The sequence below is a fragment of the Amblyomma americanum genome, chromosome 7 (assembly GCF_052857255.1).
Source record: "Amblyomma americanum isolate KBUSLIRL-KWMA chromosome 7, ASM5285725v1, whole genome shotgun sequence".
NCBI lineage: Eukaryota > Metazoa > Arthropoda > Arachnida > Ixodida > Ixodidae > Amblyomma > Amblyomma americanum.
The window spans coordinates 1,742,440-1,868,663 of NC_135503.1; the positions used below are offsets into that span (position 1 = coordinate 1,742,440).

General features: G+C 46.8%; 1 long non-coding RNA gene across 2 annotated transcripts; it reads left to right on the forward strand.

Annotated features, from left to right (window-relative positions):
• The first annotated feature begins 9,556 nt into the window (after nt 1-9,556).
• On the forward strand, nt 9,557-121,675 carry LOC144096893 (uncharacterized). Of its 2 annotated transcripts, XR_013306861.1 has the most exons (4): nt 9,557-9,735; nt 49,214-49,325; nt 77,135-77,281; nt 121,383-121,675. It is a non-coding gene; the product is annotated as an uncharacterized LOC144096893 (long non-coding RNA). The 2 variants fall into 2 exon arrangements; XR_013306862.1 differs by lacking the exon at nt 77,135-77,281.
• The last annotated feature ends 4,549 nt before the right edge of the window (nt 121,676-126,224 follow it).

Here is a 126,224-nt window from a genome sequence, read left to right on the forward strand (position 1 = left end):
CAACTGAAGTTTATTGGAAAAAACACATAAGGTTAAGTAGCTCACACAAGGCAGCCAGCAGTGCATGCGCCTACCCTTAGAATGACAAAAACAAATCACTGTGTTGAATTAAGATACCGAATTTCACAATCGTGGATGGCAACAGATGGTGTGCTGACGCACATGTTGGAGTTTTTGTCAATATTAAATGCCTCAGATAATTCCCTTGTTAGCTGATTGGAATGCCTATACAGACTTTTTGTACTATTGAACAGAGGTACACATGCATTTTTTTTTCTAACGGGTTAGAATGGTTAAGTTCGCAGTCTCTGTAATGCAGGGCCAAATTAGAGGAAGGAGCCACCTTTAAAGACGAATTATGTTGACGTAGCCGTGTGTTTATACATTTACGAGTTCGGCCTATATAACTCTTTCCGCATGTGAAGGGTACTTCATATACCACTCCCTCGGCACAAGGTGGAAACAGCAACTCATATTTTATATTGCACTGTTTTTTACTTTCTTTTGACTTTTGTTTTTCTAATCTGGCTCTCCTATCGACCATAGCGCAAAAAAAATCTGGCTCTCCTATCGCCATAGCGCAAATTTTTCCAAGTTTTTGGGGAGCTGACAACAGTACCCTTACCCCATATCTAGTGCCTACGAATTTTAATCGGTGGGATAATCTGTGAATATACGGAATTACTGCATACTTTCTTTTCTCGTTACTGGTAAACCCGATTCACCAGAGCCTCCCAACTCGCCGTAAACGATTCGCCGTAAAACTGCCAAATCACGCCAAACGTCTCCGTGGCAGATTTTCCAGTATCACGCAGAACGTCACGTTCCCTGTTTGTTTTAGCTCGCTGGTCGTGATGAAATGGCAGACGCAGAAACGTCAGAATAGCAACAGCTGCAGAGCTCCCTACGTGGACAGGACGATGTCTTTTTGCACAATGACTTACGGAAGTTGGGGCTTCCTGCGACGGCGCGTGCAGCCTTGTGTTGCCTTCTGCTGGCGTGGTACAAATCTTGTCTGGAAACTTTTTGATAACCTGACCGTATACCTTATAGTTAGCTTATATCAATGCGAGAGAACTTCCTGGCTGAAACTGGAAAGCCAAGTCCTGAGAAGAAGATTTAGATCATTACAATATTAACTGTAGTGTATTTGGCTTCACTTTTTCTTCAAGATAATGATGACAATGATAGTGGATTTTTATGGCGCGAGTGCATCTATGGCCAAAGAGCGCCATGGCACAAGGTATTTTCGTTTGCTCAGGGTGGGGTCAAAGACCCGTTTCCCAAGGATTTCACCCTGATTAAGCCGAGCAGCAGGCCAGGGGAAGCTTGTACCCATTGTATCCCCGGTGGTTACGCGGCGGCACTGGGGATCGAACCTCGAACCTGCACTGCACTGCTATCTGACGAAATGAGAGAGCGCAACTGCAGCACCGAGTGCTCACATAAGGCGAGAAAGATTGGATGTTAAAGATAAAGACAAAAATTATTCATATAAATAGAAATTAAAGCTAAGGACGAGTAGGTCTAAAGAAAAGGTGCTAGCAGGGGACGCATAGAGTCAGAAAACGCAGACGTTTTCTCAAGCGCGGAGTTATACCATCAAAGAAGAATGAAAATGCCTCTCTTTGTCTCTCTCACATGGACACGCATACTTTAAGAAACGTTGCTACTGTCATAATCGGCTGATTTTCAAGTTCAAAAGATTCTAAGGCAAGCGATGGAAGGCCGATGCAGTCTTCTTCTTACTAATGATTTGGTGAGCCTCTAGAATCCCGTGGGTCAACTCATATTTGTGACTGGTGAACATGACGGTGTTCGACAGTAATGGTCTAAGTAAGTTTGTAATGAGCAAAACAAGCGTACGCACAGCATGCAGGCTCGGCAATGTATTTCAACGTTCTCGTAGACTCGTATGTTTAGGTCAGCGTCGTTTGCGTGTCTTGACGTGTGTCGGCCTTCTACGCGAAGTAATTCCTGCGACCTCGAGTCCAGCACGACGCCTGCGGCAGATTGCCCTAGGAAGCCACATGGCCAAGAACAACTGGCACAGTTTCCTTGAGGGTTTTGTCTATGGCAGAAGTTTTATTCGTGACGGTTTACAGAAGGGGAGATTTGTTTACAAGTTGTTCACGAAGCAATGAACTTGAGTCTCCCAAATGTCAAGTGCTTTCTCGCTCGAGCGTTTCTAACCGGAGAGCAAGTGCCGTGAAAACAAACTATTTAGTTACAACACCGTTTGAAAGGCTTCCTCAGCAAGCATTGTTTGCTTGTAAATGTCACTATGCACCCGCGCCATCGAACCTCGGCGACAACGAAAGTGGCTGTTCAGTGACCATGGTTAAAGAATGCAGCGCGGTGACGGAGAAGTTTACTTGCGTGTTCGCAGTTTAGGTGCGCGAGACTGGCGAACGCCCCGGCCCCAATGCGCACGTTAGCTTCGAACCTTTGTCTTTTGAAGTCTGGCCTAAGGCGCAGATCGCGCTGCAAACATGAACTGCCCTTAGCGGCGTAGAAAGGAAAACGAGGCAATCGATTAAGACGATGACGAGTGTCGCTCGGCCGGCCTGACATCGAGCGGCGCTAGAAAATGCTGCCGAATCTGCTCTGCGCAATACATATGGCGGCGCGATGTTGGACGAAATTGCTCTTCCTCAAAGAGAACGCCGTTTTATAATTATTTTCTTCGCTTAAGCTTCATGTATAAAGTAGTATAGGACAATTCTCGCCCAAAATTCAGCCGACCAGAAAAAGCAGGAGGATGGGGCCCATTAGGAGGAGGGCACACGGACAGAATTGACGTTGACGTCAGACCCTCGCGAAGGAGCAGCAGGAGTGCTCCGTTCAGCGGAAGAAAAGTGGCGCTTGCTTTCCGTGGTCGATGATGGGCTTTTCTTCAGTTCGCATCGAGTTAAAAATAAAAAAAACGCGGCGATATCGACGAGGGCACCCAGCGAACTCTGACAGTCGGCTCTACCCAGATACACATGTTCTTAGAGGCTACCTCCTGCTGCGAGTGGCGGCCTGGTGCAGTTGGAACTAGAACGAACCAGCGTGCCATGACAGCGGTGGCGCAGTGCGATACTGCAGCAGCAAATGTACAACTGAGTACCGTGGCCTTGGAATGACTCCTCCAATTCCGTTTTATGGGGACACGCACCAACACGCTGCTCACACAAACACCCGAGTACGGAATGTGGACAAATATCGCAGCTCGTGCTCGAAGAGGACCACCGGCACCTGGGCCTTCCGATGTCGACAGGGGGTTTCACCTGAGACTCTACAATTTTTAAAAATAGGCTTTTTCAGTTAAAAGAGCGCTTTTTTTCGGCATAGCGTTGTCAGCGCTGTAATACATCAGAGTATAGTTAAGGCGTTTTAACAAGCAGTTTGGTTAACTAATATTGATTATTTAAGTTTTAATTCCTACTGTTAGGCTCCTTAATTATACTGAGAGGCGTGTAGCCCACTGTAAGTAATACCCATAGCAGTTTTTAGTATTTCGAAAACGCGGTTACCCTCGGCGTTGTGGTCCAATAAATTCTGGCTACATCGCGCCAAAATAGATGCGATTTCGAGAAGCTTGCAGGCGAAACAGCCTCCTCTCCAGTGCTGGTAACTCGTCGAAATACCAAAATGTGTTGGGCCACAGCGCCGAGGGTGACCGTTCTCAGAATTCTGAAAAGTGATATGGATATTACTCACGGTGGGCTACGCGTCTCTCAATAAATAAAGAGCCCAAGAGTAAAAAGTAAAGAGTTTAAAACTACGCAATATTACATAACCGGCGTGCTAGTTAACATGTCTTAGATCTGTTCTTTCTTTCTTTCTTTCTTTCTTTCTTTCTTTCTTTCTTTCTTTCTTTCTTTCTTTCTTTCTTTCTTTCTTTCTTTCTTTCTTTCTTTCTTTCTTTCTTTCTTTCTTTCTTTCTTTCTTTCTTTCTTTCTTTCTTTCTTTCTTTCTTTCTTTCTTTCTTTCCTTCTTTCTTTCCTTCTTTCTTTCCTTCTTTCTTTCCTAATTTCTTTTTTCTTCTGTCTTTCTTTCTTCAATATTGCAAACCTTGTACAGGTCCAAGCAGGATGGGTTAAATGTCAATCAAAAGAATAATAACAAAATTAATAAACACTAAAGTGTGGAGAAAGGCAGTAAAGAATCATTCCAGTCGGTTACAGCGCGAGGAAAAAATGAAAACTTGAATAAATCTGTTCGAGCGAAATACGGCGTAAGAGAATTAGGATGATAGTGGCGTGCATTCCTTCACGTTGAAAGCAACAGATATGAAGAAGGGTTAATAGCTAGGCTCTGATTCCAAAGCAAGAAAAGAAAGTCCAAACGTAATTTTTTTCGTTGTTCAAGACTTCAATTCTATTAACCTGCATTATTTCAGGAGGTGAGTCATACGGGAGAAATTTAGAGTAAATAAACCTTACAGCTTTTGTCTGTCCCTTTTCTAGGCGGGGGATATTGTGTTTAGTAAACCGGTCCTTGACAACGCATGCATATTAAAGTGTCGGTCTAATTAGTGAGGTGTAAGCGAATAATTTACGCTAGGGGGAGAATTTTTAAGATTATGTCTTAATAAGTATAGCTTACAGAATGCGGAAGAGCAGAAGTTATCTATATGTAAATTCCATGATAAAGTATTAGTAAGTGTTACACGCAAATACTCTTATTTAGTCTATTCCAGCAAAGGTGACGAACCTGGCATGTAGTTAAGAGAATGCGGAGCTTTTTCGCTAGAGAAGCGAAGAAAGACGGTCTTATTAGTGTTAAGTTTCATGCCCCATATTTCACACCACTTAAAAATCTTACCAAGACAGGAGTTAAGATGGATTTGGTCGTTAATTGAAGTTATTTCTTAAAAAAAGCCCACAATCATCCGCAAGCAACCTGATTTGCACATTCGAATCAAGTTCAGTAGTAATGTCATTAATACAGAGCAAGAACAACAATGGCACCAGCACACTTCCTTGGGGCACGCCGGAGCCGACCGGAAGGCCACCTGATTGTTGCTCATTAACTGCTACGAATTGGTAGCGATTGGTTAAATAGTTTGATATCCATATGACCAAAATTTCCGGAAGTCCAATGCGTCTGAGTTTTAATATTAGTTTGTCATGGGGAACTCTATCGAAAGCTTTGCTGATGTCAAGAAAAATTGCATCAATCTGACCGTTCTTATCAAGACATGAAGCGAGTGAATGTATTACTGTCACTAGTTGTATAATTGCTGAGTATCCTTTCATAAACCCGAGCTGGAAATTAGAGAGGACTGTGTGCGTATCTAAAAATTCATTAGTCTGGTTCGCAATAATATTTTCGATTAGTTTACAACATGATGATGTAAGCGATATTGGACGGCAATTTTGTAATAATGCGCGTTCGCCTTTCTTGTGTATTGGCACAACCCTGGCTATCTTCCAGTCGCTCGGTAATTGTCCATGAAGTAATGAAATACGAAATATAATAACTAGAAACTTTGCAACAGATTTAGCATATCGCTTCAGAAACGCGTTTTTCAATTTAGTAGAAACTACGGTAGGGTATGAAATAAAATTTACATCACAGGAGTGAAACACTGCGTCACTGGATGGACAAGCACCGGAATTTGAAAACACTGTGAAAGTAGTCATCGAAGTGATGCGCAATATCCCCGTGATCTGCAACTACAGAACCATCAACCAAAATTTGCGACAACGGTTTCTTTTTTCGCTTATATAATTCCAAAACATATTTGGTTCCTCTGTAATAAAATTTGGCAGCACTGTATTGAAATAGTGTTCTTTCAAAGAGTGTACTGCACATGCAAGGTTTGCTTTTAAATTAGTTAAATGATCTAAATGCAAGCGCCGTTTCTTTAACCTTTTTGTCTTTCGCTTTTAGGGGGTTATTTCACGCGTCATCCACGGCGTTTGTCAACGAACAAGTTTACGTTTGCTCGGCACAATCTTATCTATACAGTAGTGCCACATATCTTTTAAACGGCGCCAAAGCGTGTTAAAATCAATATCATTAAAACTGATAAGGCATGTTTCGAAATGTTCTATAATAGATGCATCATCTGCACGTAAGTAGTCTTTGAAAGAGCGAAGTTTCACAGGGTTATTCGATTGAGTACAAGCGACAATGAGTAAGCGAACACTGACAATCAGGTGGCCAGAGATTCCTCCAACAACTTTAACAGTGTATTCAGGTAATCCTCTTGGCAAAATACCAAATCCAGAACAGATTTGCTAGTTCCTTGCACGCGTGTCGGTTCCTGAACTATTAGAATTAGGTCATGTGTTAACATCACGTTAAATACACTGTTTAAATTATTGCTGTTTTGAGGAAGGGATTCAAAACGCTCCCAATTGACGCCTGCCAGGTTTAGGTCACCAATATGTAGCAGTCTACTTCTTTCGAACCGAGACATGTGCTCTTCCAGTTTGAAGAGATACTCAGCTGAGGCATCAGGAGGTCTGTAAATGGCAAACAGAATGAAGCTATGGCCCCAGCATGAGACTTTTATGCACAAACATTCAAGGCCGGTAATTTATTCCTTTATGTGGTCTTTAATTAGGGCTGCAACGCCACCTCCCCTGAAGGGCCGATCCTTACGAAAAAGTTGATAACAATTAAAGAAGACATCTTTGTCGCCTATTTCAGTCCGCAGGCAGGTCTCGGTTGACGGCAATGTGTGGGTCATGTTCTAGTAAAGAAACACAAAGGGGTTCCGTTTTGGTTACTACACTACGAGCATTTAGGTTGATTATACGCAAGCGCTTGTCACATTCTTTGGAAAGGCGTCAAGGCTCGGGCTGCTGAGAGCGTTGGTTTATCTTGACGCGCATGTTTTTTGTCTCATCCCAAAAGAACAGATCTTTATCGACCTTAAGTTTATCATGAGGTATAGGTATACTTTTTTGCTCTACAGTTTCTCATCTTTCGCGCTTTCGCGCAGAAGCTTCTTTTTCTTTAGCGTTGCTTGCGAGTAATCGTTTTGAACAGACGTGCCTGAATCTTTAAGATTGCTGCAGTTTTCAAATATAAGTATCTTTTCGTTAAAGTCTTGCAGATAGATGATGACCTTCAGCCTTGTTGGCGGAGCCTGTGAATGTGGACGATTGATTTTCATTGCGCTTGCAGCTTATCCCTCATTACCTCGGTGAGAACTTTTTCCTTGAGGGCCACTTCCATTTCTTCGTCGCATTGAGAAATGCCATGAATAATTACGTTTGACCACCTATTTCTGTCTTCTGGATCAGTTAGTTTCTTTGACTGGAAGCCAATAACTTTTTCAATAGACGTTAGGGTAGTTTGAACCTGATCTACTTCCGTCTGAGAAAATTCAGATAGTGGAGTGTACGTCTGTTGAAGGTAATTTATCAATGTTTCGACGTTAGACAGTTGGACTTTCATTTCTGAAATATCGTTACGGATAACAGCTTGACCCTCAAGCAATTCTTCAAACATTTCCTTCTGCGTGGGACCTGGGTTTGTTTCATTGTCCCCGCAGAGAAGCAACTTGCACACAAGAAGACATTCATAGGCAAGGTCAAGACACTTCCATCGGCATTGCAGGACAATAATGCCACGACAATCAGTCCGTAAAGAACTGCTGCGCGGACTGTCCCGCAGAACGCAGAGCAGAGTCCTGGTTAGCGGCATTGCCAGGCCACGTCCGCCGTGCTCACAGAAGACGAACAGGTGAGGTGCTTCTTTTATAGCGGTGTTCTCAGGTGACGTCACACCGCGACTGCCAGGTGGTGTCGCTAGCAGAACCAGGTCGCCAGGAAATAACCATGCTGTCACCTTGCCAGCAGTGAAATCCGGACGAAGTTGATAGACGCCGACGATATCGCTTCTGTCCCAGCACGTGTAGCCGCTCGTTGCCGTAGATGCGCCGATCTGGAAAATGCCCTGCAGAACGCAGAGCAGATATACTACACCACTGACACCGTCGAAAAAGCACTCTTCTAAATCTGAAAGCCTATTTTTGAAAATTATGGGAAGGCTTAGGAGAAACACCTGGAATATATATTACTGTGACGCGGCAGAACCGAAACTCATAGCCTTCCCCTGTATGACCCGCGGAAGAAATTTTGCAGACACATGAAGTAATTTCTTGGACTTTCAATGAGTGAACTCACCCAAGTATGGCATTCCTCGATAGATGAATATAAACAAAACTCGGTTATGGCAGTTTCAGACTGATACGCACCATTAAGAGATTTTACTGCCGAAAAATATCGTCGCTTACGCAGTAGTGGCCATCCCTTTGTGTGGGGTGTGCTGAGGACACGGTGATATACCCGCTGATGTCTCTAAGGGCACAGCGAACAATCATGTTCCATAGTGAGCAAGCATATATGAGCAGAGCAAACTTGCGCTGACCAACCTGCTGGGCTTGCCTTGGGAGCTTGCGTGGAGAGCTGAGGCGTGCACTTCCTTCCACAGCGCATTTCCTGCATTCGTTAGCCACGCTTTCACGAGACCTTAGCGAAGAGGGACATTGCTCTGGATGGTGGAATTTGGAGGTAAATATCTGCCGCCGACAATAATGAATCAGGCATTAGCAACTCCACGTGTCCCTTTGTGCTGCGGTTCCTTAGGCGGTGCGGGCTGGGCTACATTATTTTTCTTTATTTTTTTTCTCTGCCCACACTAATATATGTCCCTTTCCCGCGCGAAAGCGGACCTCACGAATTTGTCGCCGCACGATTACAACAGCTGATTAAACAGGGTGTTTCGCCTAACACTTTACAGAGTTATTAAAAATAGCTTTTTGAGTTAAAAGAGCGCTTTTTTCGGCATAGCCTTTCTAGCCATTTGATACATTAGAATACATCTAAGGCGTGCTAACTAGAAGAGTCATTAACTACTATTGAATGGTTAATTTTTAACTTTTACTGTTTGGCTCCTTAATTATTGAAAGGCGTGTAGCCCATCGTAAGGGATATCGATATCAGTTTTTAGAATTTAGAAAACGCGGTGGCCACCGGTGCTGTGGCCCAAGTTTTGGCTATTTCGATGAGTTACGTGCACTGGAGAGGTTGCTCTGCCGCCGAGCTTCTCGGAAACGTGTGTAATTTGGCACGATTTAGACGGAACTTGCTGGGTCACAGCGCCCAGGGTAACCGCATCTTTGAAATTCTAAAAGCTGATATGGATATTAGTTGCGGTGGATTACGGCTCTCAATGCTTAAGGAGCCTAACAGTAACAGTTAAGAAGATAACTAATAAATGTTAGTTAACAAGCCTGCTAGATAGCACGTCTTAGCTGTATTCTGATGTACTACACCGCTGATAGTGCTATGTCGAAATAAGGGCTCTTCTGAATCAAAAAGCCTGTTTTTAAAAAAGTGTGTAAACTCTTAAGCGTGGGTATTCTCACCCTAAGCACGTGGCAAATAACCCTCCCTTCGTCCAGAAAAAAAAAAAAAAGAAATCACGGGGTGGCTACGGATGCGTAGCGCGAATATTTTTCAGCCTTTTTTGGCGCGGGAGAAGTGCAGAATTTCACTTCTTCTTCTTCTACGTGATTCCATGGCTCGTATAGGTGACGCCACGAGTCACGTCAGTCTGCGGTGCGGATGCCGACGCCACTGCAAAATCGGAGCAAGGGCTATAGTAGCCGCTAACACTGTGAGACTTGAGTGTAGTGTTTACTGCTAGTTGCTCGAGAAGAACCGGCAGCGGTGTGTACTGGAGGTGCAGCGAGGAACGAACAGGCGAGCAGAGGCCGACGGCCAAGTGAGTGGCTTCCGCGTTGGCGAAGCTGCTGACTCCGCATTCACGGGGCGCCCTTTGCTCCTCCTTTCTCTGGCGTCTTTCTGAGGTGCAGCCGTGAGATGCGCGATTGTTCCCCTTTTCGGCGATGGGAAATATTGCGTTACATGGTTTCATGCGGGAAACAGTATATTGCCAGAGATTAATCTCAATTCTTCTCACGACTGACACGTTTCCTGTTACCAGTTGCAGAACTGCATCCCGTTCCTATTTTGCTCCAGTCGCTGATCGTCGACCTTCTGCGCTCGCTCGGACGACCGGCAGAGCGTTCGAATTTTTTAGTCTTGTCGCGGTTCACTACTCGGTGTCGCCCGCGTTAATGGTTGGCTGTGCCCATCGTGCAGCCCATGGGACTGCGATGCACAGTTGCAAACCATGTTAAAGAGAACGGCCAGCGCTCATTAGCGAAAACGACGATGCACAAGGCCGAAAGGTTTCGCGTTGTTTGGTTAGAGGGGCAGAAGCAGCGAAGAGAAAGCACTGCCTGCAAATGCAAAGGTTGTAGAAAAACGCTCTGATCCCACCGTGATTAGCTTCTCCTCTTGCTTGACGCCTCTCTTGGATGCTTTGCCCATTCACTCTTGGGGCAGCATCGAGGACACGCTTTCTACGTGAGGGAGCAGCACAGCGCCGAGAAAAAAAGTCTACTTGTTTAAGCAGGCAAAGCCGCAGCGGCAACAATGAGCACCATGTTTTAGTAAATTGGCTGCAAATTTGCAGAGGAGGAGAAGTCGAGCACGGTCACCATGCCAGGGACCGAAGGGTAACTAAGGGAGCTTTCCTGTGCCAGCAGGACCGCGATGACGATAAAACAGCCCATAGAAAAACCAATTAAAGAGAGATAAACACAGGGAGACCGAAATGCAGTAACATTATCTCGGGTTCTTCCTCTGTCTGTGCTTATTTGTCGCACAGCCTTCGTTTTCTTGGTAGGGATAAAAGGCAGAAGTACACGGGCTCCAGGAGTGTACCAGGACCTTTCTATTCTTTTTGACTGTTGTCATAATGCTGTAAAAAACCGCAGCCTCACACTAATTTGCTTTTGTAGCGATAGCAAAATTACGGTAGCGTTTCGAGCCTTCAGCGTGGCGGCGCCGGCACCCTGTGGCTGATCACGTGGTTGGTCACGTGCCCAGCCTCGTGGTGCGGAGCAGCTGATGCTGCCGGCGGCGCGGCGCTCCGGCGAAACCGAGCTACCACAGCTGTGTGCATGCGCCGTGTCAAGTGGAACGAAGATTAAGAAGGAACGCCCAGCGAAACGGAGCGGCGAAAGGCTGACTTTGCGGTTCGACTGAGCGAGTTCCACTCGGCCAGCTGTAGCTATCGCGTCACTCCAGGTTTAACCAGAGCTTAACTACGGCCAATTTTTGTGGGCTGTGCGATTTTTTTTTAGAGCAGATCAGCATGCTGTAGCTAAAGAAAAGTTTTGGTCGTTTATGATCTTGAGTTACCAATAAAGCTCCCTCCCAAGTACTTGCATCTTTCAAATAGCACTATTTTTACTCGGATGTGCAATTTTTTCCTGCGAAAAATTCAAGAATTGTCAGGTCATTGCGTCGTCTCGAAACACGTTCATGAATACTAAATAAATATTGCCGCGAGTCTTTGTAGTGTTTATTCATTCTTCAAAGCTGCCAGCACGCCGTTTTATCGCTTTGTTTGCGATGCAATACGCGACCAGATTTATCTCGATTGATCGCATCCAGGGTAGAGCTGATTCTACGTTGGTCCAGAATGCTCTAGTAACTTTGCACGCTTTATCTCGAAAGTTCGCTATCAGCTTTAAATTGAGCACGGCCAACAGCGGCGGGGATTTTCTTCGACGACTGGCGAGCGCGCTTGTTGCTACTCCACCACCGAGTGATTCATTCAATTGTGGGCGCAAGTCAGCCCAAATGAAGAGTTTTGTTTAGACGCCATTTTCGCTGTCTTTTTGTTCTCGGGACCGCAGTCATAACTTGGTGACAATGTAATAATTAATATATATTTATTAATGCGATAACATAAGGGTCCGTCTCTCAAACATTTCCTCCTTCTCTGTCACGAAATTACCTGTTGCTCGAGAGAGGTCACGTGGCGTTGTAACGTCATCACAACCTGCCCACCGGACTACGTGGAAAGTGCTCACTGTGGCAAGTGGTAGTTAAGTTAATGATTGGCCTGGAGAGGTCATGTGTCCTTACCTCGTCATCCCAACCTGGTCACCATGACATGTAGCAACCTGCCCTTCCGTGGCACGTTTCAATGAAGTTAATTCAAATAAATTGAATGCATTTACCTCCTGACCACAGTGGCGCTGAGCATGAACTTTGCGGAAGCTTGGGCAAAGCAACCTGGCTCTTTCAAGCCCCACCGGCGGCTGTGCCTTAAAACAACCACCTGCCGGGGCCATGGCGCATCCCCTGACCATAGCACCGCAAATAAACCAGGCTTGTAGTGTCCGCTTTATAACATCCACTATGCCCTTCAGCGAAATATAAAAAAGTTTGCACTCTCCAAGATTGCGGACACAAAATAACGCTCACCTTTACAGTGTGGGCGCGGCAGCCCACTCGCCGCCCCCCCCCCCCCCCCCCTCCCTACCACGCTGATGGGTGCTACTTTGTGCTCGCTGCAATGCCGCGTTGTGCCCTTTCCCCATGCATTCCTGTAGGGTTAACATTTCCGGGTTGACAGTACCACGCCTTGACCTCAATACTCAAGAAGCGACAGCCCAGAGGAGCGAACTGATTCATACCTTGTGGACTAGCTGAATTCGACACAACACAGAAATCTTCCTGCACTGCGTCGCGCACACGGCCGCCGCGAAGCGAAATTTCTTTCCGGCGTCGCGATGGCCTGTCTGCAGTCTAGCACTGTTTATATCAACGCTGAAAGTTTGCCAGGCGGCGTCCGTGTGCGACGTATTGCATACAGCAGAGTATGTGTCGACGCAGTGTTCCTTTGATCTAGTTCGAGAGCCGCTCTCTCCGTTCACCTTCTATAGCACTGCCTCCTCCTACCTGCGCTCCGGTTCGCTACGTAGTAACACTTGATGTTCGCATCACAACTGCATCGTACAGGAAGGGGATCTTTGCTTTAAGAGCTACCGCCCTAAAAGTTACGAGTGTAAATTAGGCAACCTACTTGCTAGTTAAATACAATTGCTAAACGGGCGGGACTAGTTAACATGACTAGCCTGTTTTCCGATGAGCGGCAACACGGGTATGAAGACGCAGAATTCATTCATTCATTCATTCATTCATTCATTCATTCATTTCCTCAAAGGTCTCTAACGAGATATTACATGAGAGAGTGGGTGGTAATGGCAAGCAAAGATAATAAATTATGATGAGAGGTTCTCGATGAGCCGCTTGAATGCTTGTGGTTTTTTGATAGTGGCAACTTCGGTGGGCAGGCCATTCCAGTCTCGTGCTGTACGTAGGAAAAATGATTGTTGAAAGGTCACAGTATGGGCTTTTGGGGGATACTCTGTTTTCTGATGGCGAAAGCGGGCGATGCGATGGGCTCTTTTTATGTAGGGGTGATCAAAAGGCAAGGAATGGAAAAATTTATGAAAAAGGTTAACACGTGCTATTCTGCGGCGCGCAGCTAGGGGGGGGGGGGTAGTTTTATTTGCGCTTTTAGTGCGGAGATGCTGGCATTGTAGGAATAATTAGACAGAATGAAGCGTATGGCGCGATTCTGAACCGACTCGAGGGCGTTAGTAAGATTATTGCAGTGCGGGTCAAAAATAGCATTAGCATACCCAAGCTTGGGTCGCATAAAAGTTTAAAAAGCAAGCTGTTGATATTGAAGGTGGAGCGAGCGAAAGGTTATAACGTAAATAGCCTAACGCACGGTTAGCAGAATTTATTATGTGGTTAACATGACAAGTCCAAGTTAGGTTGCGGGAGATATGCACACCGAGATATTTGAATGTTTCAGATGTTGCAATATTCATGTTATTGATAGTATAATTGGGCTCAACGTAATTACGACGACGGTGAATAGACATTAACACGGTTTTAGAAGCATTTAACGACATCAGCCAAGATTTACACCAGTCCTGTATGTGAGTAAGCTCCGTTTGTAATGCCAAATGATCGACAGAGTTAGTAATTGCTCAGTAAATGACACAATCATCCGCGAAGAGTCGGATATTAGAAGAAATATTACAAGGTAGGTCATTAATATATATCAAGAATAGGAGCGGCCCAAATACGGTACATTGCGATACGCCTGACAACACCGGTGATAAGGACGAAGGGTGTGAGTTAGCATATACGAATCGCTGGCGGTTAGTTAAAAACCCTCGAATCCTGTTTAGACCGTATGGATGAAGATTAAGACGTGATAACTTTAACAAGAGATGACCATGGGGGCCCTTATCGAACGCGTTTTTGAAGTCTAAAAATAATGCGTCAGTCGGAATGTTGCTATCTAGGTTTAAATGTAAGTCGTGCAGGAAAAGAGCAAGTTGAGTGTCACAGGAATGATTTTTGCAAAAACCATGCTGACTTGGGTGAAAAATAGTGACGGATTTTAGGAAGTTAGCAATATGCGAGCATAATACAGGTTCAATTATTTCAGAAGATACGCTTGTTATGGAAATGGGGCAGTAGTTACTCGGTGTTGATCAGCTTCCTTCCTTGACGACTGGGATGACCTTGCCCACCTGTCAGTCATGTGGAAGTGAACCGGTGTTGAGTGAATCCTGGAACATAAGTGATAAGAAAAGTCTACACGTATGTTTGGTATTTTTCAGCACTTTCGCGTTTATAGAGTCCACACCGGTGGATGACGAGTTGTGCAGTGATTCAGTTACTTTGACAATGCCGATGGGATCAAATTTGATGTTTTGCATGAGAGGATGCGTAAAGTATGGCAGATCAGGAAAACGGTCAAGTGGTTCATTAGTAAAAAACAAACAAACTAAACGCTGTGTTTAGACAATCTGCAACATCTGTGCTAGGAATCGGAGATTCAGAACTATTAATAAGTGTGATCTCATTACGCTGATAAGCGCTGATAGCTTTCTAAAATCGCTGTGGGTTAGTCTGCAGTATGGATGGTAAATTAGTGAAAAAAAACTTCTGTTTAGTTTGTGCGGTTAGTCTGTCATATTCATTCGCGGCTGCGTAATACTTCTGCCATATGCAAGGAGAGTTAGTTGCTTTGGCCGACCGAAACAGGCGTTCTTTTTTTTGTTATTTAGTCTCTTTAGGCTTACATTAAACCATGGTGATGTTATCCTTTCATTTATTGTAATGGTGCAAATGTACACACGTAGAAGTCGGCGCATCTCTGTTTTGAAACGCAACCAGTTGGACTCGATAGAATTTTGTGAAAAGTTAGCTGCGAACGTGTCGAAATATTCTGATAATTCGCGATTCATGCTGACGTATAGTCTCCTTTATCATAAAGCGTTAGTGTTTTCTATTTTTTTGTTTCTTAAGTTCGTTGCAATAAAAACAAGTATGTATCGTCAGATGGTCCCTCAAACCGCGCAACATGGTGATAGGAGTAATGTTATCAGGATGCGCAGTTAATACGAGATCAAGAAGCCATCTCTACAGCTCTAAAATCTGATTTTATTAACTCTTGGTGCCGATCGCTGAAGCAGCCTGTGCAATTACTTGTGCCTCACTAAAGAAAACTGTCAGCGGTCGTGTTGCTGGATCCTTTGCTGCTCTATGGTTAGCGCTGTCGCAGGCATAGCCTTCTACCACGGTGCAACAGAACTAATCAAAATTTACTGTGGCGCATATTTCTCCGAATTCCTCGATCGAAAGAAGGCGGCGAAATTTGCTCTTTATTCAGCAGAACAAGAGCAAAACCAGAGCGAATAATTTCTGCAATACAACCGCCGGCCGTTGCGATTACTGCGTCTTCCGGCGCTAAGCGTCGTGAGCGAAGCCTTCCCCCTGCGGTAGCAAAGGGAATATTATGGCCCAGCTGCCGCCACAACGATTTCCGAGATGTACTTCCGGATGGGATCCCACTTCGGATGGCTCCGCGTGGAATCACAACGGGCGTGCGCCTCCGAGCAGCGGCGTGTCCTCTCTGTTTTGTTCTGACAGAAAGAAATTGCGAGCATGGGCGGCGATACGAAGTGATATGCGCAGTGAGCGTCTGCTGCTGAAGACTCGATCCACCGTGGGCGCAGTCGTCCGCCAGCTGGTTCCGGCCGGGAAGAAAAGACCAGCGCTGTGAGGAAGGCCGCTTCCTCCGCTACGGCCATCTGCCGAGTCCGAGTGCTCCATGAGGAAGGCAATAAGCAGGGGAAATGACTCATGAATATAGAATGTACCCTATACCTTTTCTCATTTCTGGACAGTTGGGACGGTGAGTTGAATTGCGGCATCCGAATATGCTGGTAAATAATTCCGTGACGAGACTGTTAGTCCGAACTCTCTGAAAGGTGTGTGCTTGTTTCGTGTTCAGTGACTCGTGCGGCTGAGAGAACATTGTGCGGTTTCCACGGATGTTGAATTCAATTCGATTCAAGGATTATTTTCTTCTTCATATATTCGCGAACACGTTGAAATAATTGTTTGAACCCTTTGCCGACGGCTAGTAAATGGGTTCACTTCAGGCGTGCAAGTAAAGAGGCATCTGCAACCGCAAATGTAAGGCAACGAATCGAAACTAATAACTATGCAAATGAAAACAGCCAATAATAAAACAACGGGTAATGTCTCATAGATAACAACCGCACAAGAATAGCGCTACATATACATGCGAGGTGCAATGCATGAATAGCTGAAAAATACTTACCCCTGTCGTTACGATTGTCGGAAGCGAAGCGTGCGTCCCGCGGAATATTCTCCCTCGAACAGTTTGCAGGCAACGTGAAGACGGCTGGTCCCGCGTGCGCGTCTAATACAAGGTGGCCAGTGCCGCGAGGTGCCGAACCACGGTCGCAGTTGGTTATTGTCCTGCAGAGGTACCCAGAATTTTCACAACAAATCCCGCGCTGCGCACAAGAGCTCATGGCTTGCTACGTAAAGGACAACCCCAGATGTCAGTTCCTTCAGATGTCTCTATAGATTGCATATATTCGCGAATTCACCAATTCATGCCGCACCTAGTGGTGCAGGCAAGAAACGGAGAGTTCCAGGAGGTCCTGAAGCAGACGCTCCTCGCCAGCCAAATAGAAACACGTTTACATAACGTTCTTAGAGCCGCAAAAACCGAAAAAAGCGAACGGGGAACCGTATCGGCCCTGTTCCGCAGTCCGTGTCAGCGCAGTGACACATCACTCTATAAATCATCTTCGCGTTGAAACGACCGGCGCCGCAGGATTGGCCGTATTGAGATTCTCACACCGGCAGTACTATTTTAGCTGGTTCTGGTGGTAGGATTTCGTCTTTCCTTTGTATCTAATACCTCCTCCCAAAGTTACTAAGGTGCGGAACTCGTGCGCAGCTGCTGTGCTCGTAGTTGCCTTTGCTATCGCAACGTCGACGCGCATAAACGACTGCGACAGCTGGGATCAGAACGCACTTCAAGCTCGGGCTGTTAAGTTAAAGCTATCGCTAAATGCGTCTTGGGAAGCAATTCGTGGTTGTCGGCTTTTTTCGCCGCATCTTTTCTCAACGGGTCAGCCTGGGCACCGGGCTCAATATCAGACCGCGTGCGTTACTGCGAGTTGCACGATTTCCCGCGTAATGCTGTACCAGTCACGCCTTCTGAGTGAGCCATGCCGATTGTGCCGCCAGTGTTAAGAAAGGATGGTGCCGTTAGGATTTGCGGTGAATTTATAATTACTCTAAATCCTCTTTTTTAATTATAACAGTATTCAAGTGACGAGCTATTTGCAACCAAAGATTTAAACTAAAATTCTCCAGCACGCTCCATTTATGCGATGCATATGATAAGGCTGTGCTCGACGAAGATCTATGAGCACGCACCGTGGGCTCTTTTGTCAGAACAGATTTGTAGTCGCCTCAGTGGCAAGCATTTTCCAGCCGCGAATTGACACCACCCTGACCGGCTTATCAGGATTTCAGGCTTACATGGATGACATCATGATATCGGAATAAAACGAAGAAGGCTTGTACCTCTCGTACAACAACACTTTTGAGAATGCGACGAAAAGCTACGACTCGACTGACGCAAGTTCGGCTAATAGTTGGTCACTTGTATGGAACTATGAACCAACCGAGGTGGTCTGCGTCCAATTAAAAGAAAAAAGTGTGAACGCAATCATGAAGGCTAAGGAAACAATTAGTGTTGGTGAATTACGTTCGTTTTGCGGCGATGCTGACATAATATTCCAAGCCTTTGACTTACAGTTCGTATCTGCCAACAACCCCGCATACATCGCTTAAGTAGAAAAGGGCAGCCGCGCAGAAGGCAGCATTTGTTGCAGCTACGGTGAAGGTAAAACCGTGCCATGGAAAATGGCTGACTCGACAGAACGTGGTCATAGAGAGCTCCGTTAAGGATGCCAGGCGTCTGCGATGTGGCGTCGAGGAACACGATCCGGCGCGCAGCTCATCGCTGTCCGCCACGTAATGCGCGCCTGCATTGCTGGGCCGAAGTAAATCACGTGGTTAGGCGCAGGCTGGAAAGCTCGAGCGAGCGGCGGGGAGTCATGTGGTTGCCACATCTGCGCCGCACCCCCGCTTAGAGGCCAAACCCCGGCGCGACATGACCTTCAGCTTGGTACGCGAGGAGAAGAGCATTCGCTCTAGAAGACAGATGATAGTGCAGACTTTCAACTGGTTTTATTTTATCCAAAGAGGCGACATTTAAAGCCCGTCAGTAGAACAAACAATTCCAATCGCAAAGTTAACATGCTCGGGGTATCGATGATGAACCAAGTGCACCAGAAGCGGTGAGAAGTCGGAACCTGACCACCTAAAAATTCAAGCTCTTTCCTTGAAGCTGACACCGTTCTCACCCCTCTTGGAATTTAGTAGGATTAGATCACTTCTGCTCCCGTCTTGGTCTTTCTTTTGAGTATAACTAAGTATTTCCTAGATGTGGTCAACTGCTACGGCTTTCGCACGTTTTACAGTGTCGAGGCAGATTATTGCCGCCAGTGGTGCGAAAGGATCGCTTGTGTCCCGCTCGTTGAAACACCGGCAAGTTTAGCCAATGTGCACCTGCCCCGCAACGTAGAGATATCTCATAGATTAATTCTCAAGCTCATTTAATCAACTTTGCCTGAAGGTGCTTTTTACACGTGCATGTTCCCTTTTTTCCTTTTGGAACTAGGCGGCACAGATTTTCAGCTTTTAGGGCGCAGAGAAAACACCACAAATCCCATATCTACCGGCCGCATTCTAAATGCTATGGCAAAGACAATGAAAATGTGGTATATATGACAAACGGTGGTGCTTGCACTGAGCATTGGACTTTTCTTTCTCTAGTTTTCAGCTTCTGAAGCAGGCTTTCGCACGTGCTTTCAATTAAATGCTCATGGTAGCCTCTAGTCTCTCGACCTGACATCGGCTCAGATTTACTACACCGACGAGGCAGGGCACTGTCGTTTTTCGGCAGACAGAGACCCTGATCCGCGCCCAGCGGGGATTAAGAAGGCTCCTAATAACGTGCCCAGCTTTCTCCTCCTGTGGATATCCAATAGCACTTCGCCGGGGAATCGAATTCTCGGCTCTCGTCTTTAGTGCTTTGATTTCACAATCCCCCTCGAACAGAGGGCAGCCGCTCGGAAAACCACCGGGGCTTCCTTGTCCGGGAAATCTTGAGAATTCAACTGCTTGCGTCCACTGGTGCAATGGGCCATGAATTGTGAGGCGTCATGTAAAATTACGCCTGCTAAAGCTCGCTGGAAGAGCAAACTTGAATGACAAAGTATGAACACGTTTGCCGCCTGTTGTTAAAAAAAAGAAGCAAGTTTTGAAGGCCACAATCCAGCGACCAATTGGTAACAAAATAAAAAAAGTGAGTGAAACGAAGGGCGTGCTATTCTAAGTTTTGCAGATTCTTATTAACTCTTTTAGACGCTATGTACACAGCTGTGACCATGGCGGAGAGTCTGCTTTTGCAGAGTCGGCTGCACTGTGCATAGATTTCTTTCTTTTATACGAACTGAACACTCTTGGAATTGCGACTTACATTGGTTGATGCAGCGAGCGCCATAAATAACTTTCAGCTTTGTACCAAGTGCTTGCACGTAGCCATCAAATATGTTTTTATCTTTTTTTGGGTGTTTCGAGCTTTATGTCTGGCTCTCGCACTTGGGTCCTGCATTAGCTTTGATTTATTTGATGCTTCAAGAGTTCTCTCCATTTTGCTTTAGCGCCACCAGTACTCTCGTACCTAGAAGCAAGAAATTACGAAACGGGAGGGTGACGGAGACTGTCATCCGCACATTAAACAGGGAAGAGGAGGACCCAGAGAACTGCTTCTGCTCGTTTGGGCTCCAGCTCACCAGGGAGGATACAAGGAGGCTCATTCGGTCGCCCGACGTCTCACTTACCGGTCGGCCCCTGGAACCTTGCAAGTCACCGAAACTATAACAGCAGAGAGGATATGCGCGCATACCAGGGGATCACAATATACTACAGACTGTGCTCACCCTGCCTCAGAGGATATAAACACGTATACACCTTCGCTTGTTTTTGTATCTTTGCAGACTGTTTCTGGGATATCGAGCATCGAAAAGAAAGCTACGGTGGCCTGACGAATGCAACTGCCGTATAAAGTTCGCTTGTTCTCCGGAGTAGCGTGCCTGATCCAACACTTGCAGGAGCCTATACTATGTGTGCAATCAACGAAGAGTCTCCAAAAATGAATGTTACCAGGTGTCTGCTCAAGGCAGAGTTGCGTAAAACCTTTGTCTTCAGGATCTGCTCTGAAGGAATTGGCCTCATTTCCAAATGACTGTGAAGCGATCTCACGTTCCTTGTTCTTTGTTTAAAATGTCAGATTTGGCTGTGGTCAAAAGACCCACAGGGTACAACTCTTCCATACAGCAAGCCCGTAACACAATGCGCCGTCGTCGTCTTCTCGTGTTCCCATTTCCCCATCTCTTTTTCTTTCTCGGGTGCCACGCAGAAGTAGTGACTTTCCAGGCAAGCAGATGTGTTTTTTTTTAGCAGCGCAGAAATTTTATTTCTAGACTAGACTGAAAAAAAAAATAACTTCCGACCGCCGCCAAGGAGACGTCGAAGGGACCGCGCCAACGTGTCCTTTTGTTGGGGATCTCATTTCTCAAATTCTCAGAGACCATGTTACATTTCCAACTCATAAGAAAAAAGGGGGCCAACGTGACTTGTTTTTTCTTCCTTTGAGAAAGAAAGGAAGGACACGACATTGAAGAGAAAAAGGTGCTTCCAAAACAATCCGAAAGAATCTCTCTTCATGCGTGGGTCTTTCCGGCTGTGTTTGGCTCAAGACACAGGGCCGACTGCTTTCTTGCTGCACCCTCTAAAAGACGGTGTGAGGAAGCTGCTTTGGAATTCAAAGCCTGTCCACGTTCACTGCATTTGTATGATAGCTCAGAGCATTGGAAGCAGCGATTGGAATAAGAAAGCGAAAACTGGACAAGGCTAGGTTGAAGGTTGAGGGAGGAAACCGTTCTGCATCAAAACTAGGTGCTCCCTTACTTGTCCTCCATCCCTTCAGGTCTCAAATTTCGCTGCTGTTTGAAGCTACATGTCTTGAAAAGGCTGGCCTTACAAGTTCGCCTACACGATACCTAGAAGACTGCGTGGACTGGAATAGCTATGGACGGTGATGAAACCTAGTAATATAATTCCTTACACGACGTACAATGATAGGTCAACCGCAAAAACAACTGTTACCAGCAGACTAACGAGGCCCGTTGTGAAAATGAAATAAATTCGGGAAATAACAAAGAATAGTAGAGATTTCTGCCACAAGAGAAGTAGTACTGAAAGCTTCACATCGACTGAAAGAAAAGCATCACACTGCCTCGATGACGACTTACCGCATCCACACAGTTGCGGTAATGTCATCATTGAACATCTGCTTCAGATATTTTTTAGGCAATTCAGTTATATCGACAGACTGGCGGGCATTATTACCGAGAACTGGAAAATTATAATCATTGATGGGCATTATTGTGGGGGTTGGTATATACCACACATCTCGATTACGCATGTTATATGAGTGAACGCTTTTCTTTAATGCTGAAACATTCTTGCGAAAACCGTTATTGATCCTCGTGTTTTGCACGGATCGTGCATGGGCCGGCCGCAGCAAGTTATAGTTCCTGAACAACGGCTTCCGACGACGTCTGACTCTTAATTAAATACCGTGAGCCCCGTGTGGCTGAACCGAAGTGAGAAAAAGCAAAACCACCTTGAGGGGTATATAGCGCATAAAAAGACGAGGACAAATTCACCCAACAGTAAGTTTTAATGAGGCATAGCCATGCAGGTGTGTCCTTTGGAGAAGATGGCGCAAACGTAAACTACCCCAGCCCAACTATCATCATGTGCAGAGAAATCTACTGCACAGAAACCTTTCCCTCGCAATCACGAAATATTCCGGCCCTTAGCATGACGGAGCAAAAGACAAACGACCAGATTGCTTAGCGATTGTGGTAAACAGTAAATGATCAGTTTTAGAAGCGAGCGTGCCGCATACCCAACAATTAATAATAATAATTGGTTTTTTGGGGGAAAGGAAATGGCGCAGTATCTGTCTCATATATCGTTGGACACCTGAACCGCGCCGTCAGGGAAGGGATAAAAGAGGGAGTGAAAGAAGAAAGGAAGAATGAGGCCCCGTAGTGGATGGCTCTGGAATAATTGCGACCACCTGGGGATCTTTAACGTGCACTGACATCGCACAGCACACGGGCGCCTTAGCGTTTTTCCTCCATAAAAACGCAGCCGCCGCGGTCGGGTTCGAACCCGGGAACTGCCCAACAATTCTGGACAAAACCGTTTTTCGACGGCAAAGAGCTCGTGAACGCAATTTTTTCATATGTAGCAAGATTTCACTGCAACAATAAATTTGTCCGCATGCCTCCCTCTGGCAAGCTAAAATTTTGAAGCGAAAAGCTTCCCTACCCTAAGTAAAGCCGTCGTCGAGTAGGCCGGAGAACGACCTTGAAAGACCTTCAGCCCAATCAAGTTAGCCGTGAATGACCATATGTGGTACAGTTATGGTGTCAAATCCTTGACCCCTGACCTTGACCCATGACCTTTAGTTGACCTCTGACCTTCGACATTAGGTGACCTTTTGGTTGACTTTTTTGCGTTCAAAGGTGTCAAATTGCTCAGAATGGAAAGCCAATGTTTGCTGATGCTAAGTATCGGTCTCTATCGTCGTCCTAATAAAATAATCTTGCGAGAAAAACCTGACGAGTCGCATCCGCATCAGATGACGCACCAAACGGCGGCCGCTATCACGTCAACTCATAAGCTTAGCATAGGAGTCCTCCCACAATTTTGCTGTCTTCAAAAGCGTTCACCGTCGGTTTGCCACGGCAGTCTTAGCTGCTTAATGTGAGCGATGGAGAAACTTTAACGAAATATTTTATTCCACATCGCAAGAAGAACCATTACCTTCAATACCTCTTTAATGGTACCGTACAATTTTCCAATATTCATAACTTTTATCCATGAATGTGGGACATGGGTGGGCGTATGCTCCGCGGTCATGCTGGCGGTATGGCTCCCGCGGTCTTTTACGTTGCTTTCGCAGCCGTATGCGCAGACAGGCGCTGCAAGTGCGTTCACTGCAACACAAACGGCGAAGCGCAGAGAAGGAGTCCCCCAAGGTCTGTTCCGTGCTTTGCAGTGCGGAAGGAAGATTGGTGGTTGAATCAGGCACATTGAAACAGTAGTCACCCTACAAAGGAAAGGAATCAGCTGGCCATGCACGGCAACCATGCGCCAGTCCTCGCATGGCGCACGTGTCTAAAGAACGCAGCGCCGGACACCCTGCGCGAGTGAAGGCGGCGCATTCTACCTTTGTCGGCGGCAAGGGCGTTAAGGCTGGCTGGCTAACAGCCGCTCGAAGGCCCCGCTATATGTGCAGGGCACAGGCCTCAAAGAGGCCACCTAACATCGCCGCTTGAACGACGGCCTGTGTGCGCTGGCTTGGCAGACGGAGCTTCGCGCGTGACGCGTTGCAGTTGGGGGGGAGTATTTTGGGGAAATCCAAACCGGAAGCTCGTAACACATATCGCAGTTTTTTGCCGCCTGAAGCAAAAGAAAAAAAACACTAACCTCTTGCCTTGTGATGCAGCCACAGTTCGCGAACGATCGCGAAGGAGCATGCGGGAGGGAAACAGCGATGGACGTGTGCTTGCGTCTATTCGGTGCACGCATGAAGAATTTATCCTTTTTTTGGAGGGGGGGGGGGGGGGGGGATCACACCCGTCTGCGATTAGACGTCCCTTTTTGTTGCGTTTTTATCTCTCGTACAGCCATGTGGCCGGGAAGTAATAGGTGCAGGGTATCATTTTGTGTTTCTAGTTTTGGCAACAGACTCCTTTCAACCGAGGCCATTTTATAAAACCTTTCACAAGGACCGCATCTCAGTGCACAATGCACTCATTTGTGCATGTCCTGGGGAAGCAATACGCTGCGCGGCGTCCGAGTGGTGTGTGCACAATTTCGCTTTCTGCTGGTCATGGTGAGCTTTGTTTTCTATTGAATGTGTTGCGAGAAAGTCGAATGCTCAGTTGTGATGGTGCACCGCTTTAAGTGGACTGCATGCCTTCAGGCTTTCTGTAGTATTCTATTATATGCAAATGTCCGGTTGGTACTCGTAGAAGCCAGTGAGTTTCCTGCATCATTTGAAAGCACGTCCACATCACCTGGGAATGAAATTTCTGCGCATTGCCAGCCCTGTCCTCGTAGAGGTTATCGACTGCTTTCTGGAAGGTTCATTGTTATCAGTGACGTTTATACGGATTTCTCATGAATCCGTGTATAAGGCTGATAATGGAGCATATTTTACCTCCTTTCTGTTTGTCGTCTTCTTCGTGACCGGCATGTTTGCCTTGCTACGGCACGCCCATCATCGATGAGACTGCCGTCAAAGTAACGCTGTTCGAGAGATGCGTTGACATGCTTGTCGTAGTGAAGGGCTCTGTTGCCTTCGTCTGTTTATGTTTTTCCTGGGTGCACAATCGTTGGTACAGGCGTGATTTTAGTTTGTTGCCGCGTTGTGCTTCGCAGACCTGCTTTTTGTCGTGGCGTTTGTTCTTTTGCGACTGTGAAGGTCACAAATATTCAAATTTTTTCTTCTTCCATAGATGTTTGAAGCCGCTGAAGCCGGTTTTATTTGTGTAATGAAATTAGCTCGTTTTCTGTGAAATTCTAGCCTATTTGTTTAAGCTGATCATTCTTTTATGCTGTAGGATGCCTCAGCCGATTTGTATTGCTTATTACGACTGCTTCGAGTGTAACTGCGTGAGATTTATTGAAGTTCCTTTTCGTATGTGGACTGGAAGGCAGGTCATTTACACCAATCGACGTTGATTTTTGTTTAGAGCCTGGAGCAGGCAATTCAACACCGAATGAGCAGCCGCCTGATGCACGGGCTCCGTAATTAAGCAGTACTTCCTATCGCATATGCGTTGTGGTGATCCCAGGGCTGTTAGGAAGGATACCCAGTCGTGTTCCTGCGCATTTCTGTCACAGCAATTCCTCAGCGTCCACCACCAGAAGCCCAGTAATGCCGTTCCAAAGATCGTCTGCTCTGAAGCACTAAGTGCGAATGAGGAAGATACACCATGACCTCCTCTAGCATGACAGACGCTTGTTATACCCGCTCCTTATGTATACATGTCGAAGTCCGTTCTAAATGTGCTGCCGCTGTCTGTGCAGCGGCGATGCGATCGAAATGCGGCTTATATTGTGGCGCTCTATATTGAGAACAGTTGCACGGTTTGTCTCTAATTTCATTCCGCAATGCAATTCCGCTGATTTGGGCAACGAAGCCGAGATATCTGCAATTTTGCTGCAATACTGCGGTAAACTAGGGCTTACCTCCCGCTATCACGTGATCCTTGCTCCCCCGCCTACATCTGACACGTGCAGATCACGCCTGTCCTCGGGAGCTTCGCAAGAATCCCAATTTCGTACTCCACCTCATTCTAGAATGCCTGATGTCAAGGGCTGCACCTTGCGTAACGTGGGACTTATTCGGAATAACGGCCTGAGGGGCGAGTTGGTGCATGATGAAATGAACGGCGGCGCAAACAAGGACACTAACAAGAAAGAGACACCACATTCGCACACTACCAACTGTTTATTACACGAAAAAGTGGCATATTTAAACATTCGGCTCACATCGCATTATCGCTCCGAACCCAGCACGTGGAATAAAAAGCAGCTACATCAGGATAACAGGCAAGCAAACTTTAAGCCCTGCAGGATAAACTAACAGATTCTGATAAAAGGAATTAGAAACGAAAAAGAGGGGCCATCTCTTAGCAAAAGCAGGGTCAAACAATTGTAGCTACAACAGAGTCATACATGAGAAGCAAAAGCAGTCAGAGACAAAAAAATCCAAAAACTAAAATAAAAGTAAAAAGCCAATAACAAATAACAATCGTAGCAAAAGCAGAGTCAAACATATGAAGCAAAAGCAGTCAGAAACCGAAAAACGATAAAAAAGATAAAATCAATAACAATAATTAACAATCCACCTAAACAAACAACAGACGGCTGCTAGAAATGCAGGACTGAAAAGTCGCACAGTACATGACGTCCCAAAAAAGTGTCAAGAAAGGAAACTTCATGATATTTCTTCGGAGGGATACCGAAGAGGCGCTAACACAAGTGCTTCATTTCTTTTTGATCATAAAATTCACAAGAATTTCACGTGCCACCTGATCGCGACTCCTACCCAGAATCCTTATTCCGTTAAGCACTGGCTCGCACTTGCAATCTTTACAATGGGGAGGCAAATTCAACTCGCCTCCGTTTTCTAACGATTTCTCATGCTCCCGTTCCCTGCCGTTAATACAGCGACTCGTCTGGCCTATATAGACCCTTCCACACGTCAGTGGGATTTCGTAAACCACTCTGACGGCACATGATACGAAATGCTTGCCGTACCTCTTTCTGCACAGGGCTTTTTATGCGTTGCATATTGCAATCACTCAGTTCAGCCCTTGGGCGCGGCCGGGCAGCCACCATTGACCTTTAGCGCAACCACGTGACGTGACGTCACGACAGCCGGAGGAAAAGCTGGGCCCCAACTCGCGCGGTCGCGAGCGGCCGCAGCCACCACCTGACTCCCGCTCCTCCCGCTAGGGGCGCTGCGCCGGCGCGTGACGTCACAAAGAAAAAGCTGGGCCCCGGTCGCGCGCGGCCACAGCCACCACCTGACTCCCGCTCCTCCCGCTAGGGGCGCTGCGCCGGCGCGTGACGTCACCCAGGAAAAATCGGGCCCCAACTGGCGCGGTCGCGCGCGGCCTCAGCCACCACCTGACTCCCGCTCCTCCCGCTAGGGGTGCTGCGCTATGATTGACGTCACGGCATATGTATAAAAGAGCTGCGCTCCTTCGCCGGGACAGTCTTATACCCCTGTCACACGGGCATTTCGGGGGCCCTCGAACCGATAGTCTACCGTCTCAAAGGCGATCGAGCGCTGCTACACGGGCAGTTTCAATGGCGATCGAGTCAATAGCCTATTGAGTCAACGGAGCAGCACGGAACTCCATCGAGATATGCAACGCATTCTTGGCTTAACCAAGCCTTTTAACCTGGCCATTTTTTTCTTCTGGCCGATCCACGAGCATAACCCACTCAGCTTTTTGGGCGCGTCAGCAAGCGACAGGTACGTCGAACCGGCCAGCAACCTTCTTCAAGCTGTGCGCCACTCGGTGTATATAAGGGACCACTTGTGGTCGTCTTGATCCCGACTTAGCATGTGATTTTTTTGTGGTATCTCTTTCTTTCTGGTTAGTGTCCTTGTTAGCGCCGCCGTTCATTTCACCGTGAGAATTATTTTTTTAAGTATGCTATATCTGACTTGTACACCATCGGTCACCTTAAGCTCTTCCATTTTTAATGTCAGTCTTTCGATTGGGCAAATGTCCTGACTGCCTTATTTGAGAAGGTAGTTCATGGGAGTGCCATGTTTTTGCATTTTTTTCTTTGTCCATCGTTTCTGAGACGAAGAAGTCGTTTTTAGAAGGTACATTTGCAAAATGGCGCCTGTTGAAGGAAATCATCCACTGCAATAATTTTCCACCATCTCGTTTTCTATAAAAAATATTTGCACTTCCAGGCGCATACGAGCATATCATTTAGGAAAGCTTAAATCTGCATTGCTTTGACGAGCTCCGACGGCGTCGCTGTTTCCATGGAGCACAAAATATCCGACGTGTTCTTGTCAGCCACAGCACGGCCAAGGCGGCTAACGGGGAGTCACCCTTCCGCTCCCGACAGGGTGACTTGGGGCAATGTCTTTTGTCTCTGCGAATGCAGACCCGCTCGATTTTCCGTGGACGCTTCCGGCGTGCAAAACACGCATCGGGAAGGAAACACCAATTCCGGTCTCGGAGCCGGTGAAAAGTCAGCGGCTCGGGCTCCAAACGCCCCCCCCCCCCCCCCCCCCCGCCTCGCAGAGCGGTGTGACTATAGCATTCTTTTGGGGAAAAATGTAATGAGCGGTGTTTTATGTTCACTCTTCTTGGCCTATGTTTTATTTATTCCTGAGTTAAGATTGTTTGGTTATTATCAGCCGACGAATCATCCGCATCGGAGTGGTCCTCGATTGCGATTTGATTCAGGCTTCTGACCCGCCGCGGTGGCTCAGTGGTTAGCGCGTTCGGCTACTGATCCGGAGTTCTTGGGTCCGAACCCGACAGCGGCGGCTGCGTTTCAATGGAGGCGAAACGCTAAGGTGCCCATGTGGTGTGCGATGTCAGTGCACGTTAAAGATCACTAGGTGGTCGAAATTATTCCGGAGCCCTCCACTACGGCACCTCTTTATTCCTTTCTTCTTGCACTCCCTCCTTTATCCCTTCCCTTACAGCGTGGTTCAGGTGTCCGACGATTTGTGAGACAGATACAGCGCCATTTCCTTTCCCCAACAGCGAATTTTTATTCAGGCAGGAATAAAATTCAGGAATAAAATTTTATTTTATTCAGTCTACAGCATCTTAACACAGATGTATCATTAGTTCGCTGAGCGTGTTTGTGTTATTAATGCGAGATAATTGTATGCCTCGTCGGCAACGATACCCGGTGTCATTGACCGCAACAGTATTCATGAAAAATGGCAGATGACGTCATCGTGGTATTAAATAAAAATGCGTCGGGAATTGAACCCAGGCGGTTCAGATTGCGAGCCGAGTTCCCAACTCACAGGCACCAAAACCACGTTGCTTTTCGGCGAAGGACGGTGAGCCTAATACATGCGTTGCCTTACGACTGTTGGCTGATGAACAAAGGTGTCATTAAAAAGAAAGAGAAGAATAAAAATAAAAGGTTACAAAACGAATTACAATGATTTCGCATTCAAAATACGTAAGTAATCTCAAGTGGCCTCCGTAATGTATTGTACGAAGTATTCTATTAATCAAGGAGCCCACAGCGCTGAAACCATTGCATGGCGGGAACGTGGAGATGCGCGAAAACAAATGCACAATTGTGACACCTCTGTCCATGGGCAGAGATAGAGTACATAAGAAGCGAAGAAAACATCACCTTAAAGCGCATTCACAACATTCAGAAAGGAACATGATTTGATGCAACATCCTCAATTCAACTAGCTAATGATTTTCATTCGCTAATAATGTTGTTTGCAAAGAAAGACAACCGGAGCAAATCAATTTTCGTAGCGAATTCACGAAACCTAAGACTACGGCGAATATGTTAGCCTCCCCTCACGTGACCCCGAGCGCGCGGGGCCACGTGAGGGGAGGCCACATTTTGCGCGATGCTGCAGCAATTTGATCACATGACCGGCCGCCTTCCGCGCGGGGTCGCGTGAGGAGAGGCCACATTTTGCGCGATGCTGCAGCAATTTGATCACATGACCGGCCGCCTTCCGCGCGGGGTCGCGTGAGGAGAGGCCGCATTTTGCGCGATGCTGCAGCAATTTGATCACATGACCGGCCGCCTTCCGCGCGGGGTCGCGTGAGGAGAGGCCGCATTTTGCGCGATGCTGCAGCAATTTGATCACATGACCGGCCGCCTTCCGCGCGGGGTCGCGTGAGGAGAGGCCACATTTTGCGCGATGCTGCAGCAATTTGATCACATGACCGGCCGCCTTCTTGAAATTTCGGACGAACAGGAAACGTTCGACTGTTAGTAGTAAGAGCTAAGGCTCTTAAAATTATACAGGACACTTAAGCTCCGCCCTAAGGGTATGACGCGATAGCGTAGTTGGTTAGGCTTGCCATTCTGAGCCTACAACGCTGTCAACGCTAACGCCAGTGGGCTTAATGAACGCCGGCTGCCTATTGCTCCAGTGCGGCGTTTCTGGTGTAACGTTGTCAACGCCAACGCATGCAGCGCACGTCTCTCTCTCTGACCACCCCACATGCCTCAAAGCGCGATTGAGTGGCCCACTGACCCTCGGAGCCAGTTATGCGCCTTTCCGATCCTGAAACCACAAATTACCATGATAATTTTTTTTTGAAGCGAAAAGCTTCACTAGGCTCGTCAACACCGGGCTTCGCGTGAGCCACATTACAGATTTGCCACAGCTGTGCATGCGCGAAACCGAGTGACGTCACGCGGAGCGCAGGTGGTCGCTGCTGCCGCAGCCGTCGTAGCCACCGCGCGCTGCCTCCGTCGTCTGACCTTTCGCCATGAAAGGGGGAGAAGAAGACCCAGAAGTGGTAGCGTGGCAGTTTCCTCAAAAGCATCGAAGATATGAAAAGTGCAAGGCTAAACAAGCGGCTGAAACGCCAGAACACAAACCTTAAGCCAAAACACAAGCATCGTCACGAAGTTCAGAAGAGCGTGTTGTCGGGCAAGTTGGCTTTGCATGATATGGAAGACGTTAGCGCAAAACTTAGACAGAGACCGAGAAGAAACACACCAGCCGACAGACGAGCGCTTCGTCTGTCGTCTGGTGTGTTTCTTCTCGGTCTCTAAGTTTTGCGCTAACTTCTTCCATATCGTCACGAAGCTAAGCCTCAGCCCAACTTTTTTACGCAGCCCAGATTACAGGTCGCCGGTTCAAATCCCTGCCGCGAGGTAGGCTCTAACTTAATTATACATATTAATTATAATGATCAGGTGCTCTACCAACTATAATTATAATTATAGTTGGTAGACCACCGGACGCGATGTTCGGAGGTGGTGGGTTCGGATCCCACCGGCGGCATGGTTGTTTTTTCTGCTGCTTTATAAGTCATTTTCTTTAAACCAATTGATTGGCACTAGAAATTAAAAAAAAAATAGAAACATTCCTCTATGCACCTTGGCTTCGGGGACTGTTGGCTTCCTTAATATGTTTGTCAAACGAGTCCCTCATTTCATTTGCGGTGATATATATATATATATATATATATATATATATATATATATATATATATATATATATATATATATATATATATAATATGTGCACTGTATGAGCGGGTTCCGAGACTGGTGCCCATTGGGGGTCGCCATTGGTGACAAAATTGTGGCGTACCCGTTTGGAACATAGGGTTGGTAGGGGTGGCAAACGAATCGGCAAAGCTGTTAGTCGAGATGAGACCTGGTATGCGTGAGGGATTAGTACCGAAACCATAATGGGGGGCGACCTTCTGAAGGCTTTAGCGGGCGAACCAGCGGTCGCAGAGGGATGCGGGTGGTATGAAACGAATCGTCGTTTCGTGATGTACACGCTGGGACTGGGGGAGTGAAATTCGGGTATGACAAATTTGAGCCACAGATAGAACGAAGGTGCACCTTAATATTCGTCGTTGATAATAATGTAAAGCATAGTCGAAAGGATAAGTGAAAACAACTTAACTAACGCCCATTTCATTTCGCTTTCGCGAATCATGGTAAAAGCAAATGAATTTCCTCACAAACCTAGCTAACGTAGGAAAAGCTACCACCAAATAATAAGCGGCACATAGAAAACTGGCAGGTGGCATCATCAGAAACTATTTACGGGACGGAAATTTTATCTAGTATATTCCAAAACTTCTGAATAAGCTTCTTGAAAATGTCGCAGTGCATAAGTACATTAAAATTCTCGATATTCTGGCAACAAAATTTTTATTGTTATATATATGTGTGTGTGTGTGTGTGTGTGTGTGTGTGTGTGTGTGTGCGTGTGCGCGTGCGTGTGCGCGTGCGCGTGCGCGTGCGTGTGCGCGTGCGTGTGTGTGTGTGTGTGCGTGTGCGTGTGCGTGTGTGTGTGCGCGTGCGCGCGTGTGTGCGTGTGTGTGTGTGTGTGTGTGTGTGTGTGTGTGTGTGTGTGTGTGTGTGTGTGTGTGTGTGTGTAGACAAGTTTATATGCTTGTTTGTAAAATGTGCATTATGATAATATGTTTTGTTGGATAATCTGCAGTGTAAGATAATGTCACTTTTGCCTTTGCAAATAATTATAGCAAAGGTGTTGCAAATCTTACGCTTTGTGCATGAGGTTTCACCATGTCATTTTGAATTGCTGTATTTATGTAGCGCTTGCACAGTGTCTCGGCTCAGTAGCCGAGTGCCGTAAACACTGAGAATTTATTTAAAACCAAAGGAAATAATGGCCTGCCAGCCCCCACGAAGCTGCTTACTTGAGAGCCGCTCATGCATTTCACGAATCCGCGACGCACTTCCGGTTGTATTTAAGGCACGCAAACAGACAAAAGCCACTGCGAAAATGTAAGGAAGCCGAAAACGAAAGCCCGCAAGGAAGCCGGAGGTAAGCCGCAGGCGGCTAACAGCGTTTATTTAAAAACAAACCCAACAAACGACGCCTGGATGAGAACTGCCCGAGGAACCCTGACAAAGAGCTGAAACTAAAAACCAAGAGGGCCTAGCTAACGCTTCGGATTGTCTGCTGCCTGATGGCCCACGAGCAAAGACCCCGAAACTTAACTCTGAGCCTCTCCGTGACTATATAAAAATATCGAAGACATAATGAAAAGACGCTCGCCGTATGAATGCATTCTCTTTTGGCGTCGTCTTTAATTAAGCCCAAATAAAGTTGCCTCCAGCCTCCACTCAGTTTGTGAGCGGGAACGAAAGTCTCCGTTCACCAGTGCACAAATTCGGGCGGACATTTTATTCCAGCTTAGGACGGCTTGTCAAAGGAATTCTCAAGCCCGGTTCGTGGCGATTCGCTTTAGTTTGTCTAACTTTATCATTCGATGCATTTTTTCGGCCTGTGACTGAGATTGTGGTGTACACTCCATGGACACCGCAGATATGCTTCCGCCACGATTCACCATTTCTTTGTTCTATCTAGGGGCCTCACAAACACCGACTGCAACAGTTAAGGCCACCGAAGCAAGCAAACGAAGCTGCGCTGTTGGTGAGAGTTTTCAGGACGGAGGAGGAACGTTGTGATTGCTGAAAGCTTTAATACCAGTGGGTTGCACGACCCAGACTTCTTATGCGTAGAAGGCCGCTATGCATCAGGCAGCACTGACTAAACAAAGTTCCTGTGCTGTTGGAAAATAATTTCATGGAGCCTGCCACATCTCTTGGCCGGCGGCGAAATAAGCAGCAGCTCAGTTCTGAGCCGTTTCTCCAGCTTCCTGCACCCATGCGCCAGTTCGTTGGTGCCCTCATTATTTTCTTCCCTCAGTCGGGCAATTAACTGCGGCCACACGCGTGTTAATTCGGATTCTACGCAGTGCTCCCGTGAGACGCCTTTCTATAAAACATGATATTAAAGCAACTACATCTCCCAGTAAAATGCACATGCAGAAAAGTGCACCTTCTCGGACACGTTGCGATAGCTTAGCGGTATGCTTTATCCGAGAAATAAGTGACAGCGGGCTGCAGTGGAAGTGGCTTTTGCCGTGACTGTGTTTGTTTTCACTGATTTCACTTGGCGATAGATGTAACGTGCGTTGTGCTCTTGATTACTTAGTAATTGGGCGCGGGAAAGAAATTAGTAGCCTTTCCGGGCAATCAAAGTTACTTTTGCAGCGCTAGAGCACCAACGCTGACGCATTAATTATGTTTGCTTCCGATGGACGGCTCGAGTTATTCACGGTGGTGCGCAGATGTTTTTATTTCCTTATTCATGATGATTATAGATTTTTATGGTTCAAGGGCATCTGTGGCCATAGAGCGACATGCACAAGGTGTTTTCGACTACTCAAGGTGGGGTCGAAGACCCATTTCCGAAGCAGTTCATCCAAACGAAGCCAGCACCAGGCGAGGGGAAAGCTTGCACCCATTGTATCACCGGTGCACTGGTGATCGAATCCCGCACCTCGCGCATGCGAGGCGGATGCTCAACCACTTGGCCACCGCGGCGGTACACGCTGGAAGCCACCCGATCCTAAAGTTACAAACAATAGCGGCATTTTCACAGACTGCAGAAACCATATCAGACCGAAAAGGCCATACCCCCAAAGCTGCCCACATCAGCTCAACCACTATGCACATAGCTTTGCGATGTGCGCTGCTCACGATTTTGCAGCAGCTATCGGGTGCTTGCACTTTAGTTGGTTTGGATAAGTCCATTTTCCACTGTAACTTAGGCGGCCACTATGTCACGCCGTCATCGTTCCATATAAATTTCCGCTTGTCTTCCCGTATTCGCTGTTGGCAGTCCTGAGCCCCCCGCACTTAGTAGCACGGGCCTTATTTCTCCTTCAGTCTCAGCACGACACCAGTCTGCATCCGTGCACATCCGAATGCAGGCAGGGTGCGAGCACTTTTGTCTGAGTGGTCGCTTCTGTTGTGTCCGCCGCGCTCGACTATCCACGGTTGCATGCAGGCGAAAGGAACCAGTTACTGTGGCGGTTGCTGGGAGAGACTGAGCTCCGGCTCGAATTGCTGCTCGTGCTTGTACCGTTGCTGCGTTCGGTGGGCTCTATTTCGACGCCTCGTTACGAAGTGCACCATACGGTGGGGATTACTTTTGGGAACAGTCGTTCCTAGCTACGCGGCCGCACTTGACTTGCATATGTCGCATATCTCCGCCCATTTCTGAGATCACAAGGCAATCGTCACTATGATGCCATAGCTAGGCTTAAAATGATTTCCTCGCAGTCCTTGCAGTCTGTGTTGTAGGATTCGTCCTAGGTGATGAAAAGATACAATGCCGTCTACACGATTGAACATACTGCATATCCTAGGCTATTTGAATATACAATGTAGCTCAACATGGAAGGGATGACATACCAATGTAGGAGATACAGGGCAAGCGTTATCTTCCACCTGAATTTTATTAATGCGGCCACCCCGGCCGACAAAAACCCATTACCTGGATTTCGGATATGATGTCTACACATCTGAGTAAAGTTAGCTGCTTCTGCTACTCGTATCACTCGAGAGGACGTTCCTGTAGCTTCCTTACGATATTTAATCACATGTACGACACTTAGCTAAAAGTGGCCCGAAAAAGGTTGTTGTTCACAATTTTTTTCCCACAAAGTAATTTGTTTAAACAGTTCTCTCCAGAAAGCAGTTCTGCGCCGCCGCTGAGCACGAATCAAACCAGATAAAAAAGTCAATTGAACACCCTTGCCGCATTCCTGTTATTTTTTCCTGCGCAAAATAAACGCTATTTGTCAACGCTTGCGTAAGCACTTGTATTGCGCTGTACTATTTCCACGTGCCATCTCTATACTGCGCTTTTCTTCCTAATGTGTGCTTTTAAAGCATTTTCTCACATTGAAAATTTTTCTTACCTGTCCCTGTAGATTTGCTACCTGAATTTCTTTCGTGCTTTCTTAGAGAGGCATTTCAGAAACCGGGGAATGGTAAGAAGGCGACGCACTTGTGGCATTCACTATTTTTTTTTTGGCTTGCGTCTATATGGTTTAAACGAGGGATCCAGCGCCAAGCTCAATCTTTCTTGGAAAGTTGTGAGAAAAATACATGATTTTGGAATGCTTCCCGTAAAATGAGGCGACATCCTTCTCTTGTTCCCTGAAGAGGACAGAGGGAGAACGGTATGGAGGCATATCAGGGCAACATGAATGCAACGCAATGTAGAAAGTTGAAGCATTACAGTTGCTAAGCTAAAATTGGGTGTCCCAAAGAAATATAAAGGAATTTCTTTTATTGCGACAGTGTGCTTTCTAGCATAACGTATTTGCAAATATATGTACACACTGGACTCTCGAAGAGAGCCTAGTGACATCCAGTACTGTGGCCCGAAAATTCATTAATCTACATCTGGTGGACGACCTGGGGGCTTCCGTATCAGCGACGACCAGCTGCTGGAGAATATGTTGGAAACGTGTTAGAAATGACTGATTTAAGTCACTTACTCTCGCTGAATCTCAGCAGCACAGCGTAGCGGAAGGAGCGCGACTGGGAAGTTTTCATCTTGAAGGGGCGCTTAGGACACATTGTGGTTGCCCAGCATGTATAGGCTACCGCATTTGAAGATAGAGACCACTCTCGCAGAAAAAGCAAGTTTTCAAAGTTCAACGTTTATTTTTGCAACCAGAAGAGTTGAGGAAAGCCAAGGAAAAGTTGCCTAAATAGCTTGAAGGATCCCTACTTGCTCTTCATAACGCATCATTGACGGTAACATAAGTACACCGGCAGAGAGGGAAAAAAGAAATGTGATAAAATTAATTAAGCGACTATGCTTGACTTTGAAGATCATAATCAATGCACCTGCATCGTGTTATGCACATAATACAAAAGGAATACCTAAAAGGACTGCGGGGAGGGAGGGAATCAAACAATAAAAAAGAAACGAGTGTGCAAAGTGGCGATAACAGCAAAAAACTAGGATGTGAATGTTTGGCGAAGTTCTTCGAAAGACTGCCACGGAAGTGCAGTTCGTTCAATAGCGTGGGCAACACACACTGCATCATTTGTTGGCCATAAATGCTACGGCGTTTCTTGACATACCATGGCTCTGCTCTGCGGATTGATTTGTTCTAACCCAGGGTGCCTAATCAGGGTGTCATCGTTCTTCATTATTGCAAGTTTATATTTATAGCACAACCTACAGTTAGGCAAAGATTTTGTTGGTGTAATGTGGTGTGTCTGAAAAGAACTTGGTGTGTGCGGGGAAAGTATGGAACTTTACATGTAATGTGCATGACCCGTTTTGTGTAAAACGGCAAGTTTATTAATATTTTCAGCCCTTGTTGTTGCCCATACGAAACACCTGGAGTTAATTATAGATGAGAACAAAGAGTTATAAAGCAGCATGTTAACGGACATAGGAAAATTAAAGCAATGACGACGTATGATGCCAACTGTTCTAGAAAGTTTACTAAGTAAATTATATGATCGTTCCACGAAATGTACAGTATACACCAAGGGCTTTAGAAGACAGCACAAATTTTGTTCTGGTGTTGTTTAGCTCAATCAGGGCAAACTCAGTGTTTATCATCTTTAAAAGTGTTCTTAATCTTTAAATGCTGAAACGCGAAATCGAAATGTCTCCATCGCCGGCCTACTTCGCAATGAAATTGCGTGCGTCGACACCTTTCAGACACCGCATCAGCTTTGCTGCACAGAAGAATTTAAGATGTCTTTATAGCATATCGACCTACTGAAATCCAGCTGCATGCACGATTCGTATGATTCGCATTTTTCCCTATGCGGCAAAGTGGTTAGCTTATATCACATGGTATCGGCATGCCAGAACAATCGAGATACTGCGAGAAACAATAACCCAACAAGTGAGGCGCGGGAGGCGGCGCTGTCCTTTTCACACCCGCGAGACCAGCTTTGACTCGTGAACCCGGCAAGGGCTGCGGCGTGGGCCAATGGTCTCCAGGAATGAGAGCCCACCCAACTAACCTTCATCTGTTCTGTGCATAAATGTTTTTCGCTCACACACACGCAGTTGGCGACAGAGGAGTGAGCGCAGGACACATCTGGAGTCAAAGCGCACACGACGTCCAAGATGCAGATCCTAAAGGAGATCATATCTGGGCAGTTTGAAGTTAACATATATCAGCATATTAACAGCGAATATAAACCTAGATTTGCACCCACCCTTCCGAACGCATTTCGTCAGTGGACTGCATGTCCCTCCGAGGAGGAGACTTGAGTGGTTGCCAGCGGAGTGCACCGCGAGCGCGGCTGGCGACGTTTCCCTCGCTTTTCCTAATTCGCTCGGGGGGAATTTTTGTTGGGCACTTTGTAAAGCCAGGCAGGAAAAGATTATTCAGAAATTTGTACGAAACGACTTTCTGTCGTGTTTATTGAAAACAAGAAACCAAAACTTGCTCGTTTACCTGAAAGCAAATTTAAGGACCTGCGGACACTGCAGAGCTCTGCAGGGAAGCGAACAAGAACGTCAGCGGACAACTCCGATAGCGACGCAGACCCCGCTACAGAAGCAAAAGAAGAATACAAGAGGTTGTAAAACTCACCCGTATTTCAGGAAGCTACTGTAAAGTAAGTCATTTCAGACTTGATGGATGGCGCTGTACGCATTTTCTTCCAACCTAACCGTTGCCTTCTCACTTAAATAGCTGGAAAAAAGAAATAAAAAACTCAAAAACGATGCAAATTGTTTAATTTTCTACACCTGAGGACATAACTGTTGTTTCCGAAAGCGAGCAGGAATATGCCATCCTTCAGTCGTTTAAGCTCCAGAAGCACTCTGGGAAGTTTAGCAAACTGAAAAGAACAGACGACCACGCATAGGTTTAAGCGAGTATAATGTCTTCTATAAGGCGCACTGCTCATCGATCCAAGGCCCTTCAGCCCCCCCCCCCCCCCCCCCCCCCTCGCCTTCGCCCAGAATAAAGAAAAAGGGCGTCTCCTTCTGGTGTATTGATTGCAGGAAGCAGAAAGCAATTTGCTGCAGGTCCCCGACGCGCCTCCAAAAGTCTTACCGACTTTCCATGAGTCCGTGTGCTTTTCGGGTTCCTTTTTTCTTGAAATGCTTTTGGTGGAAAATTACTGCGGAATCCGAAAAAGGCTGTCTAGGGGGGCTCTTGAAAATAAAGGCTGCATAAAATCGAATACCATGGTGCAGAGCGCAAGGCGTTCCAGATACGTTGATATAAGACGGCTTTGCGGCAAAAGCATTTTTCGCCGAACGAGAAACTCGTAGCAAGAAAATGCGTCGATTATCTGAAGCGAATTAACGGGTGAAAAGAACATTAATAAAGGTAAAAATAGATACGGTTTGTTTATTAAATCATATAATCCGCTTCCATTCATATAACATATAACATCATATAGCATCCGCTTCGCATTCGGGAGGTGCGGGTTCTATCTCTCATAGCCACGGACGGCTAGCTTTCAAGCTTATAATTAGTGTACTTTTTTTTCGTGTGCGTGCGTGCGTGCGTGCGTGCGTGTGTGTGTGTGTGAGAGAATGTGTAAGCTCCTGTCTCAGAGGGCGCAGACAGGTCGTTTCCCTGCTGTCTCTTGCATGAATCACGCCATAGCTAGCGCTTCTCTTTACAGAAGGACAAAACAAAAACGCTGCCGTATCCGGAGAGCTCAGAATTAATGGGGCTCATCGAGGAGTCACGTTGGCTGCCTTCCACCGACCGTCTTGGCTCTTCTCCTCGGAGCAAGTGTGTTGAGTTGGTTATGCGCCGCCTACGGCAGATGTCGTTGGAAATAACGCCTAGGAAGGCACTGAGGAGAAAAGGAGCGACACATTTGACGTGCCGGCTTGCGGATGCTCGAGCACTGGCATTCCGCATTTTTTCTTTATGCGCGCTTCTCACCGATAGAAGCCTGAGGCCCCCACTCGCATCCGTTTCCCTTTTCCCGAATGCAGTGCGCTCGTCCAGAGACGGGGGCTGCCCTTCGCGTCGATTGCCCAGAAGAGAGCATGGAACTCACTTGGCCGGATGCAGGTTTCAGGAGATGACGGGGCGACAGCGGCGTAGCGCCTTTGCATTCTGTCACCGAATGCCAGTTTTCGAAAGCCAATAGGTAGGACACACACACGCAGCACTTACTTCCAATAATGGTTAATTTCCCAAAGGGAAGGTGCTCCCTATGAGGAGGAACCAGTCTGACCATTACCGCAGAACAAGGAAAACTAACAAATAATACCTACTTGATAGCAGGGACACAGAACGGTTGCTTACGCATTCATTTCCCTAAATCGCGATCCAGTCGGCCTCAGTGATTTCACCTGTCAACCAGTTTCTCTTGATTTTAAAACACATTTCTTTAGCAGCGGTATACCAGATGCTTCGCGGAATTAATTCTCAAACATAGGCATTTTGAGCTGATAACGCGGCTTTTATGGCATAGTATTACCAGTGTTTAGGGCATAGTATTACCAGTATTACCAAGTAGTAAGCTGGTTAGTTATTTTTTAATAATTAACTTTTTAACCATTTGAGTTGGGCGCCTAGTTGAAATTAGGGATTTGGAGCTGGTCGTTAGTAATAGCCATATCAGTTTTCACAATTTTGAAAACGCGATTACCCTTAACGCTGTGACTAGGAAAATTTGGCTTTTTTTCTACTAGTTACGCGCACTGGAAAGGTTAGTCTGCATGCTTGCTTTTCGAAAGGCCATGTGTTTTGGCACGACGTAGTCAAATTTTGTCGAGCCGCAGCGCCTAGCATAATCGGGTTTTCGAAATTCTAAAAACTGATATGGCTATTACTAACTACCGGCTACAATTCTCTGATTGCAAATGGTTGCCTAGCTGTGATAGTTAAAAAGTTAATTATCAGAAACTAGTTACCTAGCTTACTACTTAAAACAGATACTGTAGAAGCTTGGGCAAGTTGGTGGAACATGGTTTTTCAGCAGCGCAGGGGACAAAGGACGTGACAAGTGCACAGACACGGCACTGAACTTACAACTGGTTTATTGAGGTGATTTTCATACTTAAATGCAGTGACAACCAATCTCAAATGAAAAGACAGATACACAAAACAGATTGATGAAAATGACAATTCCTGAGCACAGGTCTACAGTGGCACAAGACCAGCTGCGCACGTTTTTCTGTTCTCATCAAGGAAACGTAGTTCTTTATCAGACAGAGCTATTGAGGCAACGCTTACGCATTCATCTTTGAATTTATGGATTTCATGGGCTTCAATGATTCACGAGTGATTTTTGTTCTATTATCTGACAGCACTCGACACTGAGTGAAAACAGGATAACACGGCGGTTTTTTGTTCTTTTTTCTTTCCTCTGTGCAGTCTCTGCAATGAATGCCAAGGTGACGGGAAGCGGTGCCGCTCACGTTGTTGTTGTGTTCCCGCAGCCGGTCGTTTAGGCAACGACCGGTTTTCCCCGTGTAGTGCTTGCCACATGTAAGCGGAAACCTGTACACAACATTGCTGCTACATGGTACAAAACTTCTTTGGTGTTTCTTATCGCAGCCAACCATCCTTGCATTGCTGCTGTTTACAATATGGCAGAGTTTGGAGAGCTTATCGGGCGCGGAAAAAACAACGTTTACATCGGCACGCGCTCCCACCCTTTCAGATTATGTGAAATGCGGTGTAGATAAGGAATAACCACATACTTTCTTTTTTCTTCCTTGGGCCTTTCAGTGGAATCTCTGCGGCCTGAATTAATGATTTCTCTTAACAGGCTCTCTGATATTGCAATCAGAAGGTCGGAAGGGTATCCTGCTGCTTGTAAGCGTACCACCTGATTTTGATAGCTGTCTTGCATCGCATGATGGCATGATTTTTTTAGGGCATTTCTTAAATACAACTTTGCGATGCCGCGCTTTTCAAGCTTAGAATGTGCAGAAGCGAAATGCGTGAGGGGCTTCTGGCATCGTGGCTCGTAACGCCAGCACACATGGCTATTTTTAAGGAACATGGCAAGATCTAAAAAACGTAACTTTCCTTCAGAAGGCGTTTCATGCGTCAAAATAAGACGGTCAAGACAGGTGTGAAACAAAAGGTCAAGACAGGCTCAAGAGGGTCAAGACAGGCAGCGGGAACACAACAACAACGTGAGCGGCACCGCTTCCCGTCACCTTGGCATTCATTGCAGAGACTGCACAGAGGAAAGAAAAAAGAACAAAAAACCGCCGTGTTATCCTGTTTTCACTCAGTGTCGAGTGTTGTCAGATAATAGAACAAAAATCACTCGTGAAATCATTGAAGCCCATGAAATCCATAAATTCAAAGATACAGCTGGTCTTGTGCCACTGTAGACCTGTGCTCAGGAATTTTCATTTTCGTCAATCTGTTTTGTGTATCTGCCTTTGCATTTGAGATTGGTTGCCACTTTATTTAAGTAGTGAAAATCACCTCAATAAACCAGTTGTAAGTTCAGCGCCGTGTCTGTGCACTTCTCACGCCCTTTGTCCCCTGCGCTGCTGAAAAACCATACTTAAAACAATTCACCAGTTTCCTGGTGTCCGCTAACACTGGTAATAGTACGCCGAAAAAGCCATGTTTTTACCTCAAGAGGCTAGTTTTTTAAAAATAAAAGCCTTCCCTGAAACATCTGATACATCGACACTCCCGGCGGTGGGCTGAACAACCTTTGTCATCACAAGCCTTCACTACGTTTGCTGCAAAGACAATTTTATTCTTCAATTGCATTCTCTTCTCCAGAGGCACTTTGTCCTCGCACCATCGTTCGGTGGGCGAAGACGCAGGTCGCTGCCAACTTGAGGCACTTCGCAAAGTCACTGGCTGGGCAGGTTTGGTGCTCGCTTCCTTTTTAGCTAAAATGGAAACCATATAGCCTTTTGGCTAAGATCATCCGTAGTAGTATATTTTTTTTTTAGTCTCGAGTTAGAGAAAACAGTAACTGCGAAGCCAAATATGTTTTATTAGCTAACACGAACCTTGTGCTTGGTAGAGGAACGTTTATTATCTTTTTAGCTGAAAGCTTTAGCGCGTTTATTGGGTTGAGAATCTAATCATGCATCTTAACAGGCATCTGCATGTTACAATCGATGCAAATGCCGCACAGTGAACATGCTGCTGATTTGACTCGCAACTAGACTATGGCTACGGGTACAAAAGTTGTCTTCGTATTTGAGGCCTTATATAATGAAAAAAAAGGGGGAGGGGGGCAAAGTAGAAAATACTAGACATCGCTGCGCCCTGAATCCAACATCGTGGCTACCAACCAGCTGAGGCGAACTTATTCAAGACTTTCGCACCAAAAGGGGCTGCAAGCTTTGCTGTAATTATATACGTGTTCGAAAAGAAATAATTGGTACGTCTGAGCACTCATAGCTTTCGCCTGAAGAAGCAACTTGGGGTTTTAGGAAGTGGTCGCGCTCCAGCAGAGGAGACACGGCACACATTTTTCACTTTCACAGTCGGACAGGGCAATAACTGTCTTTATAACCGGCTTGAGTGTTGCCGCGCAGCGATGGTCACAGCTGTTAATTCCACAAAACGAAGCAGGTGAATACCACTCGCGGCGCACCTTTTTCCCCAAAGCACAATTATGCGGCACCACAGTGAAAAAAATAAATAAAACATTGAAGAAAAGATACTTTTTTTTCCTCCTTTGTTCCAGCGTATCTGTCCGACAAGAGCCTTCGGTGACCCTCGGTTTCGCCGGCCGTATTAACCTCCACCACCACCATCCGCCTCATTGCAGCCCACTGCAGAGCAGACGACTCTCCCATTGTCTCTCCAATTAAACCTGTCCTTTGCCAGCTGCGCCCACCTTATGCCCGCAAACTTCTTAATCTCATCCGCCCACCCTCCTAACTTTCTGCACCATTGCTACGCTTGCCTTCTCTTGGAATCCTCTCCGTTGCCCTTAACGCTGTATTAACTGTAACAACGCCAGCAACATATTTCGCGTGAAAAAGGCAAATCATTTTGCCCAGCGTGTCATGGTTTGTAATTGCGCAGTAATAGCCACTGGCTTCTGTGGAAGATGCGCGAACGCGGGAAACGTAGAAGACACACTCCCCGGCCGCTGTCGCGTCGTCTATCCGGTGCGGTCCAAGCACCGATGTGCGAAGCGCACGGACCACAGGCGATCTCAATTTTACGCGTGCCACCTTTCGCGGAGAGCGGTCCGCTATCGCGCGTTAGATCTTTTGGAAAGCACTCAGTAATTTCGAGACTATTATTTGCTGCACGCTAGCACCGCATCAGTTAGCGCCTCTCGATAACGCGTGCATACTGGCTCAGTGGAACGCGTTTTCGTATACTTGCATGTGAGGCCACGACCGCTCTTCAGCCTATGGGAGCGTGCGTAGGCGATGCAAGAGGCGACCATCATGCTGTCTACAACATGCCCGTCACTCTGGAACGGAGCAGCCGGCGTTTCTGCCAATGGCACGATGCAGGCTTCACTTGATGAGCGCCCCCTCCACTCCAGCAAGCTCCTGATATCCTGCTTGGCAGGTATACTGGTGCTACACGCCGCTCTCTGTTGGAAGGACATAGGGCAGGGCTAATCGGTTCTGTGTTTCGCTTTCCTTACGCGAAGTGCTCGTTCATAGAGAGCGCGGCTCAGATTCTCTCCGCACGCAGCCGGGATAACAAATTAGCCGATCGAAAAAATTTAGAGGCGACAAATTGGATTGATCTGGAGGTGATAGCATTCTTCTTTCCTTCGCTAATCTGTTTCAATTCTAATTGTGTTCAAGCTCTGGTTCTATTCTAATTTTGAGTCCATTGTCTTTCATTCCACAGACTACTCTAGTTGTGATGCTATTCCAGTTCCTACTGCGCAACTACGCAAAATGTGTCAGATGGCGGTGAGTCCTCATACCATTACCGGCGCAGTGGCGCAGCGGTTAAGCGAAGCGCCACTGCACTGGCATGTGGCTATGGCAGACACAATCTCCAAAGCAGTGCGTGAAGGAATAGCTCCCGCAAGCCTCATGTTTGCGCAGATAGTTTTTCGGAAGTCTGTTTTGCACGTTGGCCTGCTGTTGTCTGAGTCCTTTTCTTGTTAGTCATTTCGTTTTTGCTTTCTTCGTCCGGTGCCTCCCTCCTTCCCCCGACAAGTGGAGAGGAAGAGATCCCCACCGCCTGTCACGGCTGGCAGGAGGAGGATTCACACGGGACAGCTTTCCCCTCACGGCCACCGCATTGAAAGCAGCGCTGCGGACGTTACGCAAGACGCTCGCTGCCAACAAAACGACCGGGCGAGAGGGGCGGCGTAGCCAGACCGAAGAATGGAAGGCGACGAAGATAATGCGTCGAAGGCAAACCTTCAGTTTCCGGAGATACCGTTTCTGACGAGCGTAGGAGGCGTCAGCACGAAGCAGCCGCCGCTGCGCGCCGATTGTTTAACGGAGCCTTTGCCTATTTTAGCCAATTTTCTGGTCTTTTCCTCGGGTTCTGGTAAGCAGTGTATTTTTCATGGTTTTCGCAAAAAAAGCGAACTCCGTCACAGTTCCAAATAATACTTTATACGCACCTAGTTTGCTAATGTAACCAGGCAAGAGTGGTTTCTATCTTAGCCGCGTAGCGAAGCACTTGAGCCAGCACTTAAGCCCTGAATGAGTGTAAAGTAAGGTGAACCCTTGTCCCCACGTTCTGATGCATTTCGGTTTTTAGGGGCGCCGTAAAGACTTCGCTATGTAGTTAAGAAGCAAAAAAATTTGCGGTGGTTTAGCTCTGGTCAAACCTGGAGTGACGCGATATAGCTACAGCTGCCCGGGTGGAACTTGCTCAGTTGAATTGCACAGTCAGTATTTCGCCGCTCCGTTTCGTTGGGCGTTCCTTCTTCATCTTCGTCCCTCTCGACACGGCGCATGCGCACGGCTGTTGCAGCTCGGTTTCGCCGGCGCGCCGCGCCGCCAGCAGCAGCAGCTGCTCCGCACCACGCGACCAACCACGTGACAGCGTGGGGGCGCAGCCACGATGAAGGCTTGAATGCTACCATAATGTAGCTATCGCTACAAAAATTAGCTGCGGTTCAACTACTGCTTAACAGAGCGAAAGCTGTGGCGTATCGGGCAAGTAGACAAGGCTTGGCGTCTGTAACATTGAGTGCGTTCCGCACACTGGATAGGCAGCGTGCCCACCATGCCACCCTGGCAGGTGGCAGTAAAATTAATGGTTGATCGTGAGAGGTTGGTCACCCAATGAACGCCGTGGCCTATTCTACCGCCCCCTACCGGCGAATCGAAAGGTCGAAGGTCAAGTGGTGAGACATCACAGTGGGCCACATATGGTAAGACATACAAAAACTTGACCTCGGGCTCACTTGAAGGTCAACCGGCAGCGCACGGCGAAATCGGCTTTACCTAGCGTAGTGAATCTTTCGCTTCAAAACTTGTTGCTCAGTTACTTTTCACAAACGAAGCACGTACCAAGGCCGCGCATCTTGCACCCCCCCCCCCCTCGCTTGCTTTATCGCTGTAACAGGGTCCAGTATCCTCAGACATTCGTTCCGAGCTTCGTTACACAGCCGTAAAGGGCATTTGGACCGCCGCGTCTTCTTTGTTCCTATCACGCAAGCGTTTGCTAAGTGCCCTTGACTGTATGCACTGGAGGACCATCACTGTGTCGTAAATACAACCTGCATGTCCCAGTCTCTTGGATGCGCAAACATCTTGACCAGTCTACCACCAGTGAAACGGTAGTCAAATATTCAGCAAGAAAGGGCCTATAAGTCTATCTAAGCATTACAGGATTTCTCACTTTTCACCAGCCGAGGCGATCATTTTGTGTCCAAAGAGACAGGACAGCAAGGGAGCAAAGGGACAAGCTCTTATTAAATGCGCCAGCTAACTGGAGGCACGTAGCTTCAGAGTAACATGAAACCGCAATTTTTTTTCTGCTGTTCAATGCAGGAAAATCGCCTTACGCATGTTTGGAGGTGCGGGGACAAAGCGACTTGCGCGAATGCAGTCAGTGCGATCAGCCGACCTTGCATGGAGCGCTCACTGAAACCAGTTCGCTGTGTGAGTCTCGTGCTTTCGTTTTCTAGGCGGCGCAGTTAGAAGGCGGTCTTTTGCGCACTACTCATCGATGAATTCGCGACAGGACAGACACGCTGAAATGTTTATAGGCCATCGTGTCGCCGCATGTACGCGTAAGCGTCAAATGCGTTCCATGAGAGGTGCCGCGCACTACAGGACGGCCGGTAGGTGACGCTATAGCCTCACTTGGGTATTGGCCAGATAATTTGGCTGCTGGATGCACATACGCTTCCGCTGGCTTCTGTTCTTCGAACTGGGCACGGCCTCTCTGGCTGGATTGGCACCTTGAGCAGCCATCACTGTCAGCCCCTTTACTTACCTAGGCGTACCTCACTGCGTTTGGCACTGTGCACTATGTTCTGGAGCGGGAAGCGCGCAGTGCTTGACGTCGAACAGCGCTGGCCGTCGCTCGTTCATGTGTTGCCACATAAAGTGGTGTCGCGGCGAGCCTTCCTGCATCCTCTTCCGGCTCTGTTGCACGTCACCGCTGTCGCCCGCCGCGCATCCGGAGGCGCAGAACACAACTAGCGCGTATGAGAACAGAGACTGCGGACGATGGCCGAATGGGGGAGACATGGGAAAGCTCTGTTTGCTTTGGCTCTGGTTCGGATCCTGTCGAGGCTTTGGTATGATGACGTAATTTTTTCCGTTGCATAAAATTCGGACATAAAATTTTGAAATGTTCCAGGAGCGTTCGGATTGGTGTTCGACCACAGCTCCACTGGAGGCGCTGAACAATGTTGGCATGAGTTTTCCGGGAATGGTAGCTAAACGCATTTCATGTCTAAATATCCCCCACGCGCAGAACAGTCCTATCCTTAACGACGACTTTGGTGGCCTGTGTGGACCCTCCGTGGTGGCTCAGGGGTTAGGGCGCTCGGCTCCCGGGTTTGAACCCGACCGCGGCGGCCGCGTTTCGATGAGGGCGAAACTCAGAAAGGCGCCGGAGGGCTGTGCGATGCCAGTGCACGTTAAAGATTCCCAGGTGGTCGAAACTATTCGGGAGCCCTCCACTACGGCACCTCTTTCTTCTCTCACTCCCTTTCACCCCTTCGCTTACGGCGTGGTACAAGTGTCCGCCGATATATGTGAGAGAGATACTGCGCCGTTTTCTTTCCTAAAACAAAAAACAATTTTCGCTGGAGCAGCGTCACCCGCTGGGTGCGCCGCACTCTGTTTCGCCAACCACACCGGCCAAAATTTAATTAACTCTGTTTCGCCAACCACACCGGCCAAAATTTAATTTAAAAATTAAATAAATTAAATTTTGGCCGGTGTGGTTGGCGAAACAGAGTGCGGCGCACCCAGCGGGTGACGCTGCTCCAGTCAGCAGAGGAAAGGCAAGCGAGCGCACTAAGGTCGTTGCGCTCTTGAAACTGTGCATGCAGAACGATGAGGCATAATAAAAGAGCGGCATAGCCGTTCATTCGTCCTCGTCCTGGCCCTGGAGGCAGGCCGGCTTCAGTGATGTAGCGAAGTGAAATAAAACAACTACGCAGCCATTACGGGCCACATTTCAAAACTCGCCTTAGCTGGTGCGGCTTTATCGGCGCAGCGCGAAGCACGAGGACAAGCCTGGCTTTCGTGTTTCGCGCTGCGTCGGTAATGTCCAACCAACGTGGCCTAGCTTCCACTTTGTACGGTTTCCTTAGCGCAAATGAAGAGGACTTCATGTTTACTTAATTCAAGGAAGAATTGAAATGAGCCATTTCAGCTCAGAGCAACCCTCAGCCGGTCCTTGGGAAGGAGGGGCTCAGAGCGACAGGTAGCCCTTTATACCTGTCTGATGTCGGCAATATGTGCAAGTATATATGTCTAAATCAGAAAAAAAGAAGAGCAAAAGCACCCCTATAAACATGTGTTTATCTTGACATATGCTTATAGTTTCAATCGTCTACGTGGCTTGGAAGAAAGCCACAGCTTGTCTAACAATGTGAAACTGTTTACGGCCCACTGGCAGCGTTGATTTTTCGCACATCAGTGTAGAAGAAGGGTACGAGTACACACCACCTTATGCAAAGTGAGCCACACGGAAAAATAATCTGCCCAAGCCGTGAAACGTGCACGCTGCAGATGCTGTAACATGACAAAGCCGCCATTGTACCAACTCGGCGTCACCGCTGCCGTCGGAGCCACCCTGCTGCGCAAGCGCATAGCGAGCGGTTATGTGGCGAAGAAAAGTAGGGCCACAGTTAAGCTGCACCTTTGAGGGCATGGCGCGATACACTTAATGACTCCCTTAAGCCTCACACACAGTCACTGCTCTTCATTATCACAAGTATCATAACACAGTTTCTACATTCTTAACTTTTTACTCTTCCAGACTGCAGTTTACGCGCATAATGTTACTCAAGTTAGAATCTCGTACCGCGTCTCTAGTTGCCTTTGCCTCTACTAGTTACCACTCCATCCCCTCTTCCCGTTTTACCTAGCCTAGTACTTTGGCCCCCCTTGTTATCATTTAGCTGGTAGTGTGTCTCGCTGGCAACAGAAAGGTCGTGGGTTCGAATCTCGGCTTATACTTACGGAAGTTCTTGTTTACGTAAAATTTAATAGCGTAATGTTATGTCGTTTGCGACGCGCGCTTACCCTTAATTCCCATTACGAATTCTCTTCGATTTCATTCCAGGCATCCACGCGTGACGTGGGTTTCCGAACACAACAATGCCGCCGGGGACAACTCCGGGCTCTCCGCTCAACGGGAGCCTTGAAGCTGCCTCGTGAAAACGTTCAGGAGTGAGGTAAGGAAGCGTGCGGGTAGGAACTCCTCTTCCCGCCTACGCTCCAAGGCAGGCCTCACAAAGGCTCCTTAGAGAGGCGTATGACCGAATGAAGGCGAGCCGCTATTAAGGCATCCTCAGTTGGGCAAGAAGCGTTCTAAAATTTGTCCTTTAATCTTAGTTTTGTCGTCCCTCCCGTTACCTATCCTCACTTTTGCTGTCACAGCCACTATACAGCTGCTGAAAGAAACACCATTAGAGGAAAGGAAATACCCGCCACGGCGGTGGAGTGGTTAGGGCGCTCGACTACTAATCCGGAGTTCCCGTGTCCGAATCCTACCGCGGTGGCCGCATTTCAATGGATGCGAAACGCAAAAGGCGCCCGTGTGCTGTGCGATGTCAGTGCACGTCAAAGATCTCCAGGCGGGGGAAATTATTCCGGGAGCCCTCCACTACGGCACCTCTTTCCCTCTTCTTTCACTCCCACCTTCCTTCCCGCGTTTCGGGTGTCCATGGACATGTGAGACAGATGCTGCCCCATAAAACACGGAAAGTAAATCTCGCGGGCGTGGGAAGAACAACAGTCACACGTTATTCGATTTCTTAGCGTACAGTCGCGAGTAAAAAATATCAGCACAAATCACTGGCGATCAGAATTTGTATATCTCGCCACGTGGCGCTGCGGTTTGCAGTGGGCTAGGCAAGTTTTCAGATACCTGTACATAAGGAATGTTGACACGAAATGGACAAAGCGAACAAGAAAATTGACAAGCAAATATCTGGACAGCAGTAGGGGGGCAAGTCAGCAATCATCGGTTAAGAAAAAGGTTAAAGAAACAGAGAGAGCCCTGTGGAAAACAGGGATGCTGACGAAATCGGCACTGGGAACATACAGGATCGTCAAGCAGGAATATTGCCAAAGAAAATATCTATGATAATTGTAGGGGAAGCTCTTTGTTGTTTGAGGCCAGGACGGGAGTTTTGCGGGCTAAGACATATGAAATCAGGTACCCCGAGATAGACACGTTGTGCGTTGCGTGCGGAGAGGAGGAGGAAACGGCTGAACACTTGATACTTTTCTGTAAAGGGCTTCACCCTACAGTGGAAAGCAATGGGGCTTATTTATCAAAGACATTGGGGTTTAGGGACGGTGAAGGGAAAGTAGATTTTAAGCGGGTAGAAGTAACCAAGAGAAGGTTATCTGATTGGTGGCTAAAATCAAGACAAGAGAAAAATTTCATAAGTCATGGCTAGGTGGCTTGAGCCACCGCCCGATTTAAACGGTTCAGCCTCATCCATCCATCCATCCATCCATCCATCCATCCATCCATCCATCCATCCATCCATCCATCCATCCATCCATCCATCCATCCATCCATCCATCCATCCATCCATCCATCCATCCATCCATCCATCCATCCATCCATCCATCCATCCATCCATCCATCCATCCATCCATCCATCCATCCATCCATCCATCCATCCATCCATCCATCCATCCATCCATCCATCCATCCATCCATCCATCCATCCATCCATCCGTCCGTCCGTCCGTCCGTCCGTCCGTCCGTCCGTCCGTCCGTCCGTCCGTCCATCCATCCATCCATCCATCCATCCATCCATCCATCCATCCATCCATCCGTCCGTCCGTCCGTCCGTCGGTCCATCCATCCATCCATCCATCCATCCATCCATCCATCCATCCATCCATCCATCCATCCATCCATCCATCCATCCATCCATCCATCCATCCATCCATCCATCCCTCCGGCCACCCACCCACACACCTGCTTATCGGGCCGTTTCCATATTTGCAGCATAGCGGGGGGGGGGGGGGGGGGGGGGGGCGGCGGGGGGGCGGCAGGAAGTAAGCTTCATGAAGCGTGCCATCGCCCGAGCGTCGAAGTGCCGACCCTACTTGACTGTGCATGCGGCTTTTATTGTGGCTTGCTTGTCATGAGCACAGATGGCTTCTTTTTTACTACTGTTTTTTTACGTCCGTGATGGTTTGTCTAAAGGAACTCGCGGGAGCAATAGATGATAGCGCTGCTTTCAGTCAGTATTACACAAGCTCGAAAAACAGATAGCGTTTATTGCCCCGATGCAACTAATTCACACAAGTCACTTTGTTGGGAAAGTGCAGTAACAATATTAACAGGAAAACTATCCCATCAATTCAGGAAAAGAAGGAGGATAGCCAGCTTGCTGTCGTGATGCGGGAACAAACACGTCGTTGCCCTAATGGCGTGCATAGGCCCCACCGACCCTCAAAACGCTTTGAAGGCGCTCAGGGAAGGAGTCTAACAGGCTGCTTGCAAGGTCAGGAAGATCCTGTAGCCTGCTCCATTCCTCTTGAACCACCGCCCAAAGTATATCTGGCGATGACTCGTGCAGCTGTCTTTTAGCTAGTCGCGTTTTCGTTAACCCCCATATATTTTCAATTATATTGAAATCTACTTCCTTGGGAGGCCATGGCCGCTCCTGGATGCAGAGCTGTTCAAGTAGTTACCAAGCACAGCGTGGCTGCTCGCAAAAATAACTGCCAAACAAGCAAAAAAACAACTATCCTATTCTTCACCAGCTGACTGCGGGAGCGAGGCTGCGTTAAAAAAGAGAGAGGGCGAGACAGAAAAATAAATTTTGCTGGGCCGTGACAGTCCGCTGAACCCCCCTAATACTGCAGAATGGGGACGGCGCGGCACTCTCGTTATCAGCCTCTTCGTCAGCCGCAGCGCCACGCGTTGTCATTTCGGCGCTCCGGTGTTCCGTCATGTGCACTAATCTTTTTTACTCACGACTGTACCTAGAGGTAGCAGGACTAACCTGGACGAAGAAGCTGAGCGGCTTAGCAAGTTGCAACTTAGTTAAAATAAATATTTAGATATATTCGCTCATGAATTTGCCACCAGTACATGTTGCTACACTGTTCAGAGGGATAAAAATTCGGCAGAGGCACTTTACACTGCTTACGTGTGAGAATGCGAAAGCATAAAAGTGCTGAGCCATGCAACGTTGCAGGATGACTATGTCATGACTAGGAGTACGAGGCATGACTATGCATACTTTGTACAACCTGTATACACTTTACATTTTGCCTCATGCTATACCGGTGGCGTCACACGCTCCTATGACACCACCCGAAACGCTGTACGACAAGCGGCTTCACCACAATTTTGATACGAAAGCCTGGGAAGGCATACAAATGAAGGTTCATATGTCGTCGGTTCGAATCCGTGTCGCAAGTTAGCCTCAAGCTTGGCTGGCACATGTAGCTATGTGCGACGAGAAAGTGCATGACACCACCGGGAACGCGGCATGACAGGTGGTTGCTTCACAGTTTTGGTCAGGTGTTCTATTTCATGCATTTCTTATTAGTCTAATTTTTTATTATTAGTAAAGAATCAAACAGGGTCTTGGATTACTGCAAAAGAATAACCATTCTGCTTGGAGGCATTCCATCAGTGCCGCTCCACAATAGCGTATGCAACTGCAGACTCAAGTCCAGCAGCCGCACCCATTTGTTATTCTGTCTGTCTTGCATCCATTATGTCTGAGACCTCCCGTATAATTCTACTGTTCAAAACTTCCGGAGCCAGGTCTGAGTGTAATAGAAAAGAGCCCATCAGAATATATAGCCTGTGGAACGATTACAAATGGGAAGTGATACGTCACATGAAAAGTGACGTGATCTCTGTGCTGTGTACAAGGATGAATGAACAGCAGTGTGGCTGGCGAGACGCCGGTTTAGGCGCGGTATTTCTTTTTTGTATTTTCTATTTCTTTCCGGTTTGGTGCTCAGTGACTCCTGCGCAGATTTGTTTCCGCCGACATCCATTTGTCAGCTTCGAGCACAAAAAAGTGTGACATCGAAGAGGACTCCTGCTGGTCCGCTTTGGGCGCAGCTTGTGTTTATAGAAGCAGAGGCTATTGTATTTTTGCCTCTCATGGAAAATGCGGTCGCTCATAACGAGGAAAGAGAAAGAACGTAGAGCCAAAAAAAAAAGAAGACTCAGAAAGACAGAGACGCACACAGCGCACACAAACACGTGGCGCTGTGTGCGTCTGTCTTTCTCAGTCCTTGTCTTTTTTTTTGCGATAAGTTTCTTCGCTGAGTAATGAACCAACAATTCTGAGCACCCACCTTTGTGAAGCACGTAAAGAGAGAGAGAGAGAAAGACAAACGGAAAGGCAAGGAGGTTAGCTAGGCAGCGCCCGGTATGCCACCCTACACGTGAGAAGGGGAACGGAGGGAGAGATAGAAAGGGGACAGAACAAAGGGAGATGATCACTTTTCCACATGTCCGTTGGCCATTACTTACAGGGTACACAGGGCACACATTGATAGTTCCCAACCTTGCACTCAGTCCTGAGTTCTTCAAGAACTTGAAAAGTGCCTTCAAAGCTCTCCTCTGCGGTGAAGTCTTACTCCAAGGACCCAAATCTTAGCTTCACAAAGGGGCCGAGGATCTAAATGGCGGAGTGTTGCAGCCAGGAGTGCCCGCTCACGCTGAAACCGAGGGCAGTTGCAAAGAAGGTGTTCTATAGTTTCGTCGCACCCACACAACTCACACGCAGGAGAGTCCGCCATTGCGATTAAGTGGGAGTAGGCATTTGTGAACGCCACTCCCAGCCACAGGTGACACAACAGCGTAGCATCGCAGCGGGAGGGGCCGGACGGAGGACTTAGTTGGAGTAAGGGGTCAACGCGGTGCAGACGGCACGTGGAGTTGCCAGTAGAAGACCATGACGCTAAAAGCTCTCTTCGGGCAAGCAATCGCAGATGTCTTGCTGCGTCGGCTCTTGTCAACGGTATCTGGACAATGTTGGCACTGCCGTGAGCCGCTCGAGCTGCAGCGTATGCTGCGTCGTTACCGACAATGCCAAAGTGTCCCGGTATCCACTGGAAGACGATGTCATGACCCTCTTCCTGCGCCTGGTGTTGGAGATGTCTTAATTCAGCTACGAGTTGATCGTGATCGCCATGGCGTAAAGCAGAATTAAGACACTGTAGGGCTGCTTTTGAGTCGCAGAACACAGCCAATTTGTGGGGTGTTTGTGCACCGATGTACTGCACAGCCGCACGAAGAGCGGCCAATTCTGACCCGGTGGAGATTATCCCATGCGAAGTTTGTTGGATAATACTGGTCTGTCTAGCAGGAATGACCACGGCGTAGGTTGAACTTGTACCTGAGACCGAACCATCTGTATACACATGAGTGCGGTTACTATATGCGGCGTGGAGTAGGTAGAGTGTCAACTTTTTAATGGCCGGTGTCGATAAGTACGATTTTTTCGTTATGCCCGGAATTGTAAGGCGCACGCATGGCTCCCGCAGACACCACAGCGCAGAGGAAGGCCGTGCTGCCGGGGTGAACTGCGATGGGATGGACGACTGGTGGGCTGCTATAACATTTGAAAACGCTGCGTGTGGTCTTTGATTCGCTACTGACACAAGGTGGTGCTGGGGAATCCTTGTTAGATGCCGTGTGTGGATCCGCAGGGTGTCAAGGGTTATATACGTCGAGAGTGGGTAGTCCTGGGCGATTGAAATGGTAGCAACTGTTGATGCGCTGCGTGCGCTGCGAGGGAGACCCAGGCTTGTGCGAAGTGCCTGACCTTGTATAGTTTGGAGTGCACGCAAATTCGTCTTGCATGTGCTTGAAAGAACTGGCGCACTATACCGCAAAAATCCCCCAAAAAGTGCTCTGTAGAGTGGCAGCATTGATAAAATCGACGAGCCCCATGATTTTCCGCTAAGAAATATGAGCAGGTATGTGATAGAGATTAGCTTTTTCTTTACAACGCTGCAATGCGGGCTCCATGATAAATTTCGATCTATATCAATTCCTAAAAAACGATGAGATGCGCGATAGGCAATGAAATGACCGTCAATAGTTAGCGGATAACGAGTCATAATTTTGGGTGTAAATGCCACTATAGCGCACTTCTCGGCTGACACCCTCAGACCTTGCTCTCAGAGATGAGAGGAAGTTATGGTTGCTGCCCTCTGAAGTCTTGCTGGCACCTGGAGACGCGTCACAGAGCAGGCCGAGATGCAGATGTAGTCGGCATACATAGAGATATGGGCGGTATTAGGTAGATACTCCTGGAGTCTTATAAGTGTTAGATTAAACAAAGTAGGACTGAGCACTCCACCCTGGGGCATGCCCCGGTTGGTGTAATGCACGGGTGTGGAGCCATCTTCACACATGATAAAAAATGCCCTTTCGGTCAGATAGCTTCGGATCCACCTAAAATATCCGTCCACCTATTCCAACAGCCTCTAGCGCATCAAGGATGCCCTTATGTGTCACGTTTTCGTATGCACCTTTGATATCATGAAAAAGTGCCGCGCACAAGCGCTTCTGTCGCTTCTGTTGCTGTACTGTGGACACAAGATCAATGACGTTGTCTATAGAGGAGCGACCACGTTGGAAACCCGCCATGACATTAGGATACACGTTATTGGGCTCAAGGTACCATTTAAGACGCGCCAGAAGCATTCTTCCATGTGTGCATTCTTCCAAGCTGTGTCAGGCCCCTGAAGCGCCGCTCAAATTTGAGGCAGTCCCTTAAATTTCCAACAAGGAGGTGGTCGGATTCAACTTACGTGGTGTTTCGTCAAGCCGTCTTTGCAGCGATTTCTGCCCGATGTGGGTGAACAACTGTGCGGAATTCTATTTTTGTATTCAGGAATCCACAAAGTGTGTGCTTGATGCGCGTATTCTTTCCTGATACCTCAAGCTGCCATAACAGTGGTAGTGCTTTCTCTGTGTCATGGAGTGGAAAGCCGTCACTATAAAACCGTGAAAATGCAGAATAATTCCTAACATTTCCTTGCACATCGGTTTTTGAGCATACATGATGGAGTATCACTCACGCTGTAGTCAGTATTTCCGAAAAAAAAAAACGCCCATCTAGTGTTTACACATCAGTCAACGCGCTCAGACTCGTACTGAGAAAATAGCGAGAGTGAGTCGCACGGAAGGCGCCCTGGCAAAAAAGATTACATTACCCTAAATCAAAAAGAAATCAATGTTGCAACAATTTGATCAAAAATAAACTTACTGGTCTTCAGATTAAAAACCATTCAACCCTAATTTGGCACACTCAGAGGTTCCTCAACTGGCTTCTCCTTTTCTCGTTTTACACTGGACACAATAAGTTTGTCACAACTTTGTTTAGAAAAACGGCGTAGCTCGCTCCTAGTTCTCAGTTTTCCTGCTGGTAACCAGCCGAGCACACCAGGAAGATAATTGTATTTTGATATGAATAAAGAAAGCTACTGCATCGCGAGTTGTAAACAAGGACCATGATAAAAAAAATTGCCAGTGGCTTAGCTCGGCTATGCCAGGATATACTAAGCGAGAGGGACGTTTCCCTGGCTGAGCTTGCTGTGGTCACTGTATGTTTAGCAATGAGAGACATCGGGTACACACATCTTTTATTCATTTTGCTTGACAGAGACGAAGACTGCCCGATGATCTGTGAAGTAGCAAGCAGAGTTGTCAATTTTGCCGATACAGTATTTTGATTTGTTAGAGCCTCTTTCGTATAAAAGCGCTATTGTTGTTCCCCATTGTGTAGTCTGGACGTGAGGGTCCGAAGCTAAATTAAAGTCAAACTTTTCTTTCATACACTGACTAAGAGAGTCCTGTTTCCTGTTGAAGTCACCCAAAGTCACACAAAACTGCAAAACCGTGCCGTAGGCTGGTGTACACGTGGCAACCACATCAATCGTCTGCTTGACAGATGTTCCCGGTGCCACGTAGACTCCTTGGATGATAATGCCGCTCTCCAGAAGCCGACCACAGCAGGCTTCCCCATTATTCACCGCGATCGAAGGGAGATGTCTGACAGCGGTGATACCTTGTTTCCCATACGCACAGACTCCAGCGTTCTTATTCAGTTCAAGACGACTGGCGTCAGCAACCAAGCTATAGCCGGGGATTGGGAGAGATTGGCATTCCGTGGTAAGACCAGTCTCTGTAAACACGAGGACATCAGCTCTGGTTTGTAGTCGGTCTGAATACACATCAGTTATGTGAGCTCGCAGTGGTCGAACGTTCTGTAGAATTATTGTGGGAACTGTGGCGGAGTTTGTGAGCAGCGCTTCGCAGCGCGCATAGGCCGTGCCAAGGGCGTGCTGTTCGAGGCGCTCAAATTCGATAGCCAATGCTCTTTCTTGATTGCTGAGATGATGATAGAAGCAGTGACGTTGTTCCTTGTTCGTAAGATGCAAGCCTTGAATGCCAGTGACACGGCTAAACGCCACGTAAACCAACTTGTGAGGATGGTTCTTGCAGTATTCATAAACCACCGTGTCAAAGGTTCCGCCCTGCGATTTATGGATGGCCATGGCACTGGCCGGAACCAAAGAGAACTGCATCCTGTTCATTGACACGTGTCTCAATGCCTTACTCTTAATCGTAAAGGACATTGTTCTCGGATCGATGGGAACCCAGAGTCCGTGCCGTCTTACGCCCACACGGCAACTTATCTTTGCTGTAGTTACGGTGCGTATACCCCGGCAGGACATGCCGACCACACTCTTCTTCACTGAATCGTCCACGTCTCTTTCGATTCCCATAAGCGTGCCAACCGTGCCATTGACCAAGCCATCTGTCACATCGATATTCTTGACGAGCATGTACGGTCTGTTGATTAAATTAAGGCAGTAAACGTACTATGACACGGCCTCCAATTTCTGTTCAGAACAGATACGATTAACAAGACTTCCCCAGGGGACCTCTAACCGTGTATCACACACTTCGTACTATGCTGCTCCTGTATTGTACATGTATTATACAAATATCAAAATTGTACACATACTCTGGTTGAAGGCTTTCTTCCGAATGCTCGTGATCGCTTGCTCACTAACTTCTAGTTTCAAATATTTCTGCTCATTGTTCCCATAAGGTGCCACATGGTGTATCAGCTGCACTTGGATTATAACGCAACCGAAGCTTAGCACCACTGCAACAGCTCCTCACTGCAGGCACGAACAAGTCACTGCACTCGGAGTCTGTGCTTGGCACAGCAGCCACAGGTCTCACTGGCGGTGGAAATGTTTCCTGGGTGAAACTCAAAGCTCGAGACGGGATTGCCTAGGCGGCCGACGATACGAAATCCATGTCCCCAATGGGCCGCGACGCAACCTTTCGGACGTGTAGCCAGTTGTTTTCACGATCAGTGCACGAATGTTCTTCACGCACGCCGTACTCCATTTAAAAAAGCAGCGCGACAACGTGAGATCAGGCTTGGACATCTTCAGCCGTGCAGTGTGCCGCCATCACTTCCCCGCCGTGTCTTGAGGCGATCCGAACCTTCAAAGGGGGGCTCGACGGGCTTTTGAGAGTGATTTACCTGCGTGCGTAGCAAAGAAAAGTTAACCACCAATGGTTTTACCTCAGCTATAAATAAAGGGCAAACTGTTTACCTACGTTATGACGATGGCGGTGCCTGGGCTTGACTCCTTGAGCCGCGGCTCTTCAACACTGCCTCTTGCAGCATGGTTCTGTCTTCCCAAATTCTGTACACTTTCCTTTTGTCTTTTGTGACGAAGCTCGTGTGCACCACACGGAACCTCGTGACTATCACACATGTCTATGCGCGGCCGCAGGTCGACGCTTACCGTGCAATCGCACACATATCGAGTGGAAAAGGTCGGCGCCGGACACTTCCACTTTTGCTACGTCTACCGCCGTCTGCCCGCACCGCGCAGCCTGCCCACAAAGTTCGAATCAATCAATCAATCAATCAATCAATCAATCAATCAATCAATCAATCAATCAATCAATCAATCAATCAATCAATCAATCAATCAATCAATCAATCAATCAATCAATCAATCAATCAATAAATAAATAAATAAATAAATCAATATTTTATTTCTTCCTCAGAAAAAGATTAACGAAGGACGAGGAGGGCTCGAATAAAAAAGTGGAAGTTTCCACTTGACGAGCTTCGAGTCCCCTATTTACAAGGCATACACAGTGGAAGATTTAGAAATATACATCTTTATACATTAGAAAGTGTAACAGTCAGTACGTATAATATGCAATACAAAGTAATATACACTCATTCTCGAGCCACAAATAAAAGTCAATATATACAAGGCAGCCATGGTAGCACACCAATTTTACAATGGAAAGAGAATTTCTAAATATATGAAACAATTTCATACACGCTCACTCTCGCGTTACAAAGAAGGACTTAAGTATATTGTTGTTAATGGCGCTTATCTTTATTCCCTGACAATGAATGTGGTTTAGTAGGGTCGGTAGGGCATGACGGAGCATTTATTCAGAAATTTTAAACGTGAGTAAGGAATTTTCCAAATTATATTGGTGCGTGTATTGTAGTGTCGTGTTTGAGGGGCCAAGTTTGCAAGTGTACGGATAATTTCATGAGAGTCATGCTTAGATCGCTTTGCAAGGTAGAATGAGTACATATGATGGATGGAAAGAATGTCAGATATAATGAAAAGTTCGGGCGTGTGTTCACGATAATGAACATTTGCTATGCTGCGGGTCGCTCTTTTCTGTAGGAAATGTATGCGATTTAAATTACCAATTGTTGTTTTGCCCCACACTAAGAGACAGTAGTTAACATGTGAAAGGAAAAGTGAATTGTAAATGTGTAATTTAACAGCCGTCGGTAAGTAAGATTTATATTTAGTTATGACCCCAGCAGCTTTCGCTATCTGTGTGGTCACGTGGTAAACGTGCGTGTCCTTGGACATATTTTTGTGAAAGTGGACACCAAGAGATTTGACAGAATCTACGATTTCTATATCTGCGTCGCCTAAGGTGAACGTCATCTCTGGAGCGCTGGCTGCTTGTCTGGTAGTGAAAATAATTGCCTTTGTTTTATTAACATTAATCTTTAAATAATTTATTGCGCTGCAGGTGGCCAGTTTTTCAAGAGGGTTGTTTATTTCGGATTGAAGAGAATTATAGGAACGACTGCGAAAAAATATTGTCGTGTCGTCTGCATATGTTACGTATTCTGCGTTGCTACTAATGCACGTAATATCATTTATGTACAAGTTAAATAATAGGGGGCCAAGTATGCTTCCTTGGGGGACACCTGCTTTTATTGGTTGGCAAGTGGATAAAATTTCCTGCATGGAAACGCACTGCATTTTGTTTTCAAGGTAAGACTTTAAGAGTTCGAGAGGTATTCCACGTATTCCATATACTTCCAGTTTTTTTAACAAAGTAACATGGTTTATGCTATCGAATGCCTTCGAGAAGTCTATATAGACACCTGCAATTACATATTTTTTTTCGAACTGTCACTCATGGATGCCGATTAAGTTGCCATTACATCAGGGCTGGGTTTAGGCAGAGAGAGATTGCATGCAGGTGAACAGAAGTATCTGAACGGCCGACCACAGTAGTCAAGGGGACCAAAATGGCGTTAGCCTTGACATCATGTGCATGTTCCCTCTCATAGAGCTTTCGAAGAAGCCTCTAGTTCGTCCTGGTCCCGAGTTCTAACCACAGACTACCACCTATCTGAAGCAAGGCTAGCAGATGTGAGAGCGAGGTCGAATGAAATCGATCAATTCAGCCTCGCTTGGACATCTGCTTGAGTTTCTGGTTAGCTCAGTTGATAGAATGACTTCCCCAGATAGGCGGCGGTTCCAGGTTACAACACCGGACCAGGACAAATTTCTCTTCAACTGCGAAGCTTCTGTGTGGCCTGCATAGCTTTCTTTTGTGTCCGTATGGCTGCCCACGGGTGGATACTGATGAGTAATTGCTCCCTGGCTATTTAAAAGTGCAAGCGGTTGAATCGACGCCTAAAGGTACGTGGTTGCTCCTTTCCAAACGAGAGTAACCTGTGCAGGCTGTCTTCGCTCATGGGTTAACAAAACGTCTGTCATGGTCCTACCCTAAAGGAGCATCTTCTGTTTAGTTTTGTAGGACTAAAAGTCAACTGTCGTTGATATGGCTTGCGCTCATTGCGACATCCCACTCTCTGCGCACTTTCTATATCACGGTCACAAACGTTCACAACTAACACATCACTAATATCTAACACATCCTAACACACCTTGCACACCCAACACTCCTGAGGAAAGGTGCGCGCTGGCGGCTTTGAACAAGAAACAAAAAAAAAAATTGGATGGGACACTTGGATGAAACTCCGTCTAACGGGGTATGACGCTTTAGCGTAATCGGTTAATGCCCATACATGCAGAAGGTCAATCTCTACTTTACATTCATAGATCCCTGGGAGTCCTCATACCCCTCCTGGAGCAGTTGTGCAGCGGTCAAGCGATGCGGCACTGCCCTGCGATGGCAGGTACTGCCGGCGGTGGGCCTTGCGCGGCCAAGGTTGCTCTTCCAGAGCGACCAGTCAATAATTTACCTGCTACATGACACGTGAGGAATTTCCTCACTATCCGTTGAGCAGGTTTTGATGGCGCAAGGTCACGTGACCTAGGTGGCCCACCTACCTTCTGGGTTGCTGTCTGGGCACCACCTGCCAGAGTCGTTATTTTTTGCTCGCAACGCCGACAACGCGGAATCCGGATTTTCTGGACTGCGGGACCTTTGACGCGATAACGCTGCAACGGTTCACGGCGATACGCGGGCCTCTTCGGGACGATGGAATGTAGGCGCTTCTGAGGAGGCAAGACATTGAGCAGGTTGGGACAACCTGAAACAATGAAAAGTAATAATTCTCTGCCTGCACCACAATCCAGTTCAAAAATAAAAGAAGATGCCCAAGGGTAATGGCGAGTGGACAAGACGACGCGCACATGTTCGACCACTTGTGCCTTGCCTTCTAAGCAGCGCGTGCATTCGATCGCGCTAATCCAACTGGCCCTTTGCTCCTAGGCTCGTTACCTGTTCAGCAAATGTTTACTAACCAGGCGTGCTTTGTAAACAGTGGAGAAGATTGACGTTCAGGTGACGTATGGTCACAATAGCGTCAGTTAGAGTCAAATCCCGCGAACAGAGCTCCACGCAGCACGCCACTCTACGTTATCCACAAGTCACGCTAGGGGCACCTCAGGGCGAGGAACCGCATAAGTGGCGCGTGCGCCGGTCGCGACGGGACACAGCCCCAGATAAGCGAGAACGGCGACTCGAAAACGAGTGGGTACGAAACTGGAGGGGAGAAGACATATGAACTAAAAACATGGTGTCCTGCGCGCCGCCAGCGCGCAGTAAAAAGAAACAAAAAAAACAACAACGCGCAGTGACACGCTTGTGCCATTCCGGCGTGCGAACATATCGTTTGGACAGCGCTCGGAAACAGATGGTGCCATTTGTGGAGGCGCCTGTGCCCGTGTTTTTCTTTCCTTTCTTCTCCTGTGCCTTTTTCTCCTTTATTCGGTTCTTAAGCACCTGCGTTATTTCAAGCGACGCTATTTTGTGCGCATTTCTTGAGGTGTGCTTGTCTATCATTCCGGCCGGTCTTCTTTTCTCACGCAGCTGTGCACCATTTTGTGTTTTATTTTAGCATGGCAGGCGTGGGTTCGTGCATCATCTCTACAGCCTGGCCTGTGCAGAGCAGCACCATTTTCTCTGAAAGTACAGGGGGGAAGCAGCGTAAAGCCTGCGATGTTCTCAAATGTGAGCTGCGTATCGCCGGCCCTACTTGAGCTGACGGCTCTTCTCTTTTCAATGATCCTTTGATAAAGCAAGGCAGTCGCCAAAGCTATTTTCCAGAAGGCTAGCACTTATGCATCGAGCTTGTCGCGGTTTGTGATGCGATGAAGATTATTCGACCTCTATATCGTATCTATTAGTTTATTCGCAGCAAAAAAAGCTGCAGCCACCGTTGGAAGAGGAAGCGAACAAAATTCCAGCTCTCCATCAGACATTAATACGAGCAGAAAGCACGTCTAGGAAGAAAGCATTGTACAAAAAGCGCATTTCGTCGTCTTCATGCCCCATCCACACTGAAATTCACTTTCAATTATCTGAGCTCTATTTATCAGAATGATTTTGTCAACCTCACGATTACGGGCCCATTTTCCAATGTGTAAATAAGAGGCTTCCCCTTTGAGGCAAATAGCAGCAACTACCAAAAGCTACAGCTCCCGGGCATCCTTGAAATAGCACTGCCAGATTGACACGCTTGGCGCACGGCGTACATTTCTCAGTGCAGATACAAAACGGGTAGACTTAAACTTTCACGCCTGGATGCGGCGGCATCCATCAAACTGCTGCTACTAAAATACGCAAGCCACTACGCTTTATAGCCTCTTGCTAGAGTGGCCCCGCGAGGAGCCCGTGCGGCACACTGGAAGCGGGACTGCTCCCTGCAACCCAGGCAACCTTTCCTCTTTCGGACATGATCGTTGGCGTTATCAGCGAGATTCTCGAGAGGTCCCTTTGAAGACGTCCGCCTGCTTCCTAAACATTCTAGGCTAAAAGGAAGCCTGAACGTTGAAATCTTGTTCCTGTCGTGCACACCCACCGGCACGCAGGCCTGCACGCCATAGGCCGGTAATTCGCAAAGCGAAAGGGAGCTTAACGAGATGCGTAAAAACCGCAGTCTGCCAGAAAAGATGAAATAAAGAGAAGTGTAACGCAAAGCCACGTCGTGGAGTGGGATACAATTATGACGCAGCTCGTTCGGCAGCCATGATGATGCTGCTCACGTCACGCCATAAGTCTTTAGCTGCGGGATCCCAGACGCCAACTCGTTCCAACTTTCTTTCCGCTCGTACTTTTTTCTCTCACTCCGTTGGCCTGTGCTGCGGACAATTAGTTTAGCTGCTGAAACCGACGCCGGCACGCTTTGAAGCGCCAACATCGCGTTGGGGAAGCAGAGCGGACTTTCGGAATCGAGAGAAAAGCGTGGCTCATGCTTCGATCATTCGGCGTATGTAACAAATGTGGTCGATAGAATAGTGAACGCGTTCAACTGAAATCCAAGTAGCCCATTCGTCGGAGGCCGACAGAGTCAGTGTATTTCCTGCCCTGAAGAGAACTCAACTGCGTATCTTTTTTTTTTCAATGCCTGGGGGCCGGTTTATCCAACGTCATACCAACTCAGGCACAGGTTTTCAATGCGAAGCATTGTTTAGTTTCCTCAGCCAGCGTTGGCGATGTATCCGTCTCCAATGGACGGTAGTGGTGAAATACTTTTATGGCCTCGAAAAGAGGCAGGTATGATTGGACCGACTCCTAAGGGGCCGGCCCTCACATACGCTAGGTGGGATCCCTAGAACGGGACTCCAGCAGTGGCATCGGCCGCTGCCTGGGCGCGCTCAGCCAGGGACTTTTGGGCCTGTAGGACGCGCACGCAGATCGGGAGGCCAGTGGGAGCGCTGGCGCTCCCTTGACAAAGAGGTACAGCACCAACAAGAGGTCATGCACCAGCAAGCCCAAGCGCCTGCCCTTTTGACAAGAAGTAAATATGAGTGAGTCATATCTAAATACACGAAAAACGCAAGTATATTAAATAGCGTAGTGTTCCTGTCATCTAGCAGACTAATGTTCATGTCACCAATTTTAGCAATATTCTTATTTAGAGAGAATTGAACGCCAAATGCGGTTGAAAGTGCAGAGCAAAACTCTGTAAATGATGATTATGGTGAATGTTACACGCACCCGGTAATCCTGTTGTTGAAATCTGCAAGCGATGATGAGTCACGTAAGTACTTCGGTTCGAGTGGTCCGAATTTTTTCTGCACTCTTAGCATCATTAGCCTATTTAATGGTGTTATTTCCATCGCCTGTGTAGACTTATTCTAGAAGCAGCTTAGCCTCATGGCACAATGCACGTCCACACGATGCGACCGCGCAGCTGTTATTGCAGTCCCGGTTATTGATTCGGCTCGCTGGGGGTCATTTTCTCGAGTACATAGCTAGTTTCCGCAGGCGCTTACGTAACGAAAGGGCCTGCACGGCGGGCTCATTGTTATGTAAGGCGGATCGATCCAGATCGGCGACACTTGCTGCAAAATAGCCCGTACGGTGCGTCGCAGTCGCGGACCGCCTGGGAGTGTAGTGACGAGTTTCCCGGTGGTCCCTTTGCAGTGGGCGTAAGTTAGACGCCTGAACCAGACGACGACCCGAAAGTGGCAAGGCGGTGGGCGCCATCATGCCTGCGGACGGGCTTCCTTGAGGGCACTGGCCTGATCAAAATGGCTGTCATTTAGTCTTTCTCGACAAAATATGTTTGCAGTGAACATATGTGCTTCCACTAGAGGGCCACGAGAGCTAGCAGCCAGTCGACTGATGCATAGTGCTCGCCGAACCTCTCGCTAATGTGACGAGATTTGTTAGGGTCGCGTCACGCTTTCAGCGTTTTCGAAAGTCCCGCAGAGGTTAGGGGAAGCGAGGCACGAGACTCGGTAACAGAGCTAGCACCGTGGTTTAACTATTGTTGAACCTGGTCAGAGAGCGAAAGCTGTCGTATATCGGGCAACTAGACGCAGCTAGGCGTATGTAACGTTGAGTGCGTTCCGGACAACTGCCGGCATTGGAGCTCGTCCAAGCGACTGTGTCTTCATTCCCGTCCATGTCGCCGCCGTCTGTGGCGAGAGCAGTCTCGATAGGCGCCTTTTTAACGCGCCGATTGAAATCATTAATGCTAAGTCACGTGACTTACATTGCGTTATACAGCTTATGACGTCATCTGTTCACCTATTGTTATTCTTACATTTCGCTAAATTATTTTTCATGGTCAAGATGAAGGTCATATTACATGTTTAGCACTCGTAGTTGCCAGAGCAACATACAAATCAAGTGGTTAATTAGGGTAATCAATCTGTCTAATTAGCGTTACTCCATTAGGCTATGCTTCCTCTTCCCAGTGATGTATTGCATACATATGGACATTCTTATGTTTACTACTAATTATGCTCACGCTACACTATGACGTCATCATGGTTGACCACAATATTTAGTACACGCCTAAATGCTATACAAGTCTAGCGGTCCAGTGGAGCTACGCCGCGGTGAAGCGCGGAGTGGGGCGCAGCGGCCAGCTGTTGCTAGACGCAGATCCGGTTGTTAGGGGCGCCTTTGCTGACCGACCACTGCGCTCGAGGCTCCGGCAACACGCAGCGAAACTTTGGTTCGGACAAGCGTAGTAGAGCTTTCGCTCTATACGGGCGTGTCTCGGCCGAGAATTGATAAAGCTTCCGAAAGTGAATGTCGGCATGAGCTGAAAATTATTAATAACGACACTAAACAGGCATAAAAGGTTCAAAGCCACAAGGAACAGAACAAGAGGAAAAACCGCATATATGCAGGCAAAAATAAAAATTAAAGATAACGCATTAAAATTTTTTAAAGCATTAACACAAGTTAGGAACGGCGACGGAGGTATGAAGCTAGACGAAACCATCCAATGAGGATAGTTTCTTTCTTGAAAGGAGAATAGATTGCGTGCTAGTTACGCAGTTGTTGTTTATTTCGTCAATTTTACAAGGGACATCATTTCCTTGTGATGTCAAGGCCATCTTGGAAAAAGGTCCCATGCACTGCATTGAGCTTCAGGCGAACCGTTCAGCCCTAGTAGCCATGGTACACAAAGCCGGCTATCATATCAAAGACAAGGACATGCACAGGGTCATTGGGGAGGGATTTGAATGCCTCCAACAATCACTATGTTCTTTTTCAACCAAAAAAACCACCGTTCATAAGGGATGCCGAGTTTATGAATGCGCCCGGGTTTATAGTCCTTGCGTCCGACAAAAAGGATGGTTTTTTTTTCTCATGCCCAATGGCATGTTCTAGAAAAAAGATACTGAATTCATGAAGAAAAATTTTAGACCCACCGACTTTCACTCTGCGAAACAGGAAATAAGCCGCACTAAATCTGCTTGCCAGGAAGAATCTGGAATCATCGATAAAGGCAGTCAGTAAGGCGGCACAGACAGGATGCCTGGAGAAAATATCTTCAGGGAAAGCCACCATGCCCACTACGAGCCAGAGTGTCGCTGAAAAGGAATACGTGGCGACAAGTTGTGAGCGAATTTCTTCGACCGCCAATTGAACAGAGTAGCAGGCATGTCCGAACCTCAGAAGTGGTTGGAGCACAAGGTAATTCTTTGTGTGGAAACCGCACTGTACTAAAACAAACAAGACACACTATAAGGAGGACAGGAGCTTCGTCTGTCGCCCTGATAGTGTGTCTTGTTTGTTTGAGTACAGCGCGGTTTCCACACAATGTACCACCAACTAGCCCAGATTATTGCTCTCTTAGCAAGTTCTTGGCCCCAACCGGATTTTCGATTGACACAGAAGCACATTTTGAAGGCTATGGGTAGTCAGGTTTTAAATGAAGTGGGGCTCACAACAGTGAACATTTTAGACCTTTTATTGTTCTTTCTGAATTCAACTGCTTTTTTTTTCCCGAGAGGAATATCAATTGCAGAACCAGGGAATCTGGGTAAGGTCGTCAGTCGCTCCAGCCTTGGGTAAAATTTTTCTGGTGTCTTTCGATCGGCGACTTGAAGCCAGATTGACTAATTTAGATGGACGTGGTTGTAGGCCAGTTGGTAGGACGTGTTGTCGCCTGTCCCGTCTTGGTTTGGCTCCTCCAGATTGAGTAACACGGGCATCTCACGTATTTTCAGGTACGTCTGCTGTTATCTTGTTCTTGGTGATGTGCAGGGTGAATCACACTTAGCGGAAACACGGCTCTGCGTTTCGGGCCACGCACGTGCGGAAAGCCAATGCATCCAACGCGGTCATGAATGACTCAGCGCAGTGTCGTCGGCCCCTTTCACGAGTTTGCTGCAGGCTTGGTCGCTCCGCATGAGCGCAGCCACGCGGAGCCGTGTTCACGCTCAGTGTGATTGACCCTGTACACATACACAGTGTGACCTAGATACGTTTATCGCGCAAACCTTGAATGCCTTTAGTTTTATTTCGACAGGTCTAAAGTTCACGCATGAATGAGCAGATCATTATTGTCTTCAATATACGGATCGGCAGCTTTTCCTTTCCAACACACTCGTGTGTTGCATGTATCAGTCAAGCTCACAGAAGTCCCCTTTGGCCTGTGACAGCTCCCACTCAAAGCTGGCAAAGCGTAGCATAGTATCCGTTTGCATCAAATTTGCCCTAGAAAAATCGTGCCTGTACAAGATAGGTAAAAGGTTCTAGTACGGGATTGTAAGAATCTGATATGCAGGTTACCCACCGCAGTTGGTCAGCAGCGTGTCTCAAAGTCTTCTTCAGAAAATTGGGAAACCGGACTAAAAGCGTGAGGTCAGAAAGAAACTTCTGCAGGTATTCCCTTACCTGCATAACATTTCCCACAAATTGAAAAAGGCGGCTTATAGACATGGCGTGCAGCTAGTCTTTCTGCTCACTGCAAACTCCCAAGATTATGTCCAATGGCAAGCGTAAAACATCAAGCAATGTTCACACAATGCTTTGCAAATGTGGTCTACGAGATGCCATTGACATGTGGCAATGTTCTCGATGGACAAACGGGAAAATGTTTCAATGAGCGCGCTGCAAAGCACGACGTAACCCTAAAGAGCAAGATTCGAGGAGCCTTACTGTACGTTGTAGCCGACGTAAAGACCGCCGTTCACGAGTTCCAGGAAACTGGTTCTCTAAAGATCAAACGGGAAAGAATTGAGAACCTTACATTGACCAAAGAAAAGATAAGTGCGTTTTCAGCGCGTCATCTATTCTGTTTTCTAGAAATGAACTATCCATTTTGGACGGTTTCCTCTAACTTCATACATCCGACCCAGTTCCCTACCTGTCTTGCTGGTTTGAAAGCTTTACTGCGTTTCCTTCAGAATTTTTTCTGCCGCCTTTTGGACGGTGTTTTCTGTATCTTCTGTTTTTTTCATACCTTTCATACCTTTTTCATGTCGTTATTCATTATTTTTAAGCCCTTGCCGATGTTCACTTTCCCAAGAATCATAATTTCTCGGTACTTGTTCTTACGACCCGCGTTTGATTTGCTTGTTTTGCCAAGACACTCCCTTTTCATGTTTTCGTTGTTATGGTTTGTCTTTCGTGCACGACCTTCGGGCAGCCCACTTCTCCTAATCAGCAGCAATACAAGAGCTCCCGACTTCTTGTCCTGTTATTAAAGATGCAAGCTGCGCTTCTGTCCGGTCGCCTCTCATGTTTCTGTGTTTTGCACGTGCTGTTTATTCAAAGAACACAATACCAGTGATGGCTGACAGCTTAACAATGCAAGCTTGTTGATGGCATCGCCTAAGTTCTTCAAGAGAGGAATGGTCATGCATTCTTGAGTTCTAAACAAAGAAGACTCAATACTAGCTTTCAAAGTTATGCTGAAAAAAGGTATGCAGCCAAGCAGTTGCCGCGCACTGCATCCATAGAGAAAAAGTGTTACCAGGAAAAAGATATCTCTATTTGCACGAAGTTAAAAATGCATTAGTATCATTTGGGAAGGACTGCCAAATTTTGAACAGCGCCTATATCGATATATTTGAAATGAGAGGTATATAGAAATTGTGTCTTGGTGTGTGGCTGAGGCTTGGCAACTATTGGAAAATGGTTTAACTTAAACTGGAGGCAATACAGAAGACTATTTGCGGGAAACTGCCACAGGTAATGTTTAGAGACAAAACATCAGAGAGTAAAATCAAGATCATCGTCTGCAGGAAATTGAGAAAGGAAATTTGTTTGCGGCAGGTCATTTATTCTGCAGAGCAGGTTAACAATGGTTTGGTGACAAAAGAGATTGCAAAAAAAAAATATTACTCAGGTCAGCTCAGGATATGAAGAGGAGTGTACAGTCGAATTTTCTGAGATAAAATGGCGGCATGCTGTCCAAGACAGGACTTTGGGAATATCATCATAATCAGCCTGACTAAACCCACTGCAGGGCAAATGCCTCTCCCATGTCCCTCCAATTAACCCTGTCCTGTGGATATAAGTGGGATAAATGTGTTCTTACTGATGATGATGAATGCAATATCTAATGCAACACTAAAATCACAAAAGTTGGCTTAGTGCTGTTCATGATTTTTAGTCGATTGCAGCTTGTTCTCGAGCCAGAACTTTGTTTTTACAGTATAATTGTCATCATGCAAGCCAAACTAATCTAAGCAAAGAAAAAAACTAATGACTGAAGATTTCCTGAAATAGAGAGCCTTTTCCTTAGAATACGGCATTTTCCTCCATCATAAAGGTTATAAAAACTCTTTAATGCTGTGCAAGGTTTAGAGTTCGAGACTTGGAAATCGGCAGACGGTACGGAAAATCTCAGAATGATTTCTTTACCTTATGTGCTGTAGCAAGTGATTAGCAAAAGCTAGAATATAGCACGCATTACGTAAGAGAGCTAGTGTTGGTGTTTAACGTCTATTTTGCTAACTGACGTTTTTTGCTACAATTGCGTGGCAAGCAGAAATTCTTTCCGCAGGAATGTGCATAAAAATAAATTTAATTTTGCTTTATGCTTGAGGAACAGGGTATATAAATATTAACTTATTTACTGCTCTGCGTAGCACTTAGTTGTGACAGCTACAGCAGTTATTTCATTTCCTCATTTGTTTTCTATAACTGACTGACTAACTTACGTAACAAACTTACGTTAAACAAAATATGATTGAATTGTTTGCATCTGCTTCTATCTTCTTACTTGCACTTCTGATTTTGTTTATTTAGTATTTGGGCCCATCTCAAGACATGGGCATGGATGAAATTGTATGTATTTGAGTTTGAAAATTAAAATGCGAAAAAATAAAGGTATGAGAGCTGCAAATCTGATACGAAAAAGCGTCTGTTTAGTTTTCAACACCCATAAATTGGCAGACGCAGGCTTCCTTATACAGGTGTTGTGTTCAGAATAAGTAACTCAGTGCATGTTCCTTTCGACTTGAGCCCACTTTTTTGTTCTCTATATTTTGCAGAACACTCCTATACAATGCAGTGCTATTCAGTTCTTATCTCGGTTCATGTAAATATCCCCTACAGTGCTTTTTGTTTTTGCTTGTAAGTGCTTCAGAAACATCGCTAATCTATTTCCTAGCTTCCCGGCATAAATTACAGATAATACTGCAAATTGAAGCAGATGTATGGTCATATAAACACTATTGCTCGAAATATCTTGGCTCAAGAAATGTCAGTCACGGAATTGTACGCTTCGTGAAAACGGCTCTTGTGATGCATTTAAATGGTGCCCGAACAGGCCATGACGTCAGCGCCCATGGCATTTAAAATACTCAATGTGAGGATGCAAAACCAAAATAAGAGTTGGGCATCTCCGTCGTGCAGCACGCCGAGCAGTGAAGCTGTCAATGAGGTCGATACTTGTGAGCTACTTGTGTTCCACATAAAATTTCCCATTCGAATAGAACTGTGTTTCAAATATTTTGGTAGTTTTTATCTAGAACATTGTTCCACTTATATAAGTGGAACATTTTAGAAAACTCCATTTGAGTTGCAGTGACTGAAACTTACGTGGAACGAGGTTAAGAGTGTAAGCTTGAGAAGGATTCTAAAAGCACACATCTGCTGAACCGAAACAAAAATAAAACAGTTACATTTCTTCCTTTTCCCACATGTATACAGAAAGACTACGTAAGCCTCACTCATGTCAGGCATAACCCACGAATTCTGCAGATTCCATGCTGATGAGCAGTTAAGAAGGGGACCGTACACCCAACACGTATTTCCGAAAAAGCTATAACTACACGAGAACATGCTCAAACATGAAAAAAGGTGAAAGAGAACACCGTTAATAAGGTTCATATTTAAGATATGTTTTGGCCCCTTGTGTAATATGCGCAAATTTGTTTTGAGTGCTTCATTGTAGTTTTACAGTGGCTATAACGTAAGCCACTTGGGTTGATATCAAACTGAAACTCCTCAGGCACGTGGTATTGATTGCATAAGACGCATGCAGATTTGTGAAAAATTCGTTTCCGCAACCGGACGACATCACTCATGCACGCGATATAAAACAACTTGAATCTGCTCGAAAAGAGCAATCAATTTATTTTCGATAAGGGCGAATTGGTGATAAGGGCTAATTGGTGACGATATTCCACGACTACAGCGCGACCCTGTAACGCTGTAACGGCCTGTAACGGCCTACGGCTGACAGTATCAATAAATAAATAAATAAATAAATAAATAAATAAATAAATAAATAAATAAATAAATAAATAAATAAATAAATAAATAAATAAATAAATAAATAAATAAATAAATAAATAAATAAATAAATAAATAAATAAATAAATAAATAAATAAATAATAAACACGCAGCGCTGCGTTGTCCATTTCCATCGCCTGTGTCCCGTTCGTAGCGCTGTAGTCGAGAAATATCAGATTTATTTATCGCCGCTAAGACAGCAATTTCTGGCCCGCGACTCATGCCGTCGCCTCATCACTTCCTTCTCTTGCTGACAGGCGCGAGCATGACCACATCATTCTTTTGCACAAGATCGTACACGGCGCTTTATCTTTACAAGCACAAATTCAGTTCACCAATCCTGACGCAGTAGCCCTCTCAACTTAGTTCCTCTACAGGCATAAATAGATTCTTATATTCTTTTCCCGCACACCATAGAACTGTAGAACACACTGGATGGTGCATTTCGTGCAATCCCGGAAGCTCAATTTGCCAATTAATTACCGAATAATGTGTGATGATTCTTTTTTTTTGCGCCCTTTGTAACTAGATCATTTCTGCATGCACCAACTTTCGTATGTACCAATGTTTTTCTTTTTCATTTCTTTGACACTTCTTGCTGTATCGTGAGCATTGTATATAAGAAGGAAAAGATGGATAAATCGGCCGGCGGTAAGGTGACCCTGGCCTGCTATTCTACCATGGGAGTGGGGGAAAGGAGAAAGGAAAAGTAAAAGGGTGCGAACAAAAAGGCCTTAATTGTCGAAGAATGTTGCAATATCCCGACGACAAGAGTTCGTCATTGCGCTTCCCCAGCAATGGTGATGCGCATTCAAATCTCCGTCTATAATACAGAGCTGTGAAGTGCAGTTCAGAAGTGATTGCAGTCGTGTTGCGTCAAACCTACTCCTATACGGGATGTTGCCACTGATAATGGAGGTTGTGTGCCCATTCAGGTTCACAGTTACAGCAACATACTTGTCACTGCGGACTGCAGGAACTGGATGTTGAATCTGAGTGAGGTCGCGGTTAATGCATAATAGAAACGTGCTTGTATGTCCAGCCGCTTCGGATATAAATTGCTCATATCAGGGCCGGCGAAAAGGAGAGGTAATATTTGGCTCACAAATTACAAGCATCAGAAACTGATAACGAAATACCCTTTTACTTAAGTCCGCAAGGCGGCTTCGCAGACCTCGTGCATTCAATTGAAAAATTGCTGATCGAGAAAATATCTCCTGTAGTGATGGTGGTGACGGCAGTAGAGCCATAATTGCTGTTTTCTATTAAAGACTTGCAAGGACCGGCTCCACAACGTGCAAAGTTTGGACAGCTGCGCTAGCAACGAGCGTGTCCGCACCAGGGAAGATTAGTCGTAGGGTGCTCATTAGTTGTTGAAGCATAAGCCTGATTTGGTCCTCTGTGGTGGACACAACCGGCAGACGCATTGGCGGATGCGCCTCAAAGATTGCAGTGCGCGTTGGTAGAGGTGGCCATGTTGCAGAATCCTACTGAGGGGCTGGAATATTTGGCATTTGTGCGGGTGGAGCCGATGACGTCAGCACAGGAGACTGGCCTTTTCCTCTTGCCGCTCTTTCGCTTCGTTTGATGTATTCGAGCTGTTCTAAAGGTTCTGTGTACTCCTTCTCCAGCGGCGAAACGTATTGGCTGCTTCGCGGCGAGAAGGCTGATCTTTGGCCATTTTCTTTAAAATCTGCATCTGTGTCTCTACTTTCGGACATTCCCTTGAGGCTGCCTCATGAGGTCCTTTGCAGTTTGCACATTTGGGACTTGAACTGCGCATGCAGGCTCGTTGTGGTCTCCACCTCAACGCAGGCAGGCTTTCTTGCTCGTGCATGCAGAGCTCATGTTTCCCAATTTCAGACATTTTGGCACTGCAGAGGGCGGGGCACACAAGGGCGCACTGGATGCCTCACAAATCCCACATTTACGTGCGATGGTAAACTGGTGCCTTAAAACACTAGTCTCACACACCAGGGTGACCCAAACCGGCGAATGTCAGTGATTCTAACTGAGCAAGATAATAGGCTCACCAAGTCCATGACTTTTATCTCTACATCAGGAATCACTCCCGCAGTAGTCTACAGGCCGTGTGCAGAGGACGAGCGAACACGCATGTTGCCAAGCTCTCACAGAGCCGTCAACTTGTCCAGGGTGGCCCGGTTGGAGACGTGAACAGATAGGACATTCCTTCTCGCATTAATGCGCACTTCCTTGACTTAACCCGGAACCAGCCGTTCAAGAGCAAGAGTGAGTGCCTGCCTCTCGATAGAATTGGTATTATCCTTATCTTCGACAGGCATGCATGTAAATCGTGTAATTGAGCGGTTGCGCACTCACGCTGGCCTCGTTAACTCTCTGCGTGTTTGAATTAGGTGGGTTAGGCCGCTTTCGTACTGACACTGTGCCCACAGTCTTTCGAGGTCTTGCAGAGCTTCCTTTTCAGTGGCCGACTCACCATGGCGCCGCAGCGAGCGTCGTGTTCCATGTCATCCGTGTCGGAGAAACTAGATGCCCCGTTAGCTCCAAGGGGACCACCACGCTGGTACCACGTTGACCTGCTGGATCAACACTGCTACCCACGGTAGGCAGCACAGACGGCAGACCATGCGCCATCGCCTTGGACGGCGAGGTCACCACAAAGATGAGAGAAAGACAATACAAATAGAAACAAGCAGGAGCGCATGAAAAGCTGCCATTCGCAGCGCTCTTCTTGTTCTCGCTGAGCAAGAGAACAGTATATGCAAATAAATATAAGCAGAGAACTCACCGAGTCACCACGCACCCGCAGCCCGGAGGAGGCGCGGCTGGAAGCCAGACGCGATACGGAATGAAGCAACCTCTGTGCATACGTCGCGCGCTGTCGGGGTGCAGAAACAATGCGGCTTAATCCTCAAACACACGCATGCGTCTCCGACACCCGCTGTCGCAGCTCGGCGCACTTGTAGCAGTGTGTTTGTGCAGTGCCCGCAGGATAGAAAGAGGTGCGAACGCGCGATCCGTGTGTCAACCGGTGCCGACGAAACACGGTTCACAACTCGCCGGACTGCTCCGGTACCCGCCCTTTCTCCGGCAGCGTGTCCGTGAACACTCACGGTGACTTCTTCGTGCATGCACATCACGCCTCATCACTGGTTGTGCGATCAAACTCCGCCTCCGTCATAGCGATCCGCCATGCTGGATACAATACGTGAGCGCTGGCGGTGGAGGCGAAGCTGCCTTAAAGGTTAGCCTTCCTGTCCGAGGCGATAAAGTGCCGCAAAAAGGTCTCTAATCGTAAGGTTCGTTTCTGAAACACATCAAGGCGCTGTTAAGTGACTGAAGCGAAAAGGCATTTAGAGGGTTCACTTTTGAATGCGGGGGTTACAGTAGGTGGAGCCGTGGCCGTAGAGTTATTGGTGAAAAGGGGCAGACAGACTTCTGCCCTTCTTGCAGGAAGCGTAACAAAAGTGAAATTTTATAACCTCTTTATGATTTAAGAATACTGAAGTCTTGATTTGAAATAAACAGTGCTGAATCGTGGGTGCAAATGATGAAAAGAAAACCTAAACGTATTTTGCAGTCCTCAGCCCGCCCGTCCTCTGTGAGGCAAAGTTCCCTAAAAAGTAACCTTCGCGCAAGCTATCATGGCGTCGCAAAAACTAAACAGCACTAATCACGATGCCTGAAGGCTAAGCAAACACAGTGGAGTTGACGAACATTAATTCACCTGCACTGGAACGGGTATGAAAAATGCAAAGAGCGCGTAATGATAACGAGGAAGGAATGTTTATATCAATTTGTTTGTGCGCATTCAACGAAGTGAGCAATAACTGAGGGCATAGCTGGGGCAATTTTTTGTCCACGTAGAAAAGTTAATACCTGCGAAAAAGTGATTCTAAGATAGGTGGATTTAATAAAATTGGCCAAAAAAGCTTTCGTAATAACAATTTTGTAAAACAGCAAACACAAATCCGCTGTATTTGTTGATGTGTTTACTTTCGGCGTAGTGCTGGCAAAGTAGCCCCATGCAGGAGAGGCTTCAACCACAGTACAAAATAGTGCGCAACAGAAAAAAAGAGACTCGGCACAGGAAAGCAGCCGGTCGAATTCATCCGCGAAGCAGTTCCGCTCCGTTGCTGTTCTCGGGAAGAAATTATCCTCGTATAAATTCGTTCTAACAAATAATTGCAATAAAGAAAAGTAATGCGGTTAAAACGTTCTCCTTGTGTGAATAGGCTGGGTACACCAAGACAAACTAAATTTGGTTTCTCTGAATGGCAGTCGTTCAAAACAAACATATTGCAGATGATCACTGTAAATGACAGCCTCAAACCTACGAAAAAAAAAAACTATTTCTATTAACACCGAAACGCATATCCAACCGGATGCAGTCACACGATGCACAAAATACGAGTAAACACCGTCGGTAATGCACATGGTTATTAAATTTTGTTCAGATCTGTGTAAGTTGCGATGTGAGGACTGCTGTTTATGGTCGCCGAAGTGCGTAAAGCAACTGTGAAGTGGTTCGACTGCGTGCCAAGCATCTTTGTGCAGGCGCGCGGTGCGCGTCGTTCACCGACAACACTAAAGCCGCAGAGTCATGAAAAACTTGACGCTGGGCATGCGAAATCGCGTCAATGAAAAGGTTTAATTTGTCTCAAGTGAGTTAACCCGGGAAAACATGCCGGTTTCGTTCATCGTAGTGCTTTGCCTTCCACACGCGAATTTGTTCCTGCATTGCGCTTCCTTCTTTGTTGCAGGCTTTCGACCTTCTTTCCTTGCTTCTCCCACGGGGACTTCCCTGATTCAGCTGCAGTGCGTCTTTGTTTCCAGTGGCTGAAGCAGCGTAACTTGTTTTCCCACGCCATGCGTACGATTCACAACACACGAGGATTCCGAGGTTGTGGGTCAGTACGTGCTCGGAATGCGTACTTCCCACCCCATGCAAACACGGCGCTGCTGCTTCGCACAGGACGCGTCCGAGTCGAGACGACAAACAGTGCCGGTAGGAGCGGAAATGAAATCTCTGCCAGCCTCCGATCGGAATGCCGATGCATGTTGCTCACGTTGCGTCCTGTTGCGCTTGGCAGGCCTGTACCCGCAGTCGGCATCGGTCGACGCGTGGATCACTTTCAGTCGGCGGTTGCTCGCTGTCTCGGGGCAGCATTGCAAAACGTTGATCGAGCGGCTGTGCGAGCCAGCACTGCATGACCACGTGGCGGCGACGGTGGCGCGTAAGGGCTTCGACCATTATTTTCGCATTCAGCGGCGCCCTGTCTATGTTCTCGTCAAATGTCGCACCAATTCTTTTATCTAAAACTTAAATATTCCACTTCCGACGAAGAACCGGCCCGCAGCGTCACTGCGGCCGGACCCACGTTACAAAGGCATCTTCATTAGACAAAACAACCATTCGACGGTACTAGCCAGATAGATTCGTGCAGAAATACGACAAAAAAAAATAGTTTCCATCTAATTGCGGCTTGACGTGGATTATTATAAGGAAGAAAGAAGAGAGTATTGCAGGAGACTTAGTTTCGTCAGGCGTTGCTTTCTTAAAACTCAAGCATTGCGTGAATTCCTTGTTAGTCTCCGGTTATTATGAGTATATAGAAAGCACGAAAAATTATACCTACCGAGCGGGGCACAATGACTTTACCCTCTACTCCCTCTAAACCCATTTCTTAACCCGCCTGAGGATCCTACACCTAAATAGGCGCCTCTACCACACGCCACATGAGCAACTTTCCCCGGCTACTCCTACGATCTAAGACTAATCCAAACACTCATTGTCTCTAATCTTCACCACCTACACTGCATTCGCCCAACTTTATACGCAGATACATGTCCTCGGTGTGGCGAAATTCCCACATTCACGCACATTACATGGGCATGCTCAGCTAAGCCGAACCACTTAAAGCCGCACAACGCGGCGCTGGAGCAGTGGGAGGTGACGCTGGCCAGCGGAACACTGGAAGACCAGGGGGCGCTAGTCGCCATCGCCAAAGCGTCGGCGGAAGCCATGGACTGGAGTCTTGGTCTGAGGACCCCACCCGCAATCTGCTCCGGTCTACTTTTTACACATAAATGTTTATTCTCTCTCTCCTCCTCCGCTTTCAAGGCTGCTCTCTCAAGATCAGACTCGTAGCACCAGCAACGGTTGAATGAGCAGGTGGGCCGCATAACGACAGTCGAGCCAGCGCTGGACTAAGGACACCGCCTGATCTAAAAGGGACTGAGTAAATGCTTTTTCCCTTTCTCCTTTCTGCTGAATGCTTAATTAGGTAGCAGCTAGTAATTGAAAGAGAGCAACTGCAGAAATAAATAGGACATGGAACAATATGAAGGGTGACCATGACCTATCCCACTTCTCTACGTGGCATATTCGTCGCAGTGGCTCGTGACTTGGGCGCTGACAACAAGATCGCCGCCGATTGGAGTCGCGGCAGCCGCGTTTCCATGAAGGCGGTGTTGAAAAGAACTTGCGATGTGCGATGTCAGCGGATGGTAAAGGGAAGGTGAAATGGTCTCCTGGGAGTTCGAGGTTACTCAAGAATTGGAATCTATGAAGCTTCTAGGCAAAGCATGCAAAGTATAGTTTTGCGCAAGAATTTGAAATGGTGATGTAATCACCGATTAAAGACGCGACGGCGTTTAGGCTTCTCCTCAGAACATAAAAGGAGTGCGAAGAAACTCGTGCTGACGCCACTGCTGCCGAAATTTCAGAAGTTCGCTGCCTTCGCCTGCATGCTGCCCTGCGTCTTCAGATTGTTGTTGTTGCTTGCGATGCTTCGTGAGTTTCAGCTTTGGTAGCATTCTTCTTCTTCCTTGAAACTTCTTCGCTGGAAACGTAGCGCCGTCGTATACGTTTGCGGCCCCTGCCTGTCGTTGTGCACTGCTATAAAGCTACATTTTATTTTTGACCTCGGTTTGCCTATTTTTCCCGTGGCTGTGATTTTTGTCCTCCTGTGAGAGGAGCTGAGGGTACAATTTGAGAATGGCCGCCTTGCCATGGAACGCGGCCGGTCTCGTGATTCATCTGCACCCACGGTTCGTTTTGGCGACCGTCTAGTGCCTGAGCTAGTTCCTTGTTTGGGCCTGTTCTTGCTGAAGTGAGCGCTCGTTTTGAAGAGAGCATATTGTCTGTCTCATTTGTAAGGTTCAAGTAGAACTTTTTGCTGGGCTAGTTGGTCACGCAAGTAAAGCAGCGGGAATGAAGGCGAAACGAAGAAGGGACAGGGGAGTCATTTCTTCATTTCGCCTTTGTTCGCGCTGCTTTAATTTTATAATTTGTAGGGTTTTCCGTATTATTTTGGCTGAACTTGACACCGTCGCAAGTGCGAAGGGCCCGCCCATCTCTTTAGCCCAATAGCCTGCCTTACTGTAAGCCTAACGTTATTGCTTTCTAGCTAGAAAACTATACGGGCTAGACCATTCATGTTTTCATAACTATATTATATTGTATAGGAAGACACATTTTATACTGTAAAGTTTCTGTAAAGTTCTTGTCTGCAATCGTACAAGCATATATTCGCAAGTTTTATAATAATTATTTTTAATACCTTGATTTCGCGATCTGCATTGATCAAGTGTCTTGATATGCTTATCGCTTGTTCATTCTTTGGTGCTGACAGTGTTTGTTTTATCTGCCTCAGGACTTTTTCTTTTATTTTGTCTTGATCGAGTGTCTTGATTTGTTTATCGCTTGTTTATTCTCTGGTGCCGCCTAGACGCTGCCTTATATATGGGGCTGCGGACTCGTCAAGCCGCCAAGTGGCAGCTTTTTTTCCGTAGCCCCTCCATCTGTAGCACCTGATGAAAAATAAAGATTTGATTTGATTTGATTTGAAAAGTTTAATATTGACGCAAGGAGCACTCAAAGAGCCCAAATTAATTAAATGCGTGCGTAATCGGCTTAATCTAAGCGTATTGCGTTAAATTTTAAACCCTATGGTATTGCGACCAAAAAAATTGGCTGACACCTACAAAATATTGCTTTCTTAAGAACTAACGCGGCTGTTTGGGCTTGTTGGTCAGTGAACATGGTAAAAGAAAGCAGCGCGAAAAAAACACAAGGACGAACAGGGCGCTGACTACCAACACATTTATTCCGAAAGATGAGCAGCTTATATAACGCAGTCCAACACCCACGTGACCAAGAAAATAGCAAACGCGTTCAACTATCTAATACAAAAAAAAACAAAGCGAAGTACACAATATCAAAGTGATACATATCTGGGTAACGCAAAGTCAGCCAAGAACCGATAAAACCGAGAGGACCACGACGAACCGTAAGGTGCACGCATGGAAAATGATCAGTCAGCGAACTTTGCCGCCAATGCAGCACGAGGCAAAACGAAAACGAAAATAGCAATATTGTCACCGAACACTAAGTAATAGTCGAAGCTAAAAGCAGGGTCGGGGCCTAACGCATAACAAAACAATACAAAACGCAACGCAAAAGCTGAGTCAATCGTTCACAGTCAAACTGAGTAAAAAAAGTTGAAAGTTCTCTAGAACAAGAATTAAAAGCAGACGTGATTAAAAAAAGGCGTGTTTATAGTGGGCCTAGAAAACTGGACTCCTTGTCAGTAAGTAAAATTGAAGGCGTGCTGGCGCACTTGTCTCCAGCTTTGGCTATCATCCTTGCCTCAATGATGACCCTTTCAATTTCTGTCCGCGCCCGTGCTCTGACAACCGTGCGCGTGTAACATGGTTCGCACCCTTTGCAAGACTTGCAATGGTCGTCCAGGTGCCCGCCGCTTTTGTTACGGACCCTCCGGCGGTGTTCAAACAATCTCTCGTTGAAACACCTGCCGGTTTGCCCAATATACACGCGACCACACTTCAAGGGAATCTCGTAAATGACACAGGTTGCACAATGTGTGAGTGGTTCTACATGTCTAATAGGGCAAACCTTTTTCTTTTGCTTTGTCAGCAGTGTACACACTCGTGACAATTTGCGCGGGGCTGAGAAGACAAGGTTTACGTTGTTTCTTTTTGCAACCTTCTTTAAATTGTGAGACAGCTTGTGAAGATACGGGATGACGGCCAAGGGAGGTCGTTTGGCCTGTTCTAGCTTGCCTGCGTCTTTGCCTTGCACTTTCTATTTTTGGAGAAGAGTCTCTAAAACGCTACTCACTAGTGTTGGTGAGTAGCCAGCACTGTAAAGACGTTGGACTTGGTTGTTAACACTGCTCTGCATCGTATGGGGACAGCTTTTTGTGAGCGCTGCCTGGATGGCAGAAGAAACAATGCCTCGCTTGATCAATTTCGAGTGAGCGCTGTCATGCGGAAGAAGACCTTTCTTAGAGCGAGGGTTGTACGTCCAACAGAGGTGGGTTTGTTCAAAACTAAAAAGTACGTCCAAAAACTGAACATCCTTGCCTCTCGGCGGTTCACAGGTAAAGTTCAGACCCCCAAAATGGGATTTGAAAAGGGCGACAATTTCAAGAATGACACGCTCCACAGAACCAGGTGGGCAACTTCTGAAAACGATCATAAAATCATCCACATACCGGAAGACCGAATGGACCACATCACCCGGGAGAACCTGGCTAATGCGCTTATCGGCTGCCGCCAGGTAGATATCACACAGGACTGGCGCGATTGATGACCCGATGCATACGCCATTCTTTTGCACGAAGTACTGACCGCTGTACTGAACAACAGTAGATTCAAGGTAGAACTGAAGAAGGCGAAGGAAATTGTCGCTGCTCACACCCGAGCTGTTCTGGAAACGCACTTCACCCGACTGTTGGATCACGTCGCGCACCGCTGCGTATAGACCACCATGCGGAACGGAATAAAACAAGTCTTCAACGTCAATTGTAAAGCCAGTCGTAGCGTCTGAACTGCCTTTGAATCGCTGTAACACCTCTGACGAGTTCCTTACCAGAAAAGGGTCATCTAAAGGTAGGCCATTCAAGTGGCGTTGTAGGTAGGCACCAACTTCAGCCTGCCACGTACCTTTTTCCGAGATGAAGGTCCTCAGAGGGCAGTCAGGCTTATGGGTTTTGCCTGTGAAGAAGACTTCCAAGAAGCAGTCTCGGGCCTTTTCTGCCGATGATCTTATTCTATCGAGATAGAAACTTGTCAGTAGCTTCAAAGCCAAAGTTTTCTGTCTGCTAGGGCGGAATTGAACCTTCTTGAAATTCTTTTTTAGCGCTACCTCAGCCTTCTCCTTGTACAGAAGGGTCCTACAGAAGGGTCCCAAATTCAGCTTTCAACCACCTTCAAACAAGTACCAGCTCCTGGCTATGGTGCGGCAGATGGCAAAACGAGTACCAGAGCAAGACAAGGCACGAGTCATTGCGGATGGCGTCGATGTTCTACGTCGCTGTGGGGCCTCGCTCACGCATGCTAAGCCCCCCATCGTGTCCATTGCTAAACGCCTCAAGGAGGGAAACCTTATGGCTCTGCAAAGCGACAAAGAAGGCGGATTTGTCATCCTCCCTGACCACTTGTACAAGGAGAAGGCTGAGGTAGCGCTAGAAAAGAATTGTCGCCCTTTTCAAATCCCATTTTGGGGGACTGAACTTTACCTGTGAACCGCCGAGAGGCAAGGATGTTCAGTTTTTGGACGTACTTTTTAGTTTTGAACAAACCCACCTCTGTTGGACGTACAACCCTCGCTCTAAGAAAGGTCTTCTTCCGCATGACAGCGCTCACTCGAAATTGATCAAGCGAGGCATTGTTTCTTCTGCCATCCAGGCAGCGCTCACAAAAAGCTGTCCCCATACGATGCAGAGCAGTGTTAACAACCAAGTCCAACGTCTTTACAGTGCTGGCTACTCACCAACACTAGTGAGTAGCGTTTTAGAGACTCTTCTCCAAAAATTGAAAGTGCAAGGCAAAGACGCAGGCAAGCTAGAACAGGCCAAACGACCTCCCTTGGCCGTCATCCCGTATCTTCACAAGCTGTCTCACAATTTAAAGAAGGTTGCAAAAAGAAACAACGTAAACCTTGTCTTCTCAGCCCCGCGCAAATTGTCACGAGTGTGTACACTGCTGACAAAGCAAAAGAAAAAGGTTTGCCCTATTAGACATGTAGAACCGCTCACACATTGTGCTACATGTGTCATTTACGAGATTCCCTTGAAGTGTGGACGCGTGTATATTGGGCAAACCGGCAGGTGTCTCAACGAGAGATTGTTTGAACACCGCCGGAGGGTCCGTAACAAAAGCGGCGGGCACCTGGACGACCATTGCAAGTCTTGCAAAGGGTGCGAACTATGTTTCACGCGCACGGTTGTCAGAGCACGGGCGCGGACAGAAATTGAAAGGGTCATCATTGAGGCAAGGATGATAGCCAAAGCTGGAGACAAGTGCGTCAGCACGCCTTCAATTTTACTTACAGACAAGGAGTCCAGTTTTCTAGGCCCACTGTAAACACGTCTTTTTTAATCACGTCTGCTTTTAATTCTTGTTCTAGAGAACTTTCAACTTTTTTTACTCAGTTTGACTGTGAACGGTTGACTCAGCTTTTGCGTTGCGTTTTGTATTGTTTTGTTATGCGTTAGGCCCCGACCCTGCTTTTAGCTTCGACTTTTACTTATTGTTCGGTGACTATTTTGTTATTGTCGTCTTCGTTTTGCCTCGTGCTGCATTGGCGGCAAAGGTCGCTGACTGATCATTTTCCATGCGTGCACCTTACGGTTCGTCGTGGTCCTCTCGGTTTTATCGGTTCTTGGCTGACTTTGCGTTACCCAGATATGTATCACTTTGATATTGTGTACTTCGCTTTGTTTTTTTTTGTATTAGATAGTTGAACGCGTTTGCTATTTTCTTGGTCACGTGGGTGTTGGACTGCGTTATATAAGCTGCTCATCTTTCGGAATAAATGTGTTGGTAGTCAGCGCCCTGTCCTGTCCACTTCTGTTCGTCCTTGTGTTTTTTTCGCGCTGCTTTCTTTTACCATATTGCTTTCTTTCCCGTAGAAGAGAAATAGTTAGGGGTACCTGAACTGCGTTTATGGGGTTAAACGTCTGAAAGTGACTCAGCCTATGAGAGACACCGTAGTTGAAGGATCAAGAAGTTTATACCACCTGGGGTTCTTAACGTCCACTGACATCGCTCAGTCAACGGGCCACTGACATTTCGCCTGCATCGAAATGCGACCGCCACATCCGGGATCGACCCCGAGTCTTTCGGGTCAGCAGCCGAGCGCCATAAACACTGAGCCACCGCGGCGTGAGCTGCTCAAGCCACAAAAATGTGTGCAGAGGCGAGAGTGGAAGAGACGCGGCATTGTCATTCAACAACGTGAGGGCGCTGCTGCGGGCTGGTTGGTGTAGCATTACTGAAAAGGGGACAGCCCAAACCCAGGACCAGACACAGCGCCTGTGCCATTAATCTCTACCTCGTCCTGTGTTTGCGCCATTTTCCTTTTCAGTCATTCAAGAAGGTGTTGTTCGACTAAAGTAGCGTGTTTTTTTTTCTCCTGTAATGTCTGCAGACTTTCTCGGTTCCTAAACAATTTTTGTGCGCAAGCAGGATCAATTCGTTTTTCAGACGTTTTTTTTAAAGTTCTGTTAGCTTCCAGGCTGGCTTTTTTTTTCTCCGCAAGGACTGCCTCATAGAACCGCATGTTTATGTGAGACAGCCTGCCTTTTAGAAGCCAGGACCACTGCGATTGAAACCTTGCACGTACTGTATTGCACTGTTGTGAAGATGTCGGTGCGAAAACTAGAAGAGGGGCAAACAAAAAAGGAAAGGCGCAGAAGACGCTCACCAGCGCATTCGCCATTGTACAGCGACACGACTTAATTACGCCGAACCAAACGCGCTGAGTGGCAACACCCCTTCTTGCCGTCTTCGAGAGGTTACAGTCAATCAGCGTACGATGTTTCTACATGGGCAGTACCACCAGCATCCATGAGTACGCGAAAGCGTTGCCTGAAAGCTGAAGGTTGTTATTGCCCATGAATAAAACTTATAGCCTCCTTCCACGACGGCCGAATGCCAATAAAACTCTCACTTCTGTGCCGTTACAGCTAAAATAATTTAACCTTTAAATCCTCAAGAAACGGGCCAAAGCAAAGGAAGCGGCGGACTGTAGTGTGTGTTGGTGGGGGGGGGGGGGGGGGGGGGGGGGGGGTGAGGGATGTCACGGTGAAATCAAAGGTCACTGCCGACATATACATACGCCAGCCCACACCCGAAGAGCACCCACGTCGTTGCAGCTTGGCGGAGAAGTTAAAAGTTCAGGCGAAACAAAAGCACCGGAAAAAAAAAAACACTTCCCACACTGATAAATTGGTGGTGATAACTAAAGTTCTATGAAAACATTTTTACTGACGCGGACGCAAACAGGTTCAAGGGGTTGGAGGTAAAGTTTCCAACGTCAGAAGTAGAACGCAGACACTACACTCGTTAGGCGACAAGACGAGGATGACTTCATGAAAGCTCTTTTCGACAAAGGAGCAGTGGCTTTTAGTGTCTTACGAAATATCAACTGCTTTTTTGCATTTTCAGGTAGTACCTTCGTCTACAGTGACGCGCAATGATGCAGTCATTCTTGCTCATTGCTTCTCAAGGCTTCCTCTTCTGGAATCAAGCGTCTTGTCAGGTGTGGAATGTTCTGTAAGCTCACGCTTATTTCACACGCGACATAATTCGAGCGCATCGCATTAGGGAAAGAGCCTTCCTCGTATTGGTTGCGCGGAGCGCTCCCTTTCAATCTGTCGCGCGTTCGGTGATATAACCGTGTTTGAAAAATAGGGCATCTTCAAAGAATACAAGCGCACAAAAAGCGCGTACGTACCACGGTGGGTGGAGGCGTAATCCGCTTTGACAAACGCGCTAGGGGAAATCCGCTCTAAGCGGCGGCACACCCTTTCGGAGGCGTTCAGCGATAGCTCCCTGACAGGCGAGCGCCCAGGCGGACAAGATTTATGCATGCAGAGAAGACGAGCAAAAGATGCCGCATGGCTGTAACTGAAAATAGCTGAACCTCGCTTCCTCCGCTCTTTATTGGCTATTCTTCCATGCCTCACAGAGTTCGCTCTACAGTACGGTACGGTACGGTATAGCCTGGTATATGATATGATACAACGTGATATTAACGCGGTATGGCGTTAGGCTCCCGTTGCGTAGAAAATCCGGTGTCGGTGATGGTGTTGAGGGCGAAAAATCTCCGGAGAGTTGCAGAACAAGACGGCGCGACAGACGAAGACGACAGAAGAGGCGAACGAAAGGACAGGACCACTAGCAACTCAAGTGGCGCCGGGGCTGTCGTTTTGTGCGCCTTCTTTGCCTTAGTCTTTCGGGCCGTCTTGTTTTGCAGTTCTCTCGCACGATCTTGCCCATACAGGAGAAGCAACCTGGGTCACGTGACCTTGCGACGTCATCACAACCTGCCTACCGCATTGTGAGCAAACTGACCAGCATGGCAGGGGACAGTAAATTGATGATTGGTCGCGAGAAGTTGGCCAGATGGAGCAAATGTGGTCGCTTAACCTCTGCGCCACTTCGCCGGGAGTGGTATGAGGACTTCTATGATCGTAAAGTAGAGGATGGCGAAGTCCATATGCATGGGCGCTAACCCACTAAGGCTATCACGTGATACCCTTGAGGCGGAGCTTAAGTGTCCCCTCCAATTTCTGCCTCTTAATGGCGGAGGACATTGAAAAACCTCAAGTCCAGCTTTTCTGGACAAAAATTTGAATGTTGGAATCTTTTATGGCACCGCTATAGAAATATTGAAGGTAATAATCTGTTCCTCGGATGTTCAGCAAAGTCTTGCTTTTAAGGTTTTTGCATCGCTATATAATAATATAACTTATAATACAAGAATATCTTGCAACAACATGCTCGTGATATGTCGAATGAAAATAATCGCAATAACGCCGTGGCAGAGCCCGCAGTAGCGCAAAATCACAAAAGTGATTTGGAAAAGGCAAGAACGAAGAAAACCTGAGAGCATCACTGCTTCATCTCGAATCTCTGGTGATATAGACAACGTCACGCACGCTTGATCATAACTAGGGTAATCTTGAACCCGAATTACGCGTGATCCACGCGGCGATTACTCTAGCTTTTAAATACAAACCTTTTTGGTGTGACTGCATTGTGAACAATGCCCCCGCTCTGGGCGGCGAAACGTCGACTTCAAATTTTATTTTACTAGTCGGCGTCTCTGTTGTTTGAGAAGTAGAGGATATAAAAGAAAACGGGATTTTAAAGGAAATTGTAAAATATTGTGAGAATGGGGCTTGAAAAATTGTTATCACTGGTAAATCAGATATATAGTTATCAAGGTCAACCTAACCGTACAATATTGCAAGCAATGAGTCTGGCCCTTAAACGACGTTCTCTGTTAAAGCAACTGACGCAACAAAGTAATGCGCAATCAAAACTAATAGAAGTGAGTCAGTTTCTTGCAGGCGTAGCAAAGGCAACAAGTGCGAACCAGGCTGTCACCGGTGGCGCCGCGTTGTGAAAGAAAGAGGTGCGCTCGCCCCACCGCCTGGTGGCGGATCTACGCAGTCTAGACACGTTCAATGGGAGCAGTGCTCACCGAAGCGACGACGAGGGCTTTTCGTGCAGCCCATACTCCTCGCCTTTTCGCCCCGAGGCAAAATAGCATTAGTGTGTGTGAAGGTGCCCGTCCACTAGCTGTGCGCCGATACACTAGTCTCAGCAGTTCGTTTCGCACCTTCGTACCGAATAAAAAGAAGCGGGACGTCACTGGGTCATTTGGCCTACAACTTGAAACGATGCTTCGCGCCGCTCCTCCACTCGAGGAGGACTCTGTCGCACTATTTGTGTCTACGTGGGAGAGGCAGCGAGGCTCTTGCCGGCCGGCGTAATGGATGGTCATTCTATCGGGACACGCACCACAATCAATCCAAGCTACTCACACTGCAGCTTTATGACGAGAAAAGGGGATATATTTCAAGTTTTCAGTATTGTAGATGTCGCCCTGAAGAAATACAAAAAATGGGTTTTCAGGGTATCGAGGTTTTAGTGCCAAAAATAAACTCGTGCACAAATCAGAATGACAGGCTCATTTCACGGTTGTCTAAGCGTGTGGATATCAAATAGGCCGCTGCGGGAAAACGTTGGGTAACGGCACTTTGTTTCGTCTTTACGGGCCTGACTACGTTCTTTCTCGGGCCGATCAGCGCAATTCCCTGAAACTGCCCTGTGATTTCAAGATTTCATTCTGCTTCAATTTGGTGAATTTTCTGTTTACTTTCTTTACCTGCGAAATTTTCAGCACCAACATGTCTGCGTTCCTGTTGGCCTCTCTGAACTTTCCCCTTCAGAAGTCGTTCGGCTGCTTGCTGTTATGTGACAGCTGCATCCGATCCTCGGTCTTAACAGCAATCGATTCTATCATTCCTTCACTGTTTTCAACGTTTGCTTGCCAGAAAAAGCAGCGTAATTCCGTGGCTTAATTTTTCTCGCTCCTCGATTCAAACTTTACACCGAAATGGAGTCCGTGATCAGCATTTGCGAGCGAAGAGGCCTGCAGCCTAGCCTCCGGATTATGCGATTGAAATCACCGCATGCCGATGCATCCATGTTTACTGGGGAAGTCGACCAGTGATGCCGACCACTTTATTTCGTTTTTTTTTTTCGCTCTTATAGCCTGAGATAAGTTTGTTTTCAGTGAAAGTAGCATAATTATCCTTACAATATGGTATTCAAATTCTACTCAGCGTTCCTTTAAGCTGCTGCGCCGTCTTTTGAGGGCCCAGAAGAGAGAACGTGATAGCACAAGTGATACTGATTACTCGCCGCGTCTTATTCTCGGACCTCGTTCGGACGCTGCTCAGAATTAATAGGTCCCCACTAAAGCAGTATCTGATCATTCGTCTTCCACCTGCGACGTCTGCGCCAAGCGGCAGAAGGCAACTAAAGCGCATAGATTTGCACTCAGGCGTGTCGGGAGCGCAATTGTTTCTGCATTAGTCTCCATGGCGACTTCGCGAAACGCAAGTTTGCGTTCGTCACGCACGGAAAGGGAAATCAATGCAGCAGCAGCGCATGCACTTTCACAGGGAGGACTCACGCAGCTTCCTTTATTTTTTATTCTGTGATTTTTAGTGGGGCAAACTGAAATTTTCACGCTAAAAACGACTTGTGGAGAGTAACTTACGTTACCTTTAACCGGATTATATTATTGTATCAGCAATAAAGACATCTAGCTTGAGTTGTCTCCGCGGAATGCAATGCAAAGCTCCTCCATTTCGCTCTACGTCATTTGAAACAGTGCGGACAATCGAGAGAATACTCCAACCCGTGAGCTGCCACGGTGGCTCAGTGGTTATGACGCTCGGCTGCTGACGCGCAAGTCGCGGGTTCGATCCCGGTCGCTGCGGTCGAATTTCGATGGAGGCGAAATTCTTGAGGTCCGTGTGCTGTGCGATGTCAGTGCACGTTAAAGAACCCCAGGTGGTCGGAATTTCCGGAGACCTTCGCTACGGCGTTCCTCATAGCCTGGGTCGCTTTGGGACGTTAAACCCCCATAAACCAAACCATAAACCAAACTCCAACCCGTGATCAGACGCGCATCATTCGTTATCTCGTTGTAGCCATCTGCGACTCGGTGGATTCTTTAGATTTGGAATACTTTCAGGTGAACTCACTGCAGACGCCCTGGCAGTGACACGACTCGCCGTACCTTTAAATGCACTCGCTTATCGGGCACAATTAGAATAGCCGTCACTAAGACCGTTTATAGCCATAACTGAACAGGGCAGATCAGAGTTAAACAGCAAAAGCGCCTTACCTGTGGTAGTGACTTGTGGTATTGGGTGGAGTTTTATCCTCAGCGATTACGGTGCTCCCTAGCGCGAAATCTGCGCGCAGCTCTGTCTGCTTCGGCGGCACGGGCGGCAGGGCCCTCTCGGCGGCGGCGACGACGAGCTTGAGCTTCGGCGGCACGAAAGCCAGGGTCCTCTCGAAGGCGCCTCTACTTCGGGACAGTGAGCTGCTGGGTCCTCTAGGCGGCGGGAACGGCACGGTCCTCTTTAACAGGAAAATGCGGTCACCCTGATCAGCGCGCTGAAAGAAGTGCCGCATACGCATGAATCTACTGCGAAGCGAAGAAAGCAGTAGTCGGTAGAAATAAGGTGATGACAATGAGTTTTTTTTTTTTTTAACGCATAGGCGGCTTTCACCAAACCTCGCCACGGTATTTGGCTCTCTTGTGTACTCAAAGTGAGATCGCCGACACATTTCCCTACCCGCCTCGGTGGCTCAGTGGTTAGGGCGCTCGGCTACTGATCAGGAGCACCCGGATTCGAACCCGACCGCGGCGGCCGCGTTTCGATGGAGGCGAAACGAAAAGGCGCCCGTGTGCTGTGCGACGTCAGTGGACGCTAAAGATTCCCAGGTGGTCGAAATTATTCCGGAGACCTCCACTACGTTACTTCTTTCTTCCTGTCTTCTCTCAGTCTCTCCTTTATCCTTTCCCTTACGGCGCGGTTCAGGTGTCCAACGATATATGAGACAGATACTGCGCCATTTCCTGTCCCCCCCCCCCCCAAAAAAAAAAAAAAAACCAAGCTTCAGTTCCTCAGGATTACTTCAACCCCGAGAAAACGAGCCCCGGGACGGTGGTAAGCTTGTCCCATTAGAAACCGGTGGGTATACCCGGCGGGGCTCAGCATCAAACATGCCCAGCATGCGAAGCGCACCCTCGAAACATGATTTAAGCCACCTCTGAGGTGAGTCGGTAGACGTGGAAGGGAGAGGAGTGTTTCGAGATTGATGTTCTCGAGCGTAAGCCGTGCCGGAACCCTTTTGCGTGCCAGCGCAGAAACCACTTGCGAAAAGAGGGAACTAGGAGGCAAAGCCACCCAACTAATTAACTATTCATTTGCACGAGTAAGACATAGACGTGTGCTCTATAGAAGAATGCAAGGAAACAAATGAAGAGAAGGAGGAAGGACAAGAATGCAACCTTCCTGCGCGCCTCCTGCCATCCCTAATCGACATCTTCTCCGCTCAGTTTCTTTTTTTTAAATCACTATGAACCACGGAGCGAGACAATATAGGAGGTGAAACTCCCGTCAGCGCGAGCGAGCGCAGGCGACCAGATAAAGTCACAATTGTATGCGCCGACTTTGTCGCATGCAGTGGTAGCGCCATGCGGCAACTCGTAGAAGCAGCAGCAGCAGCAAGCAGCAGCAGCAGCAGCAGCAGCAAAAAAAAAAAAAATGCAGCGCCCAGGCAGGCGGCTCCGGCGCGCGCTCAAAGCAGACGACAAGCAGACGGCACAGGTGTTTGCTTCAGTGGGCACTCCGTGACGTTGTATTTCTGCGCCCTTAAGTCAAACAGCAACCGTTCTTGTCGGTGTCTGTGCTCAAATGGTTGAATCGTAGCACCAGTTGCTCTTCGGGCTACCAGCGGTAAAGAAGCGCGCGAGAGTCAATAGAAATCAGGCGCGCGCGGCCGAACGGGAGCAGCACGCTCGACCGGTTGCCTTGGCAACCCGAAACAGCAGTAGTTTCTTTCCAGGCCGCCAGGCGCCGCCAGCATGATAGTGGCGCCGCGGGCTTGTGACCTTTTCTGGTCGCCGCATACAGCGGAGTATACACTCCTATATAGTCTTCCTCCGTGCTATGAACCGACTAGCTCCAACATCGTGTCGTACTTCGATATCTTCAATTACGCTGTAAACTCAAATGACGCAATGCTTTTCTGCTTTTCTAACTTTGGTTGATCGTTGAGTTTCGACAAGCGCCAATAAATGTGCCATGAATCGATCTCTCCGCGGCTGTCCGGTATAGTACAGAGGATGAGCCGACACGCAACCCGGCACCCAGCTGCCGCTCCAAAGAAGCGCGAACAATGACCGACTGCAGGCTTCGTCCGAGTGCACGCGGCGTCGGGCAGGAGAGCGACGATCCAGTGCTCAGCGTCGAGTCGAAAGAGTTGGCTTATTGCCACAGCTGGTGAGCGTAATTATTTCACAGTGGAGAGGGCAAGAGCGTGCAAGCCTTCCTCTCACACTGGGTGCCATTAAAAAAAAAATGAGAAGAGAAAAATCTGCTTCGGCGGAGCCTGCATTCATTTACCCCGTTAGCAGTTTATCAGGAAACCGCACCTCTCATGTGCGTCCCCCTTTTTCTCTGCTCTTCGTTCTAGCCGAGCTTGCCGGCGCTCCTTTTTATATTAGGTCCTGTCCAGCGGTGCAGTGAGGCGAAGCGTAATTAAACTTCGGGCAGCCGCATTTAATTGCCCGTATGGGGTACAGATGGGGCGCCCTAACCGTAGCCTCGAACAAGCTCAATAAGCAAGACACATGACAGGGAGCTAACAAGCAATATTTACTTCTTTTAAGTCGGAACACATGCAGGAGTAGCATAAAAAAATCCGAAGTAAAACGTGTCTGATTACTTGTGGAACTTTTTTTTTCTAATTTCGCACACTTGCTATAACGGCATAACTTATGTTCGCTGTATACTAAAGAAATCATGTAAGCTGTTTTCGCGCAGGAACCAGAGTAGGCCGTGCTCACATTGTTGTCGGTCAACCCCTTAAGGAAGAGAAATCCCCATTCTTTGTTGCCGTTAGTCCCGCTTCCTGTGAAATTCGTGTCCTTGAAGCCCTTGTCCCTGCACAACAATAACTGATGGGCACGTTGGTCTGACATGATTTCCAGTGAAACAGCGCAACGGCAGAAGGCCAGAGGACAAGAAAGGACGATACACAGCGCTGACTAACAACAGAATGTTTTATTCAGTGAGCCATGCTTATAAAGGCGCTAGGGACACTGAAAAAACAGAAAAACAGAAAAAACACACACAGAACCGTGACAGATATGCCTCCAACCAGGCACGTATATGATAACACAAGGCTAACACGTGTGCAAAAATTCATGTTCTTTCTGCAAGATAGCGACAGAAGGGGTGCTTACGCACCTCTGACCCATCTTCAAGATCTCAGACGCTTCGATAAGTTCTCTAGTCAGCTGATCTTTGTGTCTATCAACAATTCTGCTTTTGTCATACAGAGGCTGGCACGAACAATCACGACAATGAACACCAATGTGGCGGGCAGCGTTTTTGACATCATTTTTGTGCTCCCTCAGCCTATTGTTCAAACAACGACCAGTTTGTCCAACATATGCACCACCACAACTCAAAGGGATCGAATAAACCAGATTCTCTACACACTTCACAAATTTTACCTCATGCTTTTTTGTGGAGATGGGTTCACCTTATTTGACTTTTTGGGGCCATTTACACGCGCGCACAGACTTCTCAATTTCACAGGAGCTGAAAAGACAACATCTACTCCGGCTCTCTTACCAATTCTTTTCAAATTATGCGATACAACATGAATGTAGGGTATCACAGACACATTTTTTCTTCTGGTACTATGGTCGACAGCGGCAGAAAGTTTTAACTTTTTCAGCATCCCCTCCGCTACAGCTGCTAAGACGTTGAGGGGGTATCCTGCAGTAACGAGCCTCTGAACCTGATAATAAAAATTATTGGCAGTCCTGTGGGTGCAAGATTTTTTCATGGCGTTACTGAAGCAAGACGCTATAATGCCCCTTTTTACGAGCTTCGAATGAGAGGAACTGTACGGAAGCAACGGCTTTTTGCTCCTAGGTTCAAAAGACCAGCACATATGTGCAACAGTGAAGTACAGGGTCAAGTCAAGAAATTTTATGCAGTCATCAACAGGTACTTCGTGTGTCACTTCAAGAGGCGCGAGGACATCAGAAAAAACTGAAAGAATGGCATTAACTTCTTGATCAAAATTCACCGCATCGGATTTTATCAGAATCAGGTAGTCATCTACAAAACGGAAAACTTTTTCAGCATTTGAGCTAATGAGACGATTTTCAAGGGTCCTGTCTAGCATGGCTAAGTAAAAATCGCTGAGCAATGGAGCAATGCACGCTCCTATGCATATCCCTTTCTTTTGGATAAAAACACGCCCATCAATTTCAGCGTAAGTGGAATCAAGGTATGTTTGTAAGAGGGCCAAGAAGGACAAACGGTTGCGTGCCTTCTCAATTGACGTCAAAGACTTGTATTATTCTATCCCACATGAAGAACTGCTAGAGTGCATGAATGAAGTAATTGACAGGTACGGAGCTGTCCATCGTGGATTACACTCGCTCCCCCCTGCATAGCCTCTGGTCCTTTCTCCGCTCGTTGGCCAGAGTCCCAGTCACGTCCGCAATTCGTTCGACTTTGTCGAGAAGAACCGCAGCACCTCAATCGATGAAGGTGAGGTGATGGTGTCGTTTGACGTTAAGTCCCTGTTCACGAGCGTCCCGATAGACCTTGCTGTCAGAATTTGCACCACTTCCCTCGAGGCTGATGTTACTTTGCCAGAACGATCACCGATAGACGTACCGGACCTGCGCAGGCTTCTAGACTTCTGCCTAAAGAACACGTCTTCATTTTCATGGGCAATTTTTACAAACACGTACACGGGATTCCATGGGCGCCTCAGTTTCGATTACGGCTGCCAATCTCACCATGGAAAAGCTGGAACAGCGGGCGTTGGCCTCCTTTGAGCCTTTCACGAGGGTATTTTTCCGCTACATCGACGACTGCTTCTGCATCATCCAAACAGGCGTGGTGAGCAAGTTTCTGGACCATCTTAACAACCTGGAAAGAGCCATTCAGTTTACTATAGAAGAGGAATTGGACGGCAGACTGCCATTTCTTGACGTCCTTGTTTCACGGGAATGAATCTTTCAGCGTGTACCGAAAGGAGACGCACACTGGCTGCTACCTATATTTCAACTCAGTGCACCCTGCCAGCCATAAGAAGGCCGTTGTTAGCACGTTAATGCAGCGTGCGAAAAGGTTGTGCACAAGGCCCGAGGATGCGACCCTGGACGCGAAAAAGGTACGGGATGACCTCAAGAGCTGTGGATACCCTGGGCGCTTCATCGACGCGGTAGAACGTCAGTTGTCAAAAAAAGGAAAACAAAGAAACGGGCTTCTGTGCCGTATGCCCCGGGTACAAGGGAATGCCTGGCACGTGTCCTACGGGAATATGACGTGCAGGTGGCACATGTCCCGGCCAGAAAGATGCGCCATCAGCATGTAAAGGTGCAGGACACACTGCCAAAGGAAACATTCCCCGGAGTTGTCTACGAAATCGCCTGCGCAGACTGCAACGGTGTGTATGTCGGGGAAACTGGGAACTACCGGAAGCGATTACAGCAGCACGCTCGGGACGTAAAAAAATGAAAACACTCGCAACAACGCCTTAGCGGAGCATGCCGTCGTGAATGGCCACAAAATTGACTGTGACAAGGCAGGGATCATCGCAACCGAAAAAGAAGCAGCATCACGACTTCATTGGAATCTCTAATCATACAAACTACGTCACACACGTTAAACCGGAACGGCGATAATCTACACCCGATATACACATGCTCCTTGCGCCGATTATTCAATCATATTTAAACGACCCTTGTTTGGTGATGAATTCATTGTGAACAAGGCTTCCGTGTGGAAGCCGAAACGTCAAGAACGAACCCTTTTTGACTGGTCGGCGTCTCTTATTTTTTCAAACAGGATGACAGAAACCATTCAAAAATAAAGAAGCGTTTTCCGAATTGCCAACACGTCGCACCCTGCGACCTTTCTCGGGAACACTAGAAGAAAGCGTAGGCCGCAGCCTTTTTTGCTAAATACCTGCCCTATTATTTTGCGCCTTCTTTACAGCTCCAAGCTCTCGACATTCTAGTGGTTGGGGTCATGGAAGCCCACGGGCGCTGCGGCTTACAGCGCAAATGCGTCGATGTGTTAAAATATGAGTGAGCCGGATGCCGCGAGCAATCTTTAGAGCGGCAGCTATGCGGCAGCGTGTTTCGCCTCTGGTCTTTGTCCTTGTTCGCAGCATAAGCTATGCACGATCCCCGAGTGCAGGCGCGGTCGCCAGAAACCCAGCGTGGGCGCCCTCACTTCTTGTAGGAGGACAGACCAGCAGGAACGTGCGTCTCTGCGCTTGCGGAACCGTGCTTTTGTTTTTACCATAAATCATTTCGTTCCAGAAGACTGCAGATATGAGGATAGGCGTAATATGGCCTTGGCGGCGGATTAAACGGTTGAAAGGGGTTTTTTTATCAAGAAGCCCAAACATCTACCCTTCTCTAGTCATTTTCATAGCTGCACTTTAATAAAGTGCTTTCTGTCGTCACCTTCCCTGGTTTTGAACATTACGAATCAGGCACGACAAAATCGAGATATCAAAGGAGATTGCAGAGGTGAGTCATTTAAGATCTTCTGAATTATTTCAATGCGAAAGCTTTATATAGCTCAGTTGTGTCCGGAGAACTTGTCCGCAAAATATGTCCACACAACGACGTCACTCCAGATGAATGAATGTGTAAAAGTTTAATGATAATAAGTAGTAAATTAATGGTGTTATATGCCGTGATGAAGAATGATGCAACAACTGCTGCTAGAGATGCGCCCCACGACTGAAGCAGCTTTATATCACGTGGTCTGCTCGGAGCATGAAAGAGCTCAAGAAAGTTTCACCTCAAAGGAGTGGTCTCCGTGTCACATGGCCTATAACGAGCTTCTCGGAAGAGGCGTGAGGGGCCAATTAGGAGCCATTCCTCTAGTGCAAACACACAGTACAACCACGCTCAAAACAGCTGAAATGTTTTTCACGCTTCTTCGTTTTCTCACAAATGCAATTATATAGATACTTCATGAAGAAAACCTAACATTGTCGCAGAAAACAACGAGCATGTCTCAGAATAGCATTCTTTTCCCCTCTGCTGGACACCATGTGCGGCGTTTTGCAATGCCTGTGCAATGCGCTGCAACTCTGCGAAATTTGCACTCTGACGCTCCGCTGGCGGAGGCTGGGTAGGCTGCTCGAATGCGTCGCCCGTCATAGCGCTGCACGGCTACACGGCGCGAGCATTCGTCTGGCAGATAAAAGAAGAAATTTTTCAGAAAAGGCAGTGCAAAAAGACGCGGACAAAGACGAAGACGACAAGGACACGCGCTGAACTTGCAACAGCTTTTGTAGTGAAAGAATTCACTCTTATGCACATTCTGTACAGCCATGGCTATCGTTCACGCATGCGCAAATAGTTCAGCTCTTTTTGGGAAAGGGCGATAGAGGTGGTGCTCACACAGACTACGTGTCTGTTCAGATTCTGCGATTTCTCTTGTTATGCGTTCTTTGCTCTTTCTGGTTACAGAGGTGTCATCAAGTGCAGGTGAACAATCTTGGCAAGTGAGTCGGTGACTTGCGAGTAAGCCTTCAAAATATTTTCCCTCGCGTGCATTTCTGACGTTCCTGGCATGCTCTCTTAACCTCTCTTTCACGCATCTTCCAGTTTGCTCAACATACGTTTTTCCACAAATTCAGGGAATTCAGCGCCCGAAGTTCAGCGCCCGTCCTTGTCGTCTCGACTTTGTCGGCGTCTTTTGGCGCTGCTTTTCTGGAAAATATCTACCAGCACGCCCAACTGGCCGCATCAAAAAAAGAAATGGCGTAGTCAAGGCAAGCTGCCAAGCGCATAGTTTGAGAGCATAGTGCAGTATAGATACAAGAACTGCAGGCTAAACGCATGTGCCTGCAGAACGTGTAAGGAAAACTTGTTTTCGTTTCTGTGCTCACTTCCATGCCTGGTGGCACCACAAAACGAATCTCAGCTTCGAGACCAGTGCCGGAATGAACAACTGGCCTCTAAAATCTGCACTCGTGGGGCTTCAGTGCCCTTTTCTAAGCCAGAGCATAGCTTGCACCAAACCGACAGTGCACTGAGAAAATTTGTTTTTTTTTTTCAAGACAAGTGCGTGCAGCTGCCGCCAAATCTGTGCGGGTCCAGTGGCAAGCCGCTTTATCAAGGCTAAACAGTCGGCAGATAATGTCTTCACCTCCCTTCGCGACGTCCACGCGTGGGAGGTGCGTTGCACCTACCAAGCTGCGGCTTGAGAGAGCGGAGCTTAGTCCCTTAATCGCGAAGGTAGCACAATGCAGAAGCGTCCACGAGGTGTTGACGGTATACCCCCGGCTAGGGAAATCTCCAGTCTGCGACTGACCTCTGCCCCCAAAACCAGTTGGGCAGCCGTGTTGTGTTGACTTCCACATCTCTGTCCATCAAGCGTGTACACGGTTTCTTCCGCTATTTTGATGCCTGAACTTCGATCCCGACCGCGGCGGCTGCGTTTTTATGGAGGCAAAACGCTAAGGCGCCCGTGTGCTTTGCGATGTCAGTGCATGTTAAAGATCCCCAGGTGGTCGAAATTATTCCGGAGCCCTCCACTACGGCACCTCTTTCTTCTTTTCTTCTTTCACTCCCTCCTTATCCCTTCCCTTACGGCGCGGTTCAGGTGTCCGCCGATATATGAGACAGATACTGCGCCATTTCCTTCCCCCCCCCCCCCCCCCAAAAAAAAAAAACAATTTCACACCAACTTACATAGCGCTCTCGCTAAGTCGCACGGCCAGCGTTTACATCCCCTTCGTATTCTACAAAAGACGAACTTGTGACTCGCTCCTTTCCGCACCCAGCCAATTGCAGGGTGTTTTCTAAGCTTAGCAAATATTGCGAACCCGAGGATCCACAGCGGGATCAAGGTGGGAACAGACAGTGCTCTGACAGCTCCATACCCTCAAGACCAGCCATATTGGATGACCAGTAGCGCGCTTTGTAGGCCGTTAAAGTTGCGAATACCCACTAGCACTCGGTGGCCTGCAAGTGGACGGTGCATCGTAGGAAGAAAAATGGGAGTTGCTCGAAGGAAGACAACGTGACATTCATTATGACAGGTGAAAAAGTTGCGTTGAAGGCATGAAACACCAACCCTTAATCAGAACCTGCACATATACATGCAGCAAGAACTTTGCGATATCGAACTATCCTCGTGACTCCTTTAAAGGCTTTGAACAGCGTTACACATGATTGTCTGCCCCACCCCCTAAAAAAGTAAAACAATAGAAGATGAAAAAGAGATTTGCTGTGATCTTTAGCCCCTTGACAGAACTTTCATTCCCCTCCGTCTCTTTTTCGGTGTTGGTACAGTAAGGTAACGTGTCAGGTACTGTAAGGTGTACCTGTTTTTTGTGTAAGATGGCTGCGTCCGCGACTTCACCATTTGCTTTCTGTGACTTAAAAAATCGAAAACTGACTAAATTTTTTTAACTCTTATTCAAACCTATAACATCATGCGGTTTTTATTTCCTACAGTATTATGAACTTCTTTAGCAAGGTGATTCCACGCCACCTAGCGAACGTTCATTTCGCGACATGCTTAGTCATTCCACCCCACTGAGGTCTTCGTCTCTTTGCAAGTTTCGCTCCCTCGATGGCGCTCATGCCGAACGATAAAGAGCGTCGTTCACATAAGTATTCACCACAATTAGGAAGAAGAATAATGCTTTTTCGACAACGTGCTTGCATTTAATTTCAGTTGACACTTAGAGTTTTTTTTCGCTTTCTTTTGAAACACGTTTTTCGCCCAAGCTGGCAATTAATTCTTTCAGCCGTGAAAATAGCTACCACGGAGCTGCTTTGTGAGGGAAAATTATCGGTGAGCATAAAAAAGAACGAAGAAAAGGACTGCACGCATTAATAGGTTTATGCAACTCGTGCTTACGCTTTTTGGCAGAAACTGCAACACAGACGAAATACATTTGCATGAAATTCTCGCTCTACGTACGCTGTGTTTTCTAGGTGCGCGCTGCCTGTTTTCCCTTAAACTTTTTTTACGCCATGAATGAGCTTGTTATCGCTGCCCACAGCAGTCAATTTCGCGAGCAAGGCTACTCATCTCGCTTCGCCGCACGCATTCTGAAGGAAAAAGCACTAAAGCACGCAGGAGGATGCAGAAAAAGCCTGGCGGTGACGCGTACTCCCCCCCCCCCCTCCCAAAAAAAAACAAAAAAACAACAACACTGCCGCTGCTATCGGCTGCCCGAAGGGCCTGGCTACTTTGATTGTGACTATTTTCTGGCTCCAAAATGTATCCGAGCTGAAAACAACAGCAAAGAAAAAAAAGAGAAAGAGACGCTGCACATTTTCGTACCTTGCTCCAAAAAGGATAGGGTCTCGACTTTTTCGGAGGTTGCAGTAGAACATTAGGCTCAATTCATCTTTCTTTCACATATCGGTCTAGCTCAGAAAAATTGGAGGGGACCCTTAGCTCCGCCTTAAGGCTATAACGCGATAGCGCAATGGTGATAATGGGACCGTATATGCGGAATCGGTCGTTCTGGACCTAAAATTCATACATCCCCGGGAGCCCTCACACTGGTACTTCTGGCGCAGTGGTGCAGCTGTTACGCGATGCGCCACTGCCCTGCGATGGCAGGTGCTGCCACCGGTGGGGCTTGTGCGACCCAGGCTGCTCTTACCGCGCAACCTCTCGCGACCAATCACTAATTTAACTGCCACCGGCCACGATATGATGTTAGTTTACAATCAGGTGGGCAGGTTGTGATGACGCCGCAAAAGGACATGTCTCCTACGTGGCCCACCTGCCTCGTATACGTTGCTTCTTTGGAGATTTTTCTTGCATTTTTCGCTCACGGTCAACGACGCCGGATTTTCTGCAACACGAGCTCCTTAACGCTGCGGTGTTAAAACTGGAAAGCTCTCTGGTGTGATATAATGCTAAAAAGCATTACGCGATCAGCAGTATAACTGTTCGCGTCAGAGTGCAAGTTGTAATTCACCACCTTGCTCAAATATTGCCCCCAAGAGATGCCCACCATGACGTGCAGACTGTGAAACAGCTTGCTGCAGCACGTGGACGCTGTAGTCCAGAGCGGGTTTGTGGAGTTTACTTATGGCGCTGGTCTCGAGAAAGCTGGCGCTGCCACTTGTGCACAGCTTTTCGCTTCGGCATTCCGCTAAGGCACCTGAACCTCAACAAGTGCCAGTAAAATGACGGCAGCCCAGATGGGATAGATGTCTAGCGCGCGAACGGCTGGATTTGTTTGCTTGCTTTCACTAATCGTGGCTAAGTGACCAAGACCTCCATGGCTCTACACGAGTATTCTGGAGATTCCAAACGCAAATTTGTACACGAGAAGTCACTAAGCCTGAAAGCCGAGAGGAAACATCACGAATAAGGAATAATAAGCTGGACATCGCGGTACAACGGGCCGCACTTCGTCATTTTCTTCCTAGTCAGGTAAGTGACGCAGGTGGACGGAAGAAACACCAGTGATTAATGGCAGTTCAGAGACTCTAGCAATGGCATCAAACGAATGCCCCTTGAACGCGACACGAGGTTGGAAATAAAACATCGCAAAGAGGGAAAGAGAATTTTTCCTTAGTATGAAAACTTGGACTTTGAAACACGAGCCATAAAAAAAAAGAGTGTCACAAAAGTTTTCCAAAATGAATATGCCTTTCTGCATGGTGTACATCGTCTAGCAGCGTTCTTTTTTATCTGCGTGTTGTCAATTTGCATAGTAGTTGTAGTTTTTGTGCGGTGTGGTTATGTTCCGCTTCCTACAGCAGGTGCCATTTCCGGTCTGAGCTCACAGGGTACGGACGCCACTCAGACGCAGAAATGTGCGCGTGTGCATTCTTCTGTGTCCGCTTGCCTCACTAATTCTCCGCCGGCGTCAAGTCAGCAGCCATTTTTCTGGAGAGCGATTTGGGCACAGCCTCGGGACTTGGGTGCTGCGCGTCGCACGGTGGAAAAAAACAAATACAAATGATGAAGGGTGATGTGCATGCGCAAGAATACAGCGAAAATCTTGAGGGCTTTTTTCTTTGCTATTTTTCCCACGCCTGGCGCTTTCTGAGCATGGTTCCGAAAAAACGGGTGCTTTTTTTGTTTGTGGCCCTTCCGCTTCGCCAACTTTTTCACGCTGATGACATGCGGTCCATGCAACTTTTGTTTTAATCCTGCGGTCGAGGGAGCCCCGCATATTGCGGTATGCAGCCTGCGGGCAATATATACTTAAAAGTTAAAACATTGTTCTGTGTAGACAACTATAGTCTAGCTATTTGGAATCCAGAAGACACAGACCCGCATTGTTTTTTTGTGCGAGCAGACAGCCAACCTGTACCATATAGTATGGGGCGGCTGGTGAAACCCAGATTTAGAGTCGATTGCAAACCCCACGACTGGGAGGCTGCGTTCTCTAGCTGTGACCCAGAGAAGCAGCTTTGGCTCGTCTCCAGGACCAGAAGGACAGTTGAAATCAATGAATTAGGCGCCCACCGGGACAACGGTCCTCTTTGGCTTGTGCCAATAAAAGTTGCAATAAATGAATCAAGGAAATGCCGAACTCGAGTCTATGCGCTGGCTGTCGATTATGTACCGGATAAAAGCGACCTAGTAATAGGAATTCTTTTATACCCAAAATTTAGCACTGCACACTACACAGCGGGTGTGGACTGTATTCCGAAAATTACGGTACAAGTTTCTCGCATTATGTACTCTTCATATAGAGGTCTTCTCCATCCCTTCTGCGCACGCGCCATTTCGACGAGCAAAACACCGTGAACACGTCGCCGGCAACATCATGCGGCCCTGCTTTCAGACGCGCTTGGTCAGCAGTTGGGGAGAATTTATGATGGAAAAAGGGACAGTCTAGTAGCGAAGAACTAACTATCCACCTTAAGGCAAGCCGCCAACACTTCAGGTTCCTTTAGAACCATGTCAATCCAAAGCGTTTTCCGCGCACTACGCGGATTCTGTTCGAAAGAGCGGATGGTCCACTGACGCCGAGTTTTCTCTGACCGGGAAAAATGAGCTACTTCCTCTTCGAATAAATCACAGGGCGGTACGTTGCAAAGCAGGGGACGGGAGCCTTGCTCTGCTGTTTTCCGCTTTCAACCACGGGCCGAACGTAGATTATTAACGCCTCACAACGACGAGTGCGTGTCCACAAACAGGCCGTGGTGGCGGAAGCAGCGGATTCACGGTCCCCCTGTCGCTTCCGATGTTCCGAGAAGGCGTCTCAGCGGAAAGGCCACTTCATATCTGAGATAAGTGAGCAGAAATGCAGAGTGATGGCTTGATCAACAGCGCACACAAGCGGCTGATTGCCCAGTCAGCTGAGAAGCACCCATGCGCTCTGCTATAAGAGAGCAAAGCAGAGCCGCCGCTCGTAATATACAGTCGGGGTCAAAAGTCTTTGGACGGCGCGATACGTAAACGAAGCTGATGGTTCTATTATTGGCCATAAGCTGGAGCCCAAATTTGTGGAGGAGAAAGTCAAAATCCTGTCCTTTCAACTCCAGGTGTATGATATCTAATAAAAGAGCTATCGGCTTGGTTTACGGATCGCGTGGTCCCCAGACTTTTGTCCCCGACACTCTTTCTTTCTTTCCTTCTTTCTTTCTTTCTTTCTTTCTTTCTTTCTTTCTTTCTTTCTTTCTTTCTTTCTTTCTTTCTTTCTTTCTTTCTTTCTTTCTTTCTTTCTTTCTTTCTCTCTTTCTTTCTTTCTTTCCTTTTTTCTTTCTTTCCTTTTTTCTTTCTTTCTTTCTCCCTTTCTTCCTTTCTTTCTTACTTCCTTTCTTTCTTTATTTATTCCTCTCCTTCTTTATTTCTTTCTTTCTTTCCTTCTTCCTTTCTTTCCTTCTTTCTTTCCTTGCGCTGCGGCCTTGCTTGTTCAAGCATGTTGGGTGTCTCTTGAAAGACGCGACTTCATTTTAAACAATTTAGCTGCGACGCCTACTTTTGCTAGTTCCGCAGTTTCGTTTGTTTACTTTTCTACACGCAACACAGGTGCACTTGGCCAATAAACTTGTCGATGTGAGTTGCGAAATATCGATAGTGTCACCTTTGCTTGCGCACTCAAAACTCTGCTTCATGCTGTTGTGTTCGCGCTCCCTTCCTGCTGTTGAGTTCGGCGAATTTGGACATGGGGAGGATTCCCTGAAAAAACCACGAAGGTGAATGAGTCCTCTGGAAGGAACGTGGCTGCAGGAATGTCGGAAGCAGCGACGATAATAGCGTCCCCACATGTTCGAACATGCCGTCGGGTCGACGAAGTACATGATCAGTGTTGCCCTCTTCAGTCACGCTGGGGTTGAACATTTGCCCGAGAGCTGCGCCTTCGACAGAGGTTCCACGTTCCAGTCACCAGACGACGAAGTACAAGATCAGTGTTGTCCTCTTCAGTAACACTGGGGTTGAACAATTGCCCGAGAGCTGCGCCTTCGACACAGGTTCCACGTTCCAGTCACCAGACGACGAAGTACAAGATCAGTGTTGCCCTCTTCAGTCCCGCTGGGGTTGAACAATTGCCCGAGAGCTGCGCCTTCGACACAGGTTCCACGTTCCAGTCACCAGACGACGAAGTACAAAATCAGTATTGCCCTCTTCAGTCACACTGGGGTTGAACAATTGCCCGAGAGCTGCGCCTTCGACAGAGGTTCCACGTTCCAGTCACCAGACGACGAAGTACAAGATCAGTGTTGTCCTCTTCAGTCACGCTGGGGTTGAACAATTGCCAGAGAGCTGCGCCTTCGACAGAGGTTTCACGTTCCAGTCACCAGACGACGAAGTACAGGATCAGTGTTGTCCTCTTCAGTCCCGCTGGGGTTGAACAATTGCCCGAGAGCTGCGCCTTCGACAGAGGTTCCACGTTCCAGTCACCAGACGACGAAGTACAAAATCAGCATTGCCCTCTTCAGTCACACTGGGGTTGAACAATTGCCCGAGAGCTGCGCCTTCGACAGAGGTTCCACGTTCCAGTCACCAGACGACGAAGTACAAGATCAGTGTTGTCCTCTTCAGTCACGCTGGGGTTGAACAATTGCCCGAGAGCTGCGCCTTCGACAGAGGTTCCACGTTCCAGTCACCAGACGACGAAGTACAAGATCAGTGTTGCCCTCTTGAGTCACGCTGGGGTTGAACAATTGCCCGAGAGCTGCGCCTTCGACAGAGGTTCCACGTTCCAGTCATCTGTACAAGATCTTTCAAACCCTGCGGGAAGACAGCCCGCATTCCTGTGTCACGCAGGCGCCTTCCTGTTTCACATGGGCGCAGTCCGGACCCACGTGCGCGCCCACCTGGAGGCCGCGTGGACGACAACGTGACCGGGTCCTGTTTCCTTTCCCTCGACCGAGCTGCGAAGAAGCATCAGGACCGCCCTGCTGTGGGTGGTACCATCAGTGCCATCGTGTGATTGGACATCATTCTTCGAACTGTATTCCCCAGCTAGTGATCTGGGGAATACGAAGAGTATTTAACGAGCTGCTGGTTTGGTACCAGAGTAGAGCCCCCCTCTTGAGAGATACCCTTTGCTGGGAGAGACTCCCGACTGCTAAGAAGCTCCCTTTACTTAGAGGCACTCTCAGTTGCCCTTACTTGTACATAATGTAAATAGTCTTTGTATAATGTTTTCCAAGTTTTTTTCCTCCGATCGTCCTCGTCTCTTCTCCGGCCCAGTCACGCTACCTGAATCCCAACAATGCCTTGATTACGTGGATGAGCAGTTTACAGCCGAGTTAACTATGGTACTCTTTCAAAGTGGTAAGTTTGACGCCAGTGGCTACCCAACAATTCTATACAAAAGCACTTTTGAACGGAAAAGACTTTATGAGCGCAGTTTTTTCATATATCGCAAGCTTTCACTAATAAGCCACCGCTTCTTAGCGTGAACGCGCAAACGAGAGAAAACAACTGCAACAGACCTGCAGCTGGAAAAGGCAGACAAACCAGCCATCGGCTAATAACTGAGGCAAAATCAAAGCTACAAGAAGGCCTTGAGAATAATGATTCAATGTCGCAGAAAGCCAAGCTGTATACGTATCGTATTTTTTGTAGTTTCTTTGTCAATGCTTCTCGGCTCCTCTCCTAGACTACCTCTGCATAAGTCCCCGCTTGGCACACCTAACTAGGAATTTATGAGCTGTAAACTTCCGCTCAAATTTATCAACATTTAGCGACTCCCATTTGATTCGATGTACTTTGCATTACACAGTGGATGGTAACTTGTGAGGTCTAGTAGTAGTGTAAATTTATAGCTGCAGTTTCATCGACATCTGCGTAAAGCAACCGAACTTTAGAATATCACATACCATTAAAAGGTTCATGTGCAATCTCCATCTTTTTATCATCCAGTGCAGGAAATGCTTTATTTCGTTGTGTTGTGGCTACGCCAATAATGTACATAATTCGATTAACAAAGTACATTATAATTGTTTTCAACGTCTCCCAATTGGTTTCATGTTAGTATGCAGATGTAGATTTTAGTAGACTTTCTTTTTACGTCTTGAAAAAAGTACGCCCATTAAGCCTGCACTGATAGTAGAGGTCTTCTTTAATTTTCTGGCCCTGGGACCTTCATCAGCATTTGTCTACGGTGACATTAACAAATTTCATGAGAAACTAAAACAAAAGTGGCACAATATAATATTCTGAACAGTATCCTATGAGCATGCTTTCTGGGACCTTAGAGAAATTAATGTTTAAAGTTATTGCGAGCATAATTAAAACAATGGTAATGAAGTCTGAATAATGTGCTTTTTTAACCTAACGCTGCAGTTTGGTTGTCTCTAATGAAGCGCAGATGGTCTGAAGTATAAGCATAATACTGACACCTTGTGTAGAAAATTCGCCGCTCGCATTCACAATGCAGTGGATAGTTTTAGACACAAGCAGAATACATAATCAACGCTGGACCCTGGTAACCTTACGGAGACTCGTGGGTTGAATGGCCCGCGAATTGCGGCGAAATTCGGGTGCAGTGAAACAGGGTGGCGATCAATGAAAAGCGAGTGTATGGGCCGTGCGGCTTCCGCTCTTCGGCCTGTGGGGCTGGGTGCAGTATTTATTTTGAACTTCTTTGCCATATTTACTTCATTGCGATGAGGTGTATTTCACCACTGATAATAAAAACAGCTCTTGACTTCACGAGATTATGAAGGCATTAATAAGAAACAGAGCAACCCAATAATAATAACTGTACTAGAACGAAACCTTGAAAAGTGGCAACTGATTAATGAAATCAATCCATGGCAGTACCAACAATATAGTCAGCGGTAACAAATATGTGGTATATGGATGAACTCCTCCAAAAAGGGGCCCGGTTGGTATTTCGTATTGTGCTGTATTTGTCGTGCTTTTTTATTTAATACTGCAGCTTCTGAAGCAATTTCAAACCCTTTAGACCTTGAAAAAGGAGGCTACTTGCGCTAAAGATGTCTCGCCAGATGACATAGCATCTCCTTTTTAGAAGGCCATTCGTGCATTTCGTTTCGAAAGAGGCACTCTCATCGCCAGCATTGCCGTCAAGGAGGACCATCTTGCATGAACGCTGGTAGGTGTTCAATATGAAAATTAAGGTGAACTCGTGCAGCCAGATTTTTGTGGCGAGTGAATTGCAGACAAAACATTTAACTTTGACGTGTACAGGACCAAAACCTCTGCTCTGCCTGGAAGAAGGGCCTATCAGGCGGCGATATTAGGCCTTACTATTTCGGGTGGATGAAGAAAGCGGCCAGGGCTTTGTTCTGTACCACCCCAGTATGTGATGTATCTGCTGCTGCCATACCGAAGCTCCGTGGCTGGTTTCTTTTTTAGCGTGATAGCGTTAAGGAGCTCGTGCCGCAGCAAATCCGGCGTCGTCGTCTATATTGGCGCCGTTGACCGTGAGCGAAAAATCCCCAGAGAAGCAGCCTAGGAGGACACGTGACTCTGTGGCGTCAGCAGAGCCTGCCCATCGGATTTTGAGCACACTGCAAAACCTGGCAGCCAAATGAATGATTGCTCGTGGGAGGTTGCACGCGAAGAGCAGTCTGGGTCTCTCAAGCTCCGCCAGTGGCAGCGCCTGCCATCGCAGGGCAATGGCGCATCGCTTAACCGCTGCGCTCAGAGAGAGACTTTCTTACTAGTTCGAAGACAAACGTCAGGAATAAGACGGAAAAGAAAAAAAATGCGTTCTTTTTTTAGCGGTGAGCTTTATAGTAAGTTGAATTCTTCTTCGCCCTTTATTTTCAAAGCCATGCTTATTTTTTAACAACGCATTCTTTCCTGCCCTTAGAAGTTGTGGCTTGTAGACACCACCGCCTTGTTTTCCGGAGGCTTGCTTCAGCTGTAGTTACAGCCACAACACCAGGGGCCGAATTCCCTGAGCTGTTGGCATGTCAGAACGGCGTGCCATCGTTCGGTGGCGAGGCCTTTCATTTCATTGAAAGGAGAACGAAAAACTGGCTGCATGGAAGGCTATTCACGGGTGCTGCAAGCAAAGTATTAGGCAGTTATTTTGTCTTAGGCAAACCTTAAAATGCAGAGAAAAACAGATTGGACGACAAGACCAGGCATGCTGAGCTCTTTCTTTATTTTCATGCGAAAGCATTATGTGGCTCGGCGTTGACCAGCAGCAGTTGTCTCAGAAATCTCGGATGATGTCACCGTGGTATCAAAGAGAAAAATTAAATTGCTTCCTAAAGTGCAGGAATTTAACCCGGGACTTTCAGGCGACGAAGCGAGCACACAACGTCACAAATCCGCGCTGCTTCTTGGCGAACAAAGGTGAACCCAGCATACGGGGTGTTTCACCTAAGATTTTGCACAATTTTCAAAAATTGGCTGTTTGAGTGAGAAGACCGTTTTTTTCTGCATAACACTGCCAGCGATGTAGTAGGTCAGAATACAACTAAGACGTGCTAGCTAGCAGGCTGCTTAACAATATTCAATAGTGAACTTTTTAAACATAACCGTTAGGCTTCTTAACTACTGAAAAGCGTGTAGGCCATCGTAAGTAATATCCATATAGATTTTTAAAAATTTCAAAAACGCGGGTACCCTAGGCGCTGTGGCACCAAAAATTTGGCTATTTCGACGAGTTAGGAGCACTGGAGAGGTTGCTTTGCCTGGAAGCTTCTCAAAAGCGCATCTATTTGGGCGCGATGCAGCCAGAACTTATTGGGCCACAACGCCAAGATTAATTGCGTTTACGAAATTCGAAAAGTTGATGTCAATGTTACTTACGGTTGGCTACACACCTTTCAATAATTATTGAGCCTAACGGAAATAGTTAAAAATTAAATTTTCTCCATTAGTTATGGTGGGCTCCGGGTCACATGATGTATCTGCTCGGTCGAACCATCGTACGCGGAAATCTTAAACCACTACAGAGGACAGAGGATAGCGTATCCTCCACCCCACCAGCTATTAACGCAATATGACGCAGTCGGTTGGCAGAAACTGCAAACAGGAAGCTTTCATAACTTACACATACTTCCCAAAATGTTTCCGAACCAGCACGCCGACACATACAGGTGGTGTGGAGCCCCCCCCCCCCCCCCCCCCTTTATACCATATTACATGGGAGTGTAAAAACAATTATTCATTCCATAAACTAAAAGAGCCCAACGCGGAACAATGGGAGAGCCTGCTCACCAGCAGCGTGCTGGCGGTCCAAAAAGGACTGGTCCAGCATGCGTATGAGATAGCAAGACTCAGTGGGGCCCTGGTATAAGGGCACCACCCCTGGAAGACTCGGAACTTCAACATGAAGACACCCGGGTCCCGCTGAATCGAACAATTTTTGGCGCCAATAAAGTTTTTCTCTCTCTCTCTCCATTGGTTAACCAGCCTGCTATCTAGCACGTCTTAGGTGTACTCTGATGTACTGCACCGCTGACAGCGCTATGCCGAAAAAAGAGCTCTTCGAACTAACATTCATCATTTACTGTGGAGTTGCCCTGCTCTCAAGCCTACAAGGATCCGGCACCTGAAGGTAGCGGGTCTTTTATCGAGTAACCCTGCTTCATATATTGCCTGGACGCAGGGACCATACCATCACTCTCTACTGGACTTCATAAAATCAGCTAGCCGTTTTTTCATTAATTTAATCATTACTAGATATTTCATCACACCTTCGCCCATTATTAATGCCCTGTGGCAATAAATATCGCTTAAAAAAACTATGAAAGCCTATTTTTTCAAATTGTGTAAAGTCTTAGGTGAAGCACCCTGTATATGTTGCCTTACGAATGCAAGCTAATGAGTAGGTGCGTCATTAAAAAGAGAAAAAAAAATTATGAATAAATAAAAATGAAACAAAAATAAAAATTTTAAAACGATGCTTTCGCATTCAGAGCACGTAAGTGATCTTAAGTGCCCGCCGTAATTTTTTTTAATTATAGGCGGTGGAAACAACGATATGGAACAATTTACACCGAACCGTAAAGCAAGAAGGAAGGATGCCAAAGGAAGCTACGAGAAGGCGCGAGTAGGAGCTTGCTTATCTTCAAAGGGAGTGAAAAAAACAAAAAAAAACATAGAAGACAAGAAGCCGGTAAGCAGTCGAGACAGCAGGCAAATTGTGCATTTCTTTAGTGTTAGCCCAGCACTTCTCTGCCGTCGCGGCAGCTTCTGGGGGGCAGGTCTTGTTCGCTGTGTAATGCGCCATATTCGGGAAGACGCGTGAAGAATAAAACAGCAGATTCGGGCAAGCAGGACGCCAAGCAGAGACATCGACAGCCGCAAACCATTCTCCGCCATAAGGCTGCTGCCGCTAAACTCCGAAGAGCAAACAAAACAAAAAGCAGCGAAGGTAGACCACGAGGAAATCCCTCGTGTGAAAACGACTGGAAACGCAAAAAGCGCGGAGAGTGGCTCCCTGTCGGTGTCAGCATCAATAACGCCTCTCCTGTTACGCCGCCACGAGTGAATGCCGCCCGTTCAGCGGCAACAGATGGATGCAGACATGTACTACACTACCCCGCTACACAGCTGCGTGCTTTTCTGCTCCGGACATCTCGAAGTAGTTTTACCGAAATCGCCCAGGGGAAAAGGGACTTGAGAGCCAGTCAGTTGGCCTTCCCATATTTCCAGGAACAGGAGCTTTAAAGGGGCTGTTAAGGGGGCTCTAATAAAGTTGCGGCATGCCTGGGATATTGAAGCACGCAGCTTGGCGAATAGTGTCCAGCAAGGATTTTTTAAATGCGCTTTGCAGAAGCTGACTTACCTGTAGTTAAAATTAGAATTTCAGCGTCTTCGCGCCTTTCCCTCGCCGCTTTTTGCACGCCGGAAGGCAGGCGCTCCTTCGGCGATTCCCCTCTGCGAGCGGAGCTTCCCGACCCGCCGGAGATAAGCGGCTTATTGGCCGCGGCCACGGTGGCTGCCTTGCGTCTGAAAGAACCTAACCAATGGCCACCTCTCACCTTGTCTACGCAGATGCGGGGAACGGAGGAGGGCGCGAGCATGAAAAAGTCGCCGGGAAAGGGCTCGCCAACTTTGACGCGTGATTGTGGGTCGTCTGCTGCGTGTAGAAGAGTATTATTTGGCTCTGGTTTTCATGGCAACACAGTGCAGTGATTAAGTGAGTTAATGTGCTCTCTTCGGAAGGCGTTTTAGAGCCCCTTTAATGGCAGACGTCGAGGCCGATGCGTAAAAAAGACACCAGTAGATTCACAAGCTGAAGCCGTTGGAGGCCAGGTTTCCTTGCGCGATGGGCGTGAGTCGTAGCTGGTCATCCGTCATTCAGCTTCAATATACTGTTTGCGGTGTCTGGAAGCCGGCAGCTTTGCACGATTTAGACATGGCCATTTACAAATAACAAAGGCTTGGACTTAATTTGAAACTGAAAAAAAAAAACAATAGAAATACGCCGAACTGAATTTTTGAACCTGAGTTTTGTACGGAAAGGTCTCTATTCTCGACATGCACGCCGCAGCTAACTGGACTTTACTGCAGCGAAAGCAGTTAAAAGCGCCTTCTTCTGAGCATCGCCGCCGCCAGATGCTTCTAGCGCGAGCGAAATGAGCCTCGTGTGCATGCGTATGTTAGTGGCATAACTTTTGTAGTATACCTTCAAAAGCGGTGATGATGTAACCGGCGCCACATAAGCTGTCTTGATGTGCACATTTCTCCTCACAGCGTTCTTTTCACTAGAGAAGCCCGATTATGATGTCATCTAGAGTAAGATTTCATAATTCCGCTGCCTTATCCAACGCCGCCAGCAACGCACCGCGAGGTTGAACTTCGATGGCGTTTGCTTTCTCGTCCAAAGCAGTGTTCCTGCTTTTCAAATACTGCGCTGCCCAAGATGACATCGTTTTTAGGGTCTTGAATCGCCGATTACGTCCACATTCCAAATACTAGTACAAATTACTTCAGTTGCTTCACCTGAAATTTTCACGGTTTCAACACCCTTGAAAACGTACAATTCGAAATCGTCTTCAGAGACCCATTATTAAAGCTACATATGCATCTTTCGCTTAGCCGTGCTTTTTATGGTGCTTACATTAGCACTCCTGATGTGAGATAAAAGTTTGGGAACGAACGAGGAAGAGTGTTATAGACAGCACCCGCACTGCACTGATCCCACGAGTGTGGGCTCTGTTCGCAGCATACCTCAGACCAAAGGATTTGTGATGGTGAGTACAGGAGGTATTCCGAGGCCTGAATTGGAAACAGTTGCGTATAAGAGTTAATGGAGAATACCTAAATAATCTGCGATTCGCTGATCACATTGCCTTGCTGAGTCACTCAGCTGAGATGAACTGCAAATCATGATCAATGAGTTAGACAGAGCAGTACGGTGGGTCTAAAAATTAACATGCAGAAAACCAAAGTAATGTTCAACAGCCTAGCAAGGAAACAGCAGTTCACAATTGGCAATGAGGTGCTGGAAGTGGTAAACGAATTCGTCTACTTAGGGCAGGTAGTGACAGCTGATCCGGATCATGACAGGGAAATAACTAGAAAGATAAGAATGGGGTGGAGCGCATATGGCAGGTTCTCTCAGATCATGAATGGCAGTTTGCCAATATCCCTCAAGAGAAAAGTGTACAACAGCTGTATCTTACCGGTACTCACCTACGGGGCAGAAACGAGGAGGCTAACGAAAAGTGTTCAGCTTAAGTTAAGGACCACACAGCGAGCCATCGAAAGGAATATGAAAGGTGTAACGTTAAAAGACCGGAAGCGGACCGAGTGGGTGAGGGAACAAACGCGGGTCATTGACATCATAGTCAAAATCAAAAGGAAGAAATGGGCTTGGGCAGAGCATGTAATGCCAAGGCAAGACAACTGCTGGTCCTTATAAGGCTAACGGAGTGGATTCCAAGAGGAGGCAAGCGTAGCAAGGTTAGGTGGGCGGATGAGACTAGGAAGTTTGCAGGCATATGGAGGGCGCAGCTTGCAAAGGACAGGGTTAACTGGAGAGACGTGGGAGAGGCCTTTGCCCTGCAGTGGGTGTAGTCAGGCTCATGATAATGATGATGATGATGAATGTGAGAATATCTGCGAGCAATATTGCAGGTGTGAAGAGGGTTCTCGCTTGGATCCGAAAGCACGTGTCTCGGAATTTTATTCGGGCGCTACGTCCTTCGCCTCCGATCTCCGCCTCCTGGCCTTCCTTCCGCGGCTTGCCTCCGTTTCCTGTACGCGAGCCTAAGTGAGACGTATGCATCGGGCTGCAGTGAAATTGGCCTTTCCGGCATAGCTGGATGTCACAGAACAAAAGAGGGCGGCGCCAGGGGAGGGAGTCGGAGCGCGGGGGAGTTTTAATTTAAGATAGATATATTCACCTTCTGGGCGCAAGCGCGAGCCCCGAAAGAATGATTACGTCATTGAATTTGCGGTCGGCTCACACTAAAATATTCCATCGGGGAAGACTTCAGGGCGCAAAGATAATTTCGAAACCGCACAAAGCTACGTTTGCTTCGTTTTTTTTTTCTTTTTCACTTAGCCAATGGAAAGAACTGGGTCACATAAATCTTGTTTTTGGTTCCTTGTGTCACGGGACGACGTGTGTTCAACTTGTTCGGTTTTAGCGTTGCTTTCAGCGCCTTTGCCTAGAGTTAAACATGGCGGTACCCATAATATTCTGCTGCTTTTATTCACCGTGAAGCCCGGCGAATTGGACGCATTTCCAATAGCGCCTCCGCCTTTGACAGCCCTACCTGTCTTCACGGTAATCACTATAACTCGTTCCCGAATTTAGTGCACATTTCCTCGTTGATGAAAGACAAATAGGATATTGCGATACGACCGAACAATTTAAGCGGGGTTTCGAAAAGACAGACATCCCGCGAATAAGGCTCACGCTCCAAGCCTGATGAACATCAGGCTGAATTTCACAGCAGGAGCCTGGCCAGGACAGACCGTTGCCTGTTGAGGAAAACAAATTACAGAACCCGTTCGCGACACTGAAATAGAAGTGAGGCTTGAAATCTGAGGAAAGTACATTTTTGAATAGGGGCGAGAGAGAGAGGGGGGCGGTTTTGATTGTAGGGGTGCAGCGGTTCTGACCCCCTCCAAAAAATCAAAGGGCCAGGGAACTGCCTGATTTCAGTTCATTCGTTTCAGGCTACGACCTGGTGTGAATGAATTAAACATGCCACAAACATTAGCTGCAATTAAGGAAAAAGAGCTTAAGTGGGCCCAAGTAAAACGGGTTCCTAACCGCCCTGAGTTGCTGCAGAAATTTAAAGTATGTAGAAATCGCGTCAAATTTCATAATTTGATTGGCAAAGCGAAATCAGATGCGCGCAAATTCAGTGAAGCTCCTTCAGACATGAAAAAGACGTGTTCTCTTACAAATGAATTACGAGATGTACGTAAACTTGGCGATCATCAGCTATCACTTGTTTCACGTTTTTTCTGCACATGGTGCAAGTGTTTCAGATAATTTTAATATATTCTTCTCGCGCGCCTATGGTACTGCTGAACCGCACCCTGATTTATGTATTTTAAGAAACAGCGCATGCAAATCTGCGCACCTTCCTGTTCTTACAGAATATGATCTCAGGTCCATTATTTTCAATTTAAAATCTAGTAAATCATGTGGCGTAGACGGCATTTCCGTGGAGGAGTTACGCAGAAATTTTGGTGCTGTTAAGTGTGTGCTAATAACATTGCTGAATTATATTGGAGTTAGTGCAGTTATCCCTACAGAAATGAAAAAAAAGCCAATGTAATTCCTCTCCTCAAGGGAGGTGCACGAAATAAGTACGATAATTACCGTCTAATTCGGTTCTTCCGTGCATCTCCCAAATACTAGAAAAACAGCTGCGGCGAGCCATGTCCATGTATCTCGACGCTAATAACATTACTTGAAGTGCGCAGGACGGCTTCATACCAGTAAAAGGCACACAAGCTCCCCTGTAGGATATTTTGGACCTCATAAATTCAGCTTTTTGACACTAACCAGGTATGCGCTCTCTTTCTTGATGTTAGCAAAGCTTTCGACAGTACCTCAGGGGTCAGTATTAAGTCCGCTTCTTTTTAATTTATATGTCAATGACTTCGCCGTTGCTATTCCTGCCTCTGATTTTCAGTACGCAGTCGACACAGTTATCCTGTTTCATGATTCTCGTTTTTCTGATGCAATGTCCCGTTTGCAAGCTGCAGCGTTTAGCGTTATGAACTGGTTCGGTAAAAATGTACTTAATGTAAATGTCTCCAAAACGCAGCTTACATGTTTCCGAAATTCCTTGAAGAAAGTTGGCTTAAACCGCCCACTGCTGGTCCACCCTTCTTCTTGCCCTCCCTGCACCTGTTCGCCCCTTCCGTATGTTTAATCTGTTAAATACCTGGGTGTCTTATTTGACAGTTACTTCGCCCGGAATTCCCGCCTGGCTTATGTATGTATGCTCAAGGCTTCGGGCAGTTTCAGGAACATCATAAAGTATTAGATATTATATGTCACTGTTAGTTTTTGAAATGATTTTACATGCTTTGGGTGACAGCATACTTCGTTATGGGATTACAGTGTTTGGTCACTGCGCGATTCGAAGGAAAAATAAAATAAACTTCATCCTTCGATCTATTCTGAAAATTATTAGCTACTATTTAGGATTGCCTCCCGGCACTGCCCTTTTAAAAGCCTTAAGGTGCTCAAATTTCAACGCTCTTCTCACTGAAACGACTATTATCTGCATTTCTGGTCACACAGGTATAAAGTTGAATATGTTCCTGCGTGTTGTCCCAGGCCTAAATTCCCCTTTCGAGTGCCTCGCTGCACCCGCGATTACTTTAAACCACCTTGTCTCAATAAACTACCAGCAAGTGCCTTTCGCTTGAAAACAAAGTTGAAACAGAAACAAATTCTTCGTCGCACTAGCCTTTAGTACTCTAGCCTTCAACCCTTTTTTTTAAATCGTACTTAACAACACAAAATCAGAGCCTTATAGGATACGCTGTCATGCCACTTATTCTGTTGACGCGTAAGAACAGAGCACCAACAGAGCAATTTATGGCATTGATGTCCTGTCACCTCCTGATGTATGAATATTTCTGTTCCATTTCAGTTTCGATCCCAAACGTTTTTGTTCCCTTTTGCTCGCGAATACAGATGGTTTTTAAGTATTATACAACGACGTGACACTGTTTGGCTGCTATGTGTTAGGAGTAGTACCTCGAACTACATTTCAGCGTAAGTTAAGATTGCTTGTCTTTAATTTCTCTCCTCGCTGCTGTTAGCCCTTTTCTTGTATTTTTTCCTGCTTGAATTGCTTCAACACGAACTGTGGTGTTCGCGGTATTCCACTTTAATGCCGTTGTCTGCTGGGTCTGCCCTTCAAGCCCACAACGGCTTTGAAGGCCTATCATGCATTGCTGCTGTGGAAATCTTATGCAAATAAAGTTTATTATTATTATTATTAATATTATTATTATTATTATTATTATTATTATTATTATTATTATTATTATTATTATTATTATTATTATTATTATTATTATTATTATTATTATTATTATTGCCGCTAACTTCTTGGTAGCAGTCGAGCATGTCAAGTCGACGGTGTGCTGTGAGGCCCCCAGACCAAATTTACAATAGCTTTTGTGAGCTTCTAACACATTTCGAACGGTCCTGCACATTTTTTCAGGAACAAAGAGTGCATCAAAAGCTATCCATGAATTAATTCCGATATTATGCAAGCCATATCTCACAGAGATTGGCTTTGGAAAAAAAGTAAACGCACCCCTAACAATAAAGACCTCCAATTAGAATATAAGATTACAAGAAATAAAGTAGTTGCTCTTCTCCGCGCTGCAAAACGTCGTTTTTTTTTTAACACACATTTAATCAATCGTCCGAAAGTGCTAGCAAAACTGGGTCACTGATAAACCACCTCAGAGGTAAATCTGAGACTGCAAAATCTGTGATAGAACATTTTCCCGGAAATCTAGTCGAAACAGCTGACTTGTCCAATATTTTCTTCAGTTAGGCTTCAATAGGGGCGTTATCTAAGCCTCGGCAGGATGTGACGCTTGGTGGTTCTTTGACATCACCTGAATTTTTAGCGCGGCTTACGAAATCTGACCTTTCCCGGATCATTTTCATTTTTTTAACGAATAAACCATATGGAGTAGGTGGAATATCTGTAAGCTTGCTGAGAAGAAACGTTGAGGCGCTTTCAGATATTGTGCTTTTCATGCTAACTGGCTTCCTAGATACTGGAACTATGCCACAAAATCTAAAAACGCTTTAGTTAGACCACTCCATAAGGCAGGAAAGACATCTATTATTGAAAACTACCGGCCTATATCCATTTTTCTTGCATTATTTCAGGTTGTATAAAAATTTTTGCTCGAGGTAATGGCTTCTTTCATTGAAAAGTTTTCAATTTTGTCTGGCCGACAACTTGGTTTTGTGCAAGGCCGGAATAAAATTTCGCTCCTGAAATAATTTGCAGATGATTCGTATTCTGCTTTTGAACACAATCTCTTTAGCTGTGCTTTGTTTCTCGACGTATCCAAAGCCTTTGATTCAGTTTGCCATGACATATAACTTCGCAAATTATATCTTACCGGTTTTAGGGGCCCTCTTCGATACTCTACTTCAAAACTATCTCACCGACAGGTCACAAATGGTTGTTATAGGCACCAAATACTATAGCAGCAAATTATCCCTTGGTGCTAATGTCCCCTCAAGGGTCAATTTTATCGCCTCTTCTCTTTAACATATTTATGAACGATTTCATTTCAGTAATCCCAAAAGGTAAAGTCTATCATTATGCGGGCGATATCGTCCTTCTAACAAAGCATGTTAATTACAGAAAGGCTGGTGAATATCTGCAGCAATCGATGCATGAAGCTATGGTCTGTCTTTTTAAGAACAAACTTACCGTCAATCAGAAAAAGGCACAAATTATTTGCTTCTAAAATTCCCTGAATATTGGAACCACGGTCATTCCAGTGTATCTTCATACCCAAGACTGCTTATCCTGTAAGTGTACTGCTGTCGAAAATACAAACTCAATTAAGTATCTCGGCAATCATTTCGATAGTGGCTTGTCGTGGCATTATCATGGGGCGCATGTATGCTCCAAACTAAGATCTATTGCATGTTTACTCTTTGACATAAAAAGTTTGGTGCCGTTTTAGACCAAAAAATGATAGTACATTCCCTTGCATACAGCACCTTAAGGTATGGTATAACGGTTTTCGCTTTCTGCTCCCAACGTTGGCAGGACAGATTTGATAACTTCTTAAAAAATACATTAAAAGGTGTGGCGTATAATCGCGTGACACCATCAAACAAAGACATTTTTCATGATCCCGGTTTCCCGTCCTTTCAATCTTTATTCATTTCTACGGTTGTGCTGCGGCATTTCTGGACGGATGAATTTAAGCATCCGCACGTCTCCCCGCGACCGCTGCGCAAATAAATGCGCTTCGTTGTACCGCGCGTATCTACTTGATATGGAGCAGCAAAACGCTGCGTGTATGTCCCCAGGATATTTAATAATTTGTCAGACGACTGCTTTTCTGTGGACTCTTGGTGTAAATTTAGGAGTCTATTGCACATGCTGTAATACATAAGTATGTACTTATTTTCGTCTTGTTTGTGGCAGTTTACTTGTGATTACTCTATGTTTTTGTTTCGATGCCTTGTAAACTTATCACTCTTATTTGTTTTCTTTTTTATCTGTTAGTGTTAAATATGTGCATGTATGCTGCAACAACATCGCTTAGCTGACGTCACACAAGCTACCAGTGGCTTAGATGGGCCCGTTTTGCTGCACTGATCTTTTGGGTATTCAACAAAGATTATTATTATTATTATTATTATTATTATTATTATTATTATTATTATTATTATTATTATTATTATTATTTCCTTGAAAATAATGTAAATCCCGCATAGGATTGTTGCCGGACTGGGCTCTCATACGAGAAGTATACAAGTCTGCTTAGAAGTCTGGTTCAAACAACTATACAATAAAGAGGAGAAATAAAAGTGCGACCATCAAAATAGATTACAAAATCTTTGTAATCGGTGTATACGTGAGAAAAATAAGCAGCATAATAACCATCAAAAGTTAGACTTGTGCAAGGGCAATAACAGTTTCCTCGTGCGTTAAACGAATTGCGTTTGTGGTGCCAGCAGCAGACTGAAAGAATCGCAATTGGAGCATGCGGCAGGACCACGACTTCGCATAATTGCATAAGTTTTGTCAGAGAGTCCTTCCAAACCTTCCGTCGACGGTCGCTATACAGTTGCGTACCGGATTTTATTTAATCAGGCAGGCACCTCTGAGTGCATTCTGAAGAGAGAATTCGTAAGTCCAATTCAATCAAGCATTTAGCCATGCGAAGAAAGAAACGTGCAATCAGGTATGCAATCAAAACAATTTAGAAAACCTGTTTAATCGGCGTATGCGTTACGAAAAACATAATTGCCATGAAAAAAACTACTAAGATAGGCATAGACTAACTTGTTGGGAGATAGAGAAAACGTCTATTGCCCAGTAAACTGAGGTGCCGTAGCTACAGGTGGAGTAGCCAGTCCAGGGTCCCACTTGCTCTCGCTGCCGTCTCCGCTCGGGTCATCCACTGGTGCTTCAACATTTACTGCCAAGCGAGATAACAAGCTTTTCCGTAAGATACCACGAACAACCTTGCAACTTTATCCAGCGTGTTCCATTCTATTGTGAAATTATGAAAACGCGACAACTTTACTCCATTGTTATACCACCTCACCATGACGTGTTGCCAATAGAAGATAACCAATGCTTTTCTATAAACGGCGGTTCTTTTCTGTCGATTCAACTGCTACGACTTAGATAACCTTATTCTTGTCTCACAGTTGAAGACAGCTTCGCGCTTGAACACGAATGAGGCCGACTGGAAAGAGTTTTTGCTCCTTCTCACTTCGACTCCTCTCGCTCGGGGAGAATAGCTGAAGCCCCGCGTGCTCCGGCAAACTTCCTGCTGGCCTAAATCCTCTCTCGGGAAGTGCTAAATCCCCTCGGTTTCCTCCCTAAGCCAGCTAGCACGCAACGAGTGCAGGGCTTTTGGAGTCCAGTAAAAACAAGCGCCAAAAGCACTCTTGGAGTTTGCCATTCTGCCCGTGGACATTGTTCCGAAACGAAGGAGCCAAAGAGGTGGGAGACCCTCGCTTAGCCACTCCAGCACGCGCTCAGGTGTGCTCGGGATTCGCTGCTCTGAATTTCAAACGACCAAGCTTAAGGGGACGAGCGCCGGGATGGAGACGCGGCACTTCTGAGAAAGCGAACTGGCGTGTGTGCTTACGTCGCGTTAGGAAAGGGAAACCGATTCTGCTTGCGATACGTGCCGCAGAAACCAGCGGTGGCACGGCACCCTGCTGGAATTTGTCCTTCGCGTCAGAGTTTTCAGAAGGGTGGCTCCGGAACGTGCTGCCTCCATCTTTACGCGTTGCCATAAGACATCTCTTAGAGGCTGCAAAGTGGCTTGTTAAACAGCACATCACCGCTGTTCAAGAGAAAAAAAAACCGCTAAGGCGCCCGTGTGCTGTGCGATGTCAGTGCACGTTAAAGATCCCCAGGTGGTCGAAATTATTCCGGAGCCCTCCACTACGGCACCTATTCTTCCTTTCTTCTTTCACTCCCTCCTTTATCCCTTCCCTTACGGCGCGGTTCAGGTGTCCAAAGATACATGAGACAGATACTGCGCCATTTCCTTTCCCCCAAAAAACCAATTATTATTATTATTATAATTATTATTGTTCAAGAGCACCTATATGCATGATTATTAGGGTAAAGTCAAGTCCATTGAACTCCTCTTCAAAACGGCCACGGTGCTCTTGTAAAACCCTCCGAACCACGCTGTCTTGGAAATGAGAGCAATTCGAGAAACATTCTGCCGCGTGACATCAGACCGATGATTTGGCACTCTTGTCCTGCAGGCGCATGGCGGAAGCACCGGACGGGGCTGTAAAGCGCGCTCGGCGCACACGGACGCCGTCTGAGGCTGCTGTACCGCGTGGCTCGCAGCGGATCGAGGAGGATTTCTCTGACCTTCGGCGGCGTTTCCCAATATGGCAGGAGCAGTGCCAAAAAGGCAGGTTGGTGTACATGCTGCGTAGTTATTTCGGCAGTACTGATTCCTCCCCCCTCCCCTTTCTGACGCGTGTGCTAGGAAAGGAGGGACTTCATGAAGTCCCAACAAGAATTAGCCGCAATTAAGCACATTTTGCTGAACAGGAAGCAGGTGCATTGCATATTTGAGTATGCCACATGCCCCCCACACGAAAATTCACAACAAAATTTGCGGCAACATAATAAACATGGATTGCGTTTGTTGTTCATGGAGGAAAAAGGAGAATGAGAAGGTTGTTCAGATTTTAGAGTGCTTAATGAGCTGGAATCTTGCGAATCTTCATTTTAATCTGGCTGGCAAAAAGCTGGCATTTGTTGAGTTCAGAAGGGGAGCAAGTGTTGCGGCCACACATAGGCGTTCTCTATTCTCTGGTTCTTTAAGCCAGAGAGATAGCGCTGTAAAGTAACCTGCTTGTTGAGAGGCCACCCCTCTGACTGCTCTGATGTCCCCATGTTATCTAGCGCATCCAGGGGGTTGTCGTTCACCGGGTAAGTGCCTTACAGCCTCCAGTTCTTAGATTAAAGACTGGTTTTCATAAAGGATGGGCACAGACGCTGTACGTACAATTCCCGCTCGTTCAAAGAACTTCCGTTTCACAGCGCTCATTCCAAGCTTGTCAAACGTGGAATACTTGTGACTTGCCTAACTGCGGCTCTGAATAAATCCTGTTGGCATGAGCCAGCACGCAGCTTTGAAATCCAGAGGAAATTAAGCAAAAAAGTGGATTATCCTGGTCACTTGGACACGAGTGTCTGTGAAACGATTCTAAAAAAAACTTAAACCTGTGTCAAAAAGTAATCGGGCAAAAATGAACAAAGAGAATTGAACAGTATTTATACTTCCTCATATTTATCTCCTTTCGCACAATGTCAGTCTGGCCAACCGCTCCAAGGTCCATGTAGTTCTGCCTGAACCTTGGAAGTTTTCGCAGATTTGCAACTTAATCAAAGAAGAACGTATCAGGGAATGTTTCCCAAAACACGAAACGGTGTTCGCAGAGTGCACCACTGATGGGGTTCAAGTCATTCCTCCTAGCTGTGGCCTTGAATATATAATGTAGAAAGGCCAGTGCTTTAATGACAAGGCGAGACAACATAAAACGCAGGTGAAGAATGGTTACGGTAGTCACATGGCAACACACTGTAAAAGTTGTCATTGCAGTCCTGCTTTTGAAAAAGCTAGATTCATTGGCCGGCCGAATCGGAAAGAGAAAAAAAGTAGACATACTTGATCATGCAACGGGGCGCCGTGTGCGTGAGCAAGCCGTCAGTGTCACTAACAGATGAAGAGATCGCCTTTTATAACGGTTTTATGCCCGCGTTTTAATCTGCTTGTTCCTTTTATACGTATGTTGTGTTTATTTTTATGCGTACTGTCATGTGGTTACAAGAGGATTTTCCAGATAACAAATCAGTTAATAGTCGGCGCCCGTCCTGGCTATTGTGTGTTGTTGTCCTGGTTAATTTTCTTCCGCCATTGCACTGTTATTAAAAATCTACTCCGCCTTGTGGGATTTCTCTAAACATTTCGCTCACGAACATTTCTTTTCTTCACAATACTATTAAACCTAACGCCATACTCTGCGTCTTAACGTAATTGCGTAAAACACTTATTGAAATACCAGTTCGGCGAAGGTTTCCGTATCATGTAGAAGCACATAATTGGAACAAAATCAAGCAGGCTTGGAACCACGTCTATCACATTGATCGCTTCCGAGCCGGAACTGTACTTCTCGCTTCAGAGCTTTCACTTAAATGAGGCCAGCAGTGCGTGGAAATAAACAGTGAGCTGAGCCCATTTCAAAACGCTATACGCCAGCCAAATTCGGCTCCGACTAATGAGTCCACTCTGCGCAGATAGCACGAACGCCTCGTGGGGTTCAAATGGCTAATGGGTTTTCAAGTTCGACTCGGTAGCACTCTTGCATAAATGATCAGCTCGAGCGCAGAATACTGCCTAACGCGATTGGAGCGAGCACCTATGGCTGTTCCTTGCACCGAGTACACGAGCGACGCATTACTAGTCAATTAGTATGGCTCGCCAGAAAGAGCAAATAAAAGAACAGGATAGTCCCCATTGCAGCCAGCAAAGAAACAGCTGCGTGCTTCTATTCTGTCCAAGCAAAAAAGTAAACAAATAATAAAAGCGATCGTATTAATAAATCTCGTCACCCAATTCATTTGCCTAATATTAGCGCCTTTTCTCTCTGGAAATCAAAAAAAGAGCCATAGTTTCGCGTTGTGCTTTTTGTGCTGAGCATGTATTTAACAGTGTACAAATTAACCCGAAGGTTATAAAGAAGATAACTAACTTTTGAGCCAAGCGTCATGAATTCATGAATGTAAATGGGTACAGTTCCTCCTTAATCGTGTTAAAATCTCGCCTGCCGGAAGCCTTAGAAGTAGGAGCATTTTTATTGGTTTATAATACTGACATAATTAACAGTCCTAATTCTGTTAGATTATTCGATTATGGCTCTGTTATTTCTTGCCAACTTTCAACTTATACGGTACTAACAACTTGCAGTTGGACCGCTTTACAATTGTCTTTTGGTTCGAGTAATGACAGATGTAAATTAACGTTCCTGAAAAAAAAACGCTACGATATTTACCACGGATGCTCTGTGTCAACTTGGATGCTAGTAAATAATTAATTGCCCAGATGAGAATGCATGTGCACTTAAACACCAGGCGTTCACAATTCCTTTCTCTGAACCTGGAACAGCCATGACGATGCAGTTGCTATTAAAACACATAAACCACTTGGTTCCCGCTAACCCTGCCTCAAATAATCATTCTGCTTACACTACGCAGTTTGCTCGGATATAGAACGTGCGTGTTTTATTAAGAATCTGTTTCACACAAACCCAACGAACTATATAGCAAATGCAAAGTAAATCCTCTTGATGTATAACGGAAAACTGTTGATTTCATTCCAACGTAGCTCCGCCGCCGGTGTGGCTCAGTGGTTATGGCGCTCGGCTGCTGACCTGAAAGACGCCGGTCCGATACAGGCCTTGGCGGTCGCATTTTGTTGGAGGCAAGATGCTCGAGGCTGGTGTGCTGTATTATGTCAGCGCACGTTAGAGAATTCCAGGTGGTTGAAATTCCCGTAACCGTTCAGTACGGCGCCTCTCATAGCTTGAGTCGCTTTGGTTTAAACCCCCGTCATCATCATCAACCTGACTACGGCCGCTGCAGGGTAAAGGCCTCTCCCAAGTCTCTCCAGTGGGCCCTGTCCTTTGTCAGCTGCGCCCAACCTACCCCGCAAACTTCTTAATCTCATACGCCCACCAAAATTTCTGTCGCCCCCTGTTACGCTTGCCTTCGCTTGAAATTCACTTTGTTATCCTTAAGAACCAGCTGTTACCTTGCCTTCGGATTGCATTTATTAATCTTAATTATTTTGCAATACTGCTAGCCTCTAGGTGAGGTTTTAAGCAGGAGTGGGAGGTATGAAGTACAGACACAAGTAATACCTGCGAAATACAAACCAAGGCACAACAAGACTGCCTCCATAAATCGACACAAAGAACCAAAAAAATACCCGCGCGGATTGACAAAATAGTATAACAAAATAGTGCAACAAGTGAGTTACACGTGGCTGAGTTCAAAGCGCTTTCAACGAACGACTCAGTAGTTGGATTTCAACAGCCCTGGCTGGCAGCCGATTCCACTCACGTATCGTCGTCAGAAAGAATGAGTTTGCGAATGTGCTTCAATGACCTGAATAATCTTTTAAATTTTAATTATGTTGTGATTGGGTGGTTTGCCTGCACACTGGCCGAATGTACTCGAGTTTGTTCACGCGAAGTTTATTGCGGTATAGCAAGTGCACGTATTGTAAACGATTACGTTGGCGCCGCTTTTCTAAACACACGAATCCTGGTTTCCTTACCAGAGCGCTGGCTGAAGTAAGAACGGTATATAAATCTTGCCGCTTTCTTTTGGACAGATTCTACTTATTTACGTTGGCTCTTGTGGAGGGGTCCCAGACGATTGATCCATATTCCAGGACAGGACGAACTAAACTTTTATATTCCATTAATTTCACCTCCCTAGTACTGTCGCAGAGTTCTTCTTGGGCAACCAAGTTTCTTCATAGCTCTCTTCACAACTTCGGATATGTGCTCGTTCCACCTTAACTCTGATGTTATGATTACGCCTAATTATTTATAGCTGTTTACCCTTTTATGAGCGTTACCACCTACTGAGTACCAGTTAACGGCTGTCGCTTCCGTATTACTGTCATTCCAACTGATTTTTTGTGTTTATTGTCATTTTCTAATCGAAACACCCCATTGCGAACTTCTCTAGAGCGTTGCTGAGCAGAACCTGGTACTTGCTATTGTGAACTTCATGACAGGTTAAACAGTCGTCGGCAAATAGTTTTATTTTGACAGAGAGGTTGTGACCTATGTCTTTAATGAAGATTAAAAAAAAACAAAAAGCCAAGAACTGATCATGTGGGATGCCCGACTTGACAGGTGCAAGATGAGAGCACAAGTCATAAATACAAACACACTCGTGTCGACCACAAAGATTAGATTCAATCCACGCAAGAAAGAAATTGTTTTTCATCAGGGGTTGAAGTTTTGGAAGAAGTTTAAGGTGTGAGACACGATCAAACGCTTTTTCTAAATAAAATA